The 144,179-nt window shown below is 42.5% G+C and overlaps 2 protein-coding genes across 6 annotated transcripts in view; both read left to right on the top strand.

The window, feature by feature from the left end:
- The window catches only part of LOC134570912 (uncharacterized), a 29,316-nt gene extending 23,818 nt beyond the window's left edge, over positions 1-5,498 (top strand). For all 5 annotated transcript variants that reach the window (XM_063428911.1, XM_063428913.1, XM_063428912.1 and 2 more), the window contains one exon: positions 3,976-5,498. In XM_063428911.1, the coding sequence (XP_063284981.1) occupies positions 4,024-4,971 (948 nt within the window). In that variant the 5' untranslated portion in view covers positions 3,976-4,023 and the 3' untranslated portion in view covers positions 4,972-5,498. The remainder of the gene's footprint in view (positions 1-3,975) is intronic.
- Positions 5,499-41,635: 36,137 nt separating this feature from the next.
- INTS1 (integrator complex subunit 1) lies at positions 41,636-98,564 on the top strand. Its single transcript, XM_063430425.1, has 49 exons — positions 41,636-41,756; positions 44,569-44,694; positions 45,661-45,744; positions 45,969-46,259; positions 48,855-49,051; positions 49,918-50,055; positions 50,684-50,843; positions 51,482-51,587; positions 53,061-53,247; positions 53,665-53,810; positions 54,473-54,614; positions 54,931-55,107; positions 55,303-55,411; positions 56,359-56,479; positions 56,919-56,996; positions 57,376-57,533; positions 59,041-59,137; positions 59,441-59,532; positions 59,848-59,908; positions 60,175-60,372; positions 60,799-60,928; positions 61,611-61,790; positions 61,983-62,132; positions 63,018-63,197; positions 64,485-64,589; positions 64,775-64,942; positions 65,141-65,252; positions 65,356-65,514; positions 65,876-66,022; positions 66,510-66,608; positions 68,827-68,951; positions 71,826-72,080; positions 73,246-73,405; positions 78,826-78,966; positions 81,084-81,264; positions 81,856-81,979; positions 82,283-82,413; positions 83,790-83,877; positions 83,968-84,194; positions 84,433-84,556; positions 87,700-87,827; positions 88,342-88,534; positions 89,274-89,401; positions 90,370-90,482; positions 91,925-92,038; positions 92,766-92,836; positions 94,095-94,186; positions 97,820-97,929; positions 98,321-98,564. The coding sequence occupies exons 3-49, from the start codon at positions 45,687-45,689 to the stop codon at positions 98,434-98,436; spliced, it is 6,567 nt and encodes a 2,188-aa protein (XP_063286495.1). The 5' UTR covers positions 41,636-41,756; positions 44,569-44,694; positions 45,661-45,686; the 3' UTR covers positions 98,437-98,564.
- The last annotated feature ends 45,615 nt before the right edge of the window (positions 98,565-144,179 follow it).

Here is a 144,179-nt window from a genome sequence, read left to right as displayed (position 1 = left end):
TGTATGTTGCTGTTACTCTGAAATTAAGATACTGTGTATGTAGTGTTTTATCTTTACTCTCGAAGAGTGGTTCCAAACCATGTTCACTTGTGTACCCTTTGGCAGCCTATTCCCATAAGCTGTACCCCTCATATTAGCTAAATGTCTTTAATAATATGGTTGCTGTTATTTCAAATTTATGTTTTTCTCTTCCCTGTCTTCCCTTTTTTCCTGCTTACCCTCTGCCACAGGGTCCCCTGCTTCCTATCTGCCCCAGGCTCCTAGGCGTCCTCTCTGCCCCAGACACTACTACTCTTCCTCTATGCCCCAGGCTCCCCTGTTTCACACAAACACTGACACACCTACAGATACATAGACACACAGGTACAATCACTGACACACATATGTATACACAGATACAAACACATGCACATACACATTGACACACCTGCAGATACACAGACACATTAATACACATACTGACACACATGGAGATACACATATACACACATTGACACACCTGCAGATACACAGACACATTAATACACATACTGACACACATGGAGATACACATATACACACATTGACACACCTGCAGATACACAGACACATTAATACGCATACTGACAGACATAAATAAAACACTATCACAAATGCAGATACCAACACACAGATACACACACTGACACACATACAGGTTTACAGACATGCAGATATAAACACCGCCACACTTGCAGACACACAATACAGATAAAGGAACAGTGTGCAAATAAAATCTCAGCAAACAAATATGGGGATTCAGTTCCATCATACGACCATATTGTGTTAAGCCCACCACTACTTCATGGGTACCTCATTTATTGGCAAGTCCTACACTAATTCAAACGTGGGATACAGATTAAATAGTGCTATTTAGAGGAACCCACTCTGAAAGTCCAGAACAGAAAAGAAGGGTTTAAAACTCTAAACCTTTGAACTTTCTTTAAACTATTGAATTAAATGTTTTATTTTTTGTGATAGTCTTTCTTGTTAAAATCTCACTGCTAATCATGGTAGCTGCGTAACAATCCATAGACGTTTCCAATTAACGTGTTGGTTCTTGTCTTATGCTGACACATATTTCCTTATACTAGTGACTGAGGAAACTACATTTTATTTTATCGATATTTGTTAAACTTTAAAAAACACTTGGCAATGGTTTAATCCTGAAGTTTGATGCTTCATGGAACGCTCTCAGCCTATCAGCAGGTACCAGGCTCTCCCTTCCTAGTACTGCAGACAGAGCATATATGAACAGAAGCCAGGAGTCTGGTGTTCTGGCACCAGATCCCCAACTACTGGGTTAAACCATTGCCAAACGGTTTAACCCCGGAAGGTTAGAAAGTGCCAGGACAATTTTGCCCCATAACTACTTAAATGAGCTTAAAGGGACACCTTACATACCTAAAGCACTTTATCTTGTTGATATGCTTTATGTGTGAATTGTGTGTCATTTTTTCATTTTACAGAAAGTGCAGAAATCTAATAGAAATTGGCACTTTTATAAATTCACCTTTTTACTCCCCCCCTCGCCCCCTCCCACCCTCCCCCCCCCCAAGCCTCTGACTGTCAATCAGAAGAGTCCTGTTACTTCCTGGTTTGGTTAGCTTAGTGGAGCTAAACTCAAACGGCAGAAACTGCCCAGAGCACCTTCCTTGCAAAGACTTCTCATTGAGCTGCATTGGAAAGTCTGCGATTGGACAGATACAGAATGTCTGGAAGGGGTTAGAAGGGGAGGGCTCGCAAAGGCTGTAGACAAGAGATCTTCAGTTTTTGCAAGCTGTTTATAGGTATAACTCCAGTGAAAAAAATGCATAACTAAGTGCATGCAACATTGGTGGCATAACTACTAAATTATTAAAACAATATATATATATGTGTTTTTTTTTCATTTGAGTGTGCCTTTAAAGGGACACTATAATCACCACAGCAACTACAGTTTATTGTATTTGTTCTGGTGCAAATAATCAGTCCCTTAGGGCTTTTTGCAGTAAATATAGTTTTCTTCAGAGAAAATAGCTAGATTATGTTTTTAATACTATAGGGTCAGGAATACGTATTTTTTTTCTGTTCCTGACCCTAGAGTATTCCTTTAAGTTGCTGTTGGGTGGGTGTGTGGCACACTTTTCCCTACACTGTCTTATCTTCCTTTTCTGCTCAGACCTTAAGTACTTATTTTTCTTAATCTTCATTCTTTCTATGTTCTTGTGTATTCAATCCCCAGTCATCACCAGTCCCTTGCCTTCCCTCTAACTATTCTACAAAATGTCAAGGTCATTGGCAATGTGCCTCTCTCTGCTTCCCCATCCTGTCTTCTTTATTTTCAGGGGGTTTTTTTTTTCAGCTCTCCAGCTCTTTATTTTCAGCTCAGTTCAATTTTTTATTTATTTTTTTACACACAAAATCACATTACAAAATGCAAACCCTTTGTGTCTTGTGAATATATTTATAGCATTTAACGAACACTATAGTGTCAGGGATACAAACATGTATTCCTGACACTGTAGGTCTAAATGCGCTGTTTAGCTCCCTGCCCCCCTTACCCCTGTTAAAAAGGTGGTATTCGTCACCTTTTTTTAAGTGCCGCACAAGATTGTCTTGCCTCACCCTGACCCCGCTCTACCTCCTTGGCTGAGATCGTCCAATTTTATGATCTTAGCCATTCCAATGATTTCCCATAGTTAAGTATTAAGAGGCTATTGGACATGCTCAGCAAAATACCGCGATGCATCTATCAGCATCTCATCATAGCAATAAATCGCATCAATGTATCTCTATGAGGAACGTTTAGAGCCTCAACGCACAGCGTGGAGACAGTGAACGTCACTGGTGGACATTGTGCAGCACTGACCTCGGAAGCCACTCTAGTGGCTGTCTGAGTGACTACCACTAGAGGTGTCCTAGACAGTAATGAAAAAACACTGCCTTTTCTCTGAAACATTAAATAGCCTGCCGGAATAGGCAGTAGACACTATAACAATTACATTAAGCTTTAGTTGTCCTGGTGACTATAATGTCCCTATAAGCAAAATGTTATAATGAACACAGTATTAAGTATACTATAAAATAGAGCTGTGTTACCTTTTTGTGAGGCTGTGCCGAAATATATCCCCTTTAGTCCCTTGGGGTCTTGTCCTTTTTGTGTGGGATGTTTGTGGTATTGTGTGTGTTAGTCCCTAAAGTGTGGTTTTTAAAATAAAAATAAATTTAGACCAAAATATCCAAATTGGAGAAATTTTCATTTGGGCTATTTTGGACGATAATTTGAAATTCAATTTGAATTCCCAACAAACGTGTGAAGAACCCTTCATGAATAACACTGAAATAATCTAGTATTAATAATGACCAGATCTGGATTACATATTAAAGGATTACTGTCACTTATCTAGAAATGTCACCATTGGATAAAACATTGAAAATCACATACAAATTGCATAAAACTTTTTTTTTTTTTTCATATTCTGCTCAGTATTCATTTACATTTCCCCATTGGGGATAAATAATAAAATAATCGTTTCTATTAAAGTTTTAGCAAATAATATCACAACCCAGTTTAGTTCAGGCACAAACAAGGCACACTTTGCAAAAAAGAAGATATAGATGTCTGTTGTTTAATTTGTCCTATTCTCTGTTTCCTTTGTCTATGCTGACTGCTAGGTGCAAAGGACTTCACTTTTAATGATGATTGACATTGAGCTCCTGGAGGCTCACAATTGCCCAATAAATTATCTCCATTAAATTAATTTTTTTCTATTCTTGACACTTTACAAATGCAAATTTGTTATCAGAGCAATATATCATAGTAATAATTATAGTATAAAAATTATACATTACTGATTTCCAACCTTAGCTACGATATGCAATTTTCATTTTTTATTTTTGAGAATTCTGAATGTACACTTGTATAATCTGTATGTATATAATCAAGTGAGTGTGTAACTATGTCTTTGTTTTAAGGAACACAACGATTTCATCCGATAACGGAGAAAGTTTGACTCAAGAAACATGTCGCAGGAAAATATTGTAGAAGGCATTTATGCAATGGTTCTCATCAGTGATGATAAGCTAAGGAATGGGAAGATATATACTATGTATCATGGGACAACCTTAATGAATGCTAAAGAAATTATCGCTAATGGTTTTTTGCCATCAATTAAAGGTTGGTTAGGAATGGGGGTTTATCTTAGTAGAGACAAAGAGAAAGCTGCAGTACACCCTGTCTGGTTGAAGGACAAAAACGAACAAGTTGTTTTAAAAGTCACAGTAAATGTAGGTAGAGTTATAAAGATCGATGATTTAAATCACCCTCTGAGGATGACTTGGCATGCGAATGGTTATGATACAGCTTGGCTACCACAACATACGATTCCAAATGTTGGAGAGATAGTTTGTGTGTGGGATCCCAAGATGATAAAGTTGATAGGGGTCGTAAAGGCTCCAAGCAAACAACTTGGGCGTTTCCCTGTTTTACCTGATTTCATATGGTGGGAGGAGGACTTTCGTGACGTGCATCTCTCCAGTGATGAACGACCAGAGGATGACAAGATTTACGTCATGTACCATGGCACAACCCTAGCTTCAGCTATTAAAAAAATCAAGAAAGGGTTTAAGAGATCAATGGAAGGCTTATTAGGGAAAGGGATCTATGTCACTAGAGATATAAACACAGCAGCTCAGTACCCTCGGGGTGACCAAAGTAGCCAGGTTATCCTAAAACTCAGAGTAAATGTTGGCAAAGTGTTGAACATAGATCATCGTGGTGATCCAATGCAGAAGAATTGGTATTCAGACTATGATATGGCTTATGTTCCTGCATACAGCCGCATTGTTAAACATGGGACAGAAAGAGATTGTTTCTGTGATCCAAAAAGAATCAAAGTGGTAGGCATTGTAGATGCTCCCAGGAACTGTCTAGATTATCTGGAGACATTAGTTGAAAAATATAAAAAGTAAAAACTGAAGATATATTATTCGTTTCCTGTGGACAAACAGTTTAAAATTAGCTTGATTACTTTTATCTGGAAAATGTATTTTTGTCAGACAGGACATTAAAAGCACAGCCGGCAGTTTAAGGTAGTCTGAAGCTATCCGTGTGAAAACAATTATAAAGTAACTCTCAGCAGCATTACCACTGCAGCTCAGTCTATTATTACAGCTCAGTATTACAGCTCAGCTCTTATTAAGTTGGGTGCCTGTTTCTGTTTTATGCCAAACTGTTTAACAGCGATTTGAAAAAAGCCAAACGAACTGGGCTCTCCATAGCACCAGGGAAAAAGTGTGCGTCACTTGGGTAAGATTTAAATAAACAAATGATTGTTCACAAACATAGTTTTACAGCAACGGGGAGTGAACGGGAAGTACCACTTCCCTCCACTGGGGTTACATCCAATACAACACCTATTGCCTGTTGGAATTGTCACCCTTGGCCACTTACGCAGCCAAGGGTGGGTCCCTTTAACCCTATGTATATGAACCCTAGTCTATACATATATATATATATATATATGTGTGTGTGTGTGTACTTATACCTTCATTGTATAAATGCTCAATTATCAATGTATGCAATTGTGGCACATACCACATTATTTAGTCTCCTTTCTGTTTTGTATTGTTTTCTATGTTTTATATGTTCATACAGATTAAAACCTTGTAAAAGTATGATTTAACATTGTATACCCTTAACAAAAAAAATGCATTTGCTTATACGTGCTGTCATGTCATACCTGAAAACTCAAAAAAGTACGACATACAAAAATAAAATGGAAATTTTAAAAGCCTATCACAATTTACCTTCGTGGCATGTTGCATATTGACATATTTGCCCAGTACGAAGAATTAAGGTGCCACGATCAGATTACTACTATTTAATTAAGGCAATAATTCATATAATTAACTATGACTATTATTTTGCTAATCAATAGACAAATTAACTTGTTTTAATAATAACAGTTCGTTAGCACACTGGCAATATGTTGGCATGACAAAAGGTGGTCCATTATTTTTTAAAGGGACACTATAGGCACCCAGACCCACTTCAGCTCAGTGAAGTGATCTGGGTGCGGTGTCTCAAGTCTCTTTACTCTGCAAATGTAATTATTGCAATTTTTAAGACCAGACAGCCACTAGAGGGACTTATGGGTTGTTGGGTGACTTTTGGTCGCCTAACTGACGCTGGACGTCCTCATGCTGTGCATTAGGACAGCCAGCATCACCCGAAATCCCATAGGAAAGCATTGTATAACGGGGGAAGTCCTAAAGCGAGCGCGGCCCCAAGGGGTTTCCCGGAGTGGGAGGAGGGCACTAAAAGGAACTACAGTGCCATAAAAACAACTTTTTCTTCCTGGCACTAAAGTTTCCCTTTAAATTTTTTTTTTTTCTTCTTGCTAGTGCAACAAAGATTTATTATGCCCCCAAAACTGCTTAGTAGATTAATATAGTTTAATATACTGCATGGGTAAATATAAATGTATTAAAATGTTAGTCATGAACATATGACATGTTCAATTTGTAAATGTTGTTTTTCATTATTGTGAAACTGTTTATTTCTACATTCAATATATTGTATCCGATGATATTTGTCCATTTTATTCCCCTGTTTTTTTTATATTGAATCTTGTTATGTTTATTACTGAATAATTATATTAATTAAAAAAAAAAAAAGTATTTTAAGACAAAAAAAATATAAGAAAATAAGTTTGTAGATGAAGCTTTTTTTCCCCCAATTTTGCTATTTTGGCATAAAATGTAAGAACTCCGTGGATAATTTCTAGCAGTTCACTGTTCATTAAATGATTATGTGTATAATTGCAATAAGTAAATATTGCTTTGTGATTTGGGGGATTTCTAATTAAACTGACATTTTGTTAACCGTATATATGCTGTTTACTTTCATTTATAAATGCATTTTGGCACATATACGGGTTTATTCACTGAAGTTAGAATTCAAAGTGAATTTCAAATTTAAGACCAAAGCAGCCGAACCAGGAAGCATAGCAGACTTAGAGAATGTATCTAGTTCGGCTATTTTTGCCTTGAATATAAAATTAACCTTGAATTCTCCGATAAAGTCCCACTGGAAAGAAGAAACAATTATTCAATACAAAGAGAACACAATGTTCCTAACACAAGCGCAAAGGTAAAATGTCTTCCTAAGGAAATTGAACCAATGTAGGTAAGTGGAGCATTTGCCGGCCAGATGACCAGAAGAAACACATGCACAGGTCGATATAGGGTATTAACGTTTTCTTTTATGTCTAGATAAATTTGGAAGTACATTTTTGACAAAGAAACTGACCATATTTAATAGGAACACTCAAGATTACCTCCAGAACCCAATTTATAACTGGAGAAAGTCCAGGGACACAGAGAAATATGGTGATTCAATTATATCCAAAGGGGATTGAGCGAACACTGCATCTGATTACACTGCATATAGTGAGGTCTCAAATACGGAGCCAAACCACCAGAGATGTTACTTGGGCAGAACCTGCCAATACAGGAAATGGTGATCAAAATATATTCTTTTTTTTGTCAGTCTCTTTTTATAAAGGCAAGAGTTTTTTTATACAGTAAACCAGGGGTGCCTAAAAATTAGATCTCCAGATATTTAAAAACTACAGCTTCCATGATGCTTTGTCATGCTAAAGGAGTGCAAAGCATCATGGGAATTTGTAGTTCTACAACATCTCGGGATCTACCTTTTGGGTACCCTGGCAGTACACGCTTATATAAAGCATAGCATCCAGTGTAAAACAGAAAAAAATCCATACAATTCAGAATACCCCATATTAGAAAATAAGGACGAAGTCGTCATCTCGAATGCTAGACGTTTAACATCACTATTAACAATAAACTGATCCCATGTGCGGAGAAAAAGAAAAATTTAACATTTCGGTCTTGTCGATTTCACTCTTAGGATGTGAAACTATGTTGTCTAATAGTGGCAGAATGACAGCCATGAGAGAGACCGAAGGCTCCATTTAGTGTAGAAGAAAAATGGGTAACTATCTGTGTCCACTTCAGACATGGCTCACTCGAAGGACTGACTAATAGTGCCCGAAGCTGAGACCAAACTACACAATTGAATGGAGATATCTCCTTACTGGTGGTCAATGTCTGATAAAATAAGCACACTGGATCAGAGGGAATATCAGAAGTCTAGCTTACAATAAGATAGGTGCTAGTTATGAGTTAGTGGTAAGGGAGATGAAGGAGAGTCTCTAGTTTGCATCCGGGTCTAACTATTATTCCCCTCGATAGATAAGACTCTGAGTTGAGAAGGCCCTGGAGTCTAGACACATTGGGATCTACACACTAAGGACAGAATTTTAGTGAACTGAAGAGCTTTTATGCTAAAATAGACAACTTGTGACTGTAAAGGTGCTGAATAATTCTTAGAGCAAATTAAACCTACGTTTTGCAATTCAGTTTTTAATTCACTACAATTCGAGGTTTAGTGAATAAAGTAGTGGAACTACTGCTGAGACGGCCCATCTATTTGGCAAATGTGCTTGTGTCAGTGTGTGTATATGTGTTTTTGTATGAGTGTGAATGTGTGTATCCATGCATCTGCATGTGTCAATGTATATCTGTGTTTGTAATGTGTCAGTGTTTGTATCTGTTTGTCTGTGTATGTGCATGTGTGTCAGTGTGTGAATCTGTGTATCTGCATGTGTTTCTGTGTGTTACCTGTGTGTCTGTGTATCTCTGTGTGTGTATGTGTTTTCTACTTATCTGTGTCAGTGTGTGTGTATCGCTGTGTCTGTATATATGCATGTGGGTCAGTATGTGTATCTCTGTGTATGCATATGTATCAGCGTGTGTAGATGGCAGTGTATGCGTATATGTGCATGCATCTCAATATTCAAAACACTAACACTATACACCCCTGAATTCAAATGTCAACATTACATACAAACAAACTACCTTTTGGCCACTCTTGCAGGGTTGTATTTAGCCCCTGAAATATTGCACCAGGGCCCTTTCTACTTTAGTACCACCACTGTGATGAACCATCGTGATGCATATCTCTAACAAAAATAATCTATTTGGTTCCTCTGAGTTTATTATAATCCACCAGGCTGCCCGAATATAACAGGCACAAATTCTCAATTCCTGTAACCATTCTCCATCTTCCTTGACTGAATATTACAATCACTGGTGGTTGTATCCCTTTTACTATTTAAATTAAATCTGGCAGCATTTTTTATGAATCACTGAAAATAACATATTACATGTAATATAACCTTGTGTTTATTTTTTTTTGTAAGAAATACAGTTAATGACTTTTCAGTGCATTTCTTGGTTTACTTACGTATACTCTATGGGAATTAAAATGTTTATTCCTCTTTGGTTTTAAAGCAGTTCTGTCACCTTTTCGCAAAAGACGGCAAATAGTGATAATTCCACTACCATTCTGGTGGCCATGGGGAGCAAGGTTCCCCCAAGTGAACCTGTCCCTGTCTTTCGCGGGCGCTACCATCTTCTTTCTCGAGGCCCTCTTCACCTCCTGGTCCTTCATCTTTTAAAAGCCAAAGTCAGCATTGTATTCTTGTGCATGCACGATATATAATGCTAATGTCTATGAAGGATCCAGCAAGACTGCTGGATTCTCCTTAGAAAAGGCCCTTCCCCCTTCAGCCGTCACTAGTGACGAATGAGGGATTGTCGAAAGGCAGTTCCGGCATTTTGTCAAGCTTAGGGAAGATACATAGGTCAAAGTAATCCCATTGACAATGCCGCTTAATGTATTACATATCTGCTAAGAACATGAATGTTTAAGATGCCTGGTATTTGCGCATATCAGATTAATAAATGCTCGCTAGCTCTTCATTATCTGTCCGGTTTTTGGTCAGATAAGTCGCGCTTCCAAACAAACAGGACTTAAAGAGTTGCGCCATGATCACTTCTGTGACTTGAAGTGGTCATGGTGCTTGGAGTCCGCATTCAGTGCATAATGAAATAAAGCACTTTGATTGAGAGTTCTGGGCTGCTAATGTTCAATCTGTGCTTAGCATGCTAGAGAAAAACTGTTTTCCTATAAGACACACCTCAGATTTTTATAAAGCTTATTGCATGCATCCTTTCTGTCTCAAACTTCAGAGGCAAACAACAAGAATATGCTACTGGACTGGTAAATACTAAAATTACTAAAAACAAAACTTATACTTATCTTATATCACAAATACATGAATAATGGCTTAAAGGCATTATCTTGCGCAATGTGCAAGATTATCTACACTAAACAAAATTATAAACGCAACACTTTTGTTTTTGCCATTGTTTTTGCCAATCTTTATTTAGTTACATTTCCATTTCGTAGGTGTGTAATAATAATAGGAGTATAACGTTTACTTTCATCCACACGCAGGTGGTATAATTGGTGAACAAATTGAAAGCTTCAGAACAATAACAGTAAATATCTGGTATATTCCAAAACGGTGACATGCATCATTGCTTAGTAGAAAAACAATCATCTGTTAGCTGAACATTTGATTTTGGCAAACTACAGTTATTTGTATTATTGGTTTTTTTTTTGTTTCGTTGTCCAAAAGGTAGTGTAATTTTCGTCAGTCAGGGAAAATACATTTTGCATGAGCAGATAGCATTACCCTTACAAGGTTGGACCCCTGTCATAGCACAGATCTGGCTGCATGTGCCTTCCCGCTAGGTCCCCGAGCTTGTGAGGCTAGCGCCTGCATTTTCCCAGCCCTCTAACAAAGTCGGGATAGTGTCCCAGGTCTGTGCGGTGGTTCCCGCCCCAGCCCCAACTGGTCTAGGCTATGGGTGTAGCTGACCATGGTTAGTATGTTGTCTCTGGGTCACCGTCCTAGCCTCATCTGTATCCGACGAGGGTTATCCCTTCGGTGCTCTGAGCTGTTTGGGGTGCCCTGTTAACGTTTGGGCCAGGTTATCTAAGTTCTCGGCACCCCTATGAGGGTCTGTCGTCTTAAGGTGTACCTTCCCCTCTGCAGACTACTGAGAAGAGCGTCGTGGTAGACTTTTGGGAGGTCTTCTGTGTAACTCCAGGTCGGGGGAGAGCCTCTGTTTTAGTTAGTAGCATCCTACCTGCTGTGGTTGCGCTATTTAGGACGATTCACATGAGCTTTGGGGTCCGGCTATGTATCGGGGACCTAGTGGTTCCGTTTCTAAAAACGTGTTCTGTGCTACCGGTTGATTCAGGTTGTCAGTCCTGGATTATTCCAGGTCTCCGCGGTATGGGTAATTAGATCAATTGGGGGTTAAGTCGTCTCGTCGTCAGTCTTGGTCTCGGGGGAGACTGTCGGTTGTCAGTAAGGAATAGGTGGTGGGTGTCTATGTCCTTGAGTGGCAGGGTAAGTGTTGTGGTGTTCTGCAAGTTTCAGCTAAGTTGGTGTGGGGGCCACTGTTCTGTCAGCCACGTACGTGGTCCATGGGTACCAGGTCAAAGCACACTGCTCCGGTCTCCCGTGTAGGTCGGCTGTCAGGGTCTCCATTGCATGTATGTCCTCTACCGCCGCTACCCACTGCCTCAGGGTGGGCGCAGTTGGCTGTTTCCACATCCTAGGGATGAGGGATTTGGCGGCGTTGAGGAGGGGCAACTCCAGGGATTTTTTGTATGCTTTCAGTGGGCTACGGGTGTGGTGCAAGAGCATCGGTAGGGGTGCCAGGGGTGTATCGGAGCCTGTGATGTTGTTGATCTCCCTTCTAATTTGTTCCCAGTAAGGGGCGATTACTGGGCATGACCACCACATGTGAATGTAGGTGCCAGAGTGTGTACCGCATCGCCAGCATACGTCTGTCGCGGCGCAGTGCATGTGGTGCAGTGTGTCTGGCGTTCTATACCAGCGTGTGAGCACTTTATAGTTCAGTTCCTGGAATTTTGAGCTAATGGAGCATTTGTGCGTGAGGGTGAAAATCTTGTCCCAGTCTTGTGTAGTGAGTGTCTCTCCCACATCTCTTTCCCAGTGGTCTTTGAACCTAAGCTCAACATCCCTAGTCGTCCGGGCCATGAGTAACGTGTAGAGAGTTGAGATACCCTGGTGATGTGCGTGCGGTGTACGCATAGGGTCTCGAAGTCGGTTAAGGGTCTGTGTATGTGCCCCCGTCCCAGCAGGGATGCGTAGTATGATTTTATTTGGCAGTATCTGAACTGTTCTAGAAGGGTGTTCTGTCGGGGCATAGCTCTCCGAGTGTTTTGAGACCGTTGGTACTGAGCCACTGGTGGAGATATGGCCAGTCCGACGGCTGAAGTCCGGCTAGGTCCCCGCGCGTCAGCGTATCTGCCAAGTCCAGGTTATGTGTGAGTGGGGTTAGGGGACTGGGTGAAGTGGTGAGTTGCAGACGGTATCGGGTAGCCGTCCAAACCCGTAGGGTTGCGTCTATGAAGGGATTTTTAGTTTGTAGGTCTGCGTGCGTGGCCGTGTGTAGCCATAATTTGGAGGGTATACTCTAATTCCAGAGTGACCCATTGTTTTGTGGGGTTTTGTGCGTGCCAGTCTATGAGTCTGTGTAGATGTGCTGCTCGGTAGTAGGTCTCTATGGAGGGCAGGCCAGTTCCCCCCCGCGGTTTTGGTAGTTCCAATGTGCGCGTAGGGCGCGAATTCCATACAAATTTGCGGATGGCGGTCGCCAGGGAGCGGAAGAACGCTCTGGGGACCGCGATCGGCACCGTCTGGAATAAGTAAAGCAGTCTGGGCAGTAGGTTCATTTTGACTGCATTAATGCGTCCAAACCAAGAGATATACTGTGGGGCCCATTTTCTCATATCTGCCTGTATCGTTTGCAACAGCGGATGGTAGTTTAGGTGGTACAGTTGGGTCATGTCTTTAGGTAGCCAGATGCCCAGGTATTTCAATTTAGTGGGACACCACTTAAAGCGGAATTGGGTATGTAGCGTCGACGGGGGGTCCTGTGGGACAGGCAGGTGAAGGGCCTCTGATTTGTCTGTGTTGAGCTTAAGGTTAGATAAAAGGCCAAACCTGTGGAATGCGGCCAGAAGATTAGGGAGTGAGACCCGTGGTAGGGTGAGAAAAAACAACATATCGTCCGCGTATGCAGCCACCCGGTATTCTCGCTGACCAACAGTGAATCCCGTGATACCCCCGTCCCGTCTGACCGCCCCCAGGAAGGGTTCCAGGGAGAGGGCAAACAGGAGGGGGGACAGCGGGCAGCCTTGGCGGGTTCCATTTCTAATGGGGAAGGGGGCGGACAATGCTCCGTTCACCCGTATCCGAGCCGTTGGGCTCGTGTACAGGGAGAGAACCCAAGATCGCATATGTGGGCTGAATCCCATGTGTGTGAGCGTTTCCTCTAAGTACACCCAGTGCACGCGGTCGAATGCCTTTTCAGCATCCGTCGAGAGCAGGAGCAGCTCCCGACGTTGCGACCGGGCCACTTGCAGAATGTTGAGGGCTTTGATGGTATTATCCCGTCCCTCTCTCTCGGGGATAAACCCAACCTGATCTGAGTGTACTAGGTGCGGCAGGTGTTTCGCAATTCGGAGGGCTAGGGTCTTGGCGAACAGTTTGAGGTCAGCATTGAGCAGGGATATGGGGCGGTAACTAGCGCAGTGCGTTGGATCTTTGCCTTCTTTGGGTATTACCGTAACTATGGCCGCTAGTGTGTCGGTGGGAAACCGCTCCTCATTTTGTAGTGTGCTAAGACCACGTAGGAGGTTCGGCAGTAGGATGTCGCGGAACGTCCGCAGGTATGCCAGAGGGAGGCCGTCTGGGCCGGGCGCTCTGTGGGCTTTGGTGACTTTTAAGGCCGCTGCTAACTCTTCTATCGTGAGGGGTTGTTCTAAGTCCTCTATCATCTCGGGGGTTAGTTGTCGTACTATGTGTTGGTCCAAGTACTCAGATATTTGGTTGCGGCGTTGGGTATGTGCGGCGACCGATGTGGGCTGGGGGATGTTATACAAGTCAGTGTAAAAGTCCACAAAGGCACGTTGAATGCCATCGGGTAAGCTGATTCCGGTTCCGTCCCTCGTTTTAAGTTTGTGTATGTGGTTAGACCTACGTCTGTCCTGGAGTTCTTGGGCTAAGAGCCTGTCGCTTTTATTAGAGTACTCGAAAAAGTGCCGAGCCGACTTCCTAAGAGTGCGCAAGAGTCCCTTGGCCAGAATGTCCCGTCTCCGAAGCTCCGTCAGTTGGTGGAACTCGTCCTCCCTCTGATTTTGTTTGTGTGCCTGTTCTAAAGTGGCTATTTGTGCGTGTAGGTTGGACAATTGTTGTGCGAGCACCTTTTTGCGCTGCGAGCATATTTTGATGTAGTGGCCCCTGATGATGCATTTATGTGCCTCCCAGACAGTGAGGGGGGGGGGAGGTATCTGGTATATTATTGGTGTCAAAGTATTGTGTCAGGACTTGCCTGGCTTGTTCCCTATCCGCCAGGTCGAGCAGCAGGTTTTCGTTCAACTTCCATTGCCGTTCCGCGGGTTTATGTAGGAGGGACTGGATTTGTACTGAAACAGGGGCGTGGTCAGAGTCCGTTATAAACCCTATGTTAGCTCGCTGGAGCAGTGGCAGGGCCTCCTGTGCCATTAGGATATAGTCAATTCTGATGAACAGCCGAATAGAAGGTGTAATCTCTGGCATCTGGGTGCGCCACCCTCCAGCTTTGCCATTGTTTTTCCCCATTTTTCATGAGCTGAACTCAAAGATATAAGACTTTTTCTATGTACACAAAAGGCCTATTTCTCTCAAATATTGTTCACAAATCTGTCTAAATCTGTGTTAGTGAGCACTTCTCCTTTGCCGAGATAATCCATCCACCTCACAGGTGTAGCATATCAAAATGCTGATTAGACAGCATGATTATTGCACAGGTGTGCCTTAGGCTGGCCACAATAAAAGGCCACTCTAAAATGTTCAGTTTTACTGTATTTGGAGGGTCCAAAAACCAGTCAGTATCTGGTGTGACCACCATTTGCCTCACGCAGTGCAACACATCTCCTTCGCATAGAGTTCATCAGGTTGTTGATTGTGGCCTGTGAAATGTTGGTCCACTCCTCTTCAATGGCTGTGCGAAGTTGCTGGATATTGGCAGGACCTGGAACATGCTGTCGTATACGCCAATCCAGAGCATCCCAAACATGCTCAATGGGTGACATGTCCGGTGAGTATGCTGGCCATGCAAGAACTGGGATGTTTTCAGCTTCCAGGAATTGTGAGCATTTGCCCGTTCAAGCCAGTTACAACGACGAACTGCAGTCAGGTCGAGACCCCGATGAGGACGACGAGCATGCAGATGAGCTTTCCTGAGTCGGTTTCTGACAGTTTGTACAGAAATTCTTTGGTTATGCAAACCGATTGTTGCAGCAGCTGTCCGGGTGGCTGGTCTCAGACGATCTTGGGGGTGAAGATGCTGGATGTGGAGGTCCTGGGGCTGGTGTGGTTACACGTGGTCTGCGGTTGTGAGGCTGGTTGGATGAACTACCAAATTCTCTGAAATGCCTTTGGAGGCGGCTTATGGTAGATAAATGAACATTTAATTCAAGGGCTACAGCTCTGGAGGACATTCCTGCAGTCAGCATGCCAATTGCACGCTCCCTCAAAACTTGCAACATCTGAGGCATTGTGCTGCGTCATAAAACTGCACATTTTAGAGTTTCCTTTTATTGTGGCCAGCCTAAGGCACACCTTTGCAATAACCAAGCTGTCTAATCAGCATCTTGATATGCCACACCTGTGAGGTGGATGGATTATCTGTGAGGAGAAGTGCTCACTAACACAGATTTAGACAGATTTGTGAACAATACTTGAAAGAAATAGGCCTTTTGTGTACATAGAAAAAGTCTTAGATCTTTGAGTTCAGCTCATGAAAAATGGGGGCAAAAACAAAAGTGTTGCGTTTATAATTTTGTTCAGTGTATGAAAGATCCAGCATTCTCACAGGATCACAGGATCTCTGTTTAGTACTCTCACATTTGCCTGTGAGTATAGTGCTATTCCTGGGCCAAGAGATGGAGATCTGAACAAGAAAGCAGATGGCAGTGTTTAGGAGAGAGAGTTTCTCTCTTTTCCTCACAGGGTGACAGTATAAGTGGGCATGCCACCTAACTGTTTTTTGCTAAACATTTCAGAACCCCAAAAGTGACTGTACTGGAACTCTCTGGAAGTGAAAGTGCGTCTTAAAACATCAACTTGTCTGCAATTAAAGGAACACTATAGTCACCTAAATTTCTTTAGCTAAATAAAGCAGTTTTAGTGTATAGATCATTCCCCTGCAATTTCACTGCTCAATTCACTGTCATTTAGTTAAATCACTTTGTTTCTGTTTATGCTGCCCTAGCCACACCTCCCCTGGCTATGATTGACAGAGCCTGCATGAAAAAAAAAAACTGGTTTAACTTTCAAACAGATGTAATTTACCTTAAATAATTGTATCTCAATCTCTAAATTGAACTTTAATCACATACAGGAGGCTCTTGCAGGGTCTAGCAAGCTATTAACATTGCAGGGGATAAGAAAATCTTAATTAAACAGAACTTGAAATAAATAAAGCCTAAATAGGGCTCTCTTTACAGGAAGTGTTTATGGAAGGCTGTGCAAGTCACATGCAGGGAGGTGTGACTAGGGTTCATAAACAAAGGGATTTAACTCCTAAATGTCAGAGGATTGAGCAGTGAGGCTGCAGGGGCATGTTCTATACACCAAAACTGCATCATTAAGCTAAAGTTGTTCAGGTGACTATAGAGTCCCTTTAAGTTATATTGTAAAAGCTCAGTAGAATCTAAACACAGATATTAATTATTGAATCCTCCAGTGCCAGAACATTGTCCCAGAACCAGGGGCGTACCTAGAGCATTTGGCACCCGGGGCGGACCCTGAGTGTGGCACCCCCCCATAATAAAAATTTAAGAAAACACCCACAATTTTTTGCTTTCCTATGGACTGTTTGAATATGCGCGCAGCTCTTGCCGCGCATGTGCATTCGGCTCCACTCGGGAGCTGACGTCGGCGGGGGAGAAGAGGTCACCCCTTAAAACCCATTCAGCCACTTACCTTTCTCCAGCTCCCTCGGCGCTGGTGACCTCTCCTCCCCCTGCCGACGTTAGATCCGAATGCGCATGCGCGGCAAGAGCCACAGGCGCATTCAAACTGCCCATAGGAAAGCATTACTCAATGCTTTCCTATGGGTGTCCAGCGTCTTCTCACGGTGAGTTTTACAGTGAGAATTGCGGAAGCGCCTCTAGCGGCTGTCAGTGAGGCAGCCACTAGAGGCTGGATTAACCCTCAGTGAAACATATGTTTTCAGCTGCAGGGTTAAAACTAGAGGGACCTGGCACCCATACCACTTTATTGAGCTGATCCTTAGAAATAGCATAGGAAAGGGATTTGGGTTCAAAAGATGTAGCGGCTAGGGCAGAGGTTTTGTAGAAGGGGGCCAGGGCAGGGGTTTTGTATAAATACGCCATTTTTGGAGAAGGGGGAAGACCAGTGCTTCTGTAGAAAGGGGCTGGTGAGAAACTTCTAGAAAACTCCTCCCCTGCCCCTTTCTACAAAGCCCCTGGTCTCGCCCCTTCTAGAAAACCCCTGCCCTTCGCCCTTCATATAAAAACCCTGCACACTGATCACATAAATTTCATACACTCCCTACACATAAAAACCCTGCAAAAAAAAAAAAACCCTGCACAAGCCCCCTTAATTAAAAAAATCCTGCAAACCCTTAATAAAAACCCTGCACACCCCCTTAATAAAAAACAAAAACTTGCACAACCCCCTAACAAAAAACATGCACACCCCCCTTAATACAAACCCTGCACACCCCCTTAATAAAAAACAAAAATCTGCAGTGCACATCCTCCCTTAATAAATAAAATACTGCAACCCCCTTAATTTAAAAAAAAACCTGCACCCCCCTTAATTAAACATACCCCCTCTAAATAAAATTCCCCAGTGCTGCACCCCCTTTAATTAATCCACCCCCTCTTTAATTAAACCACACCCCTCTTTAATTAATCCACAACCCCTCTTTAATTAATCCACAACCCCGTCTAATTAATCCACCCCCTCTAATTAATCCACCCCCTCTAATTAATCCACCCCCTCTAATTAATCCACCCCCTTTAATTAATCCACCCCCTCTAATTAATCCACCCCCTTTAATTAATCCACCCCATCTAATTAATCCACCCCCCTTTAATTAATCCACCACCTCTAATTAATCCACCCCCCTCTAATTAATCCACCCCCTCTAATTAATCCACCCTCCCTCTAATTAATCCACCCCCTCTAATTAATCCACCCTCCCTCTAATTAATCCACCCCCTCTAATTAATCCACCCCCCTCTAATTAATCCACCCTCCCTCTAATTAATCCACTCCCTCTAATTAATCCACCCTCCCTCTAATTAATCCACCCCCTCTAATTAATCCACCCCCTCTAATTAATCCACCCCCCTCTAATTAATCCACCCCCTCTAATTGATCCACCCCCTATTAATTAATCCACCCTCCCTCTAATTAATCCACCTCCCTCTAATTAATCCACCCCCTCTAATTAATCCACCCCCCTCTAATACACCCCCTTTAATTAATCCACCCTCCCTCTAATTAATCCACCCCTTTAATTAATCCACCCCCTCTAATTAATCCACCCCCTCTAATTAATCCACCCCCTTTAATTAATCCACCCCCTCTAATTAATCCACCCCCCTTTAATTAATCCACCCCCTCTAATTAATCCACCCACCTTTAATTAATACACCCCCCTCTAATTAATCCACCCCCTCTAATTAATCCACCCTCCCTCTAATTAATCCACCCCCTTTAATCCACCCCCTCTAATTAATCCACCCTCCCTCTAATTAATCCACCCCCTCTAATTAATCCACCCCCTCTAATTAATCCACCCTCCCTCTAATTAATCCACTCCCTCTAATTAATCCACCCTCCCTCTAATTAATCCACCCCCTCTAATTAATCCACCCCCCTCTAATTAATCCACCCCCCTCTAATTGATCCACCCCCTATTAATTAATCCACCCTCCCTCTAATTAATCCACCTCCCTCTAATTAATCCACCCCCTCTAATTAATCCACCCCCCTCTAATCCACCCCCTTTAATTAATCCACCCTCCCTCTAATTAATCCACCCCCCTCTAATTAATCCACCCCCCCTTTAATTAAGCCACCCCCCTCTAATTAATCCAACCCCCTTTAATTAATCCACCCCCTCTAATTAATCCACCCCCCCTTTAATTAATTCAGCCCCCTCTAATTAATTCACCCCCCTTTAATTAATTCAGCCCCAGACATAAAATAACTACTTTCTACTTACATTTTGATGATGCCTTGCTTGCCCGCCGAGTCCGACCACTGGGTTCCTCACCGCCCGGAAATGTATCCTTCCGCTGAAGATCCGTGAAGGCGTACTGACGGCGCTGCGCACGTCGTCATCACGTTGCGCGACGCCGCGGCCCGCAACGCTCCTCCTCCTCATAGAAGAAGGAAGTCCCGCCGGGCCGCTGCGGCTGTGCGCAGCGTAATGATAGGGGTGGGTGACACATGACACTGGAAGTCATGGCACCCCCTAGTCAGTGGCACCCCCCCTTAGTACGCCACTGCCCAGAACCCAGAATCACACCTTTATTAACCCCTTGGATTCGAGAAAGTAAGTCAGTCTGGTGTATACAACTCTCTCGAGGATCTTGGAGGCAAATGCACTAGTGAGATAGGGCAGTAGTTGGATGGGGAGTTGGGGTCAAGGCTGGGCCTTTTCAGAATTGGGGTTACAGTTGCATGTTTGAAGGGTGTGGGAAATATGCCAGAGGAAAGGGAGAGATTGAAAATTTTAGTGAGAGGAAGAGCAAGAGAGGGAGAGACAAAGTGCGGATGAGATATGAGGGAATAGGATTGAGGGAACAGGTGGTGGGGCGGGAGGACCGGAGCAGAGCAAAAACCTCTTCTGCTCTAGCAGGTGCGAATGAGTGTAGAATGGTGGAGGGAGTGGGGTTGGTTGATGCATTGGTAGGGGAAGGAGAGAAATTAGAGATCTCTTCTCTGATTGTAGAGGTCGTCTCAGTGAAGGGAGCTGCAAAGTTTGTGGCGGACAAGGTGGTAGAAGGAGGGGGAGTAAAAGGTCGAAAAAGAAGAAATAGGTGTTTGGGTTGATGGGACAGTGTACTTATGAGGTTTAGAACTCAGAATCACACATTAACCCCTCCAGTCTCAGAATCTCACCTTTATTAACCCCTCCTGTCCCAGAACATTGTTTAGAACTCAGAATCTCACCTTTATTAACCCCTCCATTCCCAGAACATTGTTTAGAACTCAGAATCACACATTTATTAAGCCCCTCCAGTCTCAGTGATACCGGAGAAACTGACGGAAGCCAAGCACAGAGAGATGGACACAGGTTTCTTCAGGAAGGAAGAGATTCTTTATTGGATCACCGATCGGGACTCAGAGGGACTAATGTCACCAAAATACAGCAAGTTCTGAGCCCCGGACAATAGTGCAGGTTCCTTATATAGGCACATAACTCCTCCCATATTAAGCTCCACCCGCACATTCTCTTGACCAATCAATACAAATAAGAATTAACTTCCTGCTTGACCGCATGGCCTGTCCAGCACAATGGAGGAGGGGAATACTATATCCTGTATTCTTGCACATGCTCCGTACACTACTGATCGTATCTTGCCTCGTGCAACCAACTGATCGATACGTCAGCATATGCACGTACACATGCCACGTGGTAATCTCGGCCTACTAAATTTATTTTTACCGAGATTCCACCACATTCCCCCCTTTGATGCCTCTTGATATTTCACAATTACTTGAGGCATCACTTAACCTTGGTTTGCATACACCGAAAGTTACCTTGAACCAGACCAGACTTATCTTATGATGTGAATCTTCAACACTCATCTTCCTGCATTGGTTCTCCCTGATCTAGAGCCTTATATTCATATATAGCCATTATCTGTGCAGCAGCCTTCCTTTCTGCTATATTTTCTATCAGGCTTTGCACAGACCTAACTACTATGGGTATAAGACACGGCAGGAGTAGACACAACATTAAAATCAGTAGGACTCCACCTACCACTGCCTTAAGCCCTCCAAACCACTCATACCAGCTACCAAACCAACTACTTGGATTATACCCTTTCCATACCTGAGTAGGCACATGCGCTAGTTTAACCATATGGCTAGTAAGCTCAGCTATTGCTTGCCCTTCGTCATCTATTTGAAGACAGCAATTGCTCAGGTTAAACTTCCCACATACACCTCCCTCTACTGCCAAAAGGTAATCCAAAGCTAATCTATTTTGGTATACTGCTGTCCTCATCCTGGTATTATGCTTCGCTAGAAGATTGAGCGCTTGTGATGTCTCGTTAGTAATGATCTCAACCACTGCCTGTAATCTTATAATACGGTTGAGCATATAAATTGGGGTTCTATAACCAAAGGTACCATCCTCTGCCCACGTGGCTGGCCCATAGTAATCTATAATACGCTGGGGAGGCCATTCATTATCTTCCCAGGTGCCTATCTCTATGGGTCCCCTTTTCTTCCTATGATTCACATCATACACTTTAACACCTAAAGTCTCACCTGTTTCGATAGGTAACAAGAAGAAGGATGGTTTGAGCATACCCAACACACATGCCCCTTCCCAGTCCTGTGGCAACTCCGAATAGGCTTTCTTACCACAGATCCAGTACAAATTTGCCGGGGCTCTCCAGTTAGATGTGATGGATAAATCAAACCACACATCCTTTAAATTGGCGTATCTAGCAAACGGGTTAGATGGTTCTGAGACATTTGAAGCCGACCACCAAGTTGTATTCTTTGTATCATCATCATAAGCTTTTTGCCCTAGACAAGATAATTCTCCTACAGAAGTATTATACATCATTCCTTTCCTCGCTATGCAAACATAACCTATGATGGAGGTCTTTAATCTCCACTCAGATTTACCTCTTATACTCATATGATAATCGGCTTGTGTAGATATTAATTGGTCAACTGCCTCAGAACCGGACATTACCTCCTTTGCTTCCCAAGGCCATTGGTCTCCCATGTTAGTACCTCCACACACATAGCAGTTGGTAACATTAAGACTACCGGCAATACTTTCGGCTAAATCAATGAACAGGTTTTTAGCATTATAGGGGATCTGTCACGTTTAAACATTTGTTATGAAGGAACACAACTGCAGATTTCTTATAGTTCGAATATTTATTAGAAAGTAATTGGTATTGACTTTAATTCCAATTTACAGGTACTGTAGCATTAAGTAATAAACGATAACTGAAGTCCACAATTATATGCACTGTAGCTTTAAGGAGTAAACGGTAACTGAAGCAGCAAGAGTCCTTTAGTAGTATTAATTAATTGGGTGATAAGAAGTTACAATTAACTGTTCCATAGACTTTAACTGAAGTAAGATAGATGCAGCTAACTGAGACAAGTATGAGTTGAAGTTAGCTGTAACGGTTGGCTTTAACGAAGGACTTTGGAGACAGGAAATAACAGCTTTGAGATGTAACGCTTATCACAGAGGTTTTACTTAGCTTCCGGCACATAGAACACTGGTTCCCGAGATTTCCTCAGAGGCGGTTTATCCTGCATGGATAGAGATCAGCTTTAGCCGTAGATGAGGAAGGTGAAGGGAACTTGAAGTCTTCCAGTCCGGTCCGGTAACAGCAGGCTTTCACAACGATGTTGCAGCCGGTTCGTGAGTACGGAACGTAGTTCATTAATCCAGCGTCGATCAGCTGGTGCGGTCAGATTAAATAGGGAGACCGGGTCATAAAGAGGTGTGGCTAAGCTCCGTGGAACCAGGAAGTAAGGGGATATTATAATTAAGGCATGACAGTATCCCCTCCTTAATGAGCAACCTCTGGGTGCTATTGACTTGGCTTAGAAGGGTAACGTTTGTGAAACTTGGAAATTAATTTGTCAGCATGAACGTCAGAGGAGTTTTCCCATGTATCTTCATCAACTCCATATCCTTTCCATCTGATGAGGTATTGTAAGGAGCCACGATGGATCCTTGAATCCAGTATACTTTGAATCTCGTATTCTTCTTCACCTTGGACCAGTATGGGGTCAGGAGAAGTAGTGACATTCCTTTGGAAAGGGTCAGGATGATGAGGCTTCAGCAAGGACACATGAAAAACAGGATGTAGCTTTAAAGTTGGTGGAAGTTTCAATTTAACAACATTACGGTTGATAATCGATAGTATTGGAAAAGGACCAAGAAAAAGAGAACTTAACTTCTTTGATGGACGGTTTGTAGAAATGTTCTTTGAGGAAAGCCAGACAAGATCACCGATTTGATAAGAAGGTGAAGGTTGTCTTTTTGTATCAAAAAACTTCTTTTGAGTGGAGGAGGCCAATTCAAGATTCTCATGCAATTTCTTAAATAAAGAGGACATATGAGAGATTTGATTCGAATCGGAGAGATTAGATGAAGAACTTGTCTGAGCAGGAAATGAGGAAGGATGAAATCCATAATTGGATAGAAATGGAGTCATTTTACTGCTGGTATGAAAAGAGTTATTGTATGCGAATTCTGCCATAGGTAACCAAGTTATCCAATCGTCTTGTAAGTGAGAGCAATAACATCGTAGATATTGTTCTAAGCATTGGTTGACTCTTTCAGTTTGTCCATCTGTTTGAGGATGATATGCAGATGATAGTTTACGTTGGATATGAAGAGTGGCACATAATGCATTCCAGAATCTGGAGGTGAATTGAGTTCCTCGGTCTGAAATGATTTCGTCTGGCAGTCCGTGAAGTTTAACTATGTTGTCAAGAAATGTTTTCGAAAGTTCAGAGGATGAGGGTAACTTCTTTAAAGGAATGAAATGAGACATTTTCGTGAAGCGGTCTACTACCACTAAAATGGTAGTATGATGATGAGAAGGAGGTAATTCTACCAAGAAATCCATAGAGATGGATTGCCACGGTCGTTCAGGAATTGGTAAATTCAATAATTGACCAAATGGTTGATGATGGACATGTTTTGATCTTTGGCATACTGAACAAGATTTGACATAAGATTCAATAGTTTGGTCTTGACGAGGCCACCAATAGTATCTTTTGGACAATTCAAGGGTCTTCTTTATACCTGGATGACCTGCCAGAGGAGAATCATGAATGAATTCGAGTACTTTAATTCTGAAGGAGGGAGGCACGTAAATCCGGTCTTTGAAATAGTAGAGACCGTTTTTCTTAGATAATTTAATCGATTTAGGAAGTTCGAGAGCATCTTCACTGAGATCTTTAATGTCGTCAATAAGAGAAGATAAGATTCCAATGACTTTAGGCGAAGGAGGTTCAATTTTAGTGTCTTTATAGATCCTGGAAAGGGCATCAGCCTTTTTGTTTCTAGACCCGGGTCTAAAGACGATTTGGAAGTTGAACCGGGAAAAAAAGAGATTCCATCTTACTTGTCGAGCAGACAGTGTTTTATTGGAGTGAAGATATTCGAGATTTTTATGGTCAGTATAAATGATTAAAGAGTTCTGAGCGCCTTCAAGAAGGTGTCTCCAGGTTTCTAAAGCCACTTTGATACTTAATAATTCTTTTTCTCCTGTAGGATAATTCTTTTCAGCAGGAGATAATGATCGTGAGAAGAAGGCGACAGGATGAAGAGGATCTTGAGGAGTTTTGTGTTGAGAGAGGACAGCTCCAATTGCAATTTCCGAAGCATCCGTTTCAAGGACATAAAGATATGAAGGATTTGGAAGTTGAAGAATAGGAGCTGTTGTAAACTTTCTCTTTAATTCAGTGAAGGCAGTTTGAGCCTTTTCGTTCCAATTGAAGGGATGTTTTTTACTGTTAAGTTGATTGAGGGGGTGAGCAATCTCAGAGTAGTTTTTAATAAATTTTCTGTAGAAATTGGCGAATCCTAGAAATCGCTGTAATTCTTTTACTGTAGAGGGAACAGGCCAGTTGATGATACAATCGACTTTTGCATTGTCCATACCAATTGAATGAGGGGAGATGACATAACCTAAGAAGGTTATTTCTTTGACGTGAAAAAGACATTTTTCAGGTTTAGCGAATAATTTGTGAGTTCTGAGTCTTGATAACACCCATCTGACATGTTTTCTATGTTCCTCAGGAGTGTTGGAGTATATGAGAATATCATCTAAATAAATGATGACACAGACGTCCAATAGGTCTCTAAAGATATCATTTATGAAGTGTTGAAAAGTTGCAGGGGCGTTGCAAAGGCCAAAAGGCATCACCAGATATTCAAAGAGGCCATACCTTGTTCGGAAAGCAGTTTTCCATTCATCATTAGCCTTTATCCTGACGAGATTATATGCCCCGCGAAGGTCAAGCTTTGTATAGATGGTAGCAGTTTTCAATCGTTCAACCAGTTCATTGATGAGAGGAAGAGGATAACGATTTTTAACTGTTATTTTATTTAAAGCTCTGTAGTCAATGATAGGACGAATAGTCTGGTCTTTGTTTCTTACAAAAAACATACTTGAGGCAGCAGGTGAACTAGAGGGTCTAATAAACCCTTTCCGTAGATTTTCATCTAGATATTCTTTGAGAATTTGTAGTTCAGCCTCAGAGAGAGGGTAGATGTGCCCAAATGGTACTGGGGCACCAGGTATGAGGTCTATAGGACAATCGTAGGAACGATGAGGCGGGAGCGTTTCAGCTTCTTTTTTACTGAAGACATCTGAAAAGTCTGAATAACAAGAAGGTATGGTTGGTTCTTTAGAGATTTGAAGAATAGGAATTTGCTGTAAACATGTTTCCTTACAATAATGTGAGTTAAAGGTGATAGAGAAAGGAGACCAAGAAATTTGAGGGTTGTGGTTCCTTAACCAGTTGATCCCTATTATAACGGGATAGAGAGGTGACGGAATAACATCAAATACTAGAAATTCAGTATGTATGTGATTTGTGGTTACCTTTAGAGGGATGGTTTCTTGAAGAATCGGTCCCGAGGAGATAAAGGAGCCGTCAATCACTTTAATAGGAACAGAATTCGCTTTTTGAACACAAGGAATTCTATTCTTTGTTACAAAGGTTGAATCGATGAATACTCCATGTGCACCAGAATCGATGAGAGCTTCAGTCACAATTCTCACCTTATCCCACTGTAATACAAGGGATACAGTTAAGAACGGATTGGTCGATGTTGAAGGGAGTGCACTGAAGATAGCAGAGGTATAAGCTTGTCTACCGGCCTTTGTCCGTTTTAATAAAGGACAATCAGAAACCAGATGATCTTGAGAGGCACAATACATGCATAGGTTTAATTGACGTCTTCGGTTCTTCTCTGCAGGAGTAAGAGGACTTCGTATTACCCCTATTTCCATAGGTTCACTTGGTAAGGAAGTCTTTTCTGGAGCTTTTGAGGGAGTGAAAGGTTTGCGGTCTTTAGAATGTAAAAGGGCTTTTTCTGCCTTTCTTTCTCTTAATCTTCTGTCAATGCTGATTGATAAGTGAATTAGAGCGTTCAAAGTAGTAGGAAGTTCTGTTCTAGATAATTCGTCTTTTACATTTTCAGATAACCCAATTCGAAATTGGTTGCGCAATGTGATGTCATTCCATTGCGTTTCTACAGCCCATCTTTTGAATTCAGCAATATAATCTTCAACGGGTCTATTTCTTTGCTGTAGTGTTCTGATTGTTAAATCAGCTGTAGCTTGTTTGTTAGGATCTTCATAGAGGAGAGACATGGCTTCAAAAAATTAATCCAGTGAGTCTAAGATGGGGTCATCGTTTTCCAGAAAGGAATGGGCCCATGACATAGGTTCACCTCTTAGAAAGGAGATAACCGAACAAACTTTAGTTCTTTCTGTAGGGTAGGATCGAGGTTTCAAAGCAATTAACAATTTGCAGGAGTTGAGGAACTCCCTGTATTTTGAACGATCTCCAGAGAATATTTCAGGGTTACACACAGCAGGATCACTAGCCGAGTGCAGAATAGTATGAGGAGTATGAGTTTGTAGATCTCTAGTATAAGTGAGAATTCTTTCGTTAGTAACTTGCAGGTCTTGAACACCTTGGGCTAGTGTATCAACTCTTTGATTCAACGTAGTTATAGTAGAATCGAAATCTGCTGGATCCATTACAAAGGCTGGATTAATCTGTCACGTTTAAACATTTGTTATGAAGGAACACAACTGCAGATTTCTTATAGTTCGAATATTTATTAGAAAGTAATTGGTATTGACTTTAATTCCAATTTACAGGTACTGTAGCATTAAGTAATAAACGATAACTGAAGTCCACAATTATATGCACTGTAGCTTTAAGGAGTAAACGGTAACTGAAGCAGCAAGAGTCCTTTAGTAGTATTAATTAATTGGGTGATAAGAAGTTACAATTAACTGTTCCATAGACTTTAACTGAAGTAAGATAGATGCAGCTAACTGAGACAAGTATGAGTTGAAGTTAGCTGTAACGGTTGGCTTTAACGAAGGACTTTGGAGACAGGAAATAACAGCTTTGAGATGTAACGCTTATCACAGAGGTTTTACTTAGCTTCCGGCACATAGAACACTGGTTCCCGAGATTTCCTCAGAGGCGGTTTATCCTGCATGGATAGAGATCAGCTTTAGCCGTAGATGAGGAAGGTGAAGGGAACTTGAAGTCTTCCAGTCCGGTCCGGTAACAGCAGGCTTTCACAACGATGTTGCAGCCGGTTCGTGAGTACGGAACGTAGTTCATTAATCCAGCGTCGATCAGCTGGTGCGGTCAGATTAAATAGGGAGACCGGGTCATAAAGAGGTGTGGCTAAGCTCCGTGGAACCAGGAAGTAAGGGGATATTATAATTAAGGCATGACAGTATCCCCTCCTTAATGAGCAACCTCTGGGTGCTATTGACTTGGCTTAGAAGGGTAACGTTTGTGAAACTTGGAAATTAATTTGTCAGCATGAACGTCAGAGGAGTTTTCCCATGTATCTTCATCAACTCCATATCCTTTCCATCTGATGAGGTATTGTAAGGAGCCACGATGGATCCTTGAATCCAGTATACTTTGAATCTCGTATTCTTCTTCACCTTGGACCAGTATGGGGTCAGGAGAAGTAGTGACATTCCTTTGGAAAGGGTCAGGATGATGAGGCTTCAGCAAGGACACATGAAAAACAGGATGTAGCTTTAAAGTTGGTGGAAGTTTCAATTTAACAACATTACGGTTGATAATCGATAGTATTGGAAAAGGACCAAGAAAAAGAGAACTTAACTTCTTTGATGGACGGTTTGTAGAAATGTTCTTTGAGGAAAGCCAGACAAGATCACCGATTTGATAAGAAGGTGAAGGTTGTCTTTTTGTATCAAAAAACTTCTTTTGAGTGGAGGAGGCCAATTCAAGATTCTCATGCAATTTCTTAAATAAAGAGGACATATGAGAGATTTGATTCGAATCGGAGAGATTAGATGAAGAACTTGTCTGAGCAGGAAATGAGGAAGGATGAAATCCATAATTGGATAGAAATGGAGTCATTTTACTGCTGGTGTGAAAAGAGTTATTGTATGCGAATTCTGCCATAGGTAACCAAGTTATCCAATCGTCTTGTAAGTGAGAGCAATAACATCGTAGATATTGTTCTAAGCATTGGTTGACTCTTTCAGTTTGTCCATCTGTTTGAGGATGATATGCAGATGATAGTTTACGTTGGATATGAAGAGTGGCACATAATGCATTCCAGAATCTGGAGGTGAATTGAGTTCCTCGGTCTGAAATGATTTCGTCTGGCAGTCCGTGAAGTTTAACTATGTTGTCAAGAAATGTTTTCGAAAGTTCAGAGGATGAGGGTAACTTCTTTAAAGGAATGAAATGAGACATTTTCGTGAAGCGGTCTACTACCACTAAAATGGTAGTATGATGATGAGAAGGAGGTAATTCTACCAAGAAATCCATAGAGATGGATTGCCACGGTCGTTCAGGAATTGGTAAATTCAATAATTGACCAAATGGTTGATGATGGACATGTTTTGATCTTTGGCATACTGAACAAGATTTGACATAAGATTCAATAGTTTGGTCTTGACGAGGCCACCAATAGTATCTTTTGGACAATTCAAGGGTCTTCTTTATACCTGGATGACCTGCCAGAGGAGAATCATGAATGAATTCGAGTACTTTAATTCTGAAGGAGGGAGGCACGTAAATCCGGTCTTTGAAATAGTAGAGACCGTTTTTCTTAGATAATTTAATCGATTTAGGAAGTTCGAGAGCATCTTCACTGAGATCTTTAATGTCGTCAATAAGAGAAGATAAGATTCCAATGACTTTAGGCGAAGGAGGTTCAATTTTAGTGTCTTTATAGATCCTGGAAAGGGCATCAGCCTTTTTGTTTCTAGACCCGGGTCTAAAGACGATTTGGAAGTTGAACCGGGAAAAAAAGAGATTCCATCTTACTTGTCGAGCAGACAGTGTTTTATTGGAGTGAAGATATTCGAGATTTTTATGGTCAGTATAAATGATTAAAGAGTTCTGAGCGCCTTCAAGAAGGTGTCTCCAGGTTTCTAAAGCCACTTTGATACTTAATAATTCTTTTTCTCCTGTAGGATAATTCTTTTCAGCAGGAGATAATGATCGTGAGAAGAAGGCGACAGGATGAAGAGGATCTTGAGGAGTTTTGTGTTGAGAGAGGACAGCTCCAATTGCAATTTCCGAAGCATCCGTTTCAAGGACATAAAGATATGAAGGATTTGGAAGTTGAAGAATAGGAGCTGTTGTAAACTTTCTCTTTAATTCAGTGAAGGCAGTTTGAGCCTTTTCGTTCCAATTGAAGGGATGTTTTTTACTGTTAAGTTGATTGAGGGGGTGAGCAATCTCAGAGTAGTTTTTAATAAATTTTCTGTAGAAATTGGCGAATCCTAGAAATCGCTGTAATTCTTTTACTGTAGAGGGAACAGGCCAGTTGATGATACAATCGACTTTTGCATTGTCCATACCAATTGAATGAGGGGAGATGACATAACCTAAGAAGGTTATTTCTTTGACGTGAAAAAGACATTTTTCAGGTTTAGCGAATAATTTGTGAGTTCTGAGTCTTGATAACACCCATCTGACATGTTTTCTATGTTCCTCAGGAGTGTTGGAGTATATGAGAATATCATCTAAATAAATGATGACACAGACGTCCAATAGGTCTCTAAAGATATCATTTATGAAGTGTTGAAAAGTTGCAGGGGCGTTGCAAAGGCCAAAAGGCATCACCAGATATTCAAAGAGGCCATACCTTGTTCGGAAAGCAGTTTTCCATTCATCATTAGCCTTTATCCTGACGAGATTATATGCCCCGCGAAGGTCAAGCTTTGTATAGATGGTAGCAGTTTTCAATCGTTCAACCAGTTCATTGATGAGAGGAAGAGGATAACGATTTTTAACTGTTATTTTATTTAAAGCTCTGTAGTCAATGATAGGACGAATAGTCTGGTCTTTGTTTCTTACAAAAAACATACTTGAGGCAGCAGGTGAACTAGAGGGTCTAATAAACCCTTTCCGTAGATTTTCATCTAGATATTCTTTGAGAATTTGTAGTTCAGCCTCAGAGAGAGGGTAGATGTGCCCAAATGGTACTGGGGCACCAGGTATGAGGTCTATAGGACAATCGTAGGAACGATGAGGCGGGAGCGTTTCAGCTTCTTTTTTACTGAAGACATCTGAAAAGTCTGAATAACAAGAAGGTATGGTTGGTTCTTTAGAGATTTGAAGAATAGGAATTTGCTGTAAACATGTTTCCTTACAATAATGTGAGTTAAAGGTGATAGAGAAAGGAGACCAAGAAATTTGAGGGTTGTGGTTCCTTAACCAGTTGATCCCTATTATAACGGGATAGAGAGGTGACGGAATAACATCAAATACTAGAAATTCAGTATGTATGTGATTTGTGGTTACCTTTAGAGGGATGGTTTCTTGAAGAATCGGTCCCGAGGAGATAAAGGAGCCGTCAATCACTTTAATAGGAACAGAATTCGCTTTTTGAACACAAGGAATTCTATTCTTTGTTACAAAGGTTGAATCGATGAATACTCCATGTGCACCAGAATCGATGAGAGCTTCAGTCACAATTCTCACCTTATCCCACTGTAATACAAGGGATACAGTTAAGAACGGATTGGTCGATGTTGAAGGGAGTGCACTGAAGATAGCAGAGGTATAAGCTTGTCTACCGGCCTTTGTCCGTTTTAATAAAGGACAATCAGAAACCAGATGATCTTGAGAGGCACAATACATGCATAGGTTTAATTGACGTCTTCGGTTCTTCTCTGCAGGAGTAAGAGGACTTCGTATTACCCCTATTTCCATAGGTTCACTTGGTAAGGAAGTCTTTTCTGGAGCTTTTGAGGGAGTGAAAGGTTTGCGGTCTTTAGAATGTAAAAGGGCTTTTTCTGCCTTTCTTTCTCTTAATCTTCTGTCAATGCTGATTGATAAGTGAATTAGAGCGTTCAAAGTAGTAGGAAGTTCTGTTCTAGATAATTCGTCTTTTACATTTTCAGATAACCCAATTCGAAATTGGTTGCGCAATGTGATGTCATTCCATTGCGTTTCTACAGCCCATCTTTTGAATTCAGCAATATAATCTTCAACGGGTCTATTTCTTTGCTGTAGTGTTCTGATTGTTAAATCAGCTGTAGCTTGTTTGTTAGGATCTTCATAGAGGAGAGACATGGCTTCAAAAAATTAATCCAGTGAGTCTAAGATGGGGTCATCGTTTTCCAGAAAGGAATGGGCCCATGACATAGGTTCACCTCTTAGAAAGGAGATAACCGAACAAACTTTAGTTCTTTCTGTAGGGTAGGATCGAGGTTTCAAAGCAATTAACAATTTGCAGGAGTTGAGGAACTCCCTGTATTTTGAACGATCTCCAGAGAATATTTCAGGGTTACACACAGCAGGATCACTAGCCGAGTGCAGAATAGTATGAGGAGTATGAGTTTGTAGATCTCTAGTATAAGTGAGAATTCTTTCGTTAGTAACTTGCAGGTCTTGAACACCTTGGGCTAGTGTATCAACTCTTTGATTCAACGTAGTTATAGTAGAATCGAAATCTGCTGGATCCATTACAAAGGCTGGATTAATCTGTCACGTTTAAACATTTGTTATGAAGGAACACAACTGCAGATTTCTTATAGTTCGAATATTTATTAGAAAGTAATTGGTATTGACTTTAATTCCAATTTACAGGTACTGTAGCATTAAGTAATAAACGATAACTGAAGTCCACAATTATATGCACTGTAGCTTTAAGGAGTAAACGGTAACTGAAGCAGCAAGAGTCCTTTAGTAGTATTAATTAATTGGGTGATAAGAAGTTACAATTAACTGTTCCATAGACTTTAACTGAAGTAAGATAGATGCAGCTAACTGAGACAAGTATGAGTTGAAGTTAGCTGTAACGGTTGGCTTTAACGAAGGACTTTGGAGACAGGAAATAACAGCTTTGAGATGTAACGCTTATCACAGAGGTTTTACTTAGCTTCCGGCACATAGAACACTGGTTCCCGAGATTTCCTCAGAGGCGGTTTATCCTGCATGGATAGAGATCAGCTTTAGCCGTAGATGAGGAAGGTGAAGGGAACTTGAAGTCTTCCAGTCCGGTCCGGTAACAGCAGGCTTTCACAACGATGTTGCAGCCGGTTCGTGAGTACGGAACGTAGTTCATTAATCCAGCGTCGATCAGCTGGTGCGGTCAGATTAAATAGGGAGACCGGGTCATAAAGAGGTGTGGCTAAGCTCCGTGGAACCAGGAAGTAAGGGGATATTATAATTAAGGCATGACAGGATCTTATTATCTATGCTCATCTCTTCATAAAAGGAATGGTATACTTGATGCGTCTGGGAGGATACCGTATCAGTCTCTATCCCTATAAACAATACTGTCCCAGGATCTAAACCCGTCCCATATATTTGAAACCCAAATAAATTACCATATTTATCTAAGAACTTGTCGGGGTTATTTATAAGTATATGGACTGGATTGCATTTCATAGACTTACAATATGTACTGGTAGGCAACTTAGTCACAATCATGTCCTTGTCTACTGTCTGTCCCCAAGTCGCCCACCCCACACAAGACCAATATGGGCAAAAGTTATAATCTCTATTTGGGCATCTCACATACTTATTTTTACTACTGGGACAAATATATTTATCGTTAGACCCATACGTCCTCTCCCATCTAAGATCCCCACATACATTCCACGGCTTTCTACCACTTGATATCGCCTTACACGCATCAAATAGCAGAACACCCGAAGAATGTACGGATTCTAATACCGTCTTATTAATTAGGGTCCCCTGAGGATCTCCATTCCTGAGAGTCAACCAAATTGTACGGGGTTGATACTCTGGACTGAAGCACTTAGGTTCTCCTACTCCTAAATGGCACACACTATATTCTATATTTAAGTATCTACATCTTGATACATCTCCTTTACACTCGTATTGCGAATGCCAAATTAGGGTTTGGGAAATATGGTTACCTGTTCTTGTAGTCTTAATGCATACCTCACAGCTAGGAGTGTCGGTACCTCTACCTTCCTGAATATAAAAATACACATATAAAAACATTATTAAGAATACATCTTTCGTCGTCATCCTCAGTCTTCGTCCGTGCGAAGGCACCTCAGCTTCCAGGATGTAAGGGCTACAGGGAATGGAGTTCTGCTCGTCTTCACAGGGGTCCCTTCGAGACTTTTCCTGACTTATACACTACACGTCGGTGAGCGGACAGGCTTTATTATGGCCGTCTAAACACTCACTTACCAAATCTCTGAAACAATAAAATTTGTAATCCACAAGGTTCGTCACTCCGACTGAGTCGTGCGCTTTAACCGGATCTTGCAGGGATTCTCTGGATCTGCTGTAGCTTGCCAAGAATCGACTGCTGCTGGTTTAACCCTGGAGTGATGTATCCACGGAGTCACTTCGGCTACTTTTATCGCTGTAGGGGTAGACAAAAGAACAACATAAGGACCTCTCCACTTGGGCCCTAACGGTACATTATTCCACTCTTTAATCCACACTTGGTCTCCTGGGTGGTAACTATGAACTGGGGGATAAATATTCACAGGTAATCTATCTTGTACCCATTTCTGTACCTCCTTCATAGTCTTACCCAACTCTACAACCTGCTGCCGGGTAATTCCTTCTCCCAACTGACTCAAATCCCCCCTTAAGTTACCAAGTACGGGAGGTGGTCGCCCATACATGATTTCAAAAGGAGAGAGGCCCATCCTTCAGGTAGGTGTACTGCGGATTCGCAATAAAGCTATGGGCAAGAGAACGTTCCACTTAAGTTGGGTTTCCTGACACATTTTAGCCAACTGATTCTTAATAGTTCTATTCATTCTCTCTACCTTACCAGAACTCTGGGGTCTATATGCCGTATGAAGCCTCCACTTTATACCAAGCATATGAGTCAGTTGTTGTAGGCATTGGTGCACAAAAGCTGGACCATTGTCCGATCCTATAGAGCAGGGTAGTCCATATCGGGGTATTATTTCTCGTAGCAGGAATCTCACAACTTCTCCTGCTTTCTCTGTACGAGTAGGACATGCTTCTACCCATCCTGAATAGGTGCACACAACTACCAGTAGGTAGCGATGTCCACCAGATTTAGGCATCACTGTATAGTCAATTTGTAAATCGGACATGGGGAGTCCCCCCATAAACTGGACTCCTGGTGGCTTTACTGGTCCTTGCCTTGCATTATTCTTAGCACACGTTACACATCTTCGTACAATGGCCTGAGTCAAGTTGGACAATCTTGGTATGTAGAAATATTTTCTGAGAGATTCTTCTGTACTATCTCTCCCAGAATGTGTCCCGTTGTGATAGTTTTGGACAATTTCTACCGCTAGTGATGCTGGAATGACTATTCTTCCATCTTCTAACTGATACCATTTGTTCTCCAAGTACTTTCCAGGTTCAGTCTTTAACCACTCCTCTTCTTGAGCTGTATAAACTGGAGTCCATTGAGACAGTGGAGTTGGTATAAGAGCAGCTATATGCCCCACATACTCTTGTCTTCCCGATTCAGCGGCACGCTTAGCAGCACTATCTGCCATCCGATTTCCCTTGGTTACATCACCATCTCCTCTCAGATGCGCTCGACAATGTATAATACCGACTTCTTTCGGCTCCCACACTGCTTCCAATAGTTGTAGGATTTCAGCTGCGTACTTGATTTCTTTGCCTTCTGAATTCAATAGTCCTCTTTCTTTATACAAAGCTCCGTGGGCATGAGTGGTTAAAAACGCATACTTGGAGTCCGTGTAGATGTTCACTCTTAAACCTTCAGCCAATTGTAACGCTCGTGTCAGTGCTATCAATTCTGCCTTTTGTGCTGATGTTCCTTTTGCCAGTGGTCGAGCTTCTATTACCTTGTCTATTGTTGTTACTGCATATCCTGCATAGCGGATCCCTTCTTTCACATAACTACTGCCGTCAGTGTAATATTGAACATCGGGGTTCTGGATGGGAAAATCACGAAGATCTGGTCTACTTGAAAATACTTCATCCATTACTTCCAAACAATCATGTTGACTTTCAGTAGGTTGTGGCAAAAGGGTAGCTGGATTTAAGGTATTTACAGTCTCTAAATGCACTCTTGGGTTTTCACACAACATTGCTTGATACTTGGTCATACGGCTATTACTAAACCAATGATTTCCTTTCTAATCCAACAACGTCTGTACTGCATGTGGGACTCGTACATAAAGTTCTTGACCCAGAGTGAGTTTATCGGCTTCAGCTACTAGCAGGGCGGCTGCAGCTACGGCTCTTAGACAAGGTGGAAGTCCGCTGGCCACTGCATCCAGTTGTTTAGACATGTAGGCAACAGGTCTTTGCCATGATCCCAAGTACTGTGTCAATACTCCCACAGCCATTCTTCTTTGCTCATGTACATACAGGTAGAATGGTTGTGTGTGATCAGGTAGACCTAATGCTGGGGCACTCATCAAAGCCTTCTTCACATCTTCAAATGCCGTTTGCTGTTCTTGAGTCCATAAGAAGGGGTCGTGCTCTGTACCTTTGATAGCTGCATACAGAGGTTTTGCCAGTATCGCGTAGCTGGGAATCCATATCCTACAGAAGCCTGCTGCCCCCAAGAATTCTCGCACTTGTCTTCTATTCTTGGGTATCGGTATTTGGCACACAGCTTCTTTTCTCTCTGGCCCCATAATTCTTTGGCCTTCAGAGATGTGGAATCCCAGATATTTGACAGTTGGCAAACACAACTGAGCCTTCTTTCTAGACACCTTGTATCCTGCCTTCCAGAGAATGTGTAGTAGATCGTGCGTTGCTTGCTGACATATTTCCTTTGTAACTGCTGCTATCAACAAGTCATCTACATATTGTAACAATACACACTCTCCTGGGATGGACTCGAAATCCAGTAGATCTTGACTTAGAGCTGAACCAAATAGGGTAGGTGAATTTTTAAACCCTTGGGGCAGTCTTGTCCAGGTCATTTGGCGTTTTGAGCCCGTCACAGCGTTTTCCCATTGGAAAACGAAGATACATTGGCTTTCTGCGGCAATTCGGAGGCAAAAGAAGGCATCTTTGAGGTCTAAGACTGTAAAGTAAGTAGCCCCGCCCGGAATTAAAGCAAGCAGGTTATATGGATTGGGCACAACTGGATGTATACTAACAACCGCATCATTGACTGCTCTCAAGTCCTGCACAGGTCGATACTCATCTGTACCGGGCTTTTGAACAGGCAGCAATGGGGTGTTCCGGGGGAAGTACAGAATTTTAGGATACCATACCGTATGAACTTATCCAGATAAGATTGGATGTTCTTCTTAGCCTTCTGCGGGATGTGATATTGTCTTAGGCTCACTGGATAAACCCCAAGTTTTAGTTCGATTTTAATAGGTGGAATATTGCGGGCCAGTCCCGGTGGGTTGTTCTCTGCCCAAACTCCTGGTATGTTGAATAAGGATTCATCACTCCTAGGGTTTTGGCTAGTCAACGCTGTATAAAGTCGCCACTCTTCTTCCTTTGGTACGGATAATGTCATAATACCTGAAGGTCCATTAAACTTTAAGGATGTTGTTCCATTTGGTAGGAACGTAATCTGCGCTTGTAATTTGGATAGCATATCACGTCCCAGCAATTGGACTGGACATTCAGGCATATAAAGGAATTGATGTTTTACTACGTGGCCTCCCAATGTACAGAGTCGACTTTTAAGAACCGGTTTTGCAGCACTTCTCCCAGTTGCTCCTATTACAGTAATAGTTCTTCACGATGGAGGAGCAACTAGGTCAGTCACCACCGAATGTTCAGCACCAGTGTCGATCATGAACGCACTCCTTTTTCCCCCTATTGATACATCGACCATAGGCTCCGCTCGACCAAGGGGGATGGAGCCCGGTCGGTATCAATAGTCCTCCATGACCGTGTCAGCCAATCCTACAAAGTCCCTACCTTCTCTATCGCGGGACCTTTGCGCTGCTGGATAGTACCTATCTTCCCTTACACTTCCTCTGTTCCCATTACTTCCTCTATTACCATTACTCCCTCCGGGGCCTCCTCTACCTCTCGCTCGGCCTCTAAAGTTTCCGTAACCTGCCCTGGGTAGGTCTCTCTCGTACTGCTCTCTTTGTGGACACTCGTTTCTCCAATGCCCTTCTTCCTTGCAATACACGCACTGATTCCTACTCAAAGGCTCCCTATTCCATCTACTATCGCCTCTATCTGGACCCCGTCTATCTACGCCTGCGATCGCTACCGCTAGCATATCAGCCTTTTTACGCATCCTCTTTCTTTGTCTCTGTTTCCCTGTTCATGTATACTTTATTTGCTACCTCCATTAGTTGGGTAATAGACATTCCTGCAAACCCTTCTAACTTCTGTAGCTTGCGCTTAATATCTCCGTAAGCTTGGCTGACAAAGGCGGAGTTTACCATTCGGGAATTATCAGCGTCTTCCGGATTAAAGGGGGTATACAAGCGGTATGCCTCCAATAATCGGTCATAAAAGACACTGGGCGCTTCATCACTTTTCTGAATCACCTCAACTGTCTTCGACATATTAATAGCTTTCTTCCCTCCGGCTTTCATGCCAGTAATTATAGCGTCTCTATAGGCTTTGAGTTGAACCATATCAGCGCCATTAACATTCCAATCGGGATTGGTGTTAGGGTAATGTGTTGCAGCCCATGCTGCCGGATTGGCTTGATTTAAAGCACGGGCTCTATCCTCTAGCGCTTTAATGGCCGCTTGGTTAATCCTTGTCCTTTCCTCATTATTAAACAATGTCATTAATAACTGCTGGCAATCAGCCCATGTCGGATTATGTGTCTGAACTATCGAGGTGAACAGATCGGTCATAGCTTGTGGTTTCTCAGTGTACGAGGAGTTGTGGGTCTTCCAATTCAAGAGATCGGTAGTCGTGAACGGGACATATACGAAGACTGGGTCAGCATGTGCCATTTGACCTGCGGCATCGAGATAGGCTGACCCAGGATTCAGACGAAGAGGCATCTGATAATGTTTTAGTTGTTGGGTACCGGTCAGTTGTCTGGTTAGTATAGGGCTACGTGAAGGGGCGTCAGTTATGGGTTCCAGTCGGGGGGAAATAAGGCATGAGGATGTGGGAACTTGATTTTGGGAAAAACTAGTAAATAGAATACTCCCAGCCGAGCTAGAAGAAGCTTGACCGGAAGTTTGAAGTGGCGCCAAATCAGGATATTCAGATCTAACGGGGGTTGGTTCTGGTTCCGGAAGGGGAGGTTTAGTACGAGTGGGGGTGGATTCTGTACTGGAGGAGGAAGCGGAAGTGGATGAAGGCAATGAGGGGAGGGTTATAGAACTTCCTGCACTCGCGTCACCTCTTCCTGTAGGGAAGTAAGGGGGCGGCAAAGGGATCTCGGACTCAGGGGGCGTGTCCAAAATGGGCCTAACCACAGTCCTAGTGGACAAACAAGTCCTGGCCACCATGAGGCGACATTGCTCCTCGTGGCATATCTGAATCCATTTTGGCGAGTCGTTTACGGCCTGTCTCCAACAATCAATATATGGAAACTGTCCGTAAAGTTCAGGCCTACCTGACACAGCCACGTGTACACGCTGTATCAGGGTTGGATCCAAACTACCACGTGGCGGCCATGCCGCAACCAAAATAGGCCACTCCCAAGTACACAAAGTGACCAAACGTACAGGAGACATTTTAACCCCAAAATCACATGTTTTAAATCCCTTTTTAAAATGCTTTACCATACAACCTAAGGGATCCAAAATCGTTGACTCCGACGCGCCCATACTTATCAATGGAACGTCGTAGACAACGAATACTATGCACGCGTTCTGTTCAACAGTCACACCCGTTTCCTCTGGCAACAGCACCACGTGGTACGGTTACCAAGTGAAACGTACACAATAACACAATAAACACTCAGGGAATTCCCGTACACACACAGCTGTTACACCAGTCACTAAATAATCAATATTATGCCCTTTGGCGAAACTATACAGTCACCCACGCTATAATTCTCTATATATGAATTACCCGCCTATAACACACCCCAGTCTTTTACAAATAGCGGTTACAGTACGGTTAGCATAGGTCAAAGCACAATTTAAGGTCACAATACAATTATTAGTGGTTATGGTGTTAAACATGCAATAGACGACAATGATTAGTACTTATATACAGTGTCAGTAAATATACAAGGTTATGGTACCGTGCACTATGATACAGCAACACACTATTAACACTCTCGCTAGACGGCTGAGCTCGCGCTATCTAACAAGATATACACTTTACTAACAATCTTTAACACATATACAATCCCAACTAAACTATTGGCCAGTACCTTGAATGGACTACCTAAAACTATGTACACCCGTTTTGGTTAGCCACACTGCCCAAGCACCACATATAGCGAACTAGAGGGTGGAATTTACAACAGAACCCTCTTAGTCTATTTACTCTATCAAAAATCTAGTGGGTTCCAAATTTACACGCCTTCCCACTTAGCCAAGATAGGTTGAGATCTAGCGAACCGAATTTACACAGGCGCCGCTTAGTCTCCCGGTCCCTCCGACCTAGCGAACAAAATATACACCCTAGAACGCTAGTCTAGACAAGACACCGGTGTCCGGCTAGGGCTATTTACACAGGACCCCGCCTGACTCCAAACCAAATCAAACGGTCTTACTAAAGAGCGTTCGATTGAGGGGTGCGCCTTCGCTCCTTCCCTCCGACAGAGGGGGCAGATTCCATACACAGATTTAAACCCCTTTTGGGCCTACCGCACAATCGGTATACCCCTAGTGGGTCTGCCGTCTAAAACAGCAGTTGTCTTACCTCCTCGTTCCTGAACCTGAGTTCACACTCATCGACGGGGACACCCCAGCACTTCTTACGTAGAGGCCGATGATCTCCTGGACAACAGACCAGTGGCGCCGAGACGAAGGGAGGTCCACGCAGAAGTTCAGGGGTGCAGCCGTAGAGAACGTGGGCAAAGATAGACAGTCTCACGCCTCTGCCTCTCAGCTACCGTTGAACGATGAGCTTCCCGGCCAATGCACCAAATGATACCGGAGAAACTGACGGAAGCCAAGCACAGAGAGATGGACACAGGTTTCTTCAGGAAGGAAGAGATTCTTTATTGGATCACCGATCGGGACTCAGAGGGACTAATGTCACCAAAATACAGCAAGTTCTGAGCCCTGGACAATAGTGCAGGTTCCTTATATAGGCACATAACTCCTCCCATATTAAGCTCCACCCGCACATTCTCTTGACCAATCAATACAAATAAGAATTAACTTCCTGCTTGACCGCATGGCCTGTCCAGCACAATGGAGGAGGGAATTCTATATCCTGTATTCTTGCACATGCTCCGTACACTACTGATCGTATCTTGCCTCGTGCAACCAACTGATCGATACGTCAGCATATGCACGTACACATGCCACGTGGTAATCTCGGCCTACTAAATTTATTTTTACCGAGATTCCACCACATCAGAACATTGTTTAGAACTCAGACTCACACATTTATTATCCCCCTCCAGTCCCAGAACATTGTTTAGAACGCAGAATCTCCTCTTTATTAACCCCCCCCAATCTCAGAACATTGTATAGAACTCAGAATCACACATGTATTAACCCCTCCAGTCCTAGAACATTGTTTAGAACTCAGAATCACACATTTATTAACCCCCCAGTCTCAGATCATTGCTTAGAACTCAGAATCACACATATATTAACCCCTCCAGTCCCAGAACATTGTTTAGAACTCAGAATCTCCTCTTTATTAACCCCTCCATTCCCAGAACATTGTTTAGAACTCAGAATCACACATTTATTAACCCCCCAGTCTCAGAACATTGTTTAGAACTCAGAATCACACATTTATTAACCACTCCAGTCTCAGAACATTGTTTAGAACTCAGAATCACACATGTATTAACCCCTCCAGTCCCAGAACATTGTTTAGAACTCAGAATCACACCTTTATTAACCCCTCTAGTCCCAGAACATTGTTTAGAACTCTTTATTAACCCTTCCAGTCTCAGAACATTGCTTAGAACTCAGAATAACACCTTTATTAACCACTCCATTCCCAGAACATTGTTTAGAACTCAGAATCACACCTTTATTAACCCCTCCAGTGTCATACAGTGATATTAAAAGTAACACTATTCAAGCAGACTGGGAAATGTGGAGTGATGCCGTCGCGCTCCGATGACGTCAGCCCGGAAGTGTAGTGTGTCTGGAGAATGTGCTGCTTGTTATTGTTGAATGAGACCTGGACCTGGTGCTTGTGATTCCAGGCTCAGGAGCCGAGGTAAGGGCTGGCTGGCTGGCATACATCTCATTTAGAGAGGGGCTTGCTTTACCCCTGGGTAGCTATGGTTTCACATGTGGCTGCCTGGGATTAGTGAGAGTGTCCAGTATCCTATAGACTAACCACTGTCTATTACAAGCTCTGTTTTACTTGAGTATAAAAAGAAAATGTAATAAAAGCATGATCTAGTGGCCCATACTACTGCAATATCCCTCCATCAAAACTGGGGCAGAGATGTGCAAATTATATAGCTATAACATTGTGTGTTACCCACCACGGGGGGGGGGATTATCTCTTGATTTTGTAATAACAGTGAGATGCAAACATTAATTACATTATTTATACCTAGCATAGTTAGCCCTGTTTGTATAGGAGTTCAGCTTATGCATTAATATCAGAATCAGATGACCATGTTACATGATGGAGAACAGTGCCTCATTAGTTTAGATTTGAATGGATATTAGAGAGATTCTTGCAAAAAATTTGGTAAATATTATTCTGTTTTCACTATGCTTTAATTAAAAATATTAATGCAAATGTTAGTTTAACGACTCCAGCATATGAAATGCAGTGTAAACATTGCAGATTACACTCACTCATATTTAAAGTTATAATGTAATATAACAACTTTAATGTACATTGTAATGTAGCAACTCTTTGTTATTTACATTTTATTTTGGAGGAATTTTATGATGTTTAATCGAAGATTAAAAAAACAAACATCAATATGACATTTGGAACATTTAAAATTTAGCTGCAGAATTGCTGTTGATATGCCTTGGCAAATCTGTCTTGGTAAATTACATTACATAGGTACTATTTTTTTTTATTATTTTTTTTTTATGTAGCTGAGCGAAACTTTGCTGCCAGTCATTTAAAATTTTTAGATTTTAACTTTTGCATCCTTGAGACAAAGTTAAAGTTAAAATGAGTTACAGTAGCAGGGATGTATATCTTTTCATATGATGTTTTACTCTGTTAGCCAAAACATTAAAACCACTGACTGGTGAAGTTAATAACATTGATTATTTTGTTGCAGTGGCACCCATCAAGGGGCAGGTTATATTCGGCAGTAAGTAAAGTCAGTTCTTGAGTTTCATGTGTTGGAAGCAGGAAAAATGTGCAGGCTAAAAGATCTGAGTGACTTTGACAAGGGACAAATAGCGATGGCTAGACGACAAGGTCACAGCATCTCCAAACGCCAAGTCTTGTGTGGTGTTCCCAGTATGCAGTGGTTACCTACCGAAAGTGGTGCAAGGAAGGACAGCTGGTGTCAGGGTCATGGGCGACCAAGGCTTATTGATGCCTGTTTGGTCTGATCACACAGAAGAGCTACGTTAGCTCAAATTGCTTAAAAAGCATAATGCTGGCCACCATTGAAAGGTTTCAGAACACACCGTGCATCAAAGTTTGCTACATATGGGGCTGCGTAACTGCAGAAAGGTCAGAGTGCTCATGATGAGCCCTGTCCACAGCCAAAAGCACCTTCACTGGGTATGTGAGTATCAGAACTGGACCATGGAGCAATGGAAGCAGGTTGCCTTGTCTGATGAATTTAGTTTTCTTTAACCCCTTAAGGACCAAACTTCTGGAATAAAAGGGGATCATGACGTGTCACACATGTCATGTGTCCTTAAGGGGTTAAAGAAAGGTAGATGGCCGGATGCGCATACTTTGTTTGCATACGGAAGAGATGACAGCACTATGAGAAGAAGGCAGGCCAGCAGAGGCAGTTTTGTATTCTGGGAAACCTTAAGTCCTGGAGATTTTGCAGAACATGTACACCTCTTCATGACAATGGTGTTTCCTGATGACAGTGGCCTCTTTAAGCAGGATAATGTACCTTGCCACACTGCAAAAAATGTGAAGGAATGGTTTGAGGAACAGGACAAAGAGTTTAAGGTGTTGCCTTGGCCTCCAAATTCCCCAGATCTCAATACTATTGAGCATATGTGGGATGTTCTGGAACAACCAATTCAATCCATGGAATCCCCACTTCTCACCTTGCAAGGCTTAAAGGATCTGCCGCTAATGTCTTGGTGTCAGATACCACAGGACACGTTCAGTAGTCTTGTGGAGTCCATGTCTCAAAGCATCAGAGCTATTTTGGCAGCACAAGGGGGACCTACACAATATTAGGCACGTGGTTTTAATGTTGTGGCTGATTAGTGTTTACTACCCTCTCATCAGTCTGAGTGTTTTTCCCATCGTATCACTGGGGGGCTGCCAGTCAGGGAATTAAGAGTTTGACATTGCTTCTTCAATGAAAGACACCTGTTTTTTTTATAGTGGTATAAGGTATCTCTCTTTTTTTTCTTCTTCTATATAAAAAATAAATACTTTTTCCAATTTCATTATATTTCCAGCTCAGCTATTTTCGGTGTCTTTTCTTTTTTTTTTATTCATAGATTGATTTCTCAAAACTTAGTCAATAACTTTGATGGAAGAGTTTTTCCGGTGGAAGACACCCATATTCTAAATGATCAGTGTCCATCTTATTTTAAGCTAACGCATATTAAGTTGTACATTCAAGTCTTAATGCGCCAAAACTATTGCAATTCATTATATAATTTTACTTCTTTGCTAAATATTTGTAATGGAAATTGAGAAACTGTTTACCATCTATCCATACACTATACTGAACCTCTGTTTTTTTTAACGTGCATGGTTGAAATTACCGTACAGTAAACCAGAGACTTGCATTTAAGGCATTGTATTGGTTTCTGTATTGCCAAACCTGTAGAGCGTAGCAACTAACTAATTATTCTTAGTCTACATAAATAACTTGCAATATTCCTTTTTTTTTTTTTAGGGATATATTTTCTTTCCCGGGAATTCTAATGGCTGCAGTCCATACTTGGAATCCTAATCAGCCCAACACACATACGATCTCGGAGAATTGACTGAAATTATTGGTATAACACATCAGGTTATATAGGTAACTTGTCATGTCACATTATACCGAATCAGAAAGTATTATGGACATTTGTCAAAGATGACTTATTCTCACTAGACAGACATTACACTTAACTTGGCATTAATAAAAAGAATTAATGTAATCGAATATAACGGCCAACTTGACCGAGTTGCCGGTTATTTATGTTTGTTCCATAAAATATTTACTGAATGGGAAACAGCTGTTAGGAGCAAATTTAGGTGCATGGTTATTTGTGTAAGCAAGTTTAAATAAATTCTAATGTTGTTTTATATGCGAATGGTTATTTTAAGCGGCATTGAGCAGTAAAAGACAAAAGTACAAAGTGACGGGTTGGTTATCCGATTTTATCCTATCACTTTTGAAGGTTCTTTTACAAGTATCTTGATTCATTGCCTGCTGTGTGTATGAAGTTACCATTTAGACAATTTGATTAAGTTTTCAATTTTAAATTGCTGTATTTATTCAGTAAGTGATACATCGTTAATGTGTATAAATGGAAGCGTGGATAGCAAGAAAATAACAAATAGTGTTTCTCATTAAAATAGTCAAATGAAAATAACTTGAACCCTTCGTACCATTGACAAATACTGAGAAATACTATATTTTGGGCAGCTATGATATATTAAGTGTAATATCTCTAGTGCATGCTCAGACCTCTGGATCTTTTTGTCAGTTTTTCTCTAAAAGACACATACAAGACTTAGTGAAAAAAGCCATAGATCTGCTCATTATTCTTTATTTAGCCACATATAATATATATATTTTATATAGGCCTAGATTGTTTTTAGTATTATCATTTGTTTCACAGTGTTAGGCCAGTAACACTTCCCTCTAAACCCCTTCATATCCAACCCAGAGGATGAGGTACTGTAGTATTAGGCTACCATATGATCATTTTTATATAACGTCTAAAATATCTTTTTTTTATTTGGTATTAACAAATCATTTTTATTTATTTTTTTGCAGTTTATTTTCACGAGGTTGTAAACAAGATGAATCGTCCCAAAGCAGCTGCAGTGCGCAGGCCAAGTGCCCAGGCCAAGTCATCAGGTTGGTTTGCCTGCAAGAGAGAGGGACAAACGTTTCACAAGTTTGACCATGGTCAATTGGAACAATATCTTGGTGACAGTATTGTCACATGCTCACCATAAAAGACAAAACACAAATTCCAGGAAAAGTGTTTATATAATAAGGTTCATAATATTTTGCAGTTCACAATCTTTTCTCATGTCTTTTGTATTTTTCTTTTTTTTTTCTTTTTAAATGACATGTAGGTCATCCACCTCCTGGAGATTTTATTGCTTTGGGAACCAAAGGCCAGAGCAGCGAGTCCAAAGCACCAACCAATCTTTTGAAGCCCACATCTTCTGGTTTAACCTCTGAACGGAAGAGAGAGGCTTCCTCAACCTTGTCTTCTACATCAACACTGACTGGGCTCACTAAGCGCCCCAAACTTTCTTCTACTCCACCTCTTAGTGCCTTAGGACGACTGGCGGAAGCTGCTGTAGCAGAGAAACGAGCTATCTCTCCGTCAATAAAAGAACCATCAGTTGTTCCAATTGAAGGTGCCTGTTAAATCCATTGTTTACTTTTCATTGGATTGTTTTGTCTTCATTTGTCTTGCCACCGTTGAACTAACTTATTCCCTAAACAGTCCTCATTTCTTTATCTAGCATTTCAATTCTTGGCCTTGTATATCTTGTTTTCAAGGCTAATGAGAATGTTTCGGTTTATTACATTCATGATTTCTTGTTATTTTACATTTTGTTACAATTTGACAGGGCCGGACTGGGAATTAAAAGCAGCCCTGGAAAAAAAATATTTCCCAGCCCCATAATGCGTCGCGCCAGCATAGTGTGCAAATACAGCGTTAGAAAAGATAAATTAAAATTATTACTCCAACGTGAAAAAAAGCACATATAGGCTTCAAATAAAAGTGCAGATTTATTTTAAGCAGACGTGCCTTTGCATATAACCAATGTTTCAGTCCAACTACCATGACATATTAAGGAAAGCTTGGTAATGGGACTGAAATGGTGAATGTATGTAGGGCACAACTGTAAAAAATGACGGTATCTTGTTTATTTTGAAGTCCTGTGGGTGCGCTCTTCACTTTAAATATGTTATTGTGCTGGAGTATGCACCTAGCAACAAGACTGGGCCAATATCTGCTCATTACATATGGTACATATCAATTACATTTCTCTGTGTATTACGTATATATATATATATATATATATATATATATATATATATATGTGTGCATTAATATATGTATAAATATAATAGGCATAATTATATATATATATATATATAACTAATACACACATTAATATACATGATATATATATATATATATATACACACACAACCAGTGGCGGATCCAGAGCCTGATCTCGGGAGGGGCACTTATAGATTTAAAGAAATAATCCATGCACAATAATCACTACTGCTCTGTGTAGTGGTTATGGTGCCAGGAGTGCCGTGACCCGCTCCCAGAGTAAGTAGTCAAACCGTTTAAGAACAGTTTGACAACTTACCTGGGGTCTGCTGGGATATGGGGCTGTAGTAGGGTATAGGAGCAGTGGTGCAATGTGTGAGGGGTGCAGTTTGTGTGAAAGGTTCAGATTGTAGGGTGTGTGGGGCAATGTGTGTTTGGGTGGCTGTGTGTGTGGGGGGTCTGTGTGTGTGTATGGGGCTAGAGGTCGCAGTGGTGTGAGTGAACTCTAGCCCGTAGCTCCAGCGCTAGAGTTCACTCTCGCGAGAGCTGGAGCATTGCCACTTTAACCGCGGCAACGCTCTGTACTCGCGCAAGAAGCGTTCTAAATGGGGTATTGGTGTGGTCCCTGTTCGGGAGGCGAATGGATTTCCTTTGCGGCAGCCCTCCCGAACGGGGAGCGGGTACAAAACACGAAAATACAAGGGAAACACGTTAAAAGAAAGAGGGAAATCCACGAACAGGCAGTGGCTCTGCCACAACTTGCAATATAAAGTTTTCTATGCATCTTTTCCTGATTTGTGTCAAGGGAATTAGCACATTTAGAAAGTCCCAGGAAGATGAGTTATTTACATTTAAGTGTAGGTAAGTAGCAGTCAGGAACATGTGTAACAAAGAACTAAGTGGTCATTTAGATTAAAGGGCTGCCCTTTGAGTGACTGTTAGGTTATCATTAGCCTAATGACGCTGTTCAGGATTAAGAAATGGGAAATCGTCAAAATTTCAATATGAAATGCAAATTAATAAGTAATAGTATTACTTATAATGTGATTAAACCTTTCTAAGAATAACAATCTGGAAAATGAGTTAGAAGAAAGAAGTTAATTATAGAAAAAAAAATAATATTGAAATTAAATGTATTAATGTAAGAGAATCCCCCCCTTTTCCCTGTCTCTCTCTCCCTCTCTACCATCTCTCTATCCCCCTCTTTCTCCCCTTGTGTCTCACTCTCCCTCCCCCTCTGTCTCTCTCTATTCTCCCACTGTCTCTTTCTTCCCTATCTCTGTTTTATTTCCCCCCCTCCCCTTGTGTCTCTATCTTAACCCCATCCCCTCCATTTACCTGAGAGGAGTCAGAGGGGACCGTCCGCTTTCCACGCTGGTGCCGTCGGGCTGGGTGGCAGCCTCGCCGGTCCGGCGGCACTTCTAATGCTGAGGAGGGAGGAGCATGTCTCTCTACCATGCTCCCTCACGGTTCCTGTGCTGGGAATTGTGGCACCAGCGTGGAAAGCTGCCGGCCCCTCTGAGTGTGCCACCGGACCGGCCACCCGGTGGCACATACCTCTGCAGCCCCCAGGTGCCGCGGCCCACCGGGAAATTTCCCGCTATCCCGGTGGGCCAGTCCGGCCCTGCAATTTGATATAAAAGGGGCTTTCTTTTATTATTCTATTTAATAAAAATGCTGCTCCCTTATGAATGTGAGAAACAATATTTTAATCGGTGTTCCCTCTAAGAACTGTTTTTTGTGTTTTTTTCCTGAGAGGCCCAGCACTGAAAGATTTAGGAATATTTATCTTTCATTTAAAATTTGCATAGCCCTCGTTTTTAGTTAAAGACAAAACATGCTGTCGCTGAAAAACAAAATGCTAGGTCTGTGCCTTTTATTATCTTTTGTTCACAATAATGTCATGGTATTCCGTTCTATTTCCTCTATCTTCTCTTAGTTCCTCCTGCTTCGCTACTGGATGACATAGAGGCTTCAGAATCTGATGGAAATGATGACCGAATTGAAGGTGTTTTGTGTGGGGCAGTGAAGCAGTTAAAAATGAACCGAGCCAAACCAGACCCCACTTTGTACTTAAGCTTGATGTTCCTGGCAAAAATAAAGCCCAATATTTTTGCCACTGAGGGTGTAATCGAGGTGAATACTATTGCCATTTTCCCGTTTTTTTTTTTTTTTTATTGTTTGAGCTATATCAGGGATGGCCTAAGATTGATGCCGATAACTCCAACTACCCATGGCACAGTTATAACAATAAACCATTGTTACAAATTTTCATAATCTGAAGCAGTTTTGTCACTATTTTTGCCTTTGGTTTAATTGCCCTCTGTCTTAAAGACTCCAGCAGTTCAATGCCTTCTTGATACCTATCCCTAGCCGTTCAATTTTAGGGGTCAATCTTTCTCTTTTCCTTTTAGCTGTAATCAAATGTCCGCAGATCTTCTAATCGAACAGACACACAACAAAACCTGTTCTCTATCGGCACAAAGCAAATATGAAGGGCTAGCACTCCACTCAATCTCCAAAGTCTCCTTCCAATTACTTAACAAACGGTAGTAAAAAAAACCAATAAGGAGCCACAACACCGAAGCAGATGACAAAGAGATTTATTCCACCTGCATGGAACCAGAAACATTTCAACCAAACCTCTGGGTCTTTATCAATACTTGAGAAAGACCTTTAAGGTTGGGTTGAAACATTTTCTGTTCCACACAGGTGGAATAAATCTCTTTGTCATTTACTGTGGTGTTGCGTCTCCTTATTTTTTTTTTACTACCGTTTGTGAAGTAATTGTGTTTTATTCTTTCTATCGGCAGTTTGCCTTCTCCACTAACACATCATCACAATGGGGTCTTCTAAATCAAATGGGCATAAACAAAAACCCCAAGTAGAGTCCAAGTGTGCAGGACCATTTCTATAAACCGAGTAATGTTGTTTATGTTTTTAGCAACAACTTAATTCAAATGGAAGTGTTTTGGTATTAAATTGACAATGTCATGTTTCAGGCTCTCTGTAGCTTGCTAAGACGAGATGCCACCATAAACTTCAAAGCCAAAGGAAACAGCCTGGTGTCTGTGTTGGCCTGTAACCTGCTCATGGCAGCATATGAAGAAGATGAGAACTGGCCGGAGATTTTTGTGAAGGTAGGCATAACTTCAGAACTTTATTTTCTCACTGTTTCTAGATGATTGCATTTCATGCAAAATTCTAACTGCATAACTGATAGTAAAAATCTATCAAGAAGCCTGGAAAACGTCTATATTAGATTTGGCGATGTTAAGATGCTAAGCAACAGAAAAAAGGTAAAGAAAGGAAGCTAAAGGTACACTCTTAAAGGGGTTAACCCATAGACTAAAGTGAACAGACAAGAAATGAGTGTCCTAACGATAAAAAGTAACTTTTAATGGTTCTATTAAAATTAGTGAGTCAATGAGGATAAAATATCCAATATATAGGAGTAAATATTCATAGTCCTAAAATACCAATGTACTTATACTGACTGTTAAATATAGGTTTTTAAACCTCTATTTAACAGTCAGTATTAGTACATTGGTATTTTAGGACTATGAATATTTACTCCTATATATTGGATATTTTAAGATGCTAAGCAGTTTCCAGAAAAGTTACATTGATTCTTCTTCTGAGCTGGATCCTTACAGAAAATATACTATTCACGAACAGTTCCTTAATCTTTATTCTCTTTCAATATGTTTCCCCAGTGAATGCTGTTTATTTCCATAATTTGCCTTACTTTACACATTCCTCTTGCAGGTCTACATAGAAGACTCCTTAGGAGAGAGAATCTGGGTAGATAGCCCTCACTGCAAGACTTTTGTTGATAATATCCAGACTGCATTCTGCACTAAAATGCCCCCAAAGAGCATGGTCTTGCATGGAGAGATTGGAAAAACAGGGGGTGACCTCAGTGCCGGTAGGAACTTTGTTATTCTTTAGCCATCCAAACTGTGCACAGACCGGTTATTTATTGCTATAGGTATTTACCACATCATTTAATTCATAAGTATCAGACACGACGGCTGGAATTCTGCCAGAATTAAGAATCTCTCAGGCACATCTATAACATTGTATGCAGCTTTTTAGTTATCGTGAAAACACTGCAGGGTTATACAGAGAGAATTCAATGTGAATTTAAGGTTAAAGTAACTGAACGGAAAATATTCTAAAAGTCAGCTATGCTCCCTGTTCGGCTACTTTGACCATCAATTTTTAATTCACTTTAAATCCTCACTTTAGTAAATAACCCTGTAGTGGTTTTTGACCTGTAAGGATAGGGTTAAAATTTTAACGTTGAATTGTGATGCAAAGTTTACATATGTATTCTCAACCAAACTGGTAACTCTAAGTTGACGGAACACCATGTTTGTATCTATCATGGCAATGCTTTGTCCCTAGGTAATCACTCCAATTATACTGTTTACATATGTAGAAAATGAGCACAGGCTATTTTTGAGGCTACATTTTAAGAGACAGAATCAAAAAGGTTCCAGATCCACCTGGAGTCTTATAGCTGTGTAAAATGTAAATTGTGTCCTGTGGTTTTTATTGCAGGCAGCAGTCCTCACCCCTCCCTGACAGAGGAAGAAGACAGCCAAACTGAGCTTCTGATTGCCGAGGAGAAGTTAAGCCCTGAAGATGAGGGACAGATCATGCCTCGGTACACTGAGTTTGTATTTTGGCTCTTGGAATTTAAAGGAAAACATGAGGATAGCTTTGTGTTTATACACTGTATCTATACTTTATGGAAAAAAATGTCAGCAAATGCATAGATTGAAAGATAGACTTCCCTGAAGATCATATGTGACTTTCCCAAAATGATCACTACCATGAGCTTACAAAGCATACATGTCTGCCGATGGGGTCTATATTTCTTGTTATTTAATCAACAGAAGTGGGGTTATAGTGCGGTGTAAGTGACAGAGAACTTATACCAGCAAGTGGAGCGCTTTAACAGGTGCAGCTTACCAAATGGTTTCTCATTCAATCACAGAGTATACGGTACATATAGAGAAAAATATAAAAAATACAATATAGTGCAGATGGTTTTGGAACAGTAGTGAAATTGTAATCAAAATTGAAGTAGTGGTTTCTAAATGAATGGAACACTCACATTTGAGAGAGCCTGTATATAAGAACACTGGCTCTGTATTTCGGCCTGTGTGCTTATTTTGGGGTAGCACCGCCCGTCTCCTTCGATGCAGGGTGTTTCTCAAAGACAGAAAGAGAGAGAGCAGCCCAATGTGTAGGAGGTGTTTATAAAACACAATATTTTAAGAGATAAATGGTGTGCTCACCTGGTCCTGAGCCTGTGGGTCCCGGCTCTAGGTATATGTGTGTTGTGCCAATTTGAATGGGGATGGCACTACCCCTAGAAAGATATTCTTGGGGTTACCAATAAAGGGAGGACTGTAAAAGGAGGTATTCTTTGATTGATAATCAACAGAAGTGCACGTGAAAGTAAAGGTACTTAATATTAAAGGGACACTCCAGGCACCCAGACCACTTCTGCCCATTGGAGTGGTCTGGGTGCCAACTCCCACTACCCTTAACCCTGCAAGTGTAATTATTTAAGTTTTTATAAACTGAAATAATTTACCTTGCAGGGTTAACTCCTCCTCTAGTGGTTGTCTACTAGACAGCCACTAGAGGGCACTTCTTGGTCTATAGCACAGGTTTTCTGTGCTATAGCGTCGCTGGATGACCTCCAGCGTCGCTAAAATCCCCATAGGAAAGCATTTTCAATGTTTTCCTATGGGGAGGTCTAATGTGCCCGCCCATAATCCTGGTGCCGCGCATGTGCAATCGGTCTCCCCCGCCGGCTGACTTCGGCGTGGGGGGACCCTAAACAACCGCCGAGGGACATTGGCAGTGGTCTCAGGTAAGTCACTGAAGGGGTTTTCACCCCTTCAGCAACATGGAATGGGGGGTGAGAGGGAGAGGGGACCTGCAGTGCCAGGAAAACAATTTGTTTTCCTGGCACTGGAGTGTCCCTTTTAAGGGTATTCGGTATGTTTATTTGTACCTTTACAAATTTTTTTGCTTATTTAAAATGGACACCACCATGATAAATAAGACTTCTGGATTTCAAAGAAGAATTGGTTGTGGCACGTTTTGTGTTTGTCATACCCAGGTACGATGACTTGGCAGAGGGTGTGGAGGAATATGTGCTGGACATGCTGCGTGACCAGCTCAACCGTCGTCAGCCAATGGATAATGTTTCCAGAAATCTCCTTCGCTTGCTTACTGCCACTTGTGGCTACAAGGAGGTGCGGCTCATGGCCGTGCAGAGACTGGAAATGTGGCTGCAGAATCCGAAGGTATGTTTAAAGTTTAGTAGTCACACAGTTATTTTATTTTGTTTGTTTTGATGGCACTACTGACACTAATGATGTTCTCTTTCGCACAGATGTCGGATGCCTATCTTTCACTGTATTATTTAAATTGTAGAAGGGTATTACTGAATGTTCATATCTGGGGCGCAAATAGAACTCTATAGATCAGGTTTGCCCAAAAGATAGACCCCAGATGTTTTCAAACTACAGCTTCCATGATGCTTTGTCATTTCAAAGGCACGCAGAGCATCATGGGAGTTGTAATGCTACAACATCTGGGGACCAGCCTTTTGGGCACCCCTGCCACAGAGGAACTAAATGGACTGTTAATGTTTCTATAGCTATGATACCTTACTGGCCATGTTTTTTTATTTTTTCTCCTTACTTTTCCTTTAATGCCAGCTCACGCGTCCAGCTCAGGATTTGCTAATGTCTGTATGCATGAACTGTAACACTCATGGGTCCGAGGACATGGAAGTGATTTCCAACCTAATTAAGATCAGACTGAAACCAAAGGTTCTACTCAATCACTACATGCTGTGTGTTCGGTAAGCTGCCCCACAAAGCTTTTTCACTACCTGAGTGTAAGATGACATTTTATTAAATCACCCAGGTTGTTATTACTGAATACTACTTTTTACATAATGTTGTCCTTTTTGAAGATTAAAACACATTTAATGTTTTTTTTTTTTTTACACAATAGTGAGATCTTGACAATGTGTTTGTAGTCTGTGTGGCCAGGTCTTTTGGTGAAGCAGTGTAGTATTATCATTCACCTTCCAATTGCCCTGTTTTAGGTTTCCATGGTAATTGCTACATTTGGCCTTTAGACATGTTTTCCCCCTGGATCCAAAAATCACAAAAAAATCACAAAATTCCATTCATTTTTTCCACCACTTCTCCTACTCCTAGTAATGGAAATCTCTAGAGGAGCAGCATCAGTTAGCTATATGATTATGACTCCATATGTTGATTGGAATAATTTCTATTATATAATGACATGTCTTAGTATGGTGATCACAGTCAAGTCAGGTGGTCCATTTAGTTTATAGCTATTGTAAAAGTACAGGCTTTAATTTATCACTTGCATATACCTAAAGACTTCTGTAACCAGAAGGCTATTCCATGTATCTGCATCTTTCTCTAAATCATAACTTTTTGACAGTACACCTAAATTTATTTGAAATGAGTGTCATTTTTTTCTTTTCAGTGAACTGCTGAATGCTCACCGAGATAATCTAGGCACCATGGTGAAGTTTGTGATTTTTAATGAGCTTTCCAATGCCCGGAATCCAAACAACATGCAGATCCTGTACACAGTGTTACAGCACAGCTCTGAGCTGGCACCAAAGGTATATCCTATTTATTTCCTTATAACATCATAAGATGTCAAGGTCCATGTATCAATATATTTGCTGCTCCCACCTCTGTCGGGAACTCCTCTCCCCCTTCTCGCAACTTCCATTCAGTGGATGCTCTGGGGTACCTGGTAGTCTATTGGAGGGAACAAGATGACCACTCATGGTCCAGGTTTTGTTGGTGTACAGAGTTGAGCACCTGACTCCGCTTGGGCTTTTGTAGGTCATGGTTGCACATGGAACCCCTACTGGCATTCCTATTGTTGAACTAAATGGAGTATGTTATGTAACTTGTTTCTCCATCATCCAGTTTTTAGCCATGGTTTTCCAAGACCTCCTTACAAACAAAGACGATTATCTCAGAGCATCTCGGGCGTTACTTCGAGAGATCATCAAACAGACAAAGCACGAGATCAATTTCCAGGCTTTCTGCCTTGGACTAATGCAGGAGAGGAAAGAAGCTCCATTCACAGACATGGAGTTTAAGGTAAAATGTTTTATTTTCGTAAAATTCCTCTCTGATGAACCTTTGATTTCCCCCCTTAGAAGAGTAAATATGATTCCTTTCTTTTGTTTTATGTGTGTGGTAAATAGTTTTTGCTTCAGCTGGGACAGTTTTGCCAGCACACTATTTGTAGGCTTGCTGCTACCTCCTACCCTAACCTTCTGTTTGCTTTTCTAGGAGCGCTTCGTGATGCACATAACTGACCTACTGGCTGTTTCCATGATGTTGGGAATTACAGCTCAGGTGAAGGAGGCTGGCGTTGCGTGGGACAAAGGAGAAAAAAAAAGTATGTTTCTAGTCGAGATGGTCCCTTGCTCAGGATACCTCAACAGACAAGTGTTCTACTGCTGTTTCTAGTTTTTGGGTTCGGTCTTTTATTTATATAGTACTGGCATTTATAAAGCGCCAACATATTCTGCAGCGCTGCACAGTTGGGAAAAAGACAAACACAGAGATAATTAATAGTATAACTGCAGCAGCTGATAACATATGAAGGGAATGAGGAGGTGATTGACTGTGCTTCCATACAGCTGGAGGTTCATCCTATATAGTTAGAAGAAACCAGGATGGGTGGGCAGAACCGAATAACATGAAATGGCTTTCTTGTTGCAGTTGGGGGGGGGGGGGGGAGGTGTGAGGGGAGAAATGGAGCAGGTTAGCCATTTGTTATAAAAAATTAAATATTTGACAACCAAAAATCTAACCGCCAAATTATTAATAACTACATGTAACCGCAAGTACAAAATATTACAGTAGTAAAGTATATGTAACAATAGTAGTATCATTATAGTAAAGTAATAATCCAGTAACAAAATGAAAGATGTCCGGTTGAATATCTTCTGCATCTCAGATCGTACCTTTTAAAGCTGCAGTGTTCCAAATTAAATGGCCTTCTTGTTGCAGGGATGGATGTGGGTTTGGGTCATCACCCCCTTTCTGTCATGTTTTATTCCAGGGTCTGTTCTTTAAGGTTGTCTAAAATATATTTTTTATTCTTCTATAATTAATGGTTGTAAGCTCTGTCATATTGCGAAAGAATGTTTATTAAACTGTAAACTCTGGACACTATTCCTTGTAGAGAATTCTAAACTGTCAAAGCCTGATCAATGACCAGGGTAGCAAAAAGCACAATTGTGGATTGTTGAGATAGGTAGTGCCTTATCACATGGGTAAAATACAGCTTTGTTTGTCTGCTGGATGTATTTATACATTCATGAATTTTTTTATTTAAAGGTTTGGATCTCCTGCGCTCTTTTCAGAACCAGATTGCCGCGATCCAAAGAGATGCAGTGTGGTGGCTTCATACTGTGGTTCCATCGATCAGCAAGTTGTCCCCTAAGGATTATGTGCATTGGTATTTTTTTTTTCTTCAATTTCCTGCAATCTGTTAATAAATGAAGATTCCTTATATTTTTGTAAAAAGTCCTGCGTTTGGCCAGGTTCAAATCCCGACAGTGTTGACTCAGCCCTTCATCCTTCCAAGGTAGATAAAATAGTAAGAACCCCTGGATGATTGGCTATGGTAACATACCCAGGATGTATGTGAAAACCAGAGTAATCTGAATGCACTTTTCCTGGTTAAATACTTTATTAATATTTTCAAAGATATGAGGAAATAGCAGAATTTTCATTTTAACTTGATACTTTCCGATAACACACATCAGAAACATTCCACATTAAACATTACTATTTTTTTTCTTTTTAACACTATATAGATCCGCTTGCCCAATGTGTTTTGTTCTTGTTACTTATACATTTTGCACCCCAATATTGTTCCTTTTTGTACCTTGCAGCCTGCACAAAGTACTCTTTACTGAGCAACCAGAAACATACTACAAATGGGACAACTGGCCACCAGAAAGCGATCGCAAGTATGAACATGTTTTAAAAGACTAAAAGCAAATATGCTGTGCAATTTATATGTAAAGGGAAATTACCATAAAAAACCCACATTATTATCCAATTTTTCTTTTCAATGTTCTCATACCTTGAAATTGTGTGCAACTGTTTGCCTAGAGATTTTATGATGTGGGCAGAATTGGGGCATAATAAAAAAGACACACATGACCACGAAGGGGCAATGCCTGTTTCTTCCTACCCGCATGCTATAGCGCACACTGCTCCAGAGGCCTGCCATCTGGCAATTTTAGTTATTTAAAAAAATTGTGTGAATTTAGTATATAACCATCTTTTTTTTTTTTTTTTATCACAAAATGTAACTTGTTTTTCTGTTTTCTCTCTTCAAACAAGTTTTTTCCTTAGGCTCTGTTCGGAAGTGCCACTCCTAGAGGACACATTGATGCGCATTCTCGTCATTGGCCTATCACGTGATCTTCCACTGGGTCCTGCTGACGCCATGGAACTTGCTGATCACCTGGTGAAGAGAGCAGCTGGCGTGCATGCTGATGGTATGTGGTAAAAATCTGATTGGTTTGTTGGCGAGGAATGCATTCGCTTGCTGTTCATTGTGTTTACCATCTTGCAGAACACAAAAGCTTGAGTAATATAGTAAGTATTAGCATAATAAAATTCCCATCATACGTTGCTAGATTTTGGGTACTTTTTTTATACCATTCGAATTAAAAGAGGGTCTGGGTCCGCCACTCGGATTGTGGACCAACTGTGAAAAATAAAAGGGAGTGCTTACTGTTGAATGATTGGTCACATTTTAAACTGCTGCTTTAGGGTTCTATTGGCTCAGTCCTGTTCTTCAGACAGGAAGGAGGCAATCCTGGATTAAAAGTGCATGACCTGGAGCAGAAAGGTTGTTTAATCTTCCTAAAAAGAAGACAAACCTGCTTGAAAGAGATCACCCCAAATATAAATACGGATTTTTTTTTTTTTTTAATATTTTTTATTTTAATGATTTATTATTTTTATTTTAAGGAGTTTTTTTTTTTTTTTTTGTGAGAAAGGGTGACTAGAAGTGAGTAAAACTCCATACTCCAACTTTCCTTGCTCAAAACACCATAGGTCTCACCTAGAGCCTAACAATCCTCTGCCAATCCCTGAGACTCTGGATGAAACCTGGCAGATTTCCAGAGATAATGTATTTACTGTACTCCGCAATATGCAGTGTATAGGAATACATATAGTGCCTTGGGGTATACACACAATACAAGTAATATGAAATCAAAGAGATATAATCTTAAAGGGACACTATCATCACCAAAATAACTACAGCTTATTGCAGTTGTTCTGGTAAGTATAGTTATTGCCTTCAGGCATTTTAATGAAAACACCGTCTTTTCAGAGAAAAGGCAGTGTTTTACATTGCCCCCTAGGGACACCTCCAGGTGGCCACTCCTCAGAAGGTCATTCAGAGTCTCCACGCTCTGCACGGGGACGCTGAATGTCCTCATAACGATGCATTGATTCAATGCATCTCTAGGAGGAGGTGCTAATTGGCCAAAATGGTGTTTGGCCCCGCCTCCTTGCCGATTCCAGCCAACCGATGCTTGGATTAAAGCATTGGATTGGCTCAAAATCGGCAATTCTGATGTCATCAAGGAGGCGGATTGGGGGCAGTTCCAGCAGTGGCGGTGAGTTTACATCTTAATAAGAAACTGCAAGACCTTCAAAAATGCAAATGTTTGTCCAGAAATCTTATGATGTGGGCAGATGGAACATTGGAACATTAGCAAGCTTCATTGTTTCTTAATTAAACTAGAAAATGCATGTAGGGAGGCAACCTTTAACATAAACTCCAGTGAATTGATACATACCTCTTAATAGAAAATCAGAAAGAACTGTTGTATGACCTATTTTAATAAAATAAGAATCTCTGATAAACAATGGTTACAGTCTCAAAAATGAAGTGGGGGAAAAAAAATGTCCTTTTTTTTTTTTAAATAACCAAATAGAGGTTCACTGAAATCCTTCATTCACTAATATCATAATCGTTTTATGTTCTAGACTTCGATGTGGTTAAAATAGAGCGGATACAGCTTATTGATGCTGTACTAAATCTTTGCACCTACCATCATCCTGAGAATATCCAGCTACCCCCAGGGTAAGCAATGTTTACTTGTTTTTTTTTTTTTTTATTGTAAATGTAAAATAAATTCATGGCGGCATGGTTCTTTTGGTTTCCATTGCTTGGAGTGTGCACATCATGTTCGAAGGCACCTGCTCCACTGACACTGGGAAGAGCCTAATTAACAGAGGTGATTTGCACACATAATTTAGAGTATATTAAAATTGAAGAATGGATAACTGGGCTAATGTTACATTTAAAGCTCATTCTATGGACCCCAATACAAAAATGTATATTTTTTTTGTCTTTATAACTTTGCATTGTTCTTGCTTGATTTAGGTATCAGCCTCCAAATCTTGCCATATCAACGCTCCTCTGGAAAGCATGGCCACTCTTACTTGTTGTTGCTGCATTTAATCCAGAAAACATTGGTAATGATATAATTTACAATTACATTCTATTCATTGTTTTCCTGATGCTCAAACTGGCCCTTTAACTATTCTGTATCAAGATAGTTTGGATTTTAACACAGACTTGGAAAATTAATTTTCCACAGGGGTGTCTGGAGTAATCACGCTAGCAATAACTGGCCCATCACTTTTGTGTGTTGTAAATGGCATGTCACCTGTTGCATTGGGGAGCAAACAGAATCCTCATGCACCCACTGCAATGCATTGTTAATGTATTTTTATGCCGGTTTCCCTATAAGTGAGCAATCTATAATTGGGAACCTCTACGTGTTTTAGGTCTGGCTGCGTGGGATGAATACCCTACCTTGAAGATGTTAATGGAAATGGTGATGACCAAGTAAGTGAAGATTTTGCAGATCTGTTTATTTCAGGGTTACCCAACTAGCACCCTGCAGCTGTTGTAGAAGTACAACTTCCAAAGCAACGTGGGATTTGTAGTTCAGTTTCATCTACCTGTATTTTATGCCCTAATAAGACTTGTTCGGCCCAAAAAAACTAAAACGTGTATTATAATTTAACATTTAACATATACTTGCTCATCACAAGCAGCATGGAAAATAATTTATTTTGTGTTTTATTTTCCTCTCCCTCCAAATCTATCAGTAATTATTCCTATCCACCTTGCACTGTGTCGGACGAAGAAACAAGGACTGAGTTAATCAACCGTGAGCTTCAAATCTCTCAGCGTGAGAAGCAAGAAATTCTAGCATTTGAGAGCCACCTTGCTGCTGCCTCCACCAAGCAAACAATAACTGAGAGTAATAGCTTGCTGCTATCCCAGCTGACCAGCTTGGACGCCCAGTGAGTTTCCAGCTTTGTATATAGTGGATTAATATGTAAGAGAGGTGAACAAATGTTCGATCCCCTGCTATTTGCAGAACTAGAACGCGTATGATGCTTCGCAAGCCTTAGGTTTTTGGCCACTCCTGGTTTGTAGTTTCATGTATGCAACGTTTGAAAGAATATATTATAATAGAGATTGAGACAAATCAATAAAGTCAACACATAGCCGGACTCAAAATGACAAGGCCTAAAGGTACTTGCCACACAAATTTTCTTTGTTTGTTTTTTAATTATGACGCATCCGTATTAACCCAACCTCCCTGCTCTATGTATGTAAGTAACTAGTCACATATCCTAACTACCAGCACAACTTTTAACAGATGCAGGTTCATGTTTATGTACAGAAAGGGTATCAAGGTATTTTCTGTCTGCCCTGTATTTCAGAGGTCCTCCTCGGCGCCCTCCACCTCAGGCCATAGAGCAAATCAAATCCTTGAATCAATCCTTGCATCTTGGTCAGCTCCTGTGCCGCAGCCGTAGTCCTGACTTCCTACTCAACATCATTCAAAGACAGGTGGGTGTTCCCAGAATTCATTGCGCACAGATCAGGGCACTAAATACTGTTCCAACCTCTGTGTAACATTGAGTTTTTACACACTGGATCTGTGGCTGCAATGGGAAATATGAAGCATTCAATGTACCACTATGCTGCAATTATTTTAAAACTGTAGGTTTACATAGACGGAGAACATGGGATCGAGGTTCCTTGCATTCATTATTCCTTATAACTCCTTAATAATCCCACCCATTTAAGTCTCCTTCCACTGCCCCCTACGACAGAGAGTTTCCTTTTTGTTGTATTACAACAGGTGAGGGAAAAGAGCTTTCTAGGTATCCTGCTCAAGGGGGGGTGTGAGGGTTGTCCAGCGGAGCAAGCAGATCTGTAGCTATAGCAGTGGTACTCTTAGAAAAAAAAGTAGAAACACTATCAGCATTCAACCCAGTGTTTCTATCCCTAAATCACCAGGGATGGAGACATTGTAACTCACAATTGCATAACTTATTTCTATTCTACTAGGTCTACAGAGTTTCTTTAAGAATGTAAAACCTATAGGTAGTCACAGTCACAAGAACATGCTTCTGTATTGTACTATACTGTCATACTCAACACTGAAAGTACCTACAGACATTTTTTTATATTGTTGTGTTTTTTTTTGTTTTTTTTGAATACATATTTTATTTATATTGTTTTACAGGCTTCTTCTCAGTCAATGCCCTGGCTTGCTGACTTGGTACAGTCCAGTGAGGGCTCCTTGGACGTGCTGCCTGTGCAGTGCCTGTGTGAGTTCTTGTTGCACGACGCTGCTGATGAATCTGGCGCAGGGGAAGATGATGAGGAAAACGAAAGCAAAGAGCAGAAAGTAAAAAAACATCAGGTATCAGATAATTAACACATTTAAAAATAGCACAGCACTAAGCATGCAATAAAGTAAAAGTTTTTTTTCTCTAAATCTTCCATTAGATACAATAGAAGCAGATGCGCGTTTTTGATTCATTTTGTCTTGAAATTATTGGTTGTAAGAATGTACAAAGTCTGCAAGCTAGAAGTTCTGTCTTTCCTGTTTCAGAGGCTACAGAAACAAAGGCAGCTTCTCAGACGCCTGCAGGATTTACTGCTGGGCCCTAAAGCAGACGAGCAGACGACTTGTGAAGTTCTTGACTACTTCCTGCGCCGTCTCAGTTCTCCCCAAGTCGCTTCCCGTGTGCTTGCAATGAAGGTAAAGATATTTTAATATTCTAATGTTTATGTATAAGTAGGTGGTGTACGACCGTATCCTGCTTTCTATGTATCAAACATAGTTCTGTCACCTTCTTAAAGGGTCATTCTAAGCATCATAGCAATGACGACAAATTATTACAGAGTGTATCGTGCAGAGTATACCCTGCTGTCTATCCTCTCTGAGAGTGGTTTATAACTCCAATGATTTTCTATGGAGAGAGCGAAGCCGCAGGTGGCTCTCTTAATTGCTGCACACAGCTGGGTTCACAAACCAGCTGGCAGCTACGGTATCCCTGACAATCATTTATAATGAAGTCCCAGTCTTTTTATGTGATGAGTTAGTGGGATAAAAAGCTTATCCCATAGACTCCTGCTGAAGAGGGTTTTATGGGATATGATCAGACTCTATAGAACAGAATGATAGACTCCTGATTGGCGCCTATTCCTGGTGGTGATTGAGGGGGAGAGGGGGAGAATATGTCTATTTGTAGCAGCTGTCAGCTTCTCTAAGCTTTGCAGTCAGGATTTGTGAATATGATTTTTAATGTAATTATTTTTGCGTATTTAAGGCATATCTATGTATTTCATGAAAAGTACTGTTTAATTCTCACCCCATTTTTCCCTTTAATCATAAATCAGGAGTCTGAGGAAGAACCATTTTAGCCTGAAACATTTTTTTTTTTTTCATTATTTTTTTTTTTTTATTATGTATGGACAAAATATTTCAAAACATTGACAAGCTCCACCGGCATGTGGTTTACTTTTGAGTGTGGTATGTTAGTCTTTTAGTCAAAGCTTTTTCTGTTTTGTAAAAGTTGTAGATCTGTTTTAAACAAAATGTATGATGTCATGACACCAATCTAATCGTGATTATGTCTTGCAGGGTCTGTCCATGGTGCTTTCGGAAGAAGGGCTGCGTGATGGAGAGGAGAAGGAACAACCCATGAATGAAGACTCTGGGGACTCTGAACTAATGCAGGGCTACCAGTGGCTACTTAGAGATTTGCCCAGTCTTCCACTATTCCACAGTGTTAAAGGAAATACAGCCGCAGCTTTGCAACAGGTATGCACAGAGCATCTTCTAACGGAGCCGGAATTCTGTGTGACGTTCCATTAATGGATGTTTGTATGTAAAACACACTATAGCCTCCTTATATTTGCATAACAACATATTTAAAGATACCTGATCGGATATTCTAAACATGAAGCTGGAATTCATCTGGCAACATTTTTATTGCTATGAATAGGGTGGCTTAAAAGTCGTTGTAGAGTGTTCTTGAAAAACGTTCCTTTTTGATATACTTTAGAAGCAACTCATGCAGCAGTTTCGATGTAAAAATGACACCGGTGTATTTTGGGGGCAGTATTCATATTGCACATATTCAGGAATACATTTTGTTGGTTTTCTGCCATGTTTGTCACAGTGGGCCTCTGCAAATCTGTCCTGTCAGTGTGTGGCTTTTTGTGGCCACCTTTATATTTGTGAAAGTCCAAAAACTGTGAATCCTCAGGGGAAAGGCAGGTCTTTACAGGTGGTCCCCACATGCAGAGCTGACCAGCCTACAACTGACCCTCATAAAAAAGAAAAAATCTCAGGCACTCACTGTGATTGTGTCCAGGCAGGTTTATTTGCAACGTTTCGACCTGTCAAGGTCTTTATCAAGCATAAAGGTCGAAAACGTTGCAATCACAGTGAGTGGAGAGATTTTTTCTTTTTATGCATATTCCGTGTGTATTTTTGCTGACCCATGCTCAGTAGCACCCTGGATTGAAATATTGTGGCTGAGTGCGACCCTATCTTTTTTCCATTACAAATGACCCTCAGTAATCAGTGTAGTGCGGAATTGACAGATCTTCAGCTCGCTGGGGAGAAAATGAAACAAACCGACACAGAAGCAGTATACGTCGAAAGATCTTCTGATTTATTGAGTCTCCATATATTATACAATAATAGTAAACAGCAAGTTGTCTATTTAAGGAGATAAATACGTCCGTATACAGATGGGTTTTCAGCAATAAAAGAAAAACAAGATAAAATACTATCTGTAAGAAATGGCAGGGTACTGGCACCCTTCCCAGAACATGAGAAACAACTAAAACATACATTTAGTAATTTTCCATAGAAAAAAAAAATGGAGGCCATACAATGACGTTTGACTAACAGACTATATACTTTAAATCACATGAAACATAATAGTCAATTACATAATTTCCTAATTTAATGTTGAACCCGTGATTTATTTTTTCGGCAAAAAAAAAAAAGTGAGAAAAAACAGAAACAAAGTACAGATTTTGAGTCATTTAGAATTCTGATGATGTTTGTTGTAATATTGTATTGTATTTTTTTCAGGCAATTCACATGGAGACAGATCTACAGACAATCAGTGCTTATTTAGTATACCTTTCCCAGCATGCTCCAATTGAAGATCAAGGTCAGCACAATGAACTCTCTCTGGTGAGTAGCCTATATGTATATCTACAATAAATCTATTTTCATCAGATACATCTATTGCCTATTTGCTTTGATTTATCTTTTCCATTGCTTTGTGGCATTTTAACCAGCCCTTTAGTACTTAACATGCTAAATTCTGAGTATATCCTTTTGTACTAAAGGTTTTTATTTGTGTTTTTGTCTTGCAGGACGTGGCTCGTCTCACAGTAGAACGTTCCACTCTAATGACCCACCTTTTCTCCAAGATCTCTTACTGCTCAGAATCTAACGCTGTCCTCTCTGCTCTGCTTTCCATCTTCTTTTGCTATGTTAGGCGTATGCGGAAAACCAAAGAAGGGGATGAAGTGTATAGTTGGGTACATACTTTATGCTTTAGTTTTATTTCTCCTTTGCTGTTCTGCTTTTGGGCTGAAGTGCGGTGTCCATTACATGTATTGCTTTCTGATGTTTGACAATTCTCTTGGCCAACACTGGGGCTTGATGTATGTTTGAAGTCCCAGAGACAAAGATTTTTGAGATGTATAATGGTTAACTAATTTTATTTAATTTTACAGTCTGAATCTCAAGATCAGGTTTTTTTACGTTGGACCAGTGGGGAAACTGCCACTATGCACATTCTTGTTGTCCATGCCATGGTCATTCTGTTGACTCTTGGACCTCCTCGTGGTAAGGTTTTCTCTCTCCTTAGAACAAAGTGTCTTGGTGCCTGTCTATGTAGATCATGTTATTTAGCTTATATACATGCTCTTCTCTTCTCTCTCTTTGGCAGGTGAAAATGATTTCTATCCTTTGCTTGACATTTGGTTTCCTGAGAAGAAGCCCCTTCCTACAGCTTTTTTGGTGGACACTTCAGAGGAGGCTTTGCTTCTTCCTGATTGGTTAAAGTTGCGAATGATTCGCTCAGAAGTTCCACGTCTTGTAGATGCTGGTGAGTTTACACTTGCAAGCTGATTTACTGATTCTTAACATGTTTTAAGAATATATTTGGTTTTGTAAAAATTTCTAAATGATGTTATAATTTCCAAGATGACAAAACCTATTTTTAAATATCTTTTTTTCTTTTTTTTCTTCATTTTTCTATTGTTGTTGTTATTATTGTCACATTGAAAGTGTTTATTCCCAGGAATACAAGTTATAAAACATTATATTTTGGAAAATAGAATATTGTAGACAGAGATGTGTGTAACGTATGTGAATTATATTCCAAACTAGCAGCTCTTTATTGAAGCGGGTGCTTCCACAAACCCTGCAGTATCTGTAGGTGATTATTCTGTGTGATGTGTTTTCAGCCTTGCAAGATCTGGAGCCTCAGCAACTGTTGCTTTTCGTCCAGTCTTTTGGGATTCCAGTGTCCAGTATGAGTAAGCTCCTGCAGTACCTGGACCAGGCGGTGTCTCATGAACCCCAGGCCCTGGAGCAGAATATAATGGACAAGAGTAAGTTTGAACCCAAGGTGAAAAGACAAACCTTTTTTGCCTATGCTACTGAACAACATTAGAATACATACTGCATGTTTTGTCATTACACATAGGACATTTTCTGGGTAACTGCATGCTTGTCAATGTTTGATGAATATGATGTTGTGTTGAACAATTGCCGGGTCTTCTGCTCATTTTGTGAGCCACCTGCTCTATAAACCGCAAAATAATTGTGAATTTCTTCCCTATCATTTTATTCCCTTCTATATACCAGTCATGGCCAATAGCTCTCAGGCTCTGGTCTGAATGTATTCTCCCAATATTCAGGTGATCTTCTAAATCAGAAGAGGTTTGAGTCCAAATTACAATTTTCTTTGAATTAAAAGTGGTAATTGCAAAGGACAAAAGAGTAATTTCCACACATTACAAATGTAATTATCAATTCCTCCACTGTTTATATGATGCGATTTTGCAAGTAGGACAATTTTGATGTTGTCTGTTACAGATTATATGGCTCACCTGGTGGAGGTTCAACACGAGAGAGGAGCAACTGGAGGCCAGACCTTCCACACCCTGCTGTCTGCTTCAATATCAAACCGACGAGGTAGTTACTTGTCAATGGATTTTTTTTTTTTTTTTTGATTGGCTGAGATTGAGACACAATAACATTTTCACCCAAGTTCTCACGTACAGGAGCTAATATTAGGAATTGTGTGACTGCAGATATTTGTGGACGTTTTCTCACAATGCGTATCTGCAAAAATGATAATCACAGACTTCTACAGGTTCATGCTTAGAAAAATTAATCTTCATTTTCTTAATCATACTAACTTTACATTCATCAATTTTGTTTTGAGATTTTTTTTAAATTTTTTTTTTCAAGTTTCAACAGTTTTTCGTAATGATTTCATGAATCTCAAGCTACTAGCACTAGATCTAAATAATGGGTATTTTGTGCACTGCCACAGACCACCTTTAATTCCTGTTGTTTTTTTGTGCGAGATCTTCATTAGGACAGTGCTATAAAGTGTGCATGTCATGCTGGAATATCGTAGCATTACTTTATAGACAATACCATTCTATGTACAGTGTGTCCTTACCAAATTGGTAGAAAAGTCAGATGCGTACCTCTCCAATGAGAGTTTGCCTATATGACCTCTGTTAGTACAATCCATAGAACTAACTATGGCCCAGGAATGCCCCAATACAAATAAAATAAATAGCATTCAAAAAGAAAGAGTTGTGGTCAAGAAGTACATGGCAAAGGGTACAAAAGCTCCACTTTCCTAAAACCATGGATGAAGCACTCCCAAAACAAATTCAAATTCCTTTGATTAAGGATCTAGTGACTGAAACGCATTAGGGCATGCTGTTTTTTGTTTTTATCCATTTCCACTGTTTTAGGTGTGCTCCTTGCAGTGTCTTATTCCTTACCTATATGACCTCAGCATACAGATCTAAACTACAAATATTGCCAAATAGTGTGATGCAGTGCACCATAATTTGGGGCATATAAATCCGCCTAGTAACTTTTATCGAGATGACCTCGAGGGATGCGGAAGTCAGTCTACACTATTATACTTTTTTATTCTGTTAGCTGGCAGTCATCACCATCACAAAGCATAAATTACATTTGTATACCGGACTGAGACACTTTTGCGAACGATAAGTCCTCATTATACTATTCAAAATGGGCTTCTTATATCTGTTAATTTTAAGGTTTTTGGTACTGACGTGGCCTAAATCTGAGCTGAGAAATATAGCATTCTTTGCTAGTCACGCAATAAAGCACAGAGACCAGTGCCTTCCACAAGAAATATGTGTTTTGTACCTTTTCTTTATCACCCTGATATTTTTTCCTGTTGCCTTCAATGAATGAAAGTGTGGACTGTCATCAAAGAAAAATGCTTTATTCTGTGTGCTTCTCATTTAGATCGCAAATGACCTTTAATGCGTTGTCTCTACCCTAGCTCTGTTTTTATGAATGCAGAATATAATAGGGTCTCATCTGGATATATATTCATTAACCTCTTCTAAGATCACTTTTTTTCTGAAGCAAAAAGGACACACTGTCTATTGTTCCTGTAAGTTTATTTGTAATTGTCCTATTTATAGTTACATCCCCTCTCATAATATTGTAAAGCGCTACGGAATATGTTGGCGCTATATAAATGGCAATAATAAATAAATAAATGCCCAAAGACTTATTATCCCATAAATCCTGGCACAGCAGGAATTTGTAAACAGACCAGAAGTTTTGTGAAATTTAGATTAGTTATCTTCGTTCTACATATTAAATCTGTAATGTAAATTACCACTCCTAGAGACCTTTACTGTGCTTTATTTTCAAATATTTTTAATTGGAAAAAGTATCTTGCAATGTGCTCTCTGATGATATGTTCTGTGTTATTGAAGCAACACGGCAAATATTGCATGTAAAAAGTGATGGATAAAGAATTTTGGCCCATGGAGCAAAACTGTATTTGATTCCTTATAAACAAAAATTATTAGTTATATGCAATCACACTTGATAATGCAGACATGTAGCTTGCTCATTATCAATGCAGCTGGATTGGGGTCAGTCTATGAGTTCCAAAGTACAGTATAACAGGCAGATAAAAATAAAAAACTGACCTGTATTAATATTCTTACTACCGGTCTGTCGGGTGTCTCGTTCTGGAATGTGCCTTCTTGAGGTTCCACTTTGGTTACTGACAGTGCTGTAGGTATATAAAAGTTGTTTTGGTGCTTGGAATATCTCTACACTGTATAATATTGTTAGGATTTGGTTTGAGTAATTAATGGGTTTTTATTCCCTACAGAAAGCACAGACTCCGTGAAAAGAAAGCCCGTCCCTGAAAGTCCCCCGGGGCAGGTACGAGCAAGAGCACTGACTCAAATCCCTGTTCTGGGTCCTGAAGATGATCTGGCTGGAATGTTCCTGCAGGTAAAGGAAAACTTCTACTGGATAATCATAACCCCTTTTAGTATGCATTGTTTAAGATCAATGAATACTAGATATTTTGTGTTTTTTAATTATTATTATTATTGTGAATGAATGGCATTAAAATTAGTTTTCTAGCAACACTCACTTCTCAATGTTTTATAAAGATATAAATCTTTATGAAATATTAATGCTGAGTGCCAAACATTGTCCTATGGTAATCTAAAGATATGATAAGATAAAATAGGGACTAGTTTGTGTAAATCTGAGCCTGACAAAAGGCAGAGCACTGCCTTCAAATTTTCTCCAATACCTGCAGCTGTCACAAGTGACTTCTGTGGGATTCAGGTGTGGTCTCACTTATTGTGAGACGTGGTATGGAGGGTGCTACGTAGACCACAGTGCTGTACTCTCGTGGCTCCTGGCAGATGAAGCTCCAGTTGCCAAAGAAGACCAACAGGGAGAAGATGGTGGCGGCCACAAGGGACAGCTTGGGGTATGTAAACCCACCTTTCACCGGGCCCCACGGCCACAGGAACGTAACCAGAGATGTCACCATTTGGAGGTCTTTGCAAAGTATGTAAAGAAAAGAATTGTCACTACTGATATTTTCACTGTCCAGCCATGACATGTAAATTACATTAAAGCCGCACAGTATTTTAGAGTGGGGATGAGTAGATACTGAGAAGCAGGATTACCTTAATAAGGCTACAAATTAAAGGGACACTCCAATCACCAAAACCACTTCACCTTAAAGAAGTGTTTTTTGGGGGGGGCGTGGCTAACAGTGATACCGAGCGGACGTCTCTAAGCACAGCTCTGCTCAGGCCTGAGAAACTACCTACCATATAGCTACAAAACAGCAGAGATTTAGCCCAAAAAAACAGACATCCCCCCAACAGAGACAATGGGGCGAAAAAACAAGAAGGCTCAAGGACCGGTAGGTCCCCACCAGCGAGATATTAGAATCTCCTTTGAGCGGCCGACAAACTCACAGGCCATAAAGATGGCGCCTGATTCGCGCCGCACACAAGTGGCATCTGAGGCCTCGCAAGACGAAGAGGAATCCATACCCTCCCCCCTGTCAGAAACACCATCCTGCCTATCTGAATCGGAGGAAGACGAGACACCCTCCACAAAAGGGGACATAAAAAGACTCCTCATAGAAATGAGGAAAATCTGGGGAGCAGACCTCAAGCAAGTCCAGGCAGAGGTAGGGGAGGTGCGCCAAAAAGTCCAGGCATTGGAAAACAGTGAGACAACCAGAGAAAATAACCTAAAGGCCTGGGACACCCACCTAGAAAAACTCACCTCTCAAGTGCAACAACTGAGACGCTCGGTGACCACAATTGAGGCAAGGCACCGGCGGAAAAACCTCCGTCTCCGAGGGATCCCTGAATCAGTGACCGATGAGCAGCTCATGCCCTATGCCCACAAGCTGATATCAAACATGGGTGTGGGGTGAGGTGAAGACAGGCAGCGGTTCTCCTCAGCATTCCGGGTGAGGAAATCGGTGGCAGCCCCAAGCGGAGCCCCCAGGGACGTCATCATGGTGACCCTGGATATAGCTACAAGGTCAGTTATAATGGCATGTTCCCGAGAAATGGGGGTAATCATTAATGAAGGACACAAAGTGGCAAATATTCCCTGACATACCATTCACCGTTCTCACGGAGAAAAGAAAGCTGGCACCTATAGCCAAGAAAATGCGAGACTCAGGAATAAGATATTGCTGAGGAGTGGAGGGTACTCTCCTAACAGAAATGGAGGGAGAAAATATGATCCTGACCTCAGAAGATGATCCGGAGACCTTCCTGCAAAAGGTGGGTCTGCCCCCGACAAGGGAAACCCCCTCACCCACCAAGAAACCCGAAAGACCAGAGGGTCCCAGTAAGAAGGACCACAAACAGAGCAAGCCATCCAGCTTCAAGGTGAAGAGACTGACTCCAGCACTCCAGTTGCGCCACTATATTATTGCACCACTATAACATAGCATTACTAGAGATATTGCATTGCCAGAGATATGGCGTAATTATACAGGCTACATTACTAAATATATTGCATTACTATATATCTTGCATTACTAAATATATTGCATCACTATATTGTTGCGTTACTATATTATTGCAGTACTAGAGATATTGCATTACTAAATATATTGCATAATTCTACATACTGCATTACTAAATATACTGCGTTACTAGAGATATTGCATAACTATATTCTTGCATTACTAAAGATATTGCATTACTAAATATATGGCAGAACTATATATACTGCATAACCGTATATATTGCATAAAGGTACACGTTGACTATAACTTAATAAAAAATACAAATTGAAAAAAAAACAAAAAAAAAAGTGGTTTTGGTGCATAAATGCCGCTCCTTTTTAAAATACTTTTTGCCGTTTATGAGAAAAAGTAATGTTTTACTTTTTGCAAAGAACACATCTGTAGTGGCTGTCAACCAGACACAAGGCAGGCTTAAATCCTTCAATTTTCAAAGATCATTTTCAATCATCAAACATTTGACATAATCACAAATAGCACGGTGAAGTCAAGTGCCTCCAATGCTTCCCATAGAGATTGCTGTGCATGCGCTGCATGACCGTTTGTTAGAGTGCTTTTTAAGCTCTTCAATGTAACTGTTTTGTAGCAATGTGTGGTAGACAGAGGGTCAAGTAGCAGTCTGATTGTGCTAGAATTTTAATTATGGACTGACACTGGAAATGTGTTTTTTTTTTGTTTTTTTTTTTATATTTTTTTATTTAACTGCTGGTAGTGAGTAAAATTCTGACCTGTTTTCCCATTTGGCCTTTTTTTTGTGATTATCCAACAAATATTTTCTTATTCCCCCAACCTTTTTTCTGTTTCAGCTTTTCCCATTAAACCCAGATCCACGGTGGCAGAACAACAACCCTCGACCTATCTCTTTGGCTCTGCAGCAAGCTCTGGGTCAGGAGCTGGCTCGTATTCGTCAGGCTAACACCCAGCTGACTGGCATTGCAGTGCGTTTGCTCCAAGCAGTGGCAGCATTGCTAAGTTCTCCACACAGCGGAGCTTTGGTCTTGGCTATGCATAGGAATCATTTCATCTCTTGCCCTTTGATGCGTCTACTCTATCAGTACCAAGTGAGTATTTCCTGAAATGGCATTTTGTGAAAATACAGATCTATGTTTGTTTTTGTATCATGTCTCTCCCAAAAGCACCTGAAGAACCCAGGTAAGTGGCAAGCTGTTAAGAAACCAGTTCACTACTTACCATTCCATGTTTTTATGAGTCCTTCACTGTATCTTTAAAAAATCAAAAATGTAAATACATATACTTACCATAAAAGTTCTCAACCAAATCACATTTAGTGGGCCTCATTAAAGCTGCAGAATGAGGCCTTCAATCAGGAGAGTCCTGTTCTAGTCACTGTGGTCTGATCTTATATAGTGAACTAGCAATCTATTGTTGCTTTATGTATACGTGTTTTTTGCCCATCCAACAGGATAAGTGGAACTGCTATTTAAAGGAGCCATAACACAGCTGTTATCAGTTTACACACAGCCTAGTTCACAGTGCCGCTATAAATGGGGCCAGATGTGCTGTCCACTGCTCACCTTATTTTAAAGGGAGGAGAGGAAGCTCACTCCAAGTTGCAGATGTTGCATAAACATACCACAAGCACAACTTGGCCAGAATTAATACAGGCAACCCAGACTGTAAAAATCAGGACTGCCTGATTGTCAGCTCTGAGGGACAGGCTTAGAGAGATTTTTACATAATGTTGCAGTTCTTATTAGCCGCTCAAAGCTGAAAGTATGTTTAGGGTACTCTGTGCACCACCAGCTGTGCAAAAAATGTAGAATTGTGTCCCTTTGATCTACATGAAGGAAACACACCTTTTAAAGTTTAAAGCTGTATTACCGTAGGATTTCTCCTGGCAGAAAATTAAGCAGTGAGACTGCAGGGGCATGATCTATATACACAAAAACTGATTCATTAGGCTAAAAGTATTTTGCCGACTAAAGTGTCCCTTTAAGTTTCATTAAATGTAATACATTTATTAAAAAATTGATGACCGTTGTCCTTTAAATACCCCCATGGCAGAGAGATCTGTGTTAGTGAATGCTCTACAACAAATTCAGACCCCAAACCAGACTATGAAAAGTATTGATGATCTCAGACCTCACAGAGATGCTCCTAGTCTGGGACATTTTACAATTGTGCACACTATATTAACAACAATGTAGCATTCTTCTAGATGTTTAATTAGTTGCCTTTTTTATTAAATCTATTTTTTTTCTACAGCGCTGCGTCCCCCAGGATACAGCCTTCTCCTCACTGTTTTTCAAAGTCCTGATGCAGATGTTGCAGTGGTTAGACACTCCTGGTGTAGAGGATGGACCCCTTCGTGCGCAACTGAAATCCTTTGCCTCTCAGTACTCTTCAAAGCACAGGATCAGTGACGGTATGGTGGCATTTTGCTGGAGTCATTGTAAAAACCTTCAAGTCAAACACATTTCAGTTTCTTGCTGGGTTTTTCCTGAATTAATTTAATTGCATATATTAATCATGCAATTACTTGCATTGTTCTAAAAACCAGAAATAGAGGAGCAGACAGCTACTGGGCTGTTTTAATGCAATTATTTTTTTATTCTTTAAACCTCTGTACTGCATATTGTCACTGTGGGTGTGAATGTTAAAGACTTAATTCAGTTGATTTTAAGCATCTTATTATTGGCACTGTTGTTGATATTCCTTCTAGAACATATTTATTATTAAGGTCTTTAAAAAAAAAAAAATTTTTAAAAATCCAAAAATTTTTTTTTCAAAAAAATCCTAATAATACCCTGAAAAAAGGGTGATAAAACATCAATCCAATTGTCCCCCAAAACAAGGACAGAAGGTGCCTGTAGCAAGTGTGTTAAAAATGTCTACAAATGCTCGCAGTTTAGGGAATAAGATCCATGAACTTGTGGCAATAATGGCAACTGATAGTGTAGATTTAGTCGCTGTTACTGAGACATGGTATGATGAGAAAAATGATTGGGACATAGCAATACCCGGGTACTCTTTATATAGAAAAGACAGGGAAGGCAGGAAAGGGGGAGGGGTGGCCCTGTATGTGAAGGATAGCATAAAATCTACTGTAATAAAAGTTAGTGAGGTGAGCATAGAGTCCGTTTGGGTTACGTTAGAATTTGGTTATCACACAGTAATTTGTGTAGGTGTGATTTATAGGCCCCCAGGACAAATTGAAGAGTTAGATAATCTACTAGTTGAAGAAATAGCTAAAAATGACAATGAAGGAGGAAGTTATCATCATGGGTGACTTTAATCTTCCTGATGTGAATTGGAAAACAAAAACAGCTGCTTGTGCCAGGAGCACACATATTCTAAACTCCCTACTGGAATTGTCTCTAAAACAAGTTGTTGAGGAGCCAACTCGTAAAGAGGCCATACTAGATTTAGTGTTAACAAATGGAGATTTGGTATCCGATATTACTGTAGGTGAAAGTTTAGGATCCAGTGATCATCAATCAGTGTGGTTTAATATAAGAACAGTGACTGAGTCACACCACACAAAATAAAAAGTTTTAGACTTTAGAAAAACAGACTTTTCTAAAATTAGAATATGTGTAAAGGAGTCATTATCAGACTGGAGCAATTTAAATGGTGTCCAAGAGAAATGGGATTATTTAAAAGTTGCACTACTGAAGGCAACAGAAAATTGCATTAGGCTTGTCAGTAAAAGCAAAAAATTCAAGAAACCACTGTGGTACTCCGCAGATGTGGCCAAAATAGTAAAAAACTAAAAGTTAGCATTTAGTAATTATAAAAAAAAACCAGAGTGAGGAAGACAGAATGATCTATAAGATTAGGCAGAAAGAGTCTAAGCAAGTTATAAGGGCTTACAAATCACACACAGAAGAGAAAATAGCACAGTCAGTAAAAAAGTGGGACAAAACTTTTTTTAGATACATAAATGAGAAAAGAAAAGTAAAACAAGGATTAGTTAGATTAAAAACAAAAGAAGGAAGGTATGTAGAAGAGGATAAAGGTCTAGCTGACTGCCTCAATGAATATTTTTGTTCGGTATTTACAGATGAAAATGAAGGAGAGGGACCTCAGTTAAGAAAAAGGATAAATGAGTTATTTATTACACGTGCGTTTACAGAGGAAGAAGTTCTATTTCAACTGTCAAAAGTAAAGACAAATAAGTCAATGAGACCTGATGGAATACACCCAAAGCTATTAAAAGAGCTTAGTGGTGAACTAGCAAAACCATTAACAGATTTATTTAACCAATCATTGTTAACAGGAGTAGTCCCAGAAGATTGGAAGTTAGCGAATGTTGTGCCCATTCACAAGAAAGGTAATAGGGAGGAGTCGGGCAACTATAGGCCAGTAAGCCTTACTTCAGTAGTGGGGAAAGTGATGGAAACCATGTTAAAGGATAGGATTGTTGAACATCTAAAAACACATGGATTTCAAGATCAGAGACAACATGGGTTTACTTCAAGGAGATCATGCCAAACTAATCTTATTGATTTTTTTGATTGGGTAACTAAAATTATAGATCAGGGTGGTGCAGTAGACATTGCTTACCTAGATTTCAGTAAGGCTTTTGACACTGTTGCACATAGAAGGCTTATCAATAAACTGCAATCTTTAAGTTTGGATTCCAATATTGTTGAATGGGTGAGGCAGTGGCTGAGTGACAGGCAACAGAGGGTTGTAGTCAATGGAGTATATTCGAAGCTTGGGCTTGTCACCAGTGGGATACCTCAGGGATCTGTACTTTGACCCATTCTCTTTAATATTTTTATTAGTGATATTGCAGAAGGTCTTGATGGTAAGGTATGTCTTTTTGCTGATGATACTAAGATATGTAACAGGGTTGATGTTCCAGGATGGATAAGCCAAATGGCTAATGATTTAGGTAAACTAGAAAAATGGTCAGAGTTGTGGCAACTGACATTTAATGTGGATAAGTGCAAGATAATGCATCTTGGACGTAAAAACCTAAGGGCAGAGTCAGGGGCGTATTAGCAAAAAAAGCCGCCCCCAAATGCCCAAGGCAAATGTCTCGTTAGCCTTGCGGCTAACAGACATGCCGGCGGGCGATCGGGCGGCACTTCCTGGCAGGCGGCCGGCCGGCGAGGGAGCACTTCCCCTGAGCTGTCTGCTCAGCTCCCTCGCCAGCCGCAGAGTGAGGCTGGGAGCCGGAATATGACGTCATATTCCGGCTCCCAGCCTCACTCTGAGGCGCGCGAGGGAGCTGAGCAGACAGCTCAGGGGAAGTGCTCCCTCGCCGGCCGCCCGCCCGCCAGGCAGTGCCGCCCGATCAGCCCAGCAGCCACTGGACCACCAGGGAGGAAGAGACACCCCACCCTCCCCAGCATTCCCAAAGGTAAGGGGGGGGGGGGGGTGTTAAATTTAAAAAAAATGTGTTAAAAAAAAAATTAAAAAAAATGTGTTAAAAATAAATTTTAAAAAAATGTGTTAATGTGAGTGGGTGAGTGTGTGTCTGTTAGTGTGTGTGTGTCTGTTAGTGTGTGTGTGTCTGTTAGTGTGTGTGTGTCTGTTAGTGTGTGTGTGTCTGACTGTGTGTGTGTGTGTCTGACTGTGTGTGTCTGTTAGTGTGTGTTTGCCTGTGAGTGTGTGTGTCTGTTAGTGAGTGTGTGTGTCTGCTAGTTTGTGTCTGCTAGTGAGTGAGTGTGTGTCTTAGTGTGTGGCTGTTAGTGAGTGTGTTTGTCTGTTACTGAGTGTGAGTGTGTCTGTTAGTGTGTGTGTGTGTGTTTCTGTTAGCGAGTGTGTGTTTCTGTTAGCTAGTGTATGCGTATCTGTCAGTGAATGTGTGTGTGTGTGTGTGTGTGTGTGTGTATTTCGAATGCGGGGGCGGGGGGAAAGGTTGGGTGGGGGTGGCGCGGGGGGAGGGGGGTCGCCTGAGTTTTGTCCTGCCTAGGGCAGCACAAAACCAGGATACACCACTGGGCAGAGTACAGAATATTTGATAGAGTCCTAACCTCAACATCTGAGGAAAGGGATTTAGGGGTGATTATTTCTGATGACTTAAAGGTAGGCAGACAATGTAATAGAGCAGCAGGAAATGCTAGCAGAATGATTGGTTGTATAGGAAGAGGTATTAGCAGTAGAAAGAGGGAAGTGCTCATGCAATTGTACAGAACACTGGTGAGACCTCACTTGGAGTATTGTACACAGTACTGGAGACCGTATCTTCAGAAGGATATTGATACCTTAGAGAGAGTTCAGAGAAGGGCTACTAAACTGGTTCATGGATTGCAGGATAAAACTTACCAGGAAAGGTTAAAGGATCTTAACATGTATAGCTTGGAGGAAAGACGAGACAGGGGGGATATGATAGAAACATTTAAATACATAAAGGGAATCAACACAGTAAAGGAGGAGACTATATTTAAAAGAAGAAAAACTACCACAACAAGAGGACATAGTCTTAAATTAGAGGGACAAAGCTTTAAAAATAATATCAGGAAGTATTACTTTACTGAGAGGGTAGTGGATGCATGGAATAGCCTTCCAGCTGAAGTGGTAGAGGTTAACACAGTAAAGGAGTTTAAGCATGCGTGGGATAGGCATAAGGCTATCCTAACTATAAGATAAGGTCAGAGACTAATGAAAGTATTTAGAAAATTGGGCAGACTAGATGGGCTGAATGGTTCTTATCTGCCGTCACATTCTATGTTTCTATATTTTGGAATTATCCACTCTGGTTAACAGTGGAAACTAGATATCTGGACTATACACAGGCTTTGAATTTATCCAGTCTGGTTAACATGGGAAACTAGATATAGTTAAGGTTATTCACTAAAGTTAGAATTGTTGAGGATTCAAAGGGAATTTCAAATTTAAGGCCAAAGTAGCCAAACTGGAAGCATAGCTGACTTGAACTTTTTTCAGATCAGCTATTTCGGCCTTTAATTTAGTTTTACTACACACACAGTCTGATTTCCTTACTGCTTGTGCATGCTCAATGTAGTGGTTATAGTGCCATTGATGAGAGAGCGCACCCCATTGTAAGTAATCAAACCGTTTTGGAATGGTATGACTTCTTATCTGGGGTCTGCTTGGCACTTACAGTATCTTTACTGCAGATCCTGGGCAGACTGATGCTCTCAGCCAATGAGCTATGTTTCTGCTAAGGAACTTGCGGCTCTCCCATTACTGTAGTGCTGTAGTGGAGATAGAGAGTGGCGCTAGGTGGACCCTGGGTAAGAAATCAAACTGTTCAAATGTGGTGGGGTGCTAAGGCACACCTGGCATCATAGCTAATAGAGCAAGCCGCACTGGAGCTTGGAGTGTTCCTTTAACCCCTTAAGGACACATGACGTGTGACATGTCATGATTCCTTTTTATTCCAGAAGTTTGGTCCTTAAGGGGTTAAGGATGATGGTAATTTATTTTATGTGATCTGTTTACATTGTAATCGCTTCTATAAAAGACCAGGAAAATCCTGATATTTTTTTGCTACTATTGTTATTCAACATTTAAATGACTGTTAACCCCTTAAGGACACATGACATGTGTGACATGTCATGATTCCCTTTTATTCCAGAAGTTTGGTCCTTAAGGGGTTAAAGATATGGTGTGAATGTTTATTTGGAAATTTATTTTGCTGGTAATCCCCACTAGCGTACATTGTACTGCGTATCTACATCTTTACTCGTACATTTGCACTCACAGTCTCACAACATGCAAAACATGTTTTTTTTTTTTTTTTTTTTTGTGGTTCTATTTTATTTGTTATAGTTTTTTAAAAATATATTATTTGTATATATTGCAATAAAAAGGTGCAAAGTGCATTATTAATGTTAAATATAATGATCATTTTGAATTTTTCTTCAGTACGTGGGGGATTTTTGCACCTAGCAGAGGCACTTGCATTCTGCCGTGAACCCGATGTGATAAACTCCACACTCCGTGCCATAATTACCACTCTGAAATCTGGAGACAAGTGTAATGTGGAACCCGAACTGATCAGCAAAGGTGAGTTCTTATTTAATCATCTCCCAGAATGTTCCTGTAATCTGTTCTATTATTGTACTGTTGTGTAGAATGTAGCAGATGAACTGCTGTTACCATGCTGCATTCGCCTCTTAGCTGAGCTATTATTTAAATATTTACTGCAGTGTTGTCACTAAAGTGAACTTTTTAGTAAACGGCTACTGCAGTGTTTCTATTTAATGTGATAAAATATCATTGTTATTGAAGTGTTAACCTAACTCGAACTAATATTAGTTAAATGAACAATTTAAATGGTTCAGAGTTTAGGTAAGGCTAGCTATGATTTCCTTTTTTAGCAGAGTATTCCTCCAAAGGTGAGCTGGTAATTGGTTATGGTAGTTCTTCTCCTAGGGTGAGTAGGCAAAGGGCAGCAGACTGCGTTTGAGATTGTTGGTGGTATGTTTAAAATATACACGAGTTATTAAAAAAAAAAAAAAAAATTAGCTTTTTTTTTTTTTTTTTTTCTGTTTGTTTTTTGCTAAACACAATAGGAACCCTCTGTTATTTTTTTTTTTGTCTGGCTTTAATCTGTGCTTGGAACATGTAATCTAGGTGGGAACATATTGAAACAAAATAAAAAAAAGCTTAAAGAAACTCCATAGCCATTTTCTCACTTTTGCCATTAAAAAAATAACCTATATTAACCTATATTAGCTGGAAATCAGACTGATTCCACCTGTAAGGGCAGTCCAGAATTGAAATGCCAGCAAGTTCTCTCCGCATGAGAGATACTAAAACCTAGACAATTGTTTCAACCTTCTTTGGGCCTCATCAGCAAGATGTAGCTGATACCCTTCAAGGCACAGTGAGCAAGGTGTCCACGTCTGGACTACCCTTTTTTTTTTTTTTATTCTTTTTATTTATGAAGTGCAAGTTCAAACACAAAAGCAGGCAGTGTCACAACAATAGCTGCATGCACCGTAAATGAAGATACAATATAACAGTGGTGTGACGAACTGTAGTAGGCGGTAGCACAATTTTTACATTTTTTCTTAATGAATACAAGAGCTAGAAGGAAATATATAACAGGTTAAAGTATAATAGGTAGTGTAACTTTGCCTGTGCCACTTTTGGTGGGCGGTAAACCTACAAGGTTGTGTTATCAACTGTCCCTGTCCACCTTAGCTTGGGAGTAGGGTTTGGGACAAGCTCTAGGGATGTGTGTGCTATAGCGGCTAGAGGCAACATTAGTTTGTAACATGGTCTAATGGCTCCTTGACCCCGGAGTCGGAGGGGGGGGGGAGGGGAGAGGGGGGAGTATACCATCCGCAAGGTAGATGTGTGGAGTGTGTGACCTTAGTGTCACGGGCTTAGTGACATCACAATGGACTACCCTTTTTAATTTCAGGAGAGCCTAAGTAAATGCACAGTGGGCATGGGGTGGGAAAGTGCAATATAATATCTTAACCCCTTTTTAACTGGTTATGACGTTTATCGCAAGCATACAACCTTTTTTCTATGCATAGTTTAGTTCTTTTACATTTTTTTAATATATATATATATATATATATATATATATATATATAATATGAAAGGTTTGCTTCCAAATCCTAAATACATGGATACAAATAGTTACAATAGTTAGTGGTGCCAAGAGTCCCAGGCACTGTCTCCTGTTTAATGGTTTGATGGTGAATCTGGGTCCACAGGAGCCTGCAGCTCCCCCCCTCTGTTGAAATGGCTAAGTCAGAGTTATTCTCCACCTTAATCATTGCCAAATCATACTGACCGTGATAGTGGGCACTGATTGGCTGAGAGTTTCAGTGGACTGCTCTCAACCTATCACTGAGATTTGGTATGGCGTAAGATGGAGCGTTACTCTGCCTAAGCCATTCCATCAGAGGAAGCCATGCTGTAGGCACCTGTGGATCCAGAGCCACTGTTAAACTACTCAGAATCTAATAATCAAACTTTCAACATCATCCAGGAACCATGATCACATCAGTGAATTGAAGTGATTGTGGTGCCAACAGTGTCACTTTAAGTGTAAACATTTATAATTAAATTTTGTGTTAGTACAGTTGTAAACCGTGGAAAATAATTTGATTAGCTTACACGTTTTATCCATTTTTTTTTTCTCCCGCTGTGTTGTGCAACAGTTCTTCAAGGACTGATTGAAACAAAATCTCCCTATTTGGAAGAGTTTTTAGCCATTCTACTATCAGTAAACATTGAAACAACATCGCGTTTTACGGCTACTGGCCCTGTGGCCATCGTGTGCTCTCTCCTTCTACAAGAGAGAGAGGAGGCGCCTGTGAAAAAAGGAAGTGAAAGCTGCAGGTAATTTCTCCCTAAACGAGTATGTTTGTGTTTGTTAAAAATGCTGTCCTTATAATGTACAGTCAGTCCCTACATTAGCTCTAATATTAGCACTTTCCTAGCCTGTCCTGATAATGTAAAGTCAGATCCCCTATATTAGCTAGAATATCAGCACTGTCCTAGCCTGTCCTGATAATGTACACTCAGATCCCCTACATTAGCTATATCAGCACTGTCCTAGCCTGTCCTGATAATGTACACTCAGATCCCCTACATTAGCTTTAATATCAGCACTGCCTGAGCCTGTCCTTGTGATGTACAATCAGATCCCCTACATTAGCTCTAATATCAGTACTGCCTGAGCCTGTCCTGATAATGTAAAGTCAGATCCCCTACATTAGCTATAAACCCGGCACTTTCTGAGCTCTGTATTGAGCTTTGCACATAAACATTTGTTTTATTCCTTGAAACACTGTGATGCACTCATGAAAACCCTTGTGAATCCCAGCATTCCTTCAGACAGTGATAGGGGCCTTTACAGCTTGTGTTGTGCAGCCAATTTAATCGCTGAAAACACTCTGATTCACAATACATCTCCTGTTTGTTTTGTAGCTCAGAAACAACCCGCTCAAGAACTTCTTCAGGTCTTCTCATTGACTGGTTGGATCTGTTAGACCCAGAAGTTATTAGTAGTTGTCCAGATCTGCAGCAGAGACTTCTGTTTTCAAGTAGCAAGGTACGACATCTATGAAAAAATATACACGCCATTTTTTTTTATTTTTTTTTTACAAAGCCCACTGCACGTTAGCAACATGACGTATTTATTAGAATGTTGTCTCTATGCTGATTCTGCTGATAGAACTTGTCATCTCTCTATTTAGACATATAAAATATGTCTTTCTCACTCTCCTGCCAACATAATGTCAAAGTTAATTATGCATTATTCAAAATACGACATTGAATGTCCCAGTTATACAGAATAACAACTTACAGTTTGGGTTAAAAAGGGTTACTTAGCAGTTTTGTTTACATTTTTTAGGTGAAAGTTTCCCCAGGCTCTCAAGCTCCTTCTTTCCGTCCGTACCTTTTGGCTCTGTTAACCCATCAATCCAACTGGGATACGATACATCAGTGCATCGGGATCTTATTAAGTAAACAGCGGGAGCAACGGTAAGTGATCAATAGACGGCTTCAAGTGGTTATGGTGATAATAGTTTGGATGTGAAACATTGTATATCCAGAGGTATTTGCAATTGTGTCCCAGAGGTTAGTTACAAACCCCCGGAACATGTGACTTAGGCAGTGCAGAACTCAGCACAGCCCGGAGGCTGCCCAATATCAATTCAATGCATAGTTTACATCTGTCGTTGGTGTGCACTGCATTCTGGCGATAGACATTCACTGCTCATGTCCCCACTCCCTCCCTTCTTAATTGCAGCCCTTTCTGCGTGCACTTTTCATGAAACACGAAGCATATGAATTCTACACCTGCACTTTTCATTTGAAATTCAGGTTATGAAAGCTGTAATTCTGTTGCAGCTATTTTCCATGACATTTTGATTACTGGAGCATCAGAGCATTGGGAAAACCTAGAGAAAACGTTGCTCTGAAAAATGTATCTTTTTTTTTCTTGTGTTTATTGAAATATATGAATGGATAATTTTCTGCATCATCTATTAAATGCTTAAAGTCCCTGCACATAAGTTTAATAAAATGTAAAAAAATGCATACATATTCAGGTAGATTTGTGGAGTTAAAATTAAAAAAAAATGTCAATACTATGTTTCATTTTATCTGATTTATCTTTTCCTCTGCCCTCCCATGAAATTAAAATGTATTTAATTTGAATCTCCATTGTAAGGAATCAAACCATTTTAGACAACTAACTACTGAGTGAGTGCTAGTGACTCTGTCTGAGCTTAACCCTATAGGGCTGGGCTTAGCTCATTTGCTGAGACTGATCCTTTGATGCTCTCAGCCAATGAGCTAGCTCTACGCTGCAAACTTCCCAGTTTACCATCAATTATAGTGGAGGCAGGGAACGGAGACCAGCAGGCCTCAGGTAAGAAGTCACTTCTAAAGTGCTTTGACTAATTACAGTGGTAGGTGCATCAGGGAAGACCTGGCGGTACAGTGAGCTGTAGTGGTTATGGTGCTTGTGGTGTACCTTTTAATGTAAAGTTTGTTTGGTGTAAACCTCCAGCATCCTAAAAGTAAAAGAGTTGTCTGTGGCTTACTAAGCAGCATTGCAGTTGTAATTTCAAGAGCTACTCGTTTCCTGCCCTGATTTCATGACTTCTAAACCTACAGCCATAGTTCATCATGTATGCAGAGACTGACTCCAGTGAGTGACTCTGTAAATTAAAATAAAGTATTTATCTGCAGCATGGGCACCTGACCTTGTCCGGCCTCTTGGACACTAAGTTTTAGCCAAAAGTTTTAAACATTCTCCAGAACACTTTTGCGTTCCAAATCTCATTCGTAACCATTGCGGGATCTCTCTTTAAAATATATATTTAACACGTTGTGGCTTATGTGACATTTAGGTTGGACCCATCAGCTTCTTTGGACTTTTTGTGGGCATGCATCCATATTCCCCGGATCTGGCAGGGAAGGGACCAGCACACGCCACAGGTACAGACTGAACCAATGTACGGGCACCTCTGCACTCCTATGTGTAGTGACTGATAGTACTGACTGACCATTCTTTATTATCGCACACAGAAAAGGCGAGATGAATTTGTTCTGCAGCTAAAGCCATCAGAACTGATTTGCCTTGTGGATTTGATTATCTCGGAGTCAGAAACCAAGAGTCAGGAGCCAGAGGAGACTTCTTGTCATCTGATTCAATCACGCCTTCCACTTTTAATCAACTTTTGCCATGGAAACCAAGAAAGCATCAAGAAGGTCATGGAGCATTTGATCAATTGTATAAAACAATGGGGGAATAGGTGAGTCTAACGTACAGGAATACATATTTTTTTTTTTTTTATATCTGTGTATATTGTGCCAGTGGCGACATCGCTGATAACAAATACTCTGGATCAGTAACTTGCCCTGAGCTTGTCTCTTGGATATAGAATTAAACAAAAGCATTTGCTACCTGATCCTCTCAACAGATTTTCAGACATTCAGCGTGAGATTTGAAAGGTCAAAATAAATCCTCTAATGCAGTATTTATCTCTTTAGTCCTTTAGGGAAACCATGCCGGGACCTTCTCCTGCAGCTTTATCTACAACTGCCAGAATCGATTGTTTTAGTGCCTGAAATCTTGCAGTCCGGTGAGGGAGCCACTGGCAGCAGTACCTGCAAGGTATGTAAGCAGGAAATGTTTTGACTCCATTCTGAGTGAGCGTAGTTCTCTCTATATGGTACCAGTGTCTTAGAAGAAGCACTGTCTTCAGATAATGTACATGCAGCATCATATAGCTCTGTAATCACTGCTTAAATATCGTTAACACATTAATCTAATAAAAAAACCTTCTCAGGATAAAAACTGTTCAAAATACCAGTGTGACCCCAAAATTAAAGAAACACTCTGGGCACTAAAATAATGAAGTTGTTATGGTTCCAGGAGGTCCTGGGCGCCATCTTACCATAGGGGGTTAAACCACTTACAGTCCGTTCAAAGGAGCACTCCGGGCACCATAATATATTCATCAGAATTAAGTTGTTATGGTGCCTGAAGGTCCTTCACCAACGGTTTAACCACCTCTTGAAACAGGAATTCTCACACAGACTCTGTAAGTCAGAGGTGCCCAAAAGGTAGATCCCCAGATGTTTTAAAACTTCAGCTTCCATGATGCTTTGCCATTCTAAAGGCATGCAGAGTTTCATGGGAGTTGTAGTTCTACAACATCTGGGGATCTACCTTTTAGGCATCCCTGCTCTAAGTCATTTAGATACTCCACATTCATAAAAACAGCTTGTCGAAAATATGTGCATTTCTGAAGCCATTTTATGAATGGGGAACTACTGATTGGCGTAGAGCATTAGCTGATTCTCTCAGCCAATGAGTGCTGCCTTTGTCTGAGGCTTTTTCTGTTTCAAGGATTAGAGCAAAGCCAAAGGACACATGTAGAGCTACACAACATTGAATTCAACTCCAGAGACTTCCAGGCACCATAACAAATTCATTCTGCTCTCCGGAGTGATCCTTTTAACTTTTTGTAAACCGTTAAGCAAAGTGGTTCCCAAACCTTTTAGGTTTTTTGTGCCCTTAATATTTTTCAATATTTTTCGAAGGCACCTCAAGTCAAAATTTCTTTTTGAATGCGGATGTACATTTGTGTGAAGTATTTGTGTTTGAGTGAAGGGGTGTGTGTGTATATCCTTTTGGAGTTTGAATGCAGGGGTGTGTTTGTATGTAATATTTGTGTTAGATTGCAGGAGTGTGTTTGTATGTTGTGCTGGTGTCTGTCTGCTTTGATATACATACATTGCCACATACATACATACTTACACAGATATACATACACACAAATTCATATAGACACCTACACATACACTCACTGACACATACCTTACCATACGCATACACACACATACACACAAACATTGATACATGCACACACCATGATACAGATACACACTGACATAAATACACACACAATGACACACAGATGCACATACACAGACGCATATCCTGACACACAGATGGCACACACTGACACAGAAGCATACTGATATATATATATAGTTCAAGTAGAGATTGTAGCCGTATTAGTCCAGTGATGTAGATGTAAAAAACAGATAAAATTTGTATCTTGTAATACCCTTTTTATTGGACTAACAGAATTTTCGAATGACAAGCTTTTGGGAGAACCACTACCAACACTTTACATGAACACTCCCCCACATTATCTGACTGTTCTGTCATGTATATCAACACTCTAAAACTCATTCCAATATGTTTATTCTATCTATATTCAAAGTACTATGTGTAGACCTATGCTTTCCCATATTATGCATGTATGCTTATATATATTTATGTGTGTGTGTATGTATAAAGTGTACCATCCTCTGCACTGTCTGCTTGTTTGTTTTTCTTCTCCCTCTCTCCCCCTTCACTCTGCTCTTCAGAAAGATATGTATATTTTATCTGTTTTTTTACATATATGTATATCTCCAGCCACCCTCCTGTTAGCTCACCTTTTGTGTCTAGGAGGGTGGCTTGGAGTCCTGCTGCTGCTGGTGGGAGTGCGGAGTCTGCGGCTGCCTCCTCTCTCATGAAGCTGAAAGGAATTGACAAGTTGTCACTTCCTCCCAGCCGGCCGACGTTACAGGGGCCTGGTCACAGTCTTAAAGGACCGTGGCACCCGACCGGACCCTCTGTGTGCCTGTTGTGGCGCAGTGGCTGGTTTAGCCACTTAAGCCTAGCACCTTAATTTAGTAGAAGTTGTTTTAGTGTTCATGAATGGTTTAGCCTTTAACCCCTTAAGGACACATAACATGTGTGACATGTCATTGTTCCCTTTTATTCCAGAAGTTTCCAGAAGTTTGGTCCTTAAGGGGTTAAAGGTGAGCCAGAGACCTCCTGGCCCCATAGCAACTTAATTTGAATGAAATTGTTATGGTGCCCAGAATGTTCCTTTAACCCCAAAGTTGTGAAGACAGCGCCCATCAACTCTGCCCCCTGGTTTCCAGTGATATCCAGAGCTGTTGTGAGGGAGCTGAGGGTTGGATTACACTGAAAGCATCCGCTGATCACTAGCTTCCCAATCATAAAACTGTTAGAAAGGTACATACCTTTTTCACACAATTTTGTAAATGGGAAGCTAGTGATCAACTGACAGCGTCAGCTGATGCTCTCAGCCCATCAGTGGTGCCGGGTCCTTCTCTTCATTATTAAAGCCTTAGACATCACCAGAAACACAGGGGCAGAGTGGATCTCTTGACACCATAACAAGTTCATTGAGATGAAGTTGTTATAGTGCCTGTAGTGTTCCTCTTAATATAGCCAGAGATATCAGTCCAATCAGATTGTACTAAGAAGACTGGCTCCAAAACACATAGAAATCAAACTGAACAAGTGCTATAGGAAGGGATGCACTGTTACTATTTAGCCAGGTAAGCATGCATTTGGTTTGTTGCTACTACCCAAACAGATCTTATTTAGTAACTTAGCGGTACTCATTTTATTGGATTTGGCTAGTGACAAAATAAGGAACAATTACACACCAGAGATGCTGTCCTGTTTGCTTTAGGTTTGTTGCAGAGACTGTCTTGTATATCCAGCCTGTAGTTTCCTAATGATATCATTAGTATACACAGATGACTACAAAGAAAGATTATGAATGACATTTACACAAAGGATTATTTCCTTCTGTAGTGATTGTTTGCTAACATCTCTGGAAGGCTTTTCTCTGCATTCCATAGTCTCCACAGTTTTGTATGAGATCCATGTGAGTTACATATTTGTATCATGCACATACTGTCTTCTTTTGCTCTTTTTAGATGGATGGTCTTATACACCGTTTCATTACCCTCTTAGCGGATACCAGCGAATGCAAGGAGAGTCGGATGTCCGATGCCAATATGGCTTGTCGCAAGCTTTCCGTGGCACATCCTGTCCTACTCCTCAGGTATAGATTGTACTGTGCAACTTCTGTGCAAAGTATCACTATCTTTCAAGTTCAGGCAAGACACCTCAAAATGGCGGAGAGCAAACATCTGTTTTTTGTTCCCGTATTTATTTTACCGCAATTTGTACTCCTTCTGTTATGGTTCTGCTATCGGACTGCAAACTTTAAATTTGGGCAAGTGTCGTGTAAAACTTGTAAACTTTTTTTTCGTTGGTGGAGTCTCCTCTAAAGATCTTGCCATTATCTTTGGATAGGACCTATTCCCTATTCTTCTTTCCCAAACATATAGGGGTAATGTGTCTCAAGTAGATTGTAATAGTGTACATTCATTTTGGTAAATTCCTTGGCCTCCATGTTACATTATATCACAGATGGATGTTTTCCTGGACCACATTCCATTGCTTGATCTATTCCTGGGTTAGTGCGAATGCTTTCTGTTTACACCCAAGTGTCAATCATTGAAATTCCACTTTGTTTATGGCTTAGAATTGAATTCTTGCTGTTTGTTGTCTAGGCACTTGCCCATGATTGCCGCCCTGCTCCATGGACGGGTACACCTGAACTTCCACGAGTTTCGGCAGCAGAACCATCTGACTTTCTTCGCTCATATACTGGGCATCCTTGAATTGCTACAGCCTCAGATATTCCACAGCGAGCATCAGGAAGCCTTGTGGGACTGTCTCCTCTCATTCATCAAGCTTTTGCAGGTATTCCCTTACAACTATAAAAAATGCTCTATAGACCCGATCCACAAACCGCATCTTGTTGGAGATGCTAGCAAGCTCTGTCAGAGTAGATTGTAGACCAGATTTTCTCCAAAATTTGGGGGCTTTCTGTTGGTAATCATTTCTCAAGTGCCATTGTCTTTACACTGTAGGTTGCTCATAGAGGATACTTGAGTTGTGGTATGAGGCATCATTTACATAAAACGGTTAAATGATGTAAAATGTGCCCAGTGCACCTCTGCTGAAAATCTCATGAATACCGCTTCCTTGTGGGGATCATCAGCAGTACTGAGCTCTGGTGCCTCTATTAGGCAGTCTAGGTTCGTATTGTAACCTCTATTTATCGTATCTAAAACACTGATTATGGCAATCCTGGCAAGCAGTCTGCCCACCCATATATTAACCTTGGCAGTCAGTGCCACTCTCGATCATGTCTTGAAACGGTCTTCTTTGTGATTTTAAAACACAGGTCGTTTTACTTATTTAGTAGATGAGCATGGTAAGCCAAAATGAAAATATACTTGAAGTGATGCTTTTGTTTTTTTCTTTTCTTTTCTTATCAGTGTAAGAGATACTTAAAACTGTTTTTGTCTTCTGTACCCAAAGAACACATGTAGTTTAAATTGTATGTCTCACACTCTGTTTTGCACAGCGCTGTTAATCTCAGGCTTCCACTGTGAGCAACTACGTTTGTGCCTCTAAAATACTTTTCTCTGCTTAGAATTACAGGAAATACTCCAGGCAGCTAGCGGGATTCATCAGCAAGTTTGTGCAGTTTATCCACAAGTACATCACATGTGCGGCTCAAACAGCGGTGTCATTTCTGCAGAAACACGCAGATCCCTTACAGTAAGTCAATTAAATCGGCACTCCTAGCACAAAGAGCCGTTGCAGGCACCCACACATTGGGTGCAATGTATAGGTTAGGCTTTATTTGGTTGTTTTATTACGTTGACTACGTTTTTATTCGTTTTCCTTTTTTTTTTTTTTTTATTGTGTATATATATTTTTTGTATTATAAGTAGTTTGCTCCAAAGGTCTACTGTTTTCCCCTCTCCTTACTAACATGCAGTGTTTCTCTTTGTACACTCAAAAAATAATTTACAGCATGATGACAAGACTTCTGAGTTATCGTTCAGTTGTTTGTTTTTCTACAGTAGAAAAATTTTAATTTTAAAAATACTTCCCAACAACCCCTTTCTATGCCCATAACCAATTAACCACATAAAACCGTTTTTAGCTAATTAGCAATTCTCCTGAGAAATAAAAAACCTTTGTACAAATTGCAAATAACACTGTCATCTTTGATTCGCTGAAAGAATAAATTCTTAATTGCTGTGTCTGATACCTGCTTACCCTTACAAATATTTGTGGGTGAATAATGAGCAGGTTAGAATTTCTTATAATCCTGGGGCCGTAGGAGAGAGGTCAAACCACCTGAAAACATTTCAACAAAATTGAGAGGGACAATACCCATAGCCTCCTTGCACCTAAAACATTGCAAGAAGCTGTAGGCATGCCACCTTACAATGCCTGAAATGTTCCCCTGAGCGTCGATTTGAAAAAAAATTGCCATAAAAAGTTGTTGTTTGTTTTCTCTAAAAAAAGATTTGAAACACATAGACTTTATACATAAAAGCAGGAATTATAGGAAAAACACTGCAGAATGTTAAACCAAACTAGATTAATCGGAAAGTATGTGTGGCCTTAAATGTCCAATCCCTTGTCCATTTTGTACAATTACTGTTTTATTAATTAAGCCCAAATAAAATGTGTAATGAGTGCAGTTTTCAATTGTTAAATGTTTGCTTTTCCAGCGGTTTGTCATCCGAGAACTCTGATCTGGCGATGCTGAAATCCCTCTTAGCCGGTCTGAGCCTGCCCGGTAAAGGTGGAGAGTTGGAGAAGAGTCCTGATGAGGACAAAGAAGGTAAAAATTGATAGGCATTTGTGTTATCAGTTTGCGTGACGAATTCAGTTTTATCCAATTGGCATCTGGAGTGCAAAGCTTACTCATGGCATCATTTGTTTGAATGATAAATACATCAAATACATTCACTCCATGATGGAAGCTTAAATGCCAAGCAACTTGAGAAGGGTAGTTCGTCATTTGATGAATAATGCAACATTTGCAACAAAAGTCACAAGGCGTGAAATAGTGTGCTGTAGTGGTTATGGTGCCAGGGGAGCCCTTTCCCCCCCCCCCACTACCCCTGTGCAATGTTATCAGTAAAACAGTTTGACCTGCAGTCCGCTGGCCACCGCTCTGCTCCTGCATCTCTCAGAGCTGGATGCCCCTAGCTGGCACCTTCATTAACTCTCCTAAGCTAAATCCTATTATGCAAGGCTAGCTTATTGTCTGAGAGCATCACCTGATCGGTCTCAGCCAATGAGCTATGCCAATGAACTGCCGAGCTTAACTCAGACAGAGCTTCTGGCCCGCAGAGAGCCAGAGAGTAGCACCTGAGAGATCCTAGGTGAAGAGTCAAACTGTTCTAAAATGTTTTCACTACTTACATTGAGGACATTCCTGGCACCGTAGCCACTGCAGCATGCAAAAAAAGATCTGTATCAGTAGATTTATCATTATGCTTAATCAAATATTCACCTGCAGCTGGATAACAAGAGTTTGTGGGTTTTAATTCTCAAACTGTTAAAAGTATGTAATTAAAGGTTAAATGAACACTATAGCTTATGAATATATATACCCAACACTGTAGTACCCTTGTCCCTAGTTGGGTAGAGGTCCCCCACTTTTTTTCCAACTAAAATTAATAAAATAAAAGTTTTACTTACCTTTTTCCCAGTGCCGAAGCTATTCACATCTACGCTTCCCATGATGTCATCGATAGTATGACAGCCACCAGAGGTAGATTTAACGCTGCAATGGAAAAATATAAATTTGTCAAAAAAAATAAAATAAATATAAAAATAAAAAACCGACAGTGTTTTACATTGCAGGGGTAAAAGAACAGGGCCACTGCACCCACTTTATTGAGATTTAAACCTTTAAACTCAGTGACAACTCTTGGATGATCAGAACAGATACAGAAAGTTTTTTTTCTGTAAAATTTTATTAAACCCTCAATGCTAATTTTCCCCCCTGGGTCATCGCTTGGCCTTCTCTCATGTATACATAACATGGTTTATTTACTCAACTGAGTTGTAGTGAAATAAAAATTTTAAGTGCACATTTCTGTCCCAAAATTACTTTTTTTTACCCCCAATTCACTGTGTAGTGAATAAACTGTAGAGTCTTTAGCATTTAGAGCCCATATAATTTGTTGTATTATTGTGCTTGTTGAGATTTCTGTGTGCTTGTGTTTAAATATACTGATGATTTTTTAATTACCGTATTACATTTTTGCATAGATGAGCCAGCAGCGGGCTCCCTCCCACTGGTCAGTGTATCTTTCTTTACGCCTATTACTGCCGCTGAAATAGCGCCTTACCTGAAAAGAATATCCAGAAGTCAAAGTGTAGAAGGTAAGCATCACATTTATCTGTCAGAGTAAATATTCTATGTATCTGGAGCAGTACAGGGCACAAAACACTTGATCTATCTCTGTAACAGGTCTAATCCATTTATCTCCTTTGTTCCTTAGGCGTTATTTTTCCTATGAGCTAGCTTGCCATTGTTATTGATTTATTTTATATGATTAGTGTCTTTTGTGCTGCTCGGTGACTTGGATTTTGCGTGTAGACCTGTTGAGTTTCATGTCCTCAAAGAAAAGGCTTTTCATGTTCCAAGCAGAAAGAAAGTAAACACAGTTTCTGTTTGTTTGACAAAACTTTAGAAGGACACAAATATAATTAAAGAAATCCCAGGAGCTGTGTATAAAGTCACATCACAGCTCCGAGTGAACTGTGTGTTCTGTTTTTTGTTTTTTTTTGTTTAGCTCATCTCTGTTCAGCGCTAGTATTTTTTTAATTTTTTTGTCCCTCTGCCTGCCACAATCTGATCAGTTCTTAAAATCCAAACATATTGCCTAAGGCAGTCTGAGACGTGCAGGCCTGCCAGCTGGGATCTCTCTCCTAGGACCCACGCCGATATGTCATCACATTTCATTCGCTCCCAAAAATGAATTGCCTGATTGAAAAACTCTGCTGTATCCAAGCCTCTGATCATCTCATGCTGACCCGGCTTCTTTCCAGCTTCAGCCTGTGATGAATTTAAGTTGATGGCTGCAGGATTTTTCCTCTTCTCTTCCAGATATCCTGCAGGTTCTGAGTGACATAGATGAAATGTCCAAACGGCGTCCTGAAATCCTGTCTTTCTTTGCAGTGAGTATACCCGAGCCCACCTCTGAGCCGTACAGATAAACACACACCACTGCACCATAGGAACCAGACTCCATCTACTTTCTGTATTACTTTTCCAATCCTCTCATCATTTGTATTACTATTACTAATGAATACGGTACATTTGTACATGATACATTTGTTTTATTTTATTTTTTACATTTGGCACCAAAATCTAATTTAACTAAGTGCATAATGTTTTGATTTTGTAAAATAGAACAGCTGTTTTGGGGTGTTAAAATTTGTTCTTACTTACTTGTTCTTTGTGGTGCATTACCTGTGTACCTCCGGGCACACCTTGGTGAAGTTGCTCAGAGAGAGAGAATATGCGTGCGTGTGCATATGAGTAAACATACCATACACTGCAGTTTTTTGTTTTTGCCTTTTAGGAACCCACAAGATTTAATACATGATCCCAACTAACATTCCATTCCAATTCATTCAATTTGTAGTCTGCTGCACTTTCCTTTTTGTTTCCTAGCCTATCTCAATGTACCTTCCAACACTACAAGGCATAGATGTGGGTCACAAGGGTTAAGTGATAAAGTACATATCATCCGAAATTTATTTGATTGCTCTGGGCTTTCTGGAGACACCAGAGAGCAAAGCCGAAATAGTGTCCCACATTGGGACTGTCCTGCCAAGCTCAGGAATGTTGCTCTCTAAACATCACTGATGCATTACACAATTTACTCGCGTACAATGGGTGCTTATGAAGGGGATTGCAGTTGTATTTGGTAACTGGACTAATACTACAAACTCCATTTTTCTTGGCATTTGCAAGTATTGCTAATGTATTCTACTTACCTGTCCATTTTTCTACAATTTTGCATAGAAGAGTTCTATGTGTACCAAGTAAATCTTTAGTCGATTCTCCCCTAGGTATAAAATCCAAATAAGTTAACAAAAAAAACAACAACAGATGCACACCAATGTCACTGCTAATGCTAATATAGCTTTATTTACAAAACAATGCAACAGATACATAAATAATACACATAGCCCGACTAAACAACAACATAGAATGTATATTATATATGTATTTGTTGCATTGGCACTAACATTTGTTGCATCTGTTCTACTTTCTAAATAACCAAATAAGTAGAAAAATGTCCTTTCAACTGCACGTATGGGTAAACTTATATACTTTGAGAGCAGTGAAAACCAAAAAATGCACTTTTTATGTTCAGTTGAAGAATCTGTTATATTACATTTTAATGTCATTTACATGTCTTGCCAGAGTGATTTTCAGCGGCTCATGAGTTCCACGGAGGAATCCTGTCGCAATTTGGCGTTCAACTTGGCTTTGCGGTCTATCCAGTGTAATCCCAGGTGAGTGCCTATGGCCAGAGCTCCATGTGCTACTGGCTGGGGAGAGGTGTGTGTGTGTGTGTGTGTGTTTTTTGATAAGTGGAATAAAGCAAGTGTATTACAAAACTTAATTTGAGAAAAATATATATCAGTTCATTAGGTTCTGAGATATGTGCCAGTAATCCAAAAATCTAAAGGGGAGTAGGACAGGCAAACAGGAGGGTCAGATCAGTAGAAAACTAGCCACCCAGGCAAAGACTGGAGAGCTATTCGCATTAGTGTACATATGAAAGGGGGTGCCAGTGACACATTGCCAAGCACCAGATTAAAAGGGAACTCGGCAAGCCAGCCAACCAGGACTGCCCGTGCACACAGCCCCGCAGCACCTCTTCTCTTGGACAGAGGGGAAAAAAATGTGACATTTTGAAATTATGGAGATTGGAAGACTGGAAAGATTTAAATGACATAACCCATTAAAAAATATCAAACCATTTAGCAGTTTTCAAGATACTTTTAACCGTATTCACTTAATTAGAGCGTGTGATTGAGTACTCATGTTATATCTATTTCTGAATAATTATTGTCTGGTCTGTAACTGGTGCAGGACAGGAGGTGTTACAGGAAATGGTTTATGACATTACGAGCTAGCTATGTTGTCCTTATAATTCAGGTGCATGACCTGTAACATAGATCATTGCAATTGCTTTTTCCAGTTAATGAAATGAACAGCTTTTAATGCAGTGTTAATGTCCTGTATACATGTGGTCTTTATTATATTCTAATGATAATGGTACTTTATAGAATTTCTCAATTCTCTCGCAGTTGGAGTGTTTGTAAGGAACTCCAAGTGCTATGTTTGTGATCATACTGTCCCTTGAACACGTCGGATTTGTCTAGAGCCTGCTATTGTCTCATAGTAATCTGATTGATAGAAGCTCATCTGTCACTTTAAAAGCTGATGAATGTTAATAGTCCTGCTACATCTGCATATATCAAAGTGGATTCATTGATCAAACAAGTCCAGAAAGTAACTGCTCTATTGAAGTGGGCTTATCTTGAGTTTAGGGGGGCTCGTTATCAGGGTAGCTCTGTGCTCTCCTAGTCGCTCTTGGCATGCCATGACACCAAATAGATGTAAAGACATGTAGCTACACAGCAATAAAACCAGAGCATAACCCGGGCTCACATTGCCTGCCAGATCATTAATGTGCAGCTTCAAAAAGTAAGCAAAAGTGGCATTTTCTTCCCTTAACAAACAGAATTTGCATATTTGGTCGGGTGAAATGAAGTTCGTTATAACAGCAGTGGCTTACTTTTTTAGATTCATTTAAAGAACCGGCTCTAGTTTTGTTAAAATTTTCAGTAATTACAATTACACAGATTTACATAGCGCCAACATGGGCTGCAACGCACTTACCAGGAGAAGCAGAATCTGCTGAAATTACCAAAAATTATTAGAAAACAAAAACAAAATAAATAATCGACCTTTCAGGGCTAAATAAAACACACATCTAAAATCAACCGAAGGACTGTAGTCGCATATTATGTTTATAACTTTCCATAGCTTCTATGTATTGGGATTTTGGCCAAGCTTCTTATTATGGGAGCCTACAAAGGCTTTAAATCACTAAAAGTCCCAGTAAGTATGTAATTCAGAGCTCTGGGATGCTGTGTTAAATGATAACATTTAGTGGATTAATCTCATAGGAGCAAATATTAGGTTAGGACCCGCTGGAACAGGGGTACTTTAACAGTGTTTGCAGGCTAAGCATTTTATGGCCATAATGTGTGACTATAACCCCATTTGTTTTATCATTGCTGTTTTTATTAATCCATTATTGATCTATAACTTGTTTAATGTAGAGTGAGCTGGTTTTGTTTTTGCAGATATTTGTTTGTATATAGATGCAAAAGAATATAGAATTTCAGTATCATGTGATACCATTGTTCTTGGATAAAAATAGTTATTAAAAGATACTGAAATACTATATTATTTTACATCTATATAGTTTTACATCTGTGTCTTTGCTTTCTGTACTGTATTATCTTTAAAATGTATTAAAGGAACAATCCAGTGGGTTATTTTTAAAAACTATATAGTAAATATGGCTGTAAAAAAACACGCAAATACAGTATTTTTTTCTGCATGTTTTCTTTGGGGCCATATGAAGAATCAGCTTACAAACGCTGCAGATTTGCTGTCTGCAGCCTTTACAAGCCCCTCCTCTCTTTCCCTGACACAGACTTTCAGTCTAGCTGAGTATTAGCCAATCCAAGGCCTCCCACTGAGAAGGCTAAGAGCTAGAGCCACGGGTGTGTGCATGTGATCGCAGCTTTCCTGTGCTTCACAATGAGCAGTAGCACAGTTCATTGAGAAAGGGGGAAGACAGGTGCTCTATAGCCCACAGTGCCTTCCTCTTCTGTTCGCTCTACCCCAGTTGTGAAAGTGCAGAGTTCTATTAAAACCAGCAATTTTATTAACTGTCCAAACAAAATACAGATTCCATTTACATGCAGCTCTTCAAGCTTGAAGTGCCTTATGTCTGCAGTGTACTTTTAAATATGTGTAATATTTGTACTTAAAAAGTTGTGAGTGAATTTGGATTTTTGTGTGCTCATTGTTGGGTTCTGCTGTCATTATTAGTTATGTGAGAATTAAAGTGCAAATTTAATGCTGAAACAACTGAGCTTGGAGAGTATATTTTTCCCCTTCTGCTATTGTATCTTAAAAATTGTTCTTTTGTACATGGCCCAGAAATCCATTCGTGTACGAGGTCTGTCAGGAAAAAGTCTAGCCATTGTTAATATAATGAGAACGGTTTGCGCGCATTGATGTAACCTGGCAGCCAAGGAGAGTGGACTGGAATACGCATGCGTGATCAATAATGACTTCACTGTACTAGTCAGTGGGGACGCTAGACACCTTGGGTTGAGCATGTGTACTGTGTGGCCGCCGCATTCAAAATGACTGAGCAAGTAGAGCAACAAATCTGCATCAAATCTTGCGTTAAACTTGAACAGTCCTCCACGAAAACTATTGAAATGATTCAGAAAACTTTCGGTTATGATGCAATGAGTGTAGCGCAAATAAAAGTATGGCACAAACGCTTCAAGATAATTGAGAACATGTTGAACGATTTGGCACCCTGCGACTTCTGGCTTTTCCCAAAATTAAAATCACCTTTGAAAGGGAAGAGATTTCAGATCGTCAGTGAGATTCAGGTAAATGCCACTAGGCAGCTGATGGCGATTCCAACGAAGGATTTTGCAGAGACGCTGGGAGATTTGTGTGAGGTCCTGATTTTTAGGGGACGAGGTGTAGTTGTCCTGTGTGTACAATGTTTCTTGTTTCTCTTTCATTAAATGTCTCTATTTTTTTCATATTACCTGGCTGGATACTTTCCCAACAGATCTCATATAGTTCTAAGGAGTAAATTCTCATTGCGAAGTAATCACAATATCTGACTTGGTTTACACTACACGTTTTGCTGCTACCTCAGGACCCCACAGGAAGAAGCAAAATGCATAGTTACAATTCTAATATGGGAGAGTGATGTAGTGGAATTGACACACTGCTGTTATTTTGCAGGACAAGAATTTTGGTTAACGTTGTAGCAAGTTGTAAACACTAACATGATCATTGTGTCTCTTCAGCATTGCCTCGGACTACCTGCCTACGTTTATGTATTGTCTGGGCAGCAGAGACTTTGAAGTGGTTCAGACAGCATTAAGAAACCTGCCTGAGTACACCCTTCTCTGTCCAGGTTTGTATTTTATTACAATTAAACTTGAATTCACTTTATACCTATATATCTCTACTTCTCCACATATTTAACAAAATAAGCGTTAGCTGCTATTTTATTCTTTTTTTCCTTGTCTGATATTTTAAAACCTATATATTGATTTTCTCCCAAACCTTGACATCATGTGGCGTTATTTGGCCAAATATTTTTTTGGCACCAAATCATGAAAAAAAGAGTTCACTGGATGTTTTTAATCAATGGCATTCTGGATTGAATTAAGCATAGATATTTCATTCTAATAAGCCTATGTTTTTGTTTTTTTACTTGGGTTCACTAAAGGCTTTTTAGGGGGAACACGGCTTTGTAGAGTTGGGTCATGTCCTTCCTTAAACAATGAATTTTCTTTTCACAGAGCATGCCGCTGTACTTCTTCACAGAGCCTTTCTTGTTGGCATGTATGGTCAAATGGACACCAGTCCCCAGATCTCTGAAGCCTTAAAGGTCATACACATGGAGGCCATGATTTAAGAGTATAAGGTTTATTGGAGAGAACAGGACTTTTCAGACATAAGCTTACCATTGGGTGCTTTCATGCATTCGAAGGATTACAAGACAAAAGCATTGTCCAATCCAGTTTATAGTTTCAGTTAGTAATGTATTAAAGCTATTTTTGATTTGTTGACTTTTTATTTTATTTTTTATTTTTGATCCTTATTGACTGTAATGATAATTGTAATTAAACGTTCTTATTTAAAACAATAAAAATAATAAAATAATAAAAAAAAAATTCAATATAAAGTTTTCTTAAGTCAGTGGCCAAAAGCAGGATAGATATTGCCATCCTACATATTCTTCATCTGTTAATCCCCAGTATATTTCACAGTCTCAATGCTCAAATTCCTTTTGAAAACTCAAAGATGTTCTCAAGATGGCTACTAACTCAAAATATATAGATCTGTAGCACTGAATGGAGGAAACATAGGATGAGACATATTTGTTTGATTGTTTCAAAGTTCAGGGACCTCCTGGTATCTTTCTATATCTGGGGATCCGTCCTGTTGGTTGGGGCCACAATTAGTGGCCCTAGACTGATAGAAGAGCAATGCGCAGGACTCATGGTAAGCATGGAACACCGAGAGATTTATCAGAATACAAATATGTCTTGTAGTGAGGAGAGGCTTCCATCTGGTCAATCGATCATAAAGGCCAGTTTGGTAGAGTGCTCCAGTGTTGGTTGTCCTTCTGCAAGTTTCTCCCAGCTCTGCACATGATCTCTGGAGTTAACCCAGAATGGCTGTCAGGTTCTCTGTCACCTCTCGAACCAAGGTCTTTCTCCTTGATTGTTCAGATTGGCAGGCGTCCTGTTTGTTCAAATTTCTTCCATTGAAGAAGTATGAAGACCACTGTGCTCTTTGGAAACATTCAGTGCAGCTGAACATCTATTGTAGCCCTCCTCAGATCTGTGCCTCGACACAATCCTGTCTCTGAGCTCTGCAGTCAGTTCCTTTGACCTCATGGTTTGGTTTTTGCGCTAATACACATTTACAGTTGTGAGACCTTATATAATCACATGTGTGCCTTTCCAAATAATTTCCATGTAGAAACATCTCAAAGATGGCCCAAATAAATAGGATGCATTCGAGCTAAATTTCAAGTGTCATAGGAAAGTGTCTGAACACATGTCAAAGTGATAGCTTTTTGATAAATTTCCAAAGTATTAAAGACATCTGGTATTTCCTCTGTGATTATACAGATTGACGTGGGGAAATTTCTTTTTATTTAAACAATTGTAGCATAAGCCTGCAACAACAACAAAAAGATTAAGGTGTATACTAAGTGTTACAAGATCCATTATGTTTTCTGGGACACATATAACTTTTTTCATTTTTATGAAAAGTGATGCCCTGCAGTACGTTTAATGCATATTAAAAAATAAATTTAAAATTCTGGTTCTTGCTTTCAAATCTCTACATAATACTGCTCCCACCTATCTATCCTCCCTTATACACAAGTATGTCCCGTCTAGGCCCTTATGCTGAAGACGTACGTCTATCTTCTGTCGTACTCCCACCTCTAATGCTCGCCTTCAAGACTTCTCGCGAGCTGCACCGTTCCTGTGGAACTCACTTCCCTCCTCCGTTAGATGCTCACCCAGTCTCCACTCCTTCAAAAAAATCATGAAAAACCCACTTCTTCATAAAAGCGTATAAATTAAACTAAATAGCTCCTTACTGATTCCTCTCTTGCAACTGTCATTAGTCTAATACTATCCTTACCTTTTGTGTCACATTACCCCACTCCCTCTAGCATGTAAGCTCATTGAGCAGGGCCCTCAACCCCTCTGTTCCTGTGTGTCCAACTTGTCTGGTTACAACTACATGTTTGTTCGTCCACCCATTGTAAAGCGCTGCAGAATTTGTTGGCGCTATAAATTAATATCATAACATATTCTGCAGGATTCTTCATTGCCTAACTACTTAATCTTATACACTTTCTTTTGAATTCTACATACTACAGGGCAACCCATTTCATGTGCTGCATAACAATATGTATACGTGATATGTGTCCCTGAACACATGGTGGATCTGGTAATCCTATGTAGAATGAGAAGAAATGTGTTTCAGTGGTGTGGCCCTATGGAAGGCCGGCTCTACTGTAGGAGATACAGGTAGCCAATTTAAGGGAGCCAAACCCAAACTGAACCACAGAAAACTGAGATTTTCCACTGTTCTACCCTAGCCTGGAGCCGTGTGAATTGTCTTTTGGGCCAGCAGAAGGCCTATTGGAGTTTAGAGAACTCCACAACCGACACAGGCAACCTGATCAGACTCAGCACCCAGAGAAACTGGCCTCAGTCTTGTAAGAGAGACAAAAGGGTTCAATGTTACATCATGTTCCTCACCCCTTCTATCACAGCATGGCCACCAGCCATCTGTACTTGAAGTGTTGAGGCTGAGCAGTAGGGAAGAAAGCGGCCTTCTGCCCACTGCATGTCTGCCATAATTACATCAATTAGTGAGGCCCAGCGAAAAATGTACATTGCTTCGGAGCAAAGTTGTGACATTTAAAAGCAATATTACCTTTCAGCTTTTTATTGGTAGCCTGCCAACTCACCAATTATTTTGTTTCAGCACTAAAAATCTAATGTGAGAGATTACAAGTGGCTAGAGATGGTGTTACTGACATGATAAAAGTCTGACGTGTTTGTTAATCATCGCCGATCTTATGTACTGAAACATTTGATCTGAGCTGTTTTGCAATTGAACGTACAAATTGTAGTGACAGCATCGGCCTAAATGGTGTTTCGATTGAATACTCCGTGTGCTTTGCTAATGTGTTGACTTGATGGACGAGATAAGCATACATTTTATACATTTTTTTTTTTTTTTTTAAATCAGGGCTTTGAAGATATATTACACTGCAATTTACTTCTAAGCCAACATTATTATTGTGTTTCTATATGTATTAAGTATCCGTGTCTCGAATTTATTGCTGTCATGCCTGAACACGTTTAATAAGAAATGAATTTGTGATGGCGTTTAGAAGAAATCTCTGATTGTTTGCAGTGGGATATATGTTAATACACGTCAATATTGCAATTGTATTGTGACCTGTAGCACTGTAAGCATCCAAATACCACAGGGCTTATTAGCTAAACAGTGAATTGTCATGCACTGAAAATCAAATTTCAAGTTATATGCTGACAAATATATCACCAAAGAATACAAATAGTGCAAAAGTATAAAAAATGAATAAGATCTAATAAACAATGTTACTTGGCTTTAAATGACGTATAACAGCCTCCCCAGGTCGTTACCCAAAAAACGACCTATATCATATATAGGAAACCACAACAAAAGCAATTCGGGAAATAGCTGTGTAAATCTACAGAGAAAACATAAAACAAAAACAAAACACAGTGTAATATTGTAACAAATATGTTATACTGTGTGCAGCAATCAGTTGCACTCACTAGATAAAAGTAGGTATAAGCGCTCTTAGGGTGCCTCCCCAGGTATAATGAGGGGTCAAGCAATCCTTTTGTTCACCTCCAGATTCTCATTCCACCAAAAGACATCCACAGGTCAGGGTTTAAGAAATTTGCAATACCTCCACCCCCACCCCCTCTCTCCCCCCCCCCCCCCCCCCCGATATATTTTGCAGTTTGATTTTCAATTCTCTAATATTTTGTGTATTTACTGAATAAAGGCCAATTTAAAAAAAATGTGTGTTTGCTATTTTAAGCAGCATTTTTTTCTCTCTCTCTCCCTGCTTTTACTACATGTGGGAGCTGTCTGTCTGAGCTAGCTCACTGGCTGAGAATAATCAGCTGAAGCATTCAGCCAATGAACTAGTCTGGTTGCAGGGAGGGGTGCCCAATAGACCCAAGATAAGAAATCGAACTGGTTTAAAAGTGTTTGACTACTTACGATGGGAGGTTACCAAGGCACTACTGGCACCATAATCACTTTAGCACAGAGTAGTTGTTATGGTGCTTGGAGTGTTCCTTTAAGAGTAGAATGTAATGTGTGCAGACATAATATACCATACTCCGTTATGAACTGAGCATAAAATGGCTTCATCATAATGATTTTTTTTTTTTTAAATCAAGTACCAGGATATATATTACATAGTTACATAGCTGAAAAGAGACTTGCATCCATCAAGTTCAGCCTTCCTCACATATGTTTTTGCTGTTGATCCAAAAGAAGGCAAAAACCCCAGTCTGAAGCGCTTCCAATTTTGCAACAAATCCCATATCCTTCTTTTCCCTTATGGGATCCTTTAATACTAAATATAAAGATTTATTAAACCATAGATACATTATGATCAATATAGTGGTTAATCTTTTGTTGTCAGTTTTGCAGGAAGTCTTTGGGTGCAAGTCTACTTTTTCTATTATAATCAGTTCTGAATGGTTTGAAAAAAAAACAAAACACACACACACACCCCTGTCGTCCCCCACCCCTCTTCCCAAACCCACTAATGCTACTACAGAGAGAATGTCAACTCTCTGCATTTCAGGCCCAGAGGAGGCGGGCAGAAAGCTAGCCGGATAGGAGGCATGTGTGGGTGTGGTGGGTGTAGGGTGTCACTTAGGTTAGAGGTAGGGTGGGGTCATATAAATAACAGTCATTTTGTCCCCTTACCTCAGCCATCTTAAAAATAACGGCGTGGTATCAACTTCTCCTTGCTGCCATTTACCACTGCTTTTCTCACGGCCAAGGGCATGGATATTGATTCCATTCTCGCTGCCCTCTGGGCTGAGGCCCTTCAAGATGGTGGCCGGCACCTGCAGTCCCAGCTGGTACGGCTGCAGGGTGCTGCTGTTGTGGCCGCTCCCTCTGATAGCGGCCATGGTACCCAGTGTCGTCGTGTGCGTCCCCCTACCCGGTATAGCCCCTCACGGGAGGGTTGGGTGAGGGAGAGGAGTAGGAGCCCTGTTGCCGGCCCGCGCGCCATGTCCCCCGCGGGCGGTGCTGCTTCCCACACTCCCAGAACCTCCTCCCCGAGTGGGTCTGTGCAACGGGCACCAACTACTCGATCTGACCTTGCTGGATCTCCGCCGGTGCGGGGACAGGTAACTCCCTCTTCTGGACGGGTGAGTGGGCCACAGGTCGGCAGGGCTGTCTCCAGTGGGGTGGGGGATTCGGGGGGCCGGGGCAGGGAGCCTGGATCACCTAATTCTCTTAACAACCCCCCCCCCCCGCTCTCCCTCCCCACTCTGTCTCCCCTGGGTATGTACCTGCCACTGCATCTGCTGCTTTTCCATCTATATCTGGCCCCCTAATGGCTGGGCCACATTCTGTTTCCCCTAGGCCTACCCCTACCTTTCTCCCTTCCTCCTCAGCTGCCCCCATCATGGCTGGGGCCCTTTCAGGGTCCCCTGGGCCTGCCCCTACTAATTTCCCTGCCTCATCAGCTGGCCCTCTCATGGCTGGGGCCCAGTCTGGATTCCCTGGCCCCCCTCATACCGGGTTTCCACATACTTCTCCTGGCACTCTCACAGATGGAGCCCATTCTGCCCCCACTGGGCCTTCTCCTACCGGTTTCCCTTCTGCTTCCCCAGGCACCCTCACGGCTGGGGTGGGTGGGCTGGGTTCCATCTCACCTGTATTGTCTTCACAGATTACCCCTGGTCAACTCACGGCCCACCGGCCCCCTGGAATCATTGCCCCTGGTGGTGGAACTTGAGCCCCCCGGGGGGGTCGGCAGTGGATGCCGCTGCGGTCTCTGGGTTGGGGGTTGCACCCGCTGCACACGGGGCGGCCTACATGTGCTGGTCAGGCCCGCTGGGCCTCCATTTGACACCGGAATTGCGGACCAAGATAGAAAAAGGGAAATTTGTGGAACTCTTTTCTCTCCTCCCTATGGAGGACCTGCCTCGGGCTGATTCGTCAGCAAAGGAGTCCGAAAAGGACAAAGAAAAGTTTCGGTATCGGAAGATACCAAAAACCTTTGGGAATTGGATCCGGGCCTTTTCGATCCTGGCTAGCGTTATAGGAGAAAAGACTCCCAACAAATGCTCTTCCCTATTTTGCTACCAGGATATGGAATGCGTGTCGGGTTTATGGCGAGTTAGGCTGGTGGCGGTATGACGAGCAGTTCCGCCAACGCTTAGAAGTTCGGCCTTCCCTGGGTTGGGATCAGATGGATATCGGCTTGTGGTTGGCCATCATGATCCGCCCGGCCTCGCATCAAGGGGGCCTCTCGTCCTTTCTTGGGGGGGCCGGCGCGGGGTCCTCACCCACAGCGTCGGCCAGTCAGCGTAGAACGGGCTGTTGTTGGCACTATAACGATGGCCAGTGTAAATTCGGTGCAAGTTCGGGTTCATCCGGGACATGCCGGAACCTGCGTTCTGTTGCGGACCACCCGGGGGTGGTCAGGGACAAATTGGCTAAGGAAGTGGCATTGGCCTGCATTGCGGGCCCTTTCCGGGACCCACCTCTCCCTGATCTCAGGGTCTCGCTGTTAGGCGTCGTACCCAAGAGAGAGCCGGGAAAATTTAGTCTAATTCATCATCTATCGCACCCCCAAGGGGGTTCCGTAAATGATGATATTGCGGCGGAACTGTGCCAGGTTTCATATTCTTCATTCGATGCGGTGGTGTGCATGGTCAGGGCCGCGGGCCCCGTTGCACTCATGGTTAAAACCGACATTGAGTCGGCCTTTCGCCTCCTACCGGTTCACCCGGAGTGTCATCATCTCCTAGGTTGTTCTTTTGAGGGGCATTATTACGTGGATATGTGCCTCCCGATGGGTTGCGCAATATCCTGTTTTTATTTTGAATGTTTTAGCTCCTTCCTGGAATGGGTAGTGAGAGCTGAGTCTGGTTACGACTCCGTACTTCCCTACTTTGACGATTTTCTGTGTGTAGGTCCCGCACATTCCCCGATATGTGCACACATTTTGCAATCAGTGGCGGACATGGCCTGTGGGTTCGGCGTGCCACGGACGCCCGAAAAAACGGTTGTCCCTTCCCCGTGCTTGTGCTTTCTTGGGATCGAGATCGATTCTGTTATCGGGGAATGTTGGCTCCCGGCGGACAAATTGGCTGATCTACAGGGGGTGGTGCGGGAGTGGAAGTTCCTGTGGAAGTTTACATTACAACGACTTCAATCCCTCTTGGGCAAGTTGAACTTTGCCTGTCGGATCATGCCTATGGGCAAAGTGTTCAACCGGTGCCTGGCGGCCGCCATGGCAGGAATCTCGAAATCGTTCCATTTCATCCGCTTAACCAAGGCGCTCAAGGAGGACTTGGCAGTTTGGGCGGTTTTCCTAGATGGGTACAATGGTAGGTCCTACTGGCAGCAGCCAGAGGTTACGAATGCGGTGCTGCACCTGTTTACTGAAGCAGCGGGTTCATCTGGATTTGGGGCTATCCTGGGGACACAATGGTGCACGGAACCTTGGCCTGAGGCTTGGGTTGCCTCAGGCCTGACCAGGAACATGCCGTTCTTGGAGCTCTTCCCCATCGTGGTGGCAGTTCATTTGTGGGGGCCGGAGCTCAAGGACCGGCATGTCGTGTTCCACTGTGATAACTTGGGGGTGGTTCAGGCCATTAATAATTTAACAGCCTCCTCCCCTCCGGTCGTCAGGCTCTTGCGGCGACTGGTTTTACGGTGCTTGTCTCTGAACGTGACATGCCGCGCTGTGCACATTCCAGGTCTTGTGAATACCACAGCTGACGCTCTTTCTCGTTTTCAATGGCAGGTGTTTCGGTCGGCCGCTCCGGGAGCAGATATGGAAGGCCTCTCCTGTCCCAGAGAACTATGGTCCCTTGGCCTGAGTGAATAAGGGAATGGATACGGTCTTCAGTGTCAGAGGCGACATGGATCCGGTATGGTAAGGCATGGGGGGATTGGGTCGCGCTGGAACAGGATCACTTGCTCTGGTTCTGGGAGGCTAGCGGGTGTTCCCCAGCTACTGTGTCGGGGAAGCTTAGTTTTTGGTTCAACCTAACTCAAGTACCGGATGTTACAAAAGATTGCATGGTTAGGCTTGTGATGCGCAGTTGGCGTAGGGGTCGCGAGTGCGGGATTCTCGGAGGCCAGTTTCAGGTGCGCTGCTGCTGGGGATCGTATCGGTCCTACCCCAGGTCTGTTTTTTTTGCTTCGGAAGCTCGATTGTTTCTGGTAGCGTTTACTTTCGCCTTTTTTGAGGCCCTCCGGATCGGTGAACTCGTGAGCCCTAGCAGGGGGACCCCAGGGGGTTTGTTATTCCACGATGTGTTCATCATGAGTGGCGCAGTGCGTTTCTTGTTGCGGCGGTCCAAGACTGACATTTTTGGCAAGGGAGTATGGGTTATCCTCCGCGCCATCCCTGATTCTGCAGTTTGCCCCATCTCGGCATGCCAGTCCTACTGTTCTAGACGTCCGGGTGTCGCGGGCCCGCTGTTAATTCATGAGGATGGTGCCTACCTATCTCGTTTTCCATTCCTCAGGGTATTTCGATTGGCGCTTGACCGGCTGGGAATCCCGAGCGAGGACTTTGGGGGTCATTCCAGATTGGGGCAGCAACGGAAGCCTCTCGGCTAGGTTTCTCTGATCAAGCTATTCAGAGGATTGGCAGGTGGGAATCGGAGAGGTTTCGGTCCTATGTACGGCCTACGCTTCTAATCGGTCTTCCCCTTGTGTTTTCTCCACAGGGCCCGGCCGACGGATCTGGCTGATTGGGCATTCATATATCTACTGGGCCCACCTGCAGGCAGGGGTACGCCCGGGCGGGACACGTCTTGGAATACATCGGGAGCTGGCGGAGGTCCGATGGTTCGGGTTCCGGGGCATGAGATGGGGCCAGCTCTTGCCGGAAGTTGTGCAGAAACTTTCTTAGGGGCCCCGGATGTATTGGTGATACATCTGGGTGGCAATGATCTGGGGGCGCTGCCTACGTGGGGTCTGGGAAAACTGATTAGACGGGACTTAGCGCACTTGTGAGTCCTGTTCCCGGAGCTTTGCTTAGTTTGGTCGGGGATAGTGTCCAGGAACTATTGGAGGCGCACGCGATCAGGGGGCTATTGAGCGCTGCAGGGTAAAAATTAATAGGAGGGTGTCAAAATATTCGAACGAGAGGCGGCAATTTATTTTCGCCCGGATGGGGTCCACCTGACCGACGTGGGGTTGGACTTATTTAACTTAGCGCTGCAGGATGCGCTGGAGCAGGCCATGGCGTTGGTTGGGAGTCGCGTTCGCTGATTTAGGCTTAAATACAGCAGGTGCTAGTGGCGGGTATGGTCCTTGCCGAACCAGTTGGGAAAGGAGGCCCAGAGGAGGCGGGCAGAAAGCTAGCCAGATAGGAGGCATGTGTGGGTGTAGGTGTCATAAGTAGGGGTGTCACTTAGGTTAGAGGTAGGGCGGGGTCACATAAATAACAGTCATTTTGTCCCCTTACCTCAGCCATCTTAAAAATAACGGTGTGGTATCAACTTCCCTCCCTCCCTCCCTTTGTTGTTGATGTTGTTATCTTATTGCGTATTACTAATTACTAATTAATTTATTTTCTTGTCACAGTCGGCAGGGAATGGTCCTTGCCGAACCAGTTGGGAAAAGGAGTACACTGGACGAAGGAATGCTGGGTCTGGTCCCTCCCCTAACCTCGGGAAATGTTTTGGTATTTGGGCGTGCCCTCTGTGCCAGGAAAGGCCAGGGGGTTGGCATGGGGAATTGGAAGGCCAAGGTGAAGGCCAGATATCTTGGACGAGGGGGGAGGGCAGGTGCCCTGGAGGGGGGTACTCCAAAGTTATTATGGTCCGGTTGGCAAGGACGAGTTTGAGTTATATCATGCTCATATTAAAAAGGATAGAATTGGTTTATATTTATGCTTGTTATCTATAAATAAAGCTATGGCCTGTTTATACCACATTTATGTTTCTTGGTCTTAATTGGTGGAAAGGGGGGAGCGGGTTGGTGGATATAATGGGTCGCACCACACAATAACCACTACCTGCACACATGCTTTATCTATCCAAAGCTGTCTAACCTTGGATGACAGTGATGGACTGCCAGGGTTTTATTTTGATAGCAGGGAACCCCCCTCTTGCTTGGCAAACTGCATAAAAATGGTTTTACATAAAACAGGGGGTGGCACCCAAAGACTCTTTGCACCATAACCACTACAAGCAGCTAGAGTAATATTAGTGTTTAGAGTGATCTTAAACACAAATACACAAATGCAAAGGGTTTTGTAGAAGTATTTTATATATCGTCAATATATCAAAGAGAAATGGTGATCCTGTGGTCAGCATTTGTGCCGTGTTCACCTTTAAAGAGCACGTTCTAAAATATGTATTCCCAAAATTCAATTATCTTTTTTTTCCAACAATGCCTATATAGTACTCACTTTTGATTTTCTTTACAGTGCAAAGGGACATTTACCCCAAATAGTTTACCCTGCTTTTTGATCCACCACCGATTATCACCCTTAAACACACAGAGACAAATTCAACTGCCTGGTCTCTGCTTTGTCACCGTGGGTATATCCTGAGTAAATGGCATTCCTCCCTACAACATTTTAAAACAACGTTTGTAAGTCAAACATCATGGCTCCCATTTAACAGCCTAGTAGTATGCGCTGTGAACATACTGAGCACACTACACGTGCTAGTTGCTGGATACTGCAATCATTACATTTACACACTGATGGAATTTTTGAGACTTCATATTCTTATAAAGATTTTAATGTACATTACCCGTAAGCAGGGCATCTGACCCTTGTTATTATTGGCATCATATTGGGGTCTGTTGTCTAAACAGCATGCTGAGGTGACATTCGACCATACCTTAAAAAAATTGGGTTGAGCTCAGTGAGCCAAAGAACTGACCTGGAAATAGAAGAGATTTCTGACTAATGTAATGAGCTATATGTCTCCGAAGGGGTGTTTCTAAGGTCAAAAGCACCCAGAGTTTAAGCCCAAAGATTATATGGTGACCCTCTTCTTAAAGTATCACGCCAGGCATCTCACCAAACCCCACCACCTGCTCCTCCTTAAGTCCCCTGGTTTAAACACATCTTGCCACACGCAGTTACAGACACACACACATACATACTTAGACACAGGCAGGCAGACACAGATAGATTACACAGGCACTCATAGACATGCACACGCAGTCATACACAAACAGCCATACAAAGGCACAAACAGACACACACAAGTACACAAAGGCACTCACAGACAAGCATACACAGACATACACAATAAAAAAGATGGCTCTGTAATTTGGAGGTTGGTTGAGGGCAAGGAGAGCAGAACTGGTCAAACACAAAAAAACCTAAGGTTACAGGGTCCCACATTTGAGCTTGCACTGCCAAAAAACTTCCATTTCGCAGTAATTGATTATGAGCTTGATGTTAAATAAGATAAAACATTTTTGCAGTGTCCCTTTAAGTGTCTTGTCTTCAGATTATCTTTTGTATCTACCTTCACAAAGCTCAAAAGAATTCAAACTGTGTCTTCGCTTTGAAATCTGAAGAGAAATTACTTTGTCGTCCAGACAGACTGTTTGTGGCTTTTCCCCATTAAGGGATGTATCAGTTCTTACCTTGCATTCTGCCAACGACCCAGAACAGCTGGCAGGAGATGAGATACAGTTAACAGACAAGAAATGGGAACGGCTAGGTGAAGTCACTATTTTGTATTTTATTTTTTTAGATAGGTTTTTTTTTTTTTTTACAATATTTTTTTCAAATATTATATTCTGTTAGCTCTCAGGATTTTAATGAAATTAATGTTTATTAATCTTCAGTATATAACAAATATGAATTTGTGAGGTGTTAAAAAAAATCTAATAAACAAATACATAAATAACTCTTTACCCTGCAACTGGGCGCCTCCATCTTGGCTCCCTGTCAGCCATTGTTAAAAGCTCTGTCCTTTGCACCAGCATAGAGAAAGCTTACAGAGTAAATGAGAAATTAAACAATGTTTCTATTTTTTTCTTTTCACTTACAGTGTGTGTCCTGACTGTGCCTAGACCGAACTGGATTGTCATGTCATTTGCTAAATTTTTATATAAATTTGAAAAAAAGATATAGTACTCTAAAAAACATGAGTTAGTTTCCTAGAGAAATTATGGTTTTCCTTTAAATACTAACCAGATACTGTGGTGTGCAGCATTTATAAGTGAGCCACCTTTCTATAGGTGACACAAAGCCTGCTCAATAAATACTTCAGGGCATTACACTTGGGGGGACCCCTATATTGTGGTGGAATCTCGGTAAAAATAAATTTAGTAGGCCGAGATTACCACGTGGCATGTGTACGTACATATGCTGACGTATCGCTCAGTTGGTTGCACGAGGCAAGATACGATCAGTAGTGTACGGAGCATGTGCAAGAATACAGGATATAGTATTCCCCCTCCTCCATTGTGCTGGACAAGCCATGCGGTCAAACAGGAAGTTAATTCTTATTTGTGTTGATTGGTCAAGGGAATGTGCGGGTGGAGCTTAATATGGGAGGAGTTATGTGCCTATATAAGGAGCCTGCACTATTGTCCGGGGCTCAGACTTTGCTGTATTTTGGTGACGCTAGTCCCTCTGAGTCCCGATCGGTGATCCAATAAAGAATCTCTTCCTTCCTGAAGAAACCTGTGTCCATCTCTCTGTGCTTGGCTTCCGTCAGTTTCTCCGGTATCATTTGGTGCATTGGCCGGGAAGCTCATCGTTCAATGGTAGCTGAGAGGCAGAGGCGTGAGACGGTCTATCTTTGCCCACGTTCTCTACGGCTGCACCCCTGAACTTCTGCGTGGACCTCCCTTCGTCTCGGCGCCACTGGTCTGTTGTCCAGGAGATCATCGGCCTCTACGTGAGAAGTGCTGGGGTGTCCCCGTCGATGAGTGTGAACTCAGGTTCAGGAACGAGGAGGTAAGACAACTGCTGTTTTAGACGGCAGGACCCGCTAGGGGTATACCGATTGTGCGGTAGGCCCAAAGGGGTTTTTGAATCTGTATCTGCCCCCTCTGTCGGAGGGAAGGAGCGAAGGCGCACCGCTCGATCGAACGCTCTTTAGTCAGACCGTTTGATTTGGTTAGTCAGGCGGGGTCCTGGTGTAAATAGCCCTAGCCGGACACCGGTGTCTTGTCTAGACTAGCGTTCTAGGGTGTATATTACGTTCGCTAGGTCGGAGGGACCGGGAGACTAAGCGGCGCCTGTGTAAATTCGGTTCGCTAGTTCTCATCCTATCTGGGCTAAGTGGGAAGGCGTGTAAATTTGGAACCCACTAGACTTTTGATAGTACGACTAAGAGGCGCCTGTGTAAATTCGGTTCTCTAGCTCGTTGTATAGTGCGACTAAGAGGCGCCTGTGTAAATTCGGTTCTCTAGCTCGCTATATATGTGGTGATTGGGCAGTGTGGCTAACCAAAACGTATGTAGATTGTTTTTAGGTAGTCCATTCAAGGTACTGGCCAATAGTTTAGTTGGGAATTGTAAATGTGTTAGCGATTGTTTAGTAAAGTGTATATCTTGTTAGATAGCGCGAGCTCAGCGGTCTAGCGAGAGTGTTAATAGTGTGTTGCTGTATTATAGTGCACGGTACCATAACCCTGTATATTTACTGACACTGTATATAAGTACTAATCATTGTCGTCAATTGCATGTTTTAACACCATAACCACTAATAATTGTATTGTGACCTTAACTTGTGCTTTGACCTATGCTAACCGTACTGTAACCGCTATTTGTAAAAGACGATGTTACTGGGGTGTGTTATAGACGGGTAATTCGTATATAGAGAATTATAGCGTGGGTGACTGTATAGTTACGCCAAAGGGCATAATATTGATTATATAGTGACTGGTGTAGCAGCTGTGTGTGTACGGGAATTCCCTGAGTGTTTATTGTTATTGTGTACGTTTCACTTGGTAACCGTACCACGTGGTGCTGTTGCCAGAGGAAACGGGTGTGACTGTTGAATAGTACGCGTGTATAGTAATCATTGTCGACGACGTTCCATTGTTAAATATGGGTGCGTCGCAGTCAACGATTCCGGATCCCTTAGGATGTATGGTTAAGAATTTTAAAAAGGGATTCAAGGTTTGTGATTTTGGGGTAAAGATGTCTCCTGTAGCCCCATGTAGCTAGAGCGCAGCTAAGCGGAAAAAGGCCTTGACAGGGGTTAGGAGGCGGGCTTAGGAGGAAGTAAGCGTGGGTTGGAATTATGGGTAAGTGGGATTGGCTATTTAAATGAGCAGCCATTTTAGGTGAGTCATTCTAACTTCCTACCTGGTCGAGTTTGTGTTCGCCTCGGTGTGCGCGGACTTTGCTTGGTCGGATTTCTTTTGTCTCCTCTGCAGGAACAATGGACGACGTGGAGCGTTTGCTGGAAGGGATCAGGTCGGCAGCACGGCATCAAGGTGTGGACTGGCTTCGGGCACAGCTTGGCCCTGCCCTGGCGGAGGCGGCGGATCGGGACGGCGATGGCGGGAGACCGGTCCGGGCCCGGAGGCCCCCGAGGAGGCTAAGCCCGGGCGCGGGGCCCGGTGAAGTGGTACCCGGTAGCAGTGGAGTTCCAGTTACAACCGGCAGCAGGCCCGGGAGCCGCGTGGTCGAGGCCTTGCCTCCCCGTGTGCGGACGGAGCCTCGGATGTGCACTAGGCGGCAAAGGGATATCGTGGACGGGGGCGCGGCTGCTAGCAGGTCGGAGGCGGCCGGGCGGCCCCCTGGTGCTTCGAGACCCACGGAGGGGAGGCCCAGGAGGGCTTCCCCCCCTTCGGACAGCGGAGACAATGAGGAGGCTGGATCCGGGAGACCGCATGGCAGGCATCAGGCAAGTGCAGAGGGCTCAGGTCGGGGCCCTCTTGGCGGGAAGGTTGTTCGGGGGAGCTCTGCCACTGTGGGGGGCGGGAGTAAGCCGGTTGGGGGTACACAGGCCTTAGTGGGAAAGGGGGAGGGCCCTGGGGCCCCGAAGAGGAAATGTGGCTCTAAAGGAGTAAGTTCTACGGGTGGTAGGGGTTCCCGGGGGGGGGCCAGGTCAGACAGAGGGTCTCCCGTAGGGGCGGTGGGTAGTTCGGGGCCATCGGGGTCTGGCAAGCAAGGGGTCAGAGGTAAGGGGGTGGGGGAGGGGGTTTCGGAGGTAGCTAGGCAAGGGCGTAGGGTAGGCCGGGAGTCGGGTCTTTCCGTAGTGGAGGGGCGCAGGGGGGGCCCGGGTTCCAGGAGTAGTAGTGACAGTCCCTCGCCCGTTAGATCTCTGGGGTCCCGGGATGCTCGGGGGCGGTCGGGTCGGCACTGCTCCCCCTCGGATAGCTCAGCAGGGGAAGGTGCGGCAGCCCCTCGGTATGGACAGCAGGGGCGGCTTGCTGGTAGAGACGGGAGGAGCCGTAGCCCCAGGGGTTCCCGGGTGCCACGTGGTGGTAGAGGTCAGCGGGAGGCTTCGGTGCAGAGCAGGCGCTCCCGGGGTCGGGACGGGAGGGGAGTGGATGTTCGTTACCCCCTACCCAGGACTTCTTCTCCTTGTCCTAGATTTCGGAGCCGTTCTGCTTCCTCACAGGCTGGGCACCGGGTGGGCTCCCCGGTCGGCGAGATGGCGGCGGAAGTTCCTCTTCCCGGACGTCAGGCGACCTGCACTGCAGCCCCCACCGCTCCGGTGTCGGGGGGCTTGGCCGGTGAGTCCAGTGGGTCACTACACTCTAGCGCACTAGTTACCACACTTCAGGCACTACTCCACTCATTGGGGGCGGGGGGTGACACTAGCGGCGTTGGTCAGGTGTGGGCTCCGGGTGCAGGGGCTTCAGGTTCTCGGATCCGGGATTCCGCGGGGCCTAGTTCGGGCGGGGATTTGGCGGGGCCGCAGGACGTAGGAGAGGTTGGGAGCGAAAGGGCTGAGTTGTCCGGGGGTATCCCCGACGCGGCTAGGCAGCACGCGTACGTATCTTTTGCGGGCCCACTGGGGGTCCATTTGAAACAGGACGTGAAGGATAAGATTTGGAAGGGCGAGTTCTGTGAGATCTTCTCCCTCCTCCCGTTAGAGGACTTCATTGACCTCAAGGAGGAGGATAAGAAGGATGAGAAAAAAGAGGAGGAGGAGAAGAGGAAGCGGTACCGCAAGATACCGAAGTCCTTCGGTAATTGGTTGCGGGCCTTTTGTGTGCTGGCTAGTGTGCTCGGCGAGAAATCGCCGGGGTTGTGCTCGTCTTTGTTCTGCTATTTGGATGGCATTTGGGAGGCGTACCGGACTTACGGGGGGTTGGCATGGTGGAGGTACGACGAGCAGTTTCGGCAGCGGCTGGCGGCTAACCCGGGTATGCGGTGGGACCAAATGGACCTGCCGCTCTGGATGAAGCTAATGATGGCGCAAAAAGCGCAGCCCTTTCAGAGTTCGGCCGGCGCCAGGGGGCAGTCCGCCTCGTCGGCCACCTTACAAAAGGGCTTATGCTGGCTCTATAACGAGGGCCAATGCAAATGGGGAGCCTCCTGTCGTTTCAAGCATGAGTGCTCCGGCTGCGGGGGAGCTCATGGGCTCAACCGCTGCTTTAAGAAGGGTAAGTCCGGAGGCGCCGGCGCGGCTGTCGCGCCGGGGGGAGGGGGTGCATCCGCTTCCCCTGGGCCTAACCCCAGTGAAGCTAAGCGCGATGGAGCCGTGGCTAGGCCGCTACGGTAACAGGGCGGACGCTGCGGTGCTCCTGGCGGGGTTTGCGGTGGGGTTCTTTATTCCGTTTCAGGAGCGACGAGGGGGTCAAGGGAGGCTGCGCAACCTGAAGTCTGTGGCGGACTTCCCGGATGTGGTTAGGGAAAAGCTGGGCAAAGAAGTAGGACTGGGCCGCATGGCAGGCCCATTTGTAGTGCCTCCGCTGGAGGGCCTGCGGGTTTCCCCACTTGGGGTGGTCCCCAAGAAGGAGCCGGGTAAATTTAGACTCATTCACCATCTCTCATACCCGAAAGGGGAGTCGGTGAATGACGGTATTCATAAGGAATTGTGCTCGGTGTCATATGCATCTTTCGACCGGGCGGTCGATTTGGTCCGGCGGGCCGGGCATGGGGCCCTGATGGCTAAGGTGGACATCGAGGCCGCGTTCCGGCTGCTACCGGTCCACCGGGACTGTCATCACCTGCTGGGGTGTTTCTTTAAAGGGGCCTACTTCGTGGACTTGTGTCTGCCCATGGGCTGTTCCATTTCCTGCTCCTATTTTGAGAAATTCAGCACTTTTCTCGAATGGGTGATACGGGTGGAAGCGGGGAGTCGTCTTATTGTACATTATCTAGATGATTTTCTGTGTGTGGGACCGGCCGGTTCCCTGGATTGCCTGCGCCTGCTGCGGACGGTTGAGTGGGTGGCGGGCCAATTCGGGGTTCCGCTGGCGGCGGATAAGACCGAGGGCCCGACCACGTGTCTGAGTTTTCTAGGTCTGGAGATTGACTCTGGGAGGGGAGAATGTCGGCTGCCCCAGGATAAGCTGGCAAGGCTTCGGGGGGCGGTGGCTGCCGTTGCTGGGGCACGCAAGGTGACTCTGGTGCAGCTACAGTCCTTGATTGGGTTGCTCAATTTTGCGTGTCGGGTCATCCCGATGGGAAGGGTGTTTAGTCGCAGCTTGTCGGCCGCTACCGCGGGGGTTAAATCCCCGCACCATTTTGTACGGGTGTCGGCGGCCATGCGAGCGGACTTGGGCATCTGGGATGCCTTCTTGCGGGACTTTAATGGGACGGTGTTGTTCCGGCAGGAGGGCCAGTCGTCGGCCGAGCTGGAGCTTTTTACGGATGCTTCGGGCAGTATAGGCTTTGGGGCATATTTTGGGGGCTCCTGGTGTGCGGAGCGGTGGCCGGACTCTTGGGGTTCGAGCCCTCTTATGCGCAACTTGGCTTTCTTGGAGTTGTTCCCGTTGGTTGTTGCAGTAGCGTTATGGGGTGACAGGTTGCGTGATCGGAAAGTGGTATTTTTCTCGGATAACATGGCGGTGGTTCACGCGGTGAATCGCCAGTCGGCGGCATCAAAGCCGGTGGTTCAGCTGCTTAGGCGACTGGTATTGCTGTGTATGTCCCGAAATGTTGTTTTTCGCGCGCGCCATGTTCCCGGCTATTTGAATGAGGTGGCTGATGCTCTATCTCGTTTTCAGTGGTCCCGTTTCTGGCTGGCGGCGCCGGGGGCATCGAAGGAAGGGCTGGCTTGCCCGGACGAGATTTGGCAGCTGGGGGCGTCCTGCTTGGAGGACTCGTGAAGGCTTCTCTGGCACCGGCCACTTGGGCCTCGTACAGTAAGGTTTGGGGCTTGTGGGAACGGTCACTGGAAGGGTTGGCCGTGGACAGCGGGGAGGCCCTGCGGGACGCTTTCTTGTGGTACACCTGTCAGTTGCTGACAAAAGGGCCGTCCCCTGCCGTGGTGGACAGATCCATGGCGGCGATGGCGTTTTGGTTTCGGTGGCATGGGAAGGAGGACTTTACCAAGACCTTCGTCATCAGGCAAGCCCTGAAGGGTTATCGCAAGGGGCGCAGGGCGCCGGATACCAGGCGCCCAGTGTCGGTGCGGCTGCTGGGGGATTTGGTGGGTATATTGCCTGAGGTTTGTTTTGATGGGTTTGAGGCTTTACTGTTCAAAGTAGCGTTTGTTTTGGCGTTTTTTGGGGCATTCCGAGTAGGGGAATTGGTGAGTGCTAGTAAAATGGCGCAGGGGGGCCTGCAATTTTCGGGGGTCCGTATCTTGGATAGGAAGGTGGTGGTGCACCTTGGCAGGTCCAAAACGGACGTCCGCGGCGTGGGCCGGGACGTGACACTGGGGGCCTTGCCGGGCTCGGCTTTGTGCCCGGTGGCTGCTACGGTGGAGTATCTGGCGCGGAGGCCAGCGGTAGGGGGCTCCTTATTGGTACATGCTGACGGATCGTCCCTTTCTCGGTTCCAGTTCACGAAAGTTTTTCGGTTGGGCTTGGGCAGGTTGGGGCTTCAAGCTGCACGATTTGGGACGCACTCGTTCCGTATTGGGGCGGCCACGGAGGCCGCACGGTTGGGATTGGGGGACGAGGTGGTGAAGAGGATCGGGAGGTGGGAATCGGTAAGATTCCGCTCCTATGTCCGGTTGGGTCTATTGGATTAATGGCATGGGCCTGTTTTGTATTTCAAAAAAAAAAAAAAAAAAAAATGACCATCAAATTTAAAAGGTGTTGTGTTATGATATGAGGGGTTAATGGCTATGTTGGGATGTTTCGCTGTGTTGGTTGGGGATGGGGTAGGGGTCTCTGTTGGACTTCCCTCATCATTTGTTTTCTCCCCCCAGGGCGTGTGGCATGGATCGTGGGCCATTCGTTTGTCTTCTGGGCCGAGAGGAGGGCCGCAGCTCGAGCGCAAGGCCAGCAGCTGGGTTTTCCGAGAGGCCAGTTGGCAGTTCGTTGGTTTGGGTATCGGGGTTTTTGCTGGGGGGATGTTTGTGGGAAACTGTTTGGGATGCTGGCAGCAGGGTACACGCCAGACGTGCTGGTATTACATGTGGGGGGTAATGACCTGGGCCTTACGCCGCAGCGCCGGCTGGTGAAGTGGATGAAGCAGGACATTAATAAGTTGAGGGGCCTGCTTCCGGGGGTAATGTTGGTCTGGTCTGAGAGTGTCCCGCGGCGCCGGTGGCGGCACGCTCGGGATACGGGGGCTATGGAGAGGTGCAGGAAGAAGGTGAATAGCTTGATGGCAAGCTTTGTGCGGAAAATAGGGGGTGTAGTGGTACGGCACCTGGAGTTGGAGGAAGGGTTGCCAGGATACTACCGCTCGGATGGTGTTCACCTCTCGGATGTGGGTTTGGACCTGCTCAACTTGGGTTGGCAGGATGGTATAGGGATGGCCCTGTTTCTTCGGGGTGGCGGAGCTCAGACAGCTTAAGGGGTCAAGGTCTGAGCTTGTGGCGGGACGGGGAGCTGAAGGAGAGGAAATAGGCTCCCCTGGATGAACGTGAGGTGGAATAAACAGATTGTGGTCATCGGTGGTTGAGAGGTTTCGAGTCCTGGAGGTGGCTCAGAACCTGGTGGGGCAGGGGTATCCGGGTATACCCCTGCCGTGGTTAATGGTGGTTGGCAGGGGTATCCGGGTATACCCCTGCCGTGGTTAATGGTGGTTGGCACTTTGATATAAAGTTGGTGTATGTTATAATTATGTATATGTGTTATTATATGGGGGTCATTGCCTTTTGTATGGTAGCCGAAGGAACAGGATGCGAGGGGGCGGAGTATGGGGGGCAATGACCCATGTTTACCTGTTAATTTATTATCGATATTATTATTATTATTATTATCATTATTATTATTATTATTATAATTATTGGTTAATAAAGCTGTGGACAAATTTCCCCATACTACTTAGTGTCTGTGTATTATTGGGTTAGGTTATGGGGGTGGTTTGTCCTGGATTCCGACTGCCCAAATGGCGACTATAGACCTGTCATGTACGTTTGGTCACTTTATGTACTAGGGAGTGGCCTACTTTGGTTGCGGCATGGCCGCCACGTGGCAGTTTGGATCCAACTCTGGTACAGCGCTTACACGTGGCTGTATCAGGTAGGCCTGAACTTTACGGCCAGTTTCCTTATATTGACTGTTGGAGACAGGCCGTAAATGACTCGCCAAAATGGCTCCAGACATGCCACGAGGAGCAGTGTCGCCTCATGGTAGCTAGGACTTGTTCGTCCACTAGGACTGGTGTTAGGCCCATTTTGGACACGCCCCCTGAGTCCGAGATCCCTTTGCCGCCCCCTTACTTTCCGTTAAGAAGAAGTGACGTAAACGCAGGAAGTCCTGCACCCCTCCCCTCATTACCCTCATCCACTTCCGCTTCCTCCTCCAGTACAGGATCCACACCCCCTCGTACTAAATCTCCCCTTCCGGAACCAGAACCCACCCCCATTAAAAACGAATATCCTGATTTGGCGCCACTTCAGACTTCCGGTCAAGCTTCATCTAGCTCGGCCCGAAGTGTTCTATTTACCACCTTTTCCCAAAACCAACCTCCCACATCCCCATACCCTATCTCTCCCCGACCGGAACCCATGACTGACGCCTCTCTACGTAGCCCTATCCAAACCCGACAGTTGACTGGTACCCAACAATTAAAGCACTATCAGATGCCTCTTCGCCTAAATCCCGGGTCAGCTTATATCGATGCCGCAGGTCAAATGGCACACGCTGACCCAGTCTTCGTATATGTCCCATTTACCACTACCGACCTTTTAAACTGGAAGACCCATAATTCCTCGTATACTGAGAAACCACAAGCCATGACTGATCTGTTCACCTCAATAGTACAGACGCATAATCCGACATGGGCTGATTGCCAGCAGTTACTAATGACTTTATTTAACAATGAGGAAAGGACAAGAATAAATCAAGCAGCCATTAAAGCATTAGAAGATAGAGCCCGTGCTTTGAACCAAGCTAATCCAGCAGCATGGGCCGCAACACACTATCCCAACACTGATCCCGATTGGAACGTAAATGGTGCTGATATGGTTCAACTCAGAGCCTATAGAGACGCTATAATTGCTGGCATGAAAGCCGGAGGAAAGAAAGCCATTAACATGTCGAAGACAGTTGAGGTGATTCAGAAAAGCGATGAAGCGCCCAGTGTCTTTTATGACCGATTATTGGAGGCATACCGCTTGTATACCCCCTTTAATCCGGAAGACGCAGATAATTCCCGAATGGTTAACTCCGCCTTTGTCAGCCAAGCTTACGGAGATATTAAGCGCAAGCTACAAAAGTTAGAAGGGTTTGCAGGTATGTCCATCACCCAACTAATGGAGGTAGCAAATAAGGTTTATATGAACAGGGATACAGAAAATAAGAAAGAGGAAGAGCGCAAGATGCGTAAAAAGGCTGATATGCTAGCGGTAGCAATCGCAGGCGTAGATAAACGGGGCCCAGATAGAGGCAATAATAGATGGAGTAGGGAGCCTTTGAGTAGGGATCAGTGCGCGTATTGCAAGGAAGAAGGGCATTGGAGGAACGAATGTCCGCAAAGAGAGCAGTACGAGAGAGACCAACCCAGGGCAGGCTACGGAAACTTTAGAGGCAGAGCGAGAGGTAGAGGAGGTCCCGGAGGGAGTAATGGTTATAGAGGGAGTAATGGGAACAGAGGAAGTGTTAGGGAAGACAGGTATATTCCAGCAGCGCAAAGGTCCCGCGATAGAGAAGGTAGGGACTTCGTAGGATTGGCTGACACGGTCATGGAGGACTATTGATACCGACCGGGCTCCATCCCCCTTGGTCGAGCGGAGCCTATGGTCGATGTATCAATAGGGGGGAAAAGGAGTGCATTCATGATCGACACTGGTGCTGAACATTCAGTGGTGACTAATCTAGTTGCTCCTCCATCTGGAAGGACTATTACTGTGATAGGAGCAACTGGAAGAAGTGCTGAAAGACCGGTTCTTAAAAGTCGACTCTGTACATTGGGAGGCCACGTAGTAAAACACCAATTCCTTTATATGCCTGAATGTCCAGTCCAATTGCTGGGACGTGATATGCTATCAAAATTACAAGCGCAGATTACGTTCCTACCAAATGGAACAACATCTTTGAAGTTTAATGGACCTTCAGGTATTATGACTTTATCCGTACCAAAGGAAGAAGAGTGGCGACTTTATACAGTGTTGACTAGCCAAAACCCTAGGAGTGATGAGACATTGTTTAACATACCAGGAGTTTGGGCAGAGAACAACCCACCAGGACTGGCCCGCAATATTCCACCAATAAAAATTGAACTGAAACTTGGGGTTTATCCAGTGAGCCTAAGACAATACCACATCCCACAGAAGGCTAAGAAGAACATCCAATCCTATCTGGATAAGTTCATACGGTATGGTATCCTAAAATTCTGTACTTCCCCCTGGAACACCCCATTGCTGCCTGTTCAAAAGCCCGGTACAGATGAGTATCGACCTGTGCAGGACTTAAGAGCAGTCAATGATGCGGTTGTTAGTATACATCCAGTTGTACCCAATCCATATAACCTGCTCGCTTTAATTCCGGGCGGGGCTACTTACTTCACAGTCTTAGATCTCAAAGATGCCTTCTTTTGCCTCCGAATTGCCGCAGAAAGTCAATGTATTTTCGCTTTCCAATGGGAGAACGCTGTAACGGGCTCAAAACGCCAAATGACTTGGACAAGACTGCCCCAAGGGTTTAAAAATTCACCTACCCTATTTGGCTCAGCCCTAAGTCAAGATCTACTGGATTTCGAGTCCATCCCAGGAGAGTGTGTCTTGTTACAATATGTAGATGACTTGTTGATAGCAGCAGTTACAAAAGAAATTTGTCAGCAAGCAACGCACGATCTACTACACATTCTCTGGAAGGCAGGATACAAGGTGTCTAGAAAGAAGGCTCAGTTGTGTTTGCCAACTGTCAAGTATCTGGGATTCCATATCTCTGAAGGTCAAAGGATTATGGGGCCAGAGAGAAAAGAAGCTGTCTGCCAAATACCAATACCCAAGAATAGAAGACAAGTGCGAGAATTCTTGGGGGCAGCAGGCTTCTGTAGGATATGGATTCCCAGCTATGCGATACTAGCAAAACCTCTGTACGCAGCTATCAAAGGTACAGAGCACGACCCCTTCTTATGGACCCAAGAACAGCAAACGGCATTTGAAGATGTGAAGAAGGCTTTGATGAGTGCCCCAGCATTAGGTCTACCTGATCACACACGACCATTCTACTTATATGTACACGAGCAAAGAAGAATGGCTGTGGGAGTATTGACACAGTACTTGGGATCATGGCAAAGACCTGTTGCCTACATGTCTAAGCAACTGGATGCAGTGGCCAGCGGACTTCCACCTTGTCTAAGAGCCGTAGCTGCAGCCGCCCTGCTAGTAGCTGAAGCCGATAAACTCACTCTGGGTCAAGAACTTTATGTACGAGTCCCACATGCAGTACAGACGTTGTTGGATTACAAAGGAAATCATTGGTTTAGTAACAGCCGTATGACCAAGTATCAAGCAATGTTGTGTGAAAACCCAAGAGTGCATTTAGAGACTGTAAACACCTTAAATCCAGCTACCCTTTTGCCACAACCTACTGAAAGTCAACATGATTGTTTGGAAGTAATGGATGAAGTATTCTCAAGTAGACCAGATCTTCGTGATTTTCCCATCCAGAACCCCGATGTTCAATATTATACCGACGGCAGTAGTTATGTAAAAGAAGGGATCCGCTATGCAGGATATGCAGTGACAACAATAGACAAGGTGATAGAAGCTCGGCCACTGGCGAAAGGAACATCAGCACAAAAGGCAGAATTAATAGCACTAACACGAGCGTTACAATTGGCTGAAGGTTTAAGAGTGAATATCTATACGGACTCTAAGTATGCGTTCTTAACCACTCATGCCCACGGAGCTTTGTATAAAGAAAGAGGACTACTGAATTCAGAAGGCAAAGAAATCAAATACGCAGCTGAAATCCTACAACTATTGGAAGCAGTGTGGGAGCCGAAAGAAGTCGGTATCATACATTGTCGAGCGCATCTGAGAGGAGATGGTGATGTAACCAAGGGAAATCGGATGGCAGATAGTGCAGCTAAGCGTGCTGCTGAATCAGGAAGACAGGAGTATGTGGGGCATATAGCTGCTCTAATACCAACCCCACTGTCTCAATGGACTCCAGTTTATACAGCTCAGGAAGAGGAGTGGTTAAAGACTGAACCGGGAAAGTATCTGGAGAACAAGTGGTATCAGCTAGAAGATGGAAGAATAGTTATACCAGCATCGCTAGCGGTAGAAATTGTCCAAAATTATCACAACGGGACACATTCTGGGAGAGACAGTACTGAAGAATCTCTCAGGAAACATTTCTACATACCAAGATTGTCCAACTTGACTCAGGCCATTGTACGCAGATGTGTAACGTGTGCTAAGAATAATGCAAGACAAGGACCAGTAAAGCCACCAGGAGTCCAGTTTATGGGGGGACTCCCCATGTCCGATCTACAAATAGACTTTACAGTGATGCCTAAATCGGGTGGATATCGTTACCTGCTGGTAATTGTGTGCACCTATTCAGGCTGGGTAGAAGCATGTCCTACTCGTACAGAGAAAGCAGGAGAAGTTGTGAGATTCCTGCTACGAGAAATAATACCCCGATATGGACTACCCTGTTCTATAGGATCGGACAATGGTCCAGCTTTTGTTCACCAGTGCCTACAACAACTGACTCATATGCTTGGTATAAAGTGGAGGCTTCATACTGCATATAGACCCCAGAGTTCTGGTAAGGTAGAGAGAATGAATAGAACTATAAAGAACCAGTTGGCTAAAATGTGTCAGGAAACCCAACTTAAGTGGAACGTTCTCTTACCTATAGCTCTATTGCGAATCCGCAGTACCCCTACCAGAAGGATGGGCCTCTCTCCTTTTGAAATTATGTATGGGCGACCACCTCCCGTACTTGGTAACTTAAGGGGGGACTTGAGTCAGTTGGGAGAAGGAATTACCCGGCAGCAGGTTGTAGAGTTGGGTAAGACTATGGAGGAGGTACAGAAATGGGTACAAGATAGATTACCTGTGAATATTTATCCCCCTGTTCATAGTTATCATCCAGGAGACCAAGTGTGGATTAAAGAGTGGAATAATGTACCGTTAGGGCCCAAGTGGAGAGGTCCTTATGTTGTTCTTTTGTCTACCCCTACAGCGATAAAAGTAGCAGAAGTGACTCCGTGGATACATCACTCCAGGGTTAAACCAGCAGCAGTCGATTCTTGGCAAGTTACAGCAGATCCAGAGAATCCCTGCAAGATCCGGTTGAAACGCACTACTCAGTCGGAGTAACGAGGAATTATTGTGGATTACAAATTTTATTGTTACAGGTGTGAGTGAGAAGGCCATAATAAAGCCTGTCCGCTTACCATCACATAGTGTATAAGCCAGGAAAGTCTCGAAGGGACACCTGTGAAGACGAGCAGAACTCCATTCCCTGCAGCCCTCACATCCTGGAAGCTGAGGTTCCATCGCACGGACGAAGACTGAGGATGACGGCGAAAGATGTGCTTTTGATTGTGTTTATTTACATGTGTTTTTATATTCAGGAAGGTAGAGGTACCGACACTCCTAGCTGTGAGGTATGCATTAAGACTACGAGAACAGGTAACCATATTTCCCAAACCCTAATCTGGCATTCACAATACGAGTGTAAAGGAGATGTATCGAGATGTAGATACTTAAATATAGATTATAGTGTGTGCCATTTAGGAGTAGGAGAACCTAAGTGCTTCAGTCCGGAGTATCAGCCTCGTACAATTTGGTTGACTCTCAGGAATGGAGATCCTCAGGGGACCCTAATTAATAAGACGGTGTTAGAATCCGTACATTCTTCGGGTGTTCTGCTATTTGATGCGTGTAAAGCGATATCGAGTGGTAGAAAGCCGTGGAATGTATGTGGGGATCTTAGATGGGAGAGGACGTATGGGTCTAACGATAAATACATTTGTCCCAGTAGCAAAAATAAATATGTGAGTCCTAGATGCCCAAATAAAGACTATAACTTCTGTCCATATTGGTCTTGTGTGGGGTGGGCGACTTGGGGACAGACAGTAGACAAAGACATGATAGTGACTAAGTTGCCGACTAGCCCATATTGTAAGTCTATGGAATGTAACCCAGTCCATATACTTATTAATAACCCCGACAAGTTCTTAGATAAGTATGGCAATTTATTTGGGTTTCAGATATACGGGACGGGTTTAGATCCTGGGACATTATTGTTTATAGGGATAGAGACTGATACGGTATCCTCCCAGACTCATCAAGTATACCATTCCTTTTATGAAGAGATGAGTATAGATAATAAGATCCCCCATAACGCTAAAAACCTGTTCATCGATTTAGCTGAAAGTATTGCCGGTAGTCTTAATGTTACCAACTGCTATGTGTGTGGAGGTACTAACATGGGAGACCAATGGCCTTGGGAAGCAAAGGAGGTAATGTCCGGTTCTGAGGCAGTTGACCAACTAATATCTACACAAGCCGATTATCATATGAGTGTTAGAGGTAAATCTGAGTGGAGATTAAAGACCTCCATCATAGGTTATGTTTGCATAGCAAGGAAAGGAATAATGTATAATACTTCTGTAGGAGAATTAACTTGTCTAGGGCAAAAAGCTTATGATGATGATACAAAGAATACAACTTGGTGGTCGGCTTCAAATGTCTCAGAACCATCTAACCCGTTTGCTAGATATGCCAATTTAAAGGATGTGTGGTTTGATCTATCCATCACATCTACCTGGAGAGCCCCAGCAAATTTGTACTGGATCTGTGGTAAGAAAGCCTACTCGGAGCTGCCACAGGACTGGGAAGGGGCATGTGTGTTGGGTATGCTCAAACCATCCTTCTTCTTGTTACCGATTGAAACAGGTGAGACTTTAGGTGTTAAAGTGTATGATGTGAATCATAGGAAGAAAAGGGGACCCATAGAGATAGGCACCTGGGAAGATAATGAATGGCCTCCCCAGCGTATCATAGACTATTATGGGCCAGCCACGTGGGCTGAGGATGGTACTTTTGGTTATAGAACCCCTATTTATATGCTCAACCGTATTATAAGATTACAGGCGGTGGTTGAGATTATCACTAATGAGACATCACAAGCGCTCAATCTTCTAGCGAAGCATAACACCAGGATGAGGACAGCAGTCTACCAAAATAGATTAGCCTTGGATTACCTTTTGGCAGTAGAGGGAGGTGTATGTGGGAAGTTTAACCTAAGCAATTGCTGTCTTCAAATAGACGACGAAGGGCAAGCAATAGTTGAGCTTACTAGCCATATGGTTAAACTAGCGCACGTGCCTACTCAGGTATGGAAAGGATACAATCCAAGTAGTTGGTTTGGTAGCTGGTATGAGTGGTTTGGAGGGCTTAAGGCAGTGGTAGGTGGAGTCCTACTGATTTTACTGTTGTGTCTACTCCTACCGTGTCTTATACCCTTAGTAGTTAGGTCTGTGCAAAGCCTGATAGGAAGTATAGCAGAGAGGAAGGCTGCTGCACAGATAATGGCGATATATAAGTATAAGGCTTTAGATCAGGGAGAACCAATGCAGGAAGATGAGTGTTAAAAGATTCACATCATAAGATAAGTCTGGTCTGGTTCAAGGTAACTTGCGGTGTAAGCAAAACTAAGGTTATGTGATGCCTCAAGTAATTGTAAAATATCAAGAGGCATCAAAGGGGGGAATGTGGTGGAATCTCGGTAAAAATAAATTTAGTAGGCCGAGATTACCACGTGGCATGTGTACGTACATATGCTGACGTATCGCTCAGTTGGTTGCACGAGGCAAGATACGATCAGTAGTGTACGGAGCATGTGCAAGAATACAGGATATAGTATTCCCCCTCCTCCATTGTGCTGGACAAGCCATGCGGTCAAACAGGAAGTTAATTCTTATTTGTGTTGATTGGTCAAGGGAATGTGCGGGTGGAGCTTAATATGGGAGGAGTTATGTGCCTATATAAGGAGCCTGCACTATTGTCCGGGGCTCAGACTTTGCTGTATTTTGGTGACGCTAGTCCCTCTGAGTCCCGATCGGTGATCCAATAAAGAATCTCTTCCTTCCTGAAGAAACCTGTGTCCATCTCTCTGTGCTTGGCTTCCGTCAGTTTCTCCGGTATCAATATGTTTTGTTAGACTTCAAAATAGCGTGCTTGTGATAATATTATGTGTGAAAATAGTGAAAAGCTTGGATGTTTGTGCCCCCCTCCCTTGTCTGCAGTCCTCCCTTATCCCATTTGCTAGCTGTTTGGCACCCGCGCTCCCTCCTCCTCCTTGCCCTCCCAATCTACCTCTCCCTGCCTTTTGCCAGCTCAGAGCATGCACTCTAAGCCCGTTAAAGGAACACTATAGTCACCTAAATTACTTTAGCTAAATAAAGCAGTTTTAGTGTATAGATCATTCCCCTGCCATTTGACTGCTCAATTCACTGTCATTTAGGAGTTAAATCACTTTGTTTCTGTTTATGCAGCCCTAGCCACACCTCCCCTGGCTATGATTGACAGAGCCTGCATGAAAAAAAAAAACTGATTTCACTTTCAAACAGATGTAATTTACCTTAAATGAGTGTATCGCAATCTCTAATTTGAACTTTGATCACATACAGGAGGCTCTTGCAGGGTCTAGCAAGCTATTAACATAGCAGGGAATAAGAAAATCTTAATTAAACAGAACTTGCAATAAGGAAAGCCTAAATAGGGCTCTCTTTACAGGAAGTGTTTATGGAAGGCTGTGCAAGTCACATGCAGGGAGGTGTGACTAGGGTTCATAAACAAAGGGATTTAACTCCTAAATGGCAGAGGATTGAGCAGTGAGGCTGCAGGGGCATGTTCTATACACCAAAACTGCTTCATTAAGCTGAAGTTGTTCAGGTGACTATAGTGTCCCTTTAAATGGCCCAATTAAAGGGGCTGCAGTGACATCAAAAACCTTACATACTTGGACCATCTCAGGGTTCAAGCCCTGAGTAAATTTAGTCTACCCTCAACATATCAGGGACAATGAACACACATTTCTTGGTTGATTGTCACAGGAACTGCAGTCCTCAGTAGTACACATGCGAGCTTACAATTATTTAGTTTTTGGTACCTGGCTTGTAGTTTTCTACACAAAACTATTTCATTGTCGTTGCAGCGTTGGCGGAATTTTCCTGAGGGCAAACCCGTTTAGATTGTGAAATTTTATCTTAATTTACAGACACATTACATGCAAATTAATGTTACAAAAGCTTTATGTAAGAAACTGTTGTTATTATGGAGTAATGCCATACTAACCTGTGTACAATGATCTTGGATTGAGATCAAAGGAATTCAATTTTTTTGTTTTTCAATTGAAAATTGCAATATGTTGCAAGTTGTGGCGCTTTCTGTACCACTTGCAGGTATTTAATACCGTCTTTAGCTATAGATATCCGTGGTATGTAAGCTAGACAAGCAGAACCACAAACGTAAAGCTCCCAAGGTCAGCCATTTTGTTTCTTAACAATTACATCTCTTTCACAACATCCATAAAATTGATAAATCTTTTTTTTTTTCTGGGTGAAGCTTTAGTTTATTAAAATGTACTGGGTAAGGGTGGTCGGGGGGCTCTATAATTAGAGACAGCAGTAGGAATAGAGGTTTGTATTTCTAACACTTCAGACTTCCTTTAATAAAGTGTCTATTTGGATATTCTTTTACGATATATAATTTTTAGGGTTGCAAACTTGGAACTTAGTAAAGGTTTAATGAATAAAAACCTTGGTTTATTTGTATAAGCGTCCTCTTAATAATCAGTGGTTTCGCTTGCTGAAATTTCCAGCTCAGAGCCCACCTGTCACTGCGGTTCTGGGTGAATTAGATTTGTGGACAACCTGGTGATCAGTATAATGCATGCAGGTGAGTGCACATAATTAAATTACCAGCTCTTTTTAAGTGATTTGGGAATGTCACGCTTTACATTGATTTTCTGGGCAGAAAGACCCCTCCTTTCTCTGTGAAAATGATCCGATTCAGGTGCTAATCCAACCAGGAGATATTTTTCTCCCTGACTTTCTTACCATATCAGTACAGATTTTTATTATAATTATTAAAAAACACTAGGCAATACAAAAAAAAACAAAAAGACTACATACTCTGAACAGGATGGAAAGGTGATATAAGAAACAAACAACTAAACACGATTCAGTATTTTTAGATTAAATTTTAAAATTGTTATGAAAATATCAAAAAATATATCGACATATTAACAATATCAACATTTTGCTAAATGTGAATATTTTTTATATCAAATATTTTTTTTTTTTTATTCTTTATTTTTGTTCTGACAAACAAGCAGTGATACAAGAATGCAGACATAAGTATGGAAGTCACAGTACAATGTCGTATCGTGTATTACAGAATGCAAAATTGGATGGTTAGTACAGGCATTATACACATATTGTGCACTCTGTGTGCATTGTTGTCAGAGGTTTTTCTTTTAGATTGGCAAGCAAAATGTAACTATATACAATGGCAGTATTGTTGAGGAGCAGGCTTTGTAGGTAGAGTGTCGTGAGCATTCAAGTTGGGTCTGATGAGTTTGTTATGCTGTGGTGTTCCAGGCTTATGTAAATTGTGTTCTCAACTTGAGTGGTCAGTACAGGCATTGTACATATCCTGGATGCTCTGTCTACCCCACCCTCTGGATTTTACTATTCTGTTAGGTGTGTATACAGGTAGAGCAATATACTGTGGTAGCGGTGGTGGGGGGTAAATGTTATCGGCTAGTCGCGTGAACGAGAGTTTCATTTAGCGACCTTGCTGGCATGGTTACTGTGCTCGTTGGTGGTGGCTACCCTTTCCTAGCCTTGCGCCAGCATACACCTATCCCCTCAAGTGATCTGCGAGGTTCCTGTGTGTTCAAGCCTTTCACCACTCCTATTTGTTTACAAGTCTAGTGTGCTTGCAATGGATAGAATATGTGCAAGGAAAAGATAGAGAGTTAGAGACAAGTAGAATTAATTAAGTGTTGAAATGAAGTGATCTTCTGGGGGCTTAGAACCAGGTGTCGTCTGTCCAAGCAGACTGCGCCCCGTGTTCTGGCTTTAACCAGCTACCCGTTCTGCGGTGGTACCGCTTCCACCCGTCCGGGCTCTGGTATGACAGTGGCCGTTGGGCGACTCTCAGGCCTCGCCACTGACGTATACCGCGTGGATGCCGCCCCGGGCCTCGGTTCTATGTGTCGTACTGCTCCCACAGATCCCACACCTTATGGAACGTGGTCAACGTGTTCCGCACTTGTGCAGTGAGTTTATCCATCAAATAATTGTCCCGCAGTTTTGTCCGGACCATAGATATCTGCGGGAGGTCTGGGCATGACCACTTTTGTGCTACTTTTAGGTGCGCGTACGTGACTATGTCCTGGTTTACAAATAGGTGGACATATCTCTGTAGCCCCGTGACCTCGATTCCTTTATAGTCCTGGGCCCTCATTCCCGGTGGGAATGCCCTGTTTTTAAAGACCGGTGTCATGGGGGACAGGGGGGAGCTTAGGGAGTATTTTGTTTTAGTTTGGTCCCATATCTGTATGGAGTTTAGTATGGCTGGGTTTGTGGTTCGTAGCATGGCTCTTTGTGTTTTAGGTGCCCATATGAAAAACTGTGGGAGGTCCTGTCCCGTCATTAGCGACTCCATGTCTACCCAGCGTCTTGTATCAGGGGGTGTGTGCCATTGTATTACCTGAGCTAGCTGTGCCGCTAAGTAATAATTATATACATTAGGTAGTCCCAGGCCCCCTCTGGGTTTTGGTCTGTACATGAGAGTGCGTGCCATTCTCGGGCATTTATTATGCCAAATGAAGGAGTCGCTCGCCCGCTGTATGCCCATCAGGTCCCCCCGGGAGACTCGTACCGGGAGGGCCTGAAAGAGGAACAGAAGCCTCGGCATCACATTCATTTTTATAGTGTTTATGCGCCCCAGCCAGGATATGGGCCTATTTGTCCACTGCTCCATTTCCATAATTAGGGTCCGGAGCAAGGGTTTGTAGTTGCGGGCGTAAAGGGATGATGTGTTTGCTGCTAAGTGGACCCCCAAGTACATAAATTCTTCTGTTTATCTTGAAACAATATTGGCTGCGTATGTGCCCTATGTCTGGATATTTTAAATGGAAGGGCATTACTACTGATTTGGAGTAGTTTATTTTATAGCCTGCGATATTCCCAAACCTTTCTAGTAGTAGTGTTAGGTGGTGCAGTGAGTCCATTGGGTCCCGGAGTGTCAGCATGACATCATCGGCATACGCTGAGACTGTGAATGGTGTGCCACTGATCTCTATTCCCTTGATGTGTGGGTGCTGCCTGATAGCTTGTAGAAGTGGCTCTAGAGTTAGGGCGAATAGTAAAGGGGATAATGGACAGCCCTGTCTAGTGCCATTACCCAGGGTAAATGGTGTTTTATGAGCCCCCGTTATGAGTATTTGCGCCCTCAGGTCTGTATATAGGGCTTTTATCGCTGTCACAAATGGCTGCGGAACCCCTGGAACAGGAGCAGCTTGAAAAGGTAAGGCCACAGCACCCTATCAAACGCCTTCTCCGCATCCAGTGAGAGTGCTAGAGAAGGCGTTTTGGACTCCGTCATGTACCATAAAAAAAAAAAAGTCTGTTAAAGTAGTCCAAAAAGAGTACATAGTGCTCAATCTGTACCTACTATGTACAAAAACAAACAAACAAACAAAAACAGGCTTGTTTCAGTCATTTACCATCGAGGCAAATTGTAGAAAAATCGCTTTGTTTCTATGTAAGGAAATTTAAGGAATTTAATGAAAGAGTGAAATAGGTTCAGATACTGCATGGAAATAAAAAAAAAAAAAAAATTAATATTTACCCCCCGTCTGGTGTTCTCATACAATTGGCGTCCGGGCATAAAGCCCACCTGGTCCGGGTGGATCAGGCGCGGGAGTAGGGGGTTGAGTCTGGATGCTAATATTTTAGCAAATATCTTGAGGTCAGTATTGATGAGTGATATTGGTCTGTAGCTAGAAGCTAGTGTGTCATCTTTATCTGGTTTTGGTAGCAATACCACATTCGCTGTCGCCATGTCCCTGTCGGGCACCCCGCCTTGCATAAAGTGGTTACTAAGGGCCATGAGAGGAGGGGCCAGTATCTCTCTAAATTGTTTGTAATAACTGATATCGTAGCCGTCTGGTCCTGGTGCCTTGTTACCTTTAAGGGATGCTATGGCCGATTCTACCTTGATCTGAGTGATCGGATCTCGTAGGGATTCTGCTTCTGCACCACTCACTTTGTGGATGGTAAGTTCCGAGAGGAATTGTTGTATGTCCTCTATATAGGTTGTGTTATTGGCTTGGAGGTGGGGGGAATGATTGTAGAGGCCGGAAAAGTACGAGGTGAATACTTCATTAATAGTGTCTGGGGTCTCTACTAGTGTGTTTGTTTTTGTGCGTATTTTCGTAATGGTTTTGCCTTGAGGTCTCGGGCGAAGTACTCTGGCTAAAAGTGTGTCAGGTTTATTCGCTTTCTCATAAAAGAGTCTTTTCGACCATTGTATGGAGCGCGATACCGCTTCCAGGGATATGTCTCTGATAGAGTGTCTGAGGGCGTTAAGTTCTCTGAGTTTGGATTCGGTCAGATTGGTTTTGTGTTGTTGCTCTGCCTTACGTAGGGCTGACTGTAGTTCGAGTAGCCGTTTTGTTTTAGCTCGCTTTTTATGCGTGGCTATTTTTATGAAGTGTCCGTGCAGGACTGCTTTATGTGCTGCCCAGACCGTGGTGGGGTTAGCGTTGGGTGTCGCGTTAAGCTCAAAATATTCTGTGATAGCCTGTCGGGTCGTTTTTTGCGTTTCGTCGTCCCTGAGAAGACTAGTATTTAATTTCCATGACCAGTTGGACTGATATCGTAGGTTGCCTAGGGTGAGCGTTATGTCAGCGTGATCCGACCATGTGATGCTGTTAATGTCTGTGTGTAGGGCCTTAGCCATCCCCGCCCCATTGAGGAAAATGTTATCTATTCTGGAGTATGTGTTATGTGGTGCTGAATAAAATGTGTAGTCTGAGGTGGTCGGGTGCTGCAGTCGCCATGCATCCATTAGGCCCGTGTGTGTCAAAAATGTGTGTAACAGCTTGTCTTGTCCCCCTCTACCCTGTGATCTTACGGTGCCTGGTTTTGAGCTCCGCTCAGCTGCTGGGCTTGGCACTGCATTGAAGTCGCCCCCGATGAGGAGGACCCCCCCCCCGAGCCCCAGCTACTAAGATCTCCACTGTTGGTCCGGTTCGTTGGGTGCATAGACATTTATGATATGTACCTTTGTAGTATATAGGGTGCCTCCTATGTAAAGAAATCTCCCCTCTGGGTCTGCTTGGGTGGTATTTATTTGTAGTGGGCAATTTTTGTGGATGAGGATCGCCACCCCTGTTCGCTTGCGTAGCGAGCGTGCCTCGTGTACTGTTGTGTAGGTTCTGTCTGTCAGTCTGGTGGGTGCCGACCTGGGGAGGTGCGTCTCCTGTATCAGTGCAATATCTATTTTCTTGGTCTTTATGTCCCTTGCTAGTAATCTTCGTTTGTTTGGGGAGTTGAGGCCCTTGACGTTAAGTGATAGTACCTTAAGAGCCATGAGGAGGTGCATGTAGTGTTGTTGATGTGCCAGGTTTTCTGGGCATCTGGAGGCTGTTGTGTGCACTGTGTGTGGGGTCTGGTGTGGGGTCCACCCCCGGCGACGCAGGCGGCATCCAGGCAGAGAGACGGGATTGGAGATCAGTACTTGTCATAAGAGAGAGTAAGAAAGAAAGAAGTTGAGTAACAAATAACAATTTCAATATGCATAAAAATAAACCTGAAAAATAAACATAAGGTGACAATCTGGTCTTAACCTGTGCCAGATTATGGTGGGGGTGTTCACCCCTCCCGAGTGGTGTGAGAAAGTTCACCTCTCGGAATTGGTGATCTCCCTGCGCCTTTCCACTATGATGTTGTACGCAACCAGCGGCTTCATATATCTTACATTCTGGACCTTATAGTGCTGGGGTGGGATCTAGGGGGGTCGTGGGCGGTCTCGCCAGGTTTTTTTTTCCCCTTCCCTGCTTTGTGCGTGATGGCTGTGTGCTGTCTCTCTCCCACCTTTCTCCCTCCCCCCCCCCCCGCCATTCTACCAGTTGCGCCAAATCATGGTTATTCCCTTTAGTAAGCGTAATAACTGCGTTTATAGCCCAAGGGGTTTGCAGTGTTACGGGATAATTTCTCCTTCTTATCCCTGGTATCAAGGCTGTATAATGTGCCGTTTTGCCCCCCTCCCCTTCTCCCCCCCTTAACAGGTTAGTTTGAAGCCCAGTGCGACTGACAAGGGTACCCCCCAAATAAAACATTGCCCAGTGCGGTGCCCCCCCTTTGAGACTTAGCTGTCCTGTGCGCATATTATGCTGCCAAAGTCACTGTGGATGCCCCTGGAGGGTTGAGCAGTTCTGCTTGATTCTTTAGTTCTCCTGGGCGGCAGTTGCCGCGACTGTGTACCAGTCTCTTGGGAGAGGTGTTAGGGCTCGTCGTGTAGGTCCTGGTAAGGCGAAGTCCCTTGGGGGAGTGATGGCCAGGTCACGGAGGAGTTTTTGTGGATCCCCTCCAGGTGGGTGTGTGAGTGTTCTTCCTGCTTTGAAGGCTATAATCTTAAACGGGTGGCCCCAGGTGAAGCGGATTTCATGTTGTCGCAGAAGATCCGTCAGCGGTCTCCATTCCCGCCGTCTCTGAAGCATGCTTGGCGCCAGATCTTGGAAGAGAGAGATAGGTTTGCCTTGATATGTAAGCTCGTGGTTTCTATTGTACCTTAGGATAGCCTCATTAGTGGTATAGTGGTGAAAACAGATTATTATATCTCTTGGTGTGTCAGTGTCAGTTCGCCGAGCACGCAGAGCCCTGTGTGCCCGCTCCATCGCCCACTGGGCTTTTGGGATGTCGGGTAGTAAGTCGCTGAAGTAGGCCTCCATGAGTGGTGTGAGGGGGCCTTCATTTGGTGTTTCTGGTCATCCTCTGATGCGGAGGTTGTTCCGGCTGGTGCGGTTGGAAAGATCTTCAACCTGCATTTCTAAGTCGATAAGGTGGTGGTCTAGGGAGGTGGAGTGCTGTACCACTGAGTTATGGCTTTGTACCAGTACCTCCATTCTCTGCTCCAGCTCCGAGGTGCGGGCGCCTAGGGCCTGAATTTCGGCCTTGATATCTTGCGTGCTGCGGGTGATTTTGCCTGCCAGGTAAGCTTTAACTTCTGCCAGCTTCTGCAAGATTTGTGCAGTGTTACCGCCGTTTTGTTCCGGCTGTCCCCTGTCCGTTACTGTGGATGGGGATTGGGAGCCTCGCGCGCCCGTCCGGCGGCCATCTTGTGCGGCCTGTGTGGATCTCGAGGCCACGAACATGTCGGCCACTGTGGGGGAAGAATCCTGCGGTTCCCCTTGTTTCTTCCGGCGTGGGGTGGCTCCATTGCCCGTGTGGGACATGTAAGGGGTAGTTGTAGGCTGCGATGCTTGTTACCGGTGCGGGATTGAGCGTGGATGCGCGGGAGCTCGCTTGCTAAGCTGCCATCCTAGTCGGCTGCCAGGCCACGCCCCCTATATCAAATTGTTTTATCCAAAAATATTAAATTATTAGAAAATTTTAGCCAACAATATTAAATCGGGGCCTTAGATTTAATAAAATGCATTAAAGTGTTAAAGTATATTGTGACATTAACTGAGGCTTTGCTCTATATAAAAGTTAGTAAATATCTGCTAAATTAATTTCATGAGAAAAAAAAAACATAAAAACACCCAGGACTTTCACCAAAATTTGGAACAAGACAGCTGTTTTTTTTTCAGTTTGCTTATTTGGTCTTAATTTTCAAATGCATTTTCAAAATTCCTGACAATTCACAATTCTTAGTGGATATCCCTGAAAGTCTCATTCAGCACTAGCCTGTCTCAAGCCATCATTTCAATGTGCTGAGATTTCTTATTATATTTTAACAATGAGTTCAGTATATTTTGCTTGCATCTCAAAAGGTCTTTTTTTTCTGCAAAGGCTCCTCAAATTTTCGAAGGCCCACTTAGCATGATTCTTCCATAAAACGTTCAGTGCCGAATGAAATGTATGTCATTAGAATTCTCATACAGCTTCTTCAACTTGTTGACCAAGTTGTTGGTTGAACAAAGAACATGAAGTTTGCCTGCAGCCGGTGGCTAACTTGCAAATGTGGAAGAAGCAAAAAGAAAAAAAGGGGAAAAAAAGACCCAAATGGCAAAGCTTTCTTAATTTAAACACAATATTCCTAGAAGTCCAAAAAGGTAGATCCCCAGATGTTGCAGAGCTACAACTTCCATGATGCTTTGCCAATCTTTATAGTTTTTATAGTTTTAGAAATACAGTCTGAGTACCTCAGAGATGCATATGATTGAAAAGAATTCAAAAAACGTAGAGTCTGCAAACTGAAAGATAATTTTTTACAGTACATCTTCATCGAAAGCCAGGTCCTCCTTGAAGTTATGTCCATTTCCTGGCACCTGGGAGTACTTTCTCTTAAAGCACCCCCTAAGCTATATACAATGTCTCAGTGGCCCCCCTACACATACACGGACACAAGTCCACCCTAACTCAGCGGAACCCGTTCTGTAGCCTGAAATCTAGACTCATTAAAGGAACCCTATAAGCATCCAGTCCAATTAATCTCAATGAAGTGGTCTGGGTGGCTTGTCCCTTAAAGGGACACTATAGTCACTCAGACCACTTCCCTTTACATGTAAACATAGCAGTTTCAGAGAAACTCAGCCGCTAGAGGAGCTTCTGCGACGCTGGATGCAAAATTTGCACCCAGCGTGCAGAACGTCCATAGGAAAGCATTGAGAAATGCTTTCCTATGGACTGTTAGAATGCGCGTGCGGCTCTTGCCGTGCGTTGTGCATTCCACTCTACTCGGGAGCTGACATCGTTTTAGCCCCTTCAGCGCCACTGGAGGGGGGCCCTGAGGGTGAGGGGCCCCCAAGAATGACATAGTGTCAGGAAAACTGGTTTGTTTTCCTGGCATTATAGTGATCCTTTAACCATGCAAGTGAAAACATTGCCTTTCTGCAGCGCCTGTCCCCCCTCTCACCCAGCATCCCCTGTCTCCCCTTCTCATACCCTGCAGTCCCTGTCTCCCCCTCCCATCCAGGAGCCCCTGTCCCCCCACCCAGCACCCCTGACTTCCCCTCTCAGCTCACAGCCCCATGTCCCCTCTCATATCCAGCATCCACTGTCTCCAACTCTCACCTAGCAGCCACTGTCCCCACCTCTCACCCAGCAGCCCAATGTCTCCCCTCTCACCCAGCAGCACCTGCACCTCTCTCACATACCAGCCCCATGTCTCCTCTCACACCCTGCAGCCCATTTCTCCCTCACACCCAGAAGCCCCATGACACCATCTCTCACCCTACAGCACCATGTCCCCTCACACCATGCAGCCCCATGTCCCCTCTCACACGCTGCAGCCCCATGTTCCCTTCTCACCCCCTGCAGCCCCATGTCTCCTTCTCACACCCTGCAGCCCCCGGTCCCCTTCTCACACCATGCAGCCCCATTTCCCCCTTCCACACTCTAGATCTCTTATTCCGCCCTCACACAACATCCCCTATTGTCTCCCCCTCACACACACATCGCCAATCACACCCACGCTACACATGGACTGCCCTGAGGGCTATTAAACAAATGTGCCCACTTTGAAGAGGGATGAATGTAATTGGTGATGACACAACATGCACCTTTTTGGGTCACTGCTCTGCCTTTAAATGCCTGGGCTGAATTTTTGGCCCAGTCTGGCCCTGCTCCCTTTCCAGGACCTACTGCCAGCTCTGAGCATTAAATTAAGAATCCGAAAAGAATTCAAAAGCACCAATTTATATTCCCACCGCCAGGGCTCTCTGGACTGGTAGACAGGGCCGTCTTTAACGCGGGGCAAACGGGGCAGCTGCCCCGGGCCCAGTTGCTCCTGGGGGGGCCAGAGCAGCTGCCCCGTGGGCCCTGCGATTTGCGCAGCCCCCCTTGGACCCGGCCGTGCGGCTGCACAGAGCCGCACCGGCCCGCACGCTGAGGAGGCTCCCCGGGTGGCTCATGCACTAAGGGCCACCCGGGGAACATGTGTGAGCAGGGGCCCGGTCTGGCGCTGTGACGCTTAAACAGCGCGACCGGGCCCCTTCCTGTACCGGCTGGGAGGAAGTGACGTCCTCCGACGGAGAGCACAGCCGCGCGGGAGGAGAATGGCAGGGAGGGGAGTTCCAGAGGAGAACTCCCATCTGCCTCAGCCTGCCACTGTACCCCAGGGAAACCACCCTCCAGGAAAAGGTAAGAACCTGGAGGGTGACTAAATGTATGCTTGTGTGTAAGTATGTCTGTGTGTGTCAGTATGTCTGTCTGTGTATGTATGTTTGTGTTTATGTCAGTAGGCCTGTGTGTGTCAGTATGTCTGTCTATGTGTATGTCAGTATGCCTGTGTGTGTGTGTCAATACTTCTGTCAGTGTATGTGTCTGTGTGTCTCAGTATATCTGTCAGTGTATGTGTCTGTGTGTGTATGTATGTCTGTGTGTGTCAATACGTCTGTCAGTGTATGTGTTTGTGTGTCAGTGTACGTGTCTGTGTGTGTGTATGTATGTCTGTGTATGTATGTCTGTGTATGTGTCTGTGTCCGTCAGTATATCTGTCACTGTATGTGTCTGTGTGTGTCAATACGTCTGTCAGTGTATGTGTCTGTGTGTGTCAGTATATCTGTCAGTGTATGTGCCTGTGTGTGTATGTATGTATGTCTGTGTGTGTGTCAGTATGTCTGCCAGTATATATTTGTGTGTCAGTGTATGTGTGTGTCAGTATGTATCTGTGAATGTTTTAATGTCTGTCTGTGTGTATGTGCCAGTACGTCTGTCTATGTGTATGTCAGTATGCCTGTGTGTGTGTGTGTCAGTATGTCTGTGTGTGTGTGTCAGTATGCCTGTGTGTGTGTCAATACGTCTGTCAGTGTATGTGTGTGTCAGTATATCTGTCAGTATGTCTGCCAGTGTATGTGTCTGTGTGTGTATGTATGTCTGTGTGTGTCAGTATGTCTGCCAGTATATATTTGTGTGTCAGTGTGTATCTGTGAATGTTTTAATGTCTGTCTGTGTCTGTATGTGCCAGTACGTCTGTCAGTGTGATTGCGCATTGGGCGTAATTGGGGGGAGGGATAGGAGGGGCAGGGCCCAGGGGGCCCAAGAAAATGCATTGCCAGGGTCCTAATCATTTTATAGACGGCCCTGCTGGTAGATAGAGCTACATAACTTTCTTTTACAAAAAAAATGCAAATAATTGTAAGTTAATGATCCAGATTTATGTATTGCTGATTTTCTTAATAAACTCTGAAAGGATTATACAAATTGTTACATTGAAAAGCTTTCTGAAATGTAACACTTTTTATAAATGATCTAGACAAGCTTCAGGCCTACAAATTGTTTCTGCAAATGCTGTCTATGGATTTGTACAGCACATAAAAAGGACAATTCAAGCAAACAAAAATAAATTTTAAAAAAATAAAATAATAAAATAAAAATAAAATAAAATAAAATAATAAACAAAAATAAATAAATAAATAACTACAGCTGAAAGAGTTTAACACAATAATGACATCTCCCAGAGGAGCTGAATTAGCCCCCAGCAAAACACATTGCATCACGGCTACAAAAATAAAAACAAACAGACAAAAAAACGAATCACAGATGAATTTATAGTAAATGCAGGGATGCGCTATGAAAAATGTCATTTTCATCTTTCGATTTGCTGGGAATTCAGAAAACTCAAGCTGATGTAAATGGCAGCTTTTTCTTTCTGGTTCAGCGCAAGGGGTGCATTAAAAGCACGAATATTTACTCTGTAACACTACCCTGCATCTCAATCACACTTCTCTCTAATTGACTGAAGAGTTTCTTTGAAGTTTTTAAAAAATTGGTCTTCATTTGGCAGAATGTGATTGAGGAGAGTCTGCGTCTTGGAAAGACAGTTCAGGTACGAAGACGTTTAAGTTTAGATCCCACCTGCAGTAGGTGGGTGTCTGTGCAAATTCCTGAATTCGGTATTAGTCATATGGAGTACACCTCATTTAAAAAATCAGCATTTGAAAAGCCAGTTATGTACAGTCAGATTATCACGAAGATGAAACGTTACCAGAACATCTGAAGGCAAAGCTACAGGGACTCTGGGATAGGTCTTTAAAGAACAGGTAAGTAATCTACCCCTGACGAGGTGATAATATTTGGGGATTTCTATTTTTATTCAAACTATCAGTGTTATTCACTGAAGTGTGAAATGTTGGCAGACAGCAGAAGACAAAATATAGTTGATTTTTTTAAATTCGCTACTATGCTCAAAATTTAAGTTAAAAAAAAATTGTATTAAATTCACACTTTGCTGAATAACTCAGAATCGTGTTTATGTACAATGCCTCATAATGATAGATAATTGATCAAGAAAATTGTGCACCATATGCAAAATGGAGATTTTCCAGTTAAGCTACACAGGTAACAATTTGCAGTGTCTATGGTCAATTCTTTACAATTTCAGTTTTTCCAGTATGTAAATTCCTAAATGGCACTTTGTAACCAAGAGACTTCATGATTATTGATGTTTCCCCACTCAGTGTCAGAGAGAGTGAAATAGGAGCCACTTTAGGATATAGGTTAATGCACCTTTCTCACTGCCCGTAGAAACAACTAAACTCAAACACTTTCCCTAAGAATTGGACTATATTTTAGAGTTATTTAGTAAAGTGAGAATTCAAAGTGAATTTGAAATTTAAAGCTAAAGTAGGCGAACTGAAAGGATATTTTACTTAGCGAGTGTTTCCGATTCAGGTATTTTGACTTTAAATTTGAAATTCACTTTGAATTCTGACTTTCATTGAATAACCTTGTATAACCCCTCACCCCACCCCCAAATGCATTAATTTACTTAATTGTTTGGGGGCTTCACAAAAGATGTATTTTATCTCATGGCAACATTCGTGTATTTTATGTATTTGTATATTAATGAAAGAATTGTGTTACTTATTTTCTTTTTATCCTAGTTGTTAAGCAACTTCTAGTAAGCCAGCTGTGGTGGACTGTGAGTCATACAATGCTTATTTAGATCTTGGTTGAGCATTATGGGTGTTGCATTCCAATTTACTGATTGGTGCTGGGCAACGACACAAATCAATCTTAATTCTTCCAAATCATTCTGGAAACAACATACCTTCATTTAATAATTTATGGATAAGCTTTTTAAATGATCACAATGTGTGAGAAATACTTTTCAAAGGACATTTCTGTAGAAGTCACAATTAAAGCCTATGAAGTTCTTTTCAAAAATATTAAATTGAGGCTATAGATAACAGCAGCATAGAAACAGTTTGGACATTTAGTTTACCCTTAATGAAACATAAAACTAATTTCACTGATTTGTTCTTCGGAATAGCCTTATCAGAAGATTCTTGAATTCCCATAATAATACACTTTAGGTCATTTAGCACTAGCACTCTTTAATTTGTTTACGATGTTAAAATTAGTGCAGGACCTACCTATATTGGGGCACTCAGGCATAGTGGTGGGCTTAACATGATCTGGTCATATGGTGGAACTGGATCCCCATATTTGTTTGTTAAGATAGCTGATTTTATGAAGCCTTTGCAAAATCTAAAACTGTGTTTTTGTGTGCGCTGTACCTTAATCTGTATTTTGTATAACTTTTAGTTTCTACGGCACTGCTACTCCTGAGAAATGCATTTTTTGTGTCTGCCCCCAATTCCTTTTTTTCTATGTAGAACGAGTTGCGTCATAAAAGACGCAGGAATAATGGGGCTTTGTAAAAACACTTGGGTGCTTGTCAATAATGATGTGAGAAATACGCGATTCTGTATGAACGCTTGGGGTCGTGTCTCTAATGACAGTAGATTGATTTAACTGTGCCCGAACACATGGGGTTGCATCAATAATGATGCCAGAATGATGCAACCCGGAACCGTATAAGTGTTTTTGCATTTACAGTGCACTGCGTCACCAACGATGCCTATTTACGTGAGTTGGCCATTGCATGCCTGACAAAAACACAGTAAAGACGTGGGGATGGGGGTGAAATGTTACAAGTTCGTGTCGGAATGTTGTTTCGAGTCGTATGTTTTTGGTTTTTTTTTAAGATGTAGTAGTTTCTATTAGCAATGGATTATTATTGTCTGTGATAAATAGTATGTCAAATATTTTCTTTCTTCCTGTAGGTTGGCTGCCCTAACATGTTTGACCCTGGACACCTGCTGTCCCCCTTGCAGATGGCCTCTCACGTATATAGTCCGGTCTTCCCCAGTCAACGAATCTCCAACATTTTTTTATCACCCCCTATTTTTGGACTTCAGTTTTTCCAACCCCATAACCTCACTGATGCCCATAAAGCTATGATCCTCTCCACCACCGCGGAGGAGTTACCAGGTAGGTTTTGTCACCGTGTCATACTTTATGTTACATTGTACCAGCTCTAGCCCTAGTGGGCAAGGAATAGAAAGCAGAGACAGCTAATGTTTCAAACACAAAAAAGTCAATTTTCTACTGTTTAGCCTAGCTACATTTGCATATAATATCCAATATGGTCAACCTCTGTGCACTGGATCTGTAGGAAGATTTGTTGAAGATCTGTATATTTAACTTGTTTCATTTCTCATTTTGGAACTTTCACAACATTTTGAACCTCATTTACTTCCCACATTTACTTGGGCAGGTTTAGATTTCAAATAATGGAACCACATTTCATCTAGACTGTCAGAGGTTTAATGATCATTTGGGAGGATTACACTCTCCGCCGTGACATTGTTACTTAATGGAATAGTGAAATAAGGGATCTGTGCCCCAAGTGTACATATCTCTAATACCTGATTGACCCATCTAACGTTAATTACTTACTCACTTTTAGTTTTTCACTATATAATGAATAACAATAATAATGATTTAAAAAAAAAATCTAATTCATCATATCACAACCCCCTGTTTGTGTCACTTAGTGACAAATCTTCTAAGTACCCCTAACATCGTCCAATCCAGTGACAACAAAATTTCATCCTAGCTGGTACAACCCCCGATCTTCCCCCAAAAGCAATGATTCATCCTCTTATTGTAGATTCCAATGACACATAGTTTTACATGATATATATCTCCCATTTTAAAAAATAGGGGTTATGTCATCAAGGGACAATTTTTTTTACACGTTACATACTTTGATATTATTTTTATCATTTAGCTTGTCAGTCAATAGTGACAAATTAAAATAAAAAATTACGTTAAATTGGATCCTGCATTGTGTGTACCATGTTGTATTACAACTAGAGTTTGTTGTAATATGACATCATTACACATCATACTTTCTTTATATATATATATATATATATATATATATATAGACCTATAGTCTTTGTGTCTAGGGGCTATGGAATGTAAACCAACCCCTGGCAGTTGACATAATGTTACAAACAGCCAAACAGCATAACACCAAGGAATGGTACTTATACAGCCACCTGTGTTCTACTAGAGTGGCCTAAAGATATTTATTTCATATACACTTTGTGCGCTAGATGTTTTATAGTCGGTGGGTATCAAAACTTTGCACAATCCTCTTTCACGCAGTATCACTGTGTACTCACTGTCTAAGAAGGTTTTTGAGATGATTTTTTACTTTAAAGGAAGTTAGGTTTAACATTTTATATGCATAATTTAGAGCATAGTCATATTTTCAGGATGACATATGGTATTTCAGATCAAAATTCACGTGCTACCAGTCTCATACCCTTTCATAATGTAGTAACAGGATTCACGGATAGGTGCCATCAATCCCAAACATCCCTCAGACAGTGGAATGAAGGTACCATTCAAGTGATCGCATTAATATAATTTTTATGTGCAATGATGCCATTAATCCAAATAAAAATCCAATTTTACTCACCTCATGGACAAGTATTATTTATTATTGTTATCGGCTTTGAATATGCAACGTTCACCAATTCTGCCTCTTTCACATAATATACAGTGAGGGAAAAATGTATTTGATCCCCTGATGATTTTTGAACGTTTGCCCACTGACAAAGAAATGATCAGTCTATAATTTTATTGGTAGTCGTATTTTAACAGTGAGAGACAGAATAACAAAAAAACAAAAAAAATCCAGAAAAACGCATGTAAAAGAAGTTATAAATTGATTTGCATGTCAATGAATGAAATAAGTATTTGACCCCTTCGACTTAGTCTTTGGTGCTAAAACCCTTGGTGGCAATCACAGAGGTCAGACATTTCTTGTAGTCGGCCACCAGGTTTGCACACATCCCTCTTTGCAGATTTGAG

This window comes from Pelobates fuscus, chromosome 8 (assembly GCF_036172605.1).
Source record: "Pelobates fuscus isolate aPelFus1 chromosome 8, aPelFus1.pri, whole genome shotgun sequence".
Taxonomy (NCBI): domain Eukaryota; kingdom Metazoa; phylum Chordata; class Amphibia; order Anura; family Pelobatidae; genus Pelobates; species Pelobates fuscus.
Note: the sequence above shows the minus strand (reverse complement) of the source record. Positions and strands in the feature narration are given on the sequence as shown.

What these genes read in the sequence shown, in the direction of transcription:
- INTS1 (XM_063430425.1), top strand. Translation starts at nt 45,687, where the DNA reads ATGAATCGTCCCAAAGCAGCTGCAGTGCGCAGGCCAAGTGCCCAGGCC. An exon ending in CCTAAGGATTATGTGCATTG is followed by an intron (nt 56,480 to 56,918) that starts GTATTTTTTTTT and finishes TGTACCTTGCAG; the next exon opens with CCTGCACAAAGTACTCTTTA. An exon ending in GTCTACTCTATCAGTACCAA is followed by an intron (nt 72,081 to 73,245) that starts GTGAGTATTTCC and finishes TTTTTTCTACAG; the next exon opens with CGCTGCGTCCCCCAGGATAC.